Source organism: Lepus europaeus, chromosome 11 (assembly GCF_033115175.1).
Source record: "Lepus europaeus isolate LE1 chromosome 11, mLepTim1.pri, whole genome shotgun sequence".
Taxonomy (NCBI): domain Eukaryota; kingdom Metazoa; phylum Chordata; class Mammalia; order Lagomorpha; family Leporidae; genus Lepus; species Lepus europaeus.
In genome coordinates this window covers 47,552,485-47,696,663 of record NC_084837.1, presented here as the reverse complement: position 1 = coordinate 47,696,663, position 144,179 = coordinate 47,552,485, and the positions used below count along the sequence as shown (strand labels likewise).

Genomic DNA, 144,179 nt, shown 5'->3' with positions numbered 1-144,179 from the left:
CCACCCATGTCTTCTAATTCTGTAAATTACCAGTTTTTACTTGAACAGTTAAATATAGAGTTGCATATTACTAACAACAGCAATATCTTCTGGGAAATACATTGTAGACTATTTTGTTATTGTGCAATCACCAGAGTATACTAACACACACCTTGTTCATAGAGGCTACAGTATACCTAGGCTAGGTGGTGTATACACCTGTAGATCAGGTTACTCTACTGAATACTGTAGGCAATCATGAAATGATTATATTTGAGTATGTAAACATATTTAACAATCAATAAGGTGCAGTAAAAGTGCAGTATAAATGATAGTAAATGGTTCACTCTGTATAAGCAACTATCATGAATGGAGCTTGGGGATTGGAAGTTGCTCTGCATGCCAGAGTGACTTCAGAATGAATGTCAAGTCCTAGAATGTTATGTACCTGCCTAGGCTATGTAAACTGTGAACAATTGGGCTACATTCAATTTATAAAATCTTTCTTTCTTCAACAACTAACTTTAGCTGACTTTAATGTCTCAACTCAAAATTTTAAATTGTTTCTTTTGTAATAAAGCTTACCTTAAAACACACCTTGTACCTGTGCCGCTAAGGCTAATCCTCTGCCTGCGGTGCCGGTACCCCGGGTTCTAGTCCCGGTTGGGGCACCGGTTCTGTCCTGGTTGCTCCTCTTCCAGTCCAGGTCTCTTCTGTGGCCCAGGAAGGCAGCGGAGGATGGCCCAAGTGCTTGGGCCCTGCACCCGCATGGGAGACCAGGAGGAAGCACTGGCTCCTGTATATATATATATATATATATATATACACACACACACCTAGAAGAAAGGATTTTGAACATCTGCACCATAAAAATGATAAATGCTTTTATATGTATATATATATATAACTATCTTGATTTGACCATTGTACCATGTACACAGCTATCAAAACATCCCATGATATTCCTTAAATATGTATGCTTCTAATGTATCAGTTAAAATTATTTTTTTAAAGATTTATTTTATTTATTTGAAAGACAGAGTTACAGAGAGAGGTAGAGACAAAGGTCTTTCATGCGCTGATTCACTCCCCAGATGGCCACAACGGCTGGAGCTGTGCCCATCTGAAGCCAGGAGCCACGAGCTTCTTAAGGGTCTCCCACATGGGTGCAGGGTCCCAAGGACTTGGGCCATCTTCTACTGCTATCCCAGACCATAGCAGACAGCTGGATTGGAAGAGGAGCAGCCAGAACTCAAACTGGCGCCCATTTGGGATGCCGGCGCTTCAGGCCAGGGCATTAACCCGCTGTACCACAGCACCGGCCCCCTAAAATTATTTTAAAAACTTAAGACATAAACACACACATTCTTCCACACCTATATAAGGTCAGGATCATCAGTATCCATTTATTCCACCTTCGTACCTTGTCCCATTGTAAGGCCATCTAGGACAATAACAGGTATAGTTCTTTTATTTCATGTGACAACAATGTCTTTTTCTGGATTAATTCCAGAGGGACCTGCCTGAGGCTGTTTTACAATTAACTTTTTCTCATAAATAGAAGGAATATACTCTAAATTAATAATGTAAGTGTAGCCCAGTAAGCACATAAAACAGTAAGATGGTCATTTATTACCAACTATCATAGACTGAGCATAATTGTCTGTTCTAGACTTTGATATGACCAGCAGTGCAGTAGGTTTGTTTCCACCAGCATCACCACAGACAGGTGAGTAATGCATTGCACTGCAATGTTTGACTGCTAGGAAATCACTAGGGGATATGAATTTTGCCGCTCCATTATAATCTTATGGAACTGCGGGAGTTTATGTAGTCTGTGCTTTCTGAGAGATAGTTATGCTTGGCATGACTGTATTCAGATAATTCGCTTAACTGCTAGAGAACTTGAAGACAGAAAACATATGCCCCCTTGTTATGCCTAACACTGGTAAATAAAGTGGACATACTATATGATGTATACTTGTATTTAATTTTCAGATATGACAACATATATTTTGAAGATACAATTGGTAAAATATTCTCTATCAGTTATCTCCAGTAAGCAATCTGAAATGCATTGCAGACTCAAATATGTGTACAAAAATCGAATTTCCTCTATAATCTTCTCACTTGTTAAAAAATATGTTAGTGACTTCTGTCTCAGACTAACTGTGAAGCCCCAGAGTGGTTAAGTATCTAGTGGGAATAAATCTAGAATATTTTTAAACTCATGAGTATATTCCTTTTTCCTAATGACCTCATTCATTGATATTCTTTGAATTCTGAACATGATCCAGCTATTTGGAAATTTTACTTCTTTACCCATTGAGATTAGTCTTATTACATAACAAACATAGTATTAGTGCTAACCTGAAGTATATTTCTAGATATCCTTTAAGCATTTTAAAATGTCAGCTGCACCTCCATTTTCTTAAAAAGCACCAGTAATGTTTAAGTGATGACACTGAAAAATATCTTGTTTCAGAGTTTGAGAAATACTTGTTAACTGTCTTCTGATTGTTTCTTTCTTTTTTCTTGGGTTTCAAAAGCTATGGCTTTTTATTCAGTGATCTTTTCAGTTGTAGAGGAACATCTTTCAGAGGTGGAACATGTAGGCTATCACAAATACTTCATTTAATACCCCTAGCCTAAGTCAGGAGTAACATGTGATTAAACTGCACTAATTAGAATACAAAACAGGAATTTTTACAGTGACACTGTAAGATTCAGGTTTCTTTCTCTCTCTCTCTCTGTTTCTTCCTCCAACTTTCCCCTGCCCTTAGTTTCTTAAATGAGTAACAGAAACTAAAGAATGTTATGACCTGAAAATGTGGATCGAGTCAGAATGAGGACCAACACCACATACATTAGTCAACTTGCATTAGATTACAACATGTGACAAATATCTCTAAAATTTGAATTTCATACAAAGTATATTGGTTTCTCATTTCATGTCAGTTGCAGGCCTCTGCTGGTCAGTGACAACTGCTCTTTTTCCTTGCTTTTCGTTGGAGGATTCTGGTGGAAGAAACAATCTCTACTTGGACCATGCAGCTATCATTGTATTAAAAGAAGAGCTAGTAAGTGAGCCCAAGGCCTGAAGTTCCCTACCCTTCTCAGTCATGACACCCACCACAGCCTTTCACCCTCTGTGAGCCAAAGCAAACCACAAAGCAGCTACAAAGCTAACTGGACGAGGTAGTTGGGATAGTAATGAGTAAAGTCAATTTGCCTTTACCTTGTTGGTATAACTTTCCAGAATTTTGTACCTACCAAGAGATAATGGTTACTTAAAAAGTAATGTACAGCTAAATGTTATTAAAAGTTGGATTTTATTATAATTACTGATAGAAAAAAAGATGCCGTTCTAAATAATGATTTGCCTTTAGTTTTAATGAGAGAAATATGCAGTGAGGAGGTCTGAAACATCCACTGGAACTCCTCTAAATTTGCCAAATGCTTCTCCAGATGTCTGTAAGTGTCAAATTAAACATGCAAATTATTTTGCTTCATGTGGGGATTTTAATTGAAGAATCACTCATTTTCTTCTTTCTTCAAAATTTCTGACATTTGGAGGTTGATACTATTATGGAGGAAGACTTACTTTAAATAAAGTCATGTACCTGTGTTTCTAGCCTAATCATGTCCTTGCAGCTTTCAACATGTGCAGGTGATGGTGAATGATACCTTTTTTAAGCAAAGCTTGTGTGTTGCTTCATCCACAGATTACGTAAATAAAAAAGGTTGCTTTCCTTGTTAACCATATTTTCCTCTTCAAATGAGAGACGATTGCTATATGCATCACAAAATTCTTAAGGCATTTCCAAGTCCAGATTTAATTTCTTGCTTGTTTAAATATAATTTTCTAAAGCAAGTTGGACTAACACACATCTGAAAATTATCTACAAAATTTTGCTACACAGTTAAAGACCGAGGCAATGAATATATTTTTATTGCTTTATGTGTTAATTAAAACATGAATATTGCACAATCTATTATATAATTGGATTATAAAAGCCTTGGAAACAAGTAAAAGAAGAGTCATGGAGTTTACCAGGATCTAGAAATACAAACAGAAGTTTACTGTGCTTCATTTCTGATGAAGATATAAAGAGCCTACATAATCAGTATGAAGGATAAGAACCAGACTGGGTAGAATCTAAGGAAGCCTGAAAGATCCAAGCTCTTGTTACAGGAAGTGTTTGCTTAGGTTATCACCATTGGTATAATTGTCCCTTGGTATGCGACATTCCTGGCACTAATGCCATTGACAGATTAGCTGCTGTGGGGCTGGACTCCACATCTTTGATTATGTGTTTTATGTCATGCAACCAGACTGCCAACTCTTGGAGAGTGGCTTCACAGAACCTCTGTGTAGCACTTGAACTTTATGGCAAGCCCCAAAGTTCATTTCCCTGGGTCGCAGCCACTACTTGGCCACTTTCAGTCCCCTAGCTCTACCTGATGGAATTTGTTAATAGAAACACATTTGCACATACTATAATAGTGAGAAGAAATTGCTTGCTATACTAAATATTCCCATGCAGGGCAGAAATGACAGCACACTGCCCATTACTGTCGCTTAGCATCTTATGACACAAAAGCTAAATCATTAGCATTTTTCTTTGCCTTCTTCTAACAATTTTTATTGCAAAGTATTTTTTTCTTAAAAAAACTCAGGTTGTAAAAACAAATCAAAATTAAGAAATAAAAATACTGGGAGTTAATCTGAATCATGTAAGATAAATTTTAAAAAACAGTATTCACAGAAAATTAAAAATCAATTACAAAACAAATATACAATTAAAAAAGGACACACCAAAAAGGAAATTAAAATGGCTATTAAACATGCAAAAACATGTCAACATCACTTATTTTTAAGAAAACATAGGGCCAGCACTGTGGTGCAGCTGGAAAAGCCACCGCCTGAAGTGCCAACATCCCATATGGGTGCTGCTTCGAGACCCAGCTGCTTCACTTCCAATCCAGCTCTCTGCTATGGCCTCAGAAAGCATTAGAAGATGGCCCAAAGCCTTGGGTCCCTGCTCCCACGTGGGAGGCCTGGAGGAAGCTCCAGACTCCTGGCTTCGGATCAGTCCAGCTCCAGCCGTTGCGGCCATTTCAGGAGTGAACCAGCATGTGGAAGACCTCTAGGTCTCTCTCTGCCTCTGCCTATCTGTAACTCTGCCTTTTGAATAAATAAATCTTAAATAAAAACCGCACACACAAAACAATGACTTATCACACTCTTTGCTTGTCAGACTAGGAAATATTAGAACATTGACAATGTTTCAGGTTTATAAGCACATGAGGAAACCAGCATGTATATAATACATTGGTACTTCCTATAGGGAAATTTTGTAAATAAATGTAGACTACTAAAACATGATTATGTTTTAAAATGAATATCTCTTTTTTCTAGGAATTTATGAGAAAGAAAATATCAAATGCATGTATGAGGATATAAATAAACAGTTATGCATCATACGTTGTTTATAATAAAGAGTTAGAAATAAGCTAAACAGCAAAAAAAAAAATACAATATATAGAGAGAAATGTTTAGACTTTTATCCCAAGCACATATACTCTAGTTACTTTCAGTTTGTGGGACACTATGTGAATTCTAACTTCTTTATGTCTTTTCTTATTCTTTTTTTAAAACTTTTATTTAATAAATATAAATTTAATAAATATAAATACAACGTTTGGATTATAGTGGCTTTTTCCCCCTATAACCACCCTCCCACCCACAACCATCCCATTTCCCATCCCATTCTTCATCAAGATTCACTTTTAATTATCTTTATATACAGAAAATCAATTTAGTATATACTAAGTAAAGATTTCAAATGTTTGCACCCACAAAGAAACACAAAGTATAAAGTACTGTTTGAGTACTAGTTATACTGTTAATTCACATAGTAAAATACATTAAGGATAGAGATCCTACATGGGGAGAAAGTGCACAATGACTCCTGTTGTTGATTTAACAATTGACACTCTTATTTATGATGTCAGTAATCCCTCGAGGCTATTGTCATGAGCTGCTAAGGCTATGGAAACTTCTTGAGTTCACTAATACCGATCTTATTTATACCAGGTCATAGTCAAAGTGGAAGTTCTCTCCTCCCTTCTGAGAAAGGTACCTCCTTTTTTGATGGCCCGTCCTTTCTGCTGGGATCTCACTCACAGAGATCTGTCATTTAGGTCTTTATTTTTTATTTTTTTGCCAGAGTGTCTTGGCTTTCCATGCCTGAAATATTCTCATGGACTTTTTAGCCAGATCCGAATGCCTTAAGGGCTGATTCTGAGGCCAGAGTGCTGTTTAGGTCATCTGCCATTTATGAGTCTGCTGTGTATCCCACTTCCCATGTTGGATTGTTCTCCCCTTTTTAATTCTATCAGTTAGTATTAGCAGATACTAGTCTTGTTTATGTGATCTCTTTGACACTTAACCTTATCATTATGATGAATTATGAACTGAAACTGATCACTTTGACTAGTGAGATGGCATTGGTACATGCCACCTTGATAGGATTGAATTGGAATCCCCTGGCATGTTTCTAACTCTACCATTAGGGGTAAGTCCAATTGAGCAAGTGCCGAACTGTACATCTCCTCCCAAGCTTGAGCTTGTCTCAAATTGTACCTCTCCTCCTTCTCTTATTCCCACTCTTATATTTAACAGAGATCACTTTTCAGTTAAATTTAAATGCCTAAGAATAATTGTGTGTTAATTAAAGAGTTCAAACAATGGTATTAAGTAGAACAAAAAAGTACTAAAAGGAATAAAGTAGCAAGTTGTTCCTCGTCAGTCAGGACAAGGGTTGATCAAGTCATTGTTTCTCATAGAGTTCATTTCACTTCAACAGGTTTTCTTTTTGGTACTCAGTTAGCTGTCACTGATCAGGGAGAACATAGAATATTTGTCCCTTTGGGACTGGCTTATTTCACTCAGCATGATGTTTTCCAGATTCCTCCATTTTGTTGCAAATGACTGGATTTCATTTTTTTTCACTGCTGTGTAGTATTCTATAGAGTACATATCCCATAATTTCTTTATCTGGTCTTCTGTTGATGGGAATTTAGGTTGATTCCATGTCTTAGCTATGTGAATTGAGCTGCAATAAACATTGAGGTGCAGACAGCTCTTTTATTTGCCAATTTAATTTCCTTTGGGTAAATTACAAGGAGTGAGATGACTGGGTTGTATGGTAGGGTTATATTCAGGTTTCTAAGGAATCTCCAAACTGACTTCCATAGTGACTCTACCAGTTTACATTCCCACCAACAGTGGGTTAGTGTCCCTTTTTCCCCACATGCTCGTCAGCATCTGTTGTTGGTAGATTTCTGGATGTAAGTCATTCTAACTGGAGTGAGGCGAAACCTCATTGTGGTTTTGATTTGCATTTCCCTGATGGTTAGTGATCCTGAACATTTTTTCATGTGTCTGTTGGCCATTTGGATTTCCTCTTTTGAAAAAGGTCTATTTAGTTCCTTGGCCCATCTCTTAAGTGGGTTGTTTGTTTTGTTGTTGTGGAGTTTCTTAACTTCTTTGTAGATTCTGGTTATTAAGCCTTTATCTGTTACATAGTTTACAATTATTTTTTTTCCATTATGTTGGTTGCCTCTTCACTTTCCTGACTATTTCTTTTGCAGTAAAGAAACTTCTCAATTTGATGTAATCCCAATTGTTAATTTTGGCTTTGACTGCCTATGCTTCCGGGGTCTTTTCCAAGAAGTTTGCCAGTGCCAATATCTTGCAGGGTTTCTCCAATGTTCTCTAATAATTTGATGGTGTCGGGTCATAGGTTTAGATCTTTAATCCATGTTGAGTGGATTTTTGTGTAAGGTGTAAGGTAGGGGTCTTGCTTCATGCTTCTGCATGTGGAAATCCAGTTTTCCATACACCATTTGTTGAATAGACTGTCTTTGCTCCAGGAATTGGTTTTAGATCCTTGATCAAATATAAGTTGGCTGTAGATGTTTGGATTGATTTCTGGTGTTTCTATTCTGTTCCATTGGTTTATCCATCTGTTTCTGTACCAGTACCATACATGCAAAATTGATACACCATTGGCCTAACTAAAAAAAGAAAAGATCCAAATCAATAAAATCATAGATGAAAAAGGGACTGTAACAACAAACACCACAGAAATGAAAAAGAGTCATCAGAAATTGCTACAAAGTGTTGTATGCCATCAAACAGGGAAATCTATCAGAAATGGATAGATTCCTGGACACATACAACCTACGTAATTTGAACCATGAAGACATAGAAAACCTAAACAGACCCATAACCAAGTCAGAAATTGAATCAGTAATAAAGGCCCTCCCAACAAAGAAAAGCCCCGAACCAGATTGATTCGCTGCTGAATTCTCCCAAACATTTAAAGAAGAACTAACTCCAATTCTTCTCAGACTATTCAGAACAATAGAAAAAGAGGGAATCCTCCCAAATTCTTTCTATGAAGCCAGCCTCACTTTAGTTCCTAAACCTGAAAAAGATGCAGCAGAGAAAGAGAATCACAGACCAATGTCCCTGATGAACATAGACACAAAAATCCTCAGTACAATTCTGGCCAATAGAATGCACCAACACATCAGAAAGATCATCCATCCAGACCAAGTGGGATTTATCCCTGGTATGCAGGGATGGTTCCACTTTTGCAAATCAATCAACGTGATACACCACATTAACAAGCTGCAGAAGAAAAACCATATGATTACCTCAATAGATGCAGAGAAAGCATTTGATAAAATGCAACTCCCTTTAATGATGAAAACTCTAAGCAAATTTTATTTAGAAAGAACATTTCTCGATACATTCAAAGCAATCTATGAGAAACCTACGGCCAGCATCCTATTGAATAGGGAAAAGTTGGAAGCATTTCCACTGAGATCTGGTACCAGACAGGGATGTCCATTCTCACCACTGCTATTCAATATAGTACTGGAAGTTTTAGCCAGAGCCATTAAGCAAGAAAAAGAAATTAAAGGGATACAAATTGGGAAGGAAGAAGTCAAACTATCCCTCTTTATAGATGATATGATTCTTTATTTAGGGGACCCAAAGAACTCTACTAAGAGACTATTGGAACTCATAGAAGAGTTTTAAAATAGCAGGATATAAAATCAATGCACAAAATAAACAGCCTTTGTATACACAGGCAATGCCACAGCTGAGAAAGAACTGCTAAGATCAATCCCATTCACAATAGCTACAAAAACAATCAAATACCTTGGAATAAACTTAACCTAGGACTTCAAAGATCTCTACCATGAGAATTATAAAATCTTAAAGAAAGAAATAGAAGAGGATACCAAAAAATGGAAAAATCTTCCATGCTCATGAATTGGAAGAATCAATATCATCAAAATGTCCATTGTCCCAAAAGTAATTTATAGATTCAATGTGATACCAATCATAATACCAAAGACGTTCTCAGATCTGGAAAAAATGATGCTGAAATTCATATGGAGGCACAGGAGACCTCAAATAGCTAAAGCAATCTTGTATAACAAAAACTAAGCTGGAGGCATCACAATATCAGATTTCAGGACATACTACAGGGCAGTTATAGCCTTTTCTTATATTTAATTTTCTATATGACTATATATTATTTTCATAATTATAAAAATAATTTTTCCAATCACTATGGTTAGACTGTACATTCTAAGACTCATGTCTAAATTTAATTGCCACTGGGATGTTATTCAGAGGTGAGGGCCCAGAAAAACCGATTACATCATGAGGGCTTGACGAAGATGGGCAAGGAAAACAGGTTGTTTAGGGTGAGTCCAGCCTCTCCTGCTTCTTTTCTTGTTCTTGCTAACTTGCTTGGCTTTTTTTGCTCACTTGCAATAGGATAGGCAGCACGAAGGCCCTGGCCATGTGCTGTAACCTTGATGGTAGAAGTCACTGCTTCTAGAATCCTAAGCTAAAACATTTTATGCTTTATAAGTTACTCAGTCTTTGATATTTACTTAAAGCAGCAGAAATTGATAAAGACACCATTTTGTCTCGAATTCTGAAAGGGATCATTAAAAGAAATTACCTTGCATTTTAATCTGGATCTTTTATGTTCTGGTTCTTTATTTTTTCTCTCTAAAGTGAGAGGATGAAGATACATGGTGAATGGTTTCCATGGTTCCATCAGTCTCCAAGAGGATTACTCTACATAATGCTTCTAATCCTTCCTTAGAAAAAAGGGTATGGACTGGTGCTGTGGTGTAATGGGTAAAGCCACTACCTGCAGTGCACATATTCTCTATGTGTGTAAATTTGAGTCCTGGCTGCTTTACTTCTTATCCAGCTCCCTTCTAATGTGCCTGGGAAAAGCAGCAGAAGGTGGCCAACTGCTTGGACCCCTGCATTCACTTGTGAGACCTGGAAGAATCTCCTGAATCCTGGCTTCAAATTGGCCAAGCTTCTGCCATTGCAGCCATTTAGGGACTGTAATAGTGGATAGAAGATCTATCTCACTCTCTGTCTCTCCCTCTCTCTCTGTAACTCTGCCTTTCAAACAAATAAATAAACATTTTTTTTTAAAAAGAAAGATATAATGGAATGTGGTAGAATAGAAGGTGGTGGTGTTCAGTTGGAAGAGGATTTCCAATTATTCCAAGAATTTTGTGTAGTGATGTGAAACCATATGCACTGGTGAAGTTGAGAGGTATTTGGTGCCTCATGGACATACAACTCTTTATGAATTTTTGGAGATGGCACTAAATGGCTACAGCAAACATCAGTGTCATTTTTTATTCTCACAGAAATTGCAGGGAAAAGCTTCAAGTTGGAAATCAACATTACCAAAGAATTCAAAAGACTTCAAGTGACAAGAGAAGAAATCATATGGCTAATAAACAAATGAAATGTGTATTCATCTTCAAGCTAATGTGATGTTAGTGAGCTAGCATATTCCATATATCAATTGACAGAAATCAGCAGAAATACCATGTTGGTAAAAGTATGAGGCAATGGGAACCTGCACACTGTGCTGGTAGATTTTTAGTTGGTGCAATCACACTGGAAAAGAAATCTTGCCATTATCTAGGGAAATTAGAGGTTTAAATTTGAATTTGATAGTATGTCTTTTTTTAATTTTAATGTATTTGTTATATTTTAACTGAATTTTATTTTTAACAGATTTAGTAAAGTTCATAGAAACAATTCTAAGAATATAATGGTGTATCGCTTCTAGGTCTTATGGCTAAGATCAAGTGAAGAATATAATGGTGTTCCTTTGCTCGCTTCCTCCCCATCCCACCCTCTCCCTTTCTTTTGAAGTGAGTTTTTTAACAGGCAACATATGGGTAGGTCTTGTTTATTTATGCATTGTGAAATTCAGCTTTTTTATTGCAAGATTTACATAATTGAAAAAGTAGGTAGTTTTTGATATGCTTGATAATAGACACATCACAGTTCATTTTTCTTTTCTTTTCCCTCCCCACTTCCCTCCCTCCCTCCATCATTCTACTCATTTCTCTATTCTTGCCTTCCTTCGTTTCTTTCTTTTTACCTTCCTTCCTTTTGCTTCCTGAAAAAGATTGACAGTGAGCTGAAAATGAGATTCTGATGTTGTATAGGTTCCACTTAATCATATAAATTTTATTTTTTTATCATAGAAACAGAAAGCTAGACTTAAAGACATCGTGAAGAATTTTAAAACTTTAAAAATTGGCAGATAAATGTTAGTGGATAACTTGATATAAAAATAGATTTGATAATAATATTAGGCTAAGATACGGAAGCAAGTTTCTTAGCTCAGAAAACCACCAAATACTAACAAATACTAACAAGTACATAGATTTAAAACCTTATTTTTAATCTTAGCATCACCTTACTAGCTTACAGTATCCCATTTGTGCTGTAGTTTGCTTATATATTCAAATACTTTTAAAAGTTACCAGAAAATTTAAATTAAAGGTAAGTTCATTTTGTTGCAAATAATTTTTGACACACATAGTTATTAAAGGTGTTCTAAAAGTTAGTGGAAATGCATATCATGAGAAAACTGCATGGATTTCCAAAATTTCAGGCCAAATAAACTTATGTTCTAATTCTACTTTTCCCATGAACCTTTTGGACTCCCTTCTTACTTTATTTATTATAAATTTAGAATGTTTTTATTTTTGTCTCCATTTTAAAGGATTTGTTTTTAATGGATATAGGTCTAGTGGGCTGTTTTTTTCTTTTCCTTCTACACTTTAAAAATGTTGTGCCATTTCCTTCTGGTCTGCATAGTTTCTGGTGAGAAATTGACCATTTTTGAGTCATTGTCCTGTAGGTCATTTGTTGTTTCCTCTGGCTGTTTTCAAGAGTAGTCTGTCTTAAGGGTACAATGGTTTGAATATCATGCATCTGGATATAGATTTCTTTGAATACATATACCCTGTCTTAGATCACTTGGCTTCTTTATTTAGGATTTATTTATTTGAAAGGCAGAGAGAGAGAGAGAATCTTGGACCTGCTGATTCACTCACCAAATGGCCATGGCTGGGACTGGGAAGGTGGAAATCAGAAGCCTGGAACTTCATCCGGGTCTCCATGTTGGTGGCAGGAGCCCAGGTACCTGGACCACCTTCTGCTGCTTTCCCTGGCACATTCATAGGGAGCTGGAACAGAAGTGGAGCAACTGAGACTTGAATCAGCGCTTATATGGGATGATGCCATTGCAGGTGATAGCTTAATCTTCTGTGCCACAACACTGGTCCCTGTAAATCTTCTTTTTTAAAGGTTTTTTGGTTTGCTAACTATGATCAAATCTACCACCTATGAGGCTGAGAGTGAACTCTGAAGTTCATGAATAACTTTTGGGGTTATGTTTTTGGCTTCTTTGCTCTTTGTGATTACTCTGACACTTTTGGTTCCCCGGAGCTCTTTTTTCAGTTATCAGACCAGACTCCTCTTATTCTAGTTAATCTTTCTTTGGCTACCACTGTCACTTTTGCCACAGCTTTTTTTTTTTTTTTTTGAAGGCTGAAACATGAGTGAACAGACAAAAAAACATAAATGGGGATTTCTACATTCTCTCTGAATACATGGTGCTTCTTTTCCTGTTCCTTGTGTCAAAAAAAAAAAAAAAAGATTTTTCTTGGAGTTTTGTATGTATCTTAGTGATTAGCTCTGTGCATCTGATATAATTAAGTTCTGGCCAGTGGATACTAGAGGAAAAAGTAAGAAAAATTTACTAGTTATGTGGTGTTTATAATTCTGGTGTTCTTTTCTGATAGTTACCTTGTAAGGGCCTCACATAGATAACTGTCCAGTGTTTTCTGTCCATGTTTTCTAGTTATATTTAGTGGAAGAGATAGGGAGAATTGTATATTCCATATTACCTGGAACTTGAAGGCTGAGACAATAAATTGATTACTTTATAATGTAAAATTAATTATTATGTAAAAGTTGCAGAACTTTTGTGAGTAATTGATACTACTAAAGAGAAGGAAATTGAGTATATTTTGTAATTCAGAAAGTAATCAAACTTGATCTGTATGATATCCACTTGGATGTGTCTACTTTGATTCAGTAAGCACAGGGTAATTTGGAATGAGAGGGGATCAAAATGTGCCTTGATGATGGTAATAAGAACTTTCTTTACTTAAGAAAAATTATTAAATTGTGGTGAAGAAAAACACAGCTGCATCTGAATGCTGAAACATATGAATTGGCGAGTGTGGAAGTCATTCTTGTAGTAGGTCATTTGGATTACTCAGGATTCTCCAGAGAAACAAAATCAATGAGAGAAAGGGATGGGGGTGGGAAGAAAAATATTTATTTTCAGGAATTGTCTCACATGAATGTGGAAGCGAAGAGGCCCAAAATCTAGCTGGTAGACAGGAAACCCAGAGAAGAAGTGTTGTTGCGACTGCTGGCAGAATGCTTGCTGGGATATGAATCTTTTTTCTCATGGCTTTCAATGGACTGGATGAATATCAACAACATTGTATACTATTATGTGTTTTACTCAAACTCTACTGATCTTAATGTGAATCTCATCTAAAATATATCTCAAAGCAACATGTAAAATAATGTTTGAGCACTTATCTGAGTACTATATTCTAACCAAGTTGACACATACCATTAACCATCATATCCCAGAAGAGGACGAAAGGTAATCCTGCAACTTCTTGGAGAATTATCTGTTTTCTCAGAGGGATTATTGTGGTGTGAGTCTACTGTCAATCAGGCTACTTTTTTAATGGGAAAAACTATTTCTCACTTATAACCAATGTCATCTGAGATTAATTTTTCCATAATCATATTTAAATATATTTTAATCTATGATTGAGTATAAAAGGCTTACACTTTAGCTCTTTGAAAACTAAGCAACCAAACCAAAATTTCCAATCAGGTAGAAAAAAAAAACAACACGAACAAAATTAAAATCAACTGCATTGACTTAATTGATAATAGATAATATTGTTTGGCTGAAAGTATTGAATAAAGAAAATTCTGAGACTATTACTATAATTTGCCTATTTCTGCATTTTTAAAATTTATTTGACAGAGTTAGTGAGAGAGAGAGACAGAGAGAAAGGTCTTCCCTCCATTGGTTCACCCTACAAATGGCTGCCACAGCTGGAGCTACACCGATCCGAAGCCTACCTGAAAATATTTTTAAAGTATTCCCAATGATGCATGCCATTCCTAGTACATTAGAATCTCCAGTATTTAGTTGCAGACATATCATTATTATTATTATTTTATAATTCTTTAAATGATACTAGGATCCTCTAGATTTGAAAGGAATGGCTTATATTTTTTTTCTTAAGTTTAGGAGCTTGCCAAGTACTGAATAATGAGCAACTATTGCTTGAGATTACTAAGGAGTGCCTCAGTAACAGGTATTTTGTAGATTTAATTAAATGGAAAATTTTATACATTACGGAGTTAATGGGAAATTTTATGTTGTATTTTGTACAAGAAAAAAAAACATATCGTGCTTTCTTGTCAAATAGAAAACATTTCATATCCATATATTACGCTAAACTCAAATCATAAGCAGGGGGAAAGATTTTGTTTTTCATTTTGCAAAAATGCATGCCTTCACTTCATCCATCTTATATATCAAATGATAGAGCTACAAACTGAGGTAGAGGAGAGTTAATGGAGATCATGTTTCCTTTTCTATTTATTTATTAATATTAGAATCTTCTCATCTATACTTGGGTATACACAATCAAGAGGGATGAGACCAGATTGGTAAAAACTATGTAAAGTTCAAAACATTAATGAGTTCTGAGTTCCCTTAAGTTTTTATACCTAGCTAGTCTCTAAGCCTTCAGATTTATGGATTTAGCTTCCAATTTTTGATGGTAAAATTCCATCAATACTTGTTAAATATTTTATATAAAGACTCTTTCCCATGAGGTTTAATTCCTTGGTTGGTTAGAACTGATAATTTTTTAGTTACTACTGAAAGAAGAATTTGACCAAAGGATAAGTATTCAGGCATCTATGAAGCTAGAGGAATTATCAGAAAACAGCTATTAACTCTTTCCTTCAAATATTATCTTTTAAAATTTCCCTGTCATTGGAACTGTGTTGCTTTAATATTCCTAATATAAATACAACTAATAATGGTGTTGATGAGTAATACTTTTGTAAATATAGTTCATTGGAGGCCCTAAAATGGGGAAATAAAAAGATGGTTATATATAGGATCTTGTTAGCACAACAGGGTAAGACATCACACTTGGTATGACTGTATCCCACAATGGAGTACCTGGGTTTATGGTCCAGCCACTCTGCTTCCATTTCAGTTTCCTGATAAAGCACAGTTGATGGCTCTCAAGTTCTTGAGTCCCAGCCACCTATGTGGAAGACCTGGATGGAATTCTTTAGCCTGGAACAGCCCCAGCTATTGTGAATAATTAGGGGGTAAAGTAGTGAATGGAGAATCCCTCTCTCCCTTTCTGTCCCTCTGATTTTCAAATAAATAAATATTTAGAAATAAGTGTATCTTTTTTATGTAAAATAGCATGATATTCACAAGTCAAATTAAATATAATGTCCTGATATAGATGTAAATATATATGGGGAATTGGAGGACAATAGTTTCATCTCAAATTAGTTTAGAATAATAGATTCAAGAAATGACAATGGGAAAACAAGCTAGCCATTTGAGAGCCATGATCCACAATGGCTCTTTAAGTTCTTTATATCAATCTAACTTTCAGATAGATTAAACATTTCTTTATGTACAATAAATGCACAAAATATTAGAAAAAAATTTCCCTTAATATTTTGTAGGGGGGAAAACCATGTCCAGGCATAATATGAAATTCAGAAATCATTTTTAAAATATTAAGAATTTAAGTATATGACAATTAAAAATTTTGTACACTAACAAAAACTGAAACATGAAAGAAAACATTCATTGAGGCTTGGGGAAAAGTATCATACACAAAAGATCTCTGCAATTCACAGAACTCCTAAAATCAATTTAAAGAAGATAACCCAATAGAGAAATATGAAAAAGACGTAGTCTCATGATTTCTGAAAGAAATTTTTTAAAGATTTGTTTATTTATCTAAAAGTCAGAGTTACACACAGAGAGGAGAGGCAGAGAGAGAGAGAGAGGGAGAGAGTGAGAGAGAGAGAGAGAGAGAGAGGTCTTCCATCCGATGGTTCACTACCCAATTGGCTGCAACGGCCGGAGCTGCACCAATCCGAAGCCATGAGCCAGGAGCTTCTTCTGGGTCTCCCACGCAGGTGCAGGGGCCCAAGGTCTTGGGCCATCTTCTACTGCTTTCCCAGGCCATATCCCAGAGAGCTGGATTGAAAGTGGAGCATCCGGGTCTTAAACCTGTGCCCATATGGGATGCCAGCACTTCAGGCCAGGGCATTAGCATGCTGAGCCATAGCGCCGTACACTCTGAAAGAAATTTAAATGTGCTAAGAATTAAAACACAAATTTACCAAAACCCAAAACAAAACAAATCTAAATAAATTGAGATAAGATTTTAATTACCAGTTTTTCAAAATATTATTAATACTAATATTACTAATAGTCTATTTTTGAATAAATTAGAAACATGTGCAATATTAGAAGTAGTAGATAGATAGATCTATCTTGACATAGGAATACGGAACAAAATATTAAAACTCATTCCACTGGAGAGTTGAATAGCAATGGGAAAACTTCTATTTCTACTTTCTCCATCTCTGTTTTACTTAAAATTTTATAGCAAGCATTTGTTAGTTCCTTAAGAATATATTTACAAAGAGGACAAATAAGAAGAGTAAAAGATTAATGGCTTACTGCCATCTGGGAGTGCCACAAGGCTCTGTCTTCTGCTTACAGACTGTTGAAAAATGTTATCAATTATTTTGTTGAACTCATATATGACAAGCTTATCATACTTTTAGAGGGAAAAATTGGGAAGGGTAGTTTATAATATAGTTGCTTGAGTCAAGTTTCAACCTTGCCAGAACTAGAATATGAGCTGAAATTAACAATAAAAGCTTATTAAGTGCAAATATAATGTACTCTATTTAGCCATAAATAATTGGTTAATTCATTTCAAGATATAGAGATATCTGGTTTAATCTCTGTGAACTCACTGTGACTTACTCTTGAGATTTTAGGTTATCTAGGTCTCAGGAGTTTATGTGATGCTCTCTGCTTGTGCACATCTGGATGATTTTATTCTCCAAGAGCCACACCTTAGAGACGCTGCAAAAATCAGAGCACATACAGACAAAAGGGATCAAGATGGTGAAGGATCTGTAAAACTCTGTCACAAATTAGAGCTCTTCAACTTAGAGAAATAAGCTGAGACCAGAGAATATATTCAGATATTTAGAGGTTGTCTTATGACAATATTTTTCTTTTGTTGATTCTGAAAAGTAGATGATGTTAATTAGAAAAAATATGAACTTACTTCATGAAATAAAAAAGAAACTCTTTCTTCCTAGATAGTTGAGCAAAGCCCAAATGATATACAAAGACACTATTCAATGTACTCTTGATCTGAGTAAGAAGTGTTGAATTAGATATTTTCTTTTTTTTAAACTTTTATTTAATGAATATAAATTTCCAAAGTACAACTTATGGGTTACAATGGCTTCCCCCCTCCAATAACTTCCCTCCCACCCGCAAACCTCCCCTTTCCCGCTCCCTCTCCCTTTCCATTCACATCAAGATTCAAGAATTAGATATTTTCTAACATTTTTAAGGAAAACTCCAATATGGCTTCTAAATGATTATACACTATTTTACCCATTTTACCACAATAGGTGATTAAATCTTTTTTTTTTTTTGTTTTTGTTTTGACAGGCAGAGTGGATAGTGAGAGAGATACAGAGAGAAAGGTCTTCCTTTTTGCCATTGGTTCACCCTCCAATGGCTGCTGCAGCCGGCGCATCTCGCTGATCCGAAGGCAGGAGCCAGGTGCTTCTCCTGGTCTCCCATGCGGGTGCAGGGCCCAAGCACTTGGGCCATCCTCCACTGCACTCCTGTGCCATAGCAGAGAGCTGGCCTGGAAGAGGGGCAACCAGGATAGAATCCGGCGCCCGACTGGGACTAGAACCCGGTGTGCCGGCACCGCAAGGTGGAGGATTAGCCTGTTAAGCCACTGCGCCGGCAATAGGTGATTAAATCTTTAAGACTCTTAAACTCATATATTTTACAGTAATCTAAGAATGTACATCATAAATAAAGTGCAGTTAGAATACAATTCAAAGTACATATGAATAATAATTTCATTTGAAGGAGAAACTCTGTTACAGATTGAAAATTTTTTGACTATCTCTGAATATAGGACAATTCTTGGTATATAGTAGGTGCTCAATAATTGATTTCCAAGAGAGTAAAAAGGAGTCTCCATACCAAATTCAGAAATGGAGCCTTAAGTGGATGGGATAGATTTGGCATGAAAAGGGAATACAATATATTAGTCCAAGATTAGAAATCTAAGCGTATTTATATTTTAGTTAAAGAATTTGCACTGGGGAGGAGGCAGCATTGGAATGCAACAGGTTAAACTGCCACCTGGAATGCTGGCATCTCATGTGGGCTCCAGTTTGAGTCCCAGACTCCACTTCAAATCCAGCTCTTTGCTGCTATACCTGGGAAGGCAATGGAAGATGGCCTAAGTACTCAGTCCCTTGCACAGATGTGGGAGATCTGGATGGAATTCCAGGCTCCTGGCTTGGGCTTGGTCCAGCCCCAGCTGTTGTGGTGATTTGTGGAATAATCCAGTGAATGGAAGATCTCTCTCTCTCTCCCTATCACTCTTGTTAACTCTGCCTTTCAAATAAATAAATCTTAAAAAACAATAATTTGGCCGGCGCCGCGGCTCAACAGGCTAATCCTCCGCCTTGCGGCGCCAGCACACCGGGTTCTAGTCCCGGTGGGGGCACTGATTCTGTCCCGGTTGCCCCTCTTCCAGGCCAGCTCTCTGCTGTGGCCAGGAAGTGCAGTGGAGGATGGTCCAAGTGCTTGGGCCCTGCACCCCATGGGAGACCAGGAGAAGCACCTGGTTCCTGCCATCAGATCAGCACGGTGCGCTGGCCGCAGCGCGCCAGCCGCGGCGGCCATTGGACGGTGAACCAATGGCAAAAAGGAAGACCTTTCTCTCTGTCTCTCTCTCTCACTGTCCACTCTGCCTGTCAAAATCAAACAAACAAACAAACAAAAAACACAATAAGTTGTACCAGAATATGGAAAATTCCAATACTGTTGTGATACTTTATTTTTATGTTAATGTAATATTAATACAAAGAGAACAGATTCAATGTAGTTCATAGATACAATTCTAATCAGATACTGCTGTTTTACATTAATCTAAATTGATAAATTCAGAATGTGAAGGTAATGAAGACATATCTGAAGATGAATCAATTCTTACTTTCAAATTCAAATCATAGATGTCTGTAGTGTGGGAGAGAATAGATTGTAATTTTGGTGATCTATCAAAGATATATCAACCTGTTCTTTGATACTCATGCAGGAGAAGACATTATGGATGTTCAAGCTGAAGACTAGAGTATGACATGGGGAGTGAAGCACCTGGCATCCAGGAAATCTGCTATTAAAAGTTAAATGCTGATCTAAGGCTTGTTATACTGGATGCAGGTTTGAAATATGGTAGTGTGGCAGGTGAATATTCAGGGAAGTGTTGGGAATTGTAATTTAGAGTTAGAGGGCATGATGGCAGGGAATTAAAAATGCTATTTTATAAACATTTAAATAATGAAGATAGTGATACTCCAGACTATCAGTGGTTGGTTGAACAATAAAGGTTCCTGGATTTTTGTTTGGCTTGTTTTTTAATGTGAAAAATCTTATGGTGCAATTATATGTAGATTTCTTGGTAGTTTTAGAAAGCATAGCTCAGACACAAAAGCACTTTTTTTTTTTAGCTTTATCTGATCTACTTTTTGAAAACTATCACTAATATATTATTATTCCAAGGGTGTTCCAAGATGGTGAAATAGCAATAGGAAGGTCCAAATCATGCAGGGCAAAATTAGTAATTTAAAAAAGGATAGAAACTACATGCTTGAGATAAAGCCATAGGGAATTCACAGCAGGAAACCCAGTGAGAACCAGAGATGGTTCAGGTTACACACTGAACAAAGAAGGAAAACAAAACAGAACAGTGAAGGTTCAAACCCAGAGATGAGTATGCCAGCCCTGGCTGACCAGGTGAGAGAGATTCCCCGGGTCCATGGAGCTGTGGATAGCAGTGGGAGGAAGTGCTTGCTGAACTGCTTTTGAAGTCCCACGTGGGGTGGAGTGGGGGGAATAAATGAACAATTAGGGAGGTGGCGCTTCCTTCCATCTTCCTCCAACCCTGCAGGGACCAGCAGCCAGCCAGCTAGGAGAAATTACTCTACTCCTTTTTTCTTCTCTATTTTTGGGTGCAAGCAGGTAGCCTGCAGAAAGGGGAAGCCCCGTTTGTCTAAAGCTTGGTCTCGCCACCACCATTGAGAAGTGTGTCATGCCTGTGACTCACAGACCTATAGCAGCTCATAACAGAGGGAACTGTGCTCACAGGAAGGATGCCAACAGATCACATGTGCACTTTATTAAGCAGTGTAAATGAGTGCTGAAAACACCAGGGACTAACACCAGGGCATCCTGCAGCTGGGAGGGGAAGGGTGGGTCACACCATTTGAGGTGAACACCCTCCTCCATCCAGGTAACCATAGGAGATAAATAAAACTGAAACCAATAAAAAAGGATCAGCAAAATGAAGAGCTGGTTTTTTTTTTTTTTAACAAAATTGACAACCAACTAATCAAAAAAAAAAAAAAAAAGGAGGGAGAAGACCAAAATTAACAAAATCAGAGATGAAAAAGGAAATGTAACAACAGACACCACATAAATAAAAAGAATCATCAGAAATTACTACAAAGAACTATACTTCCAACATCACGGGAATCCTAGAAGAAATGGATAGATTCTTGGGCACATATGACCTACCAAAATTGAGCCAAGAAGACATATAAAACCTAAACAAACCAATAATCAAGACAGAACTTGAATCAGCGAGAATGACCCTCCCAATAAAGAAAAGCCCTGGACCAGATGGCTTCCCCACTGAATTCTATCAAACATTTAAAGAAGAACTAACTCAATTCTTCTCAAGCTATTCAAAACTGTTGAAAAGAAGGGAACCCTCTCAAATTCTTTCCATGAAGCTAGCATCACCGCAATTCATAAACCTAAAAAAGATACAAGAGAAGAGAATTGCAGACCAATATCTTTGATGAACATAGATGCAAAAATACTCAACAAAATACTAGCCAATGTTATGAGATAAGAATCGTATGAAGTATTAAATGGGACATGAAAAAAATTGACATGTGAGGAAGAATGGAGTTTAAGCATGGAATTCTTTATTAGTATTTCTTATCTCTTTCTACTTTTTCTTTTCATTTCTTTATAACCATTGTCAAATAATTATCATTTAAAATAGTTTATTAAAACCTAGGGATGATTTTGTAAGTCTCATTATAACTACAAAGCAAAAATATAAAATAGACTTACCAAAATACAATGGTAAGGATATGAATACATTGCTAGATAAAGTAATTTAACCGGAAATCAGAAAGTCAGAAAAAAGTATCAAAATGGCAGTAATAACATTGTACCTATATCAGTAATTACCCTAAATGTAAATGGACTAAATTCTCCAACTAAAAGACACAAAGTGAGTGAATGAATGTTTTAAAAACCCACAAAAGAGTCAAGTATATGTTACTTAAAAGAAATTCATTTCAACTTGAAGGATATGTATAGACTGAAAGTAAAATTATATAATAAGATATTCCATGAAAATGGACCCTAAAGAAAGCAAGAGTAGCCATACTTGCATTAGATATAACAGATTTCAAATCAAAAACCATCAAAAGAGACAGGGAAGGTCATGACACAATGATAAAAGTTTCAATCTAGCAAGAAGAAATAACATTTATATATGATCCAATATTGGGGCACACAAATAAATAAAGCAAATATTTATAGTCTTAAAAGGAAAGATTGACTCTAATAAAATAAAAATAAGGGAACTTGACACTCCATTTTAAGCAATAGACAAATGGACAGAAAATCAACAAAGAAACTATAGAATTCAACTGTATCTTAGATCAACTGGACCTAACAGACATCTATGGTACATTGCATCTAATAATTATAATATACATATTCTCAACAGTATAGGAATATTCTCTAGGATAGATCAAATGGTGGGTCACAAAAGAAATTAGAGTATATTAAAAAATAGAAGTCATATCGAGTAATTTTTCTGATTACAATGAAATAAAACTAGAAATCAATAAGAAGAAAAGCTTTAAAATCTACATAAAAACATGGAATTTAAACAACGTCCCCCTGAACAACAAATGGATCAAGGGAGTAGTTAAGAGGGAAATAAATTCTTGCAAAGAATGAAATTGGAAACACAACATACCAAACCTGTGGGACAAAGCAAATAAGTACTAATAAGAAAGTTTACAATAGTAGATGCTTACATCAAAATAGCAGAAAGTTATCAAATACACAGCTATCACTAGACATCAAGGCATTAGGAAAATAAGAAAAAATCCAAACACAAAATTAGCAGGAGAAACAAAATAATAGCACTCCAGGCACAAATAAACAACACAGAGACTAACAACTACTACAAGAATCAATGAAATGAAGAGCTGGCTGTTTGAAATGATAGACAAGCTTGACAAACTTGGCTACATTAATGAAGAAAAATGAGAAGATTCAAATACATAAAATCAGAGATGAAAAGGGAGACATTACAACTCATACCACAGAAACATAAAGGATTGTTAGGGATTACTAGGGACAATTATATGGCAACACATTTGATAAAAAAAGGAGGAATAAAAAATCAGTGATATCCAAATTAGATTACAGATAACACGATTTTATATATACTCCACTAAGAAATTAATAGGCAGTAATTTCAGCAAAGTTTCATTAAAAGCTTTCTTTCTGAGATCTGGGAAAAGATAAGGATGCCTATGTTCAACACTTTTATGCAGTGTAGTACCAGAAATTCTAGCCAGAGCAAATAGGCAAGAGTAAAAAATCAGTGATATCCAAATTAGATTACAGATAACATGATTTTATATATACTCCACTAAGAAATTAATAGGCAGTAATTTCAGCAAAGTTTCATGATACAAAGTCAACACACAAAAATCAGTAGCCTTGTATGTACCAATAGTGAATTACCTGAAAAAGACATTAGGAAAGCAATCCTATTGCCAATACACAAAAAAATAAACAGAATACCTAGGAATAGATTTAATCAAAAGGTTTAAAGAGCTCTATAATGAAAGCTAAAAATCATTGGTAGGATAAACTTAAGAGGACATGAAGATGTGGAAAGACATACCATATTCATGAATTAGAAGACTCAATATTATTAAAATGTTTATACTAACCAAGTATTGCATGATCTCACTCATGTGAGGTGTGAACAAAAGTGATTTTAAAGAGGTTAAAATATAGGTATGGTTACCAGGAGATGAGGACAGAAGGGATGAGGTTGGGACTGGGAAAAGTAGATTAACAGGCACTAAATATATAACTATATATATATAGTTATATATACATATATAACTATAATTTATATAACTATAAAGTGTAAGGAGTTTTGGGGTTATGTTACATATTTGGGGTTCTATGTGTTTCTCTATTTAAAAAAATCTTAGAAGACATTTTGAATATTTTCACCAAAAGGGGTAATGTTAAATGTTTGGGACAAAATTTGTATTTATCTGATTGGACATTGCACAATGTATACTTCTATTGAAACGTAACACAGTAACCCATAAGTAAATACAATTTTTATGTATCCTAAAAAAGAATATAGGGATAAGGTAAAAGGACATAAAACTTTGTTCTGGTCCTTGTATCAATTATAAAATACCTTGGGTAGTGTGGCTCTTCAAACTTTCTGCACAAGTGTTTTGTTGTTATTGTTGATATCCTAGGCGGTTCACACCTGGGATAGATAAGTAGGCGTTAGGAGTCAACATTCTCAAAACAGTATTCTGGCCTTATGCGTGGTGTCTGTTCCCTGACTGTAGTACTTATTTTATATTTTATGTATCATCTTGTTCCCTTTTAAGTCCTAATGATCTTTTCTTCAATCATCGTTCTTACCCCTCTGTAAACTTCCCAACCCCTACCAGAATATACATAGATTCAATTCTTTCTAATTTAGGAAAAATCAAATTCCTTTCCCTTCTTTCATGGGAAGTTTTAAAACATTGTCCCAATCCAATAAGCTTGTTTTGACAGAAAACAAACTATCATAGCATTGTACCGCCCCCACCCCCATCTTCACTTCCTTGCTCATTCAGTCTTCTCCCAAGTCAATTTTGGGTTTGTTTCACACCCCTGACATCTTGTGGCTTTTCAACCTGTTGGCCTGGAGGTTGTTAAATCTGGTGGACCCTTCTTTGTTCTTATATATGTCTGCAAAGAGCCCTGCAATTTACGCCTGCATTGATTCTGTCCTACACTTTCTTGTTAGTCATTTTTGAACACATTTTTATCATTTCAGTCTTCCTAAAGAAAACTCTACAGTTTTAAGAGTAAAATTTAAGCTTTACTGGCAAATAAACTAAGCCTTTGATGACCTGTTCTTTTCCTCATATCTCCAATCCCATTTTCCTCTGTACCACCTCAATGTGTGTGTACCAGCCCAGATATGTCAAACTGTCAGCTCTATACATTGGTGCATACCTGTTTACTCTCTTTAGAGTACCACTTTGCTTTTCATAGTGCCTATGTGTTGCTGCGGCTCCAAGTTAATAATCATCTCTCTTAAGAAGTCTTTATATTCATTCCTCCCCTTAATGTAAGTAGGAAGTGTTTCTCCCCTAGACTTCCAAGGTACTTTGTGCATACTTCTATCACAGCACTCATTTCTGTGTTTGTTTCCTTTTAAATCACTTTCACTAGACCAAAGGATCACATTTTTCAATTTCTGTGTCTTCTGCCAGTCCTTAGCACATGAACATATATAGCAGGCATGGCAGATGAGAAAATAAAGCTCAATTATTTAAATGAATAAATCAGACAAAGGGTCAGATTGCTATTATATTAAATGATGACTAGTTTTTCTTTATTATTATCTGGTTCTAGAGGAAGATCATAATAAGGATTTATTTCTCAATGTTACAGCTTATTTACATACAATTTTGTCCTTAATGCCAATTTATTTTATATATATACTACTTAGTTATATCTGCCTCCAGATTTATTATGATCTGCTGTATAAACCTTATAGCAATTGCTCATTGCTAGACGACCTGCCTGATGTCTGCAGTGACGATCTGCATGGCTTTTAATGAAACTTCTATGATATTATGCCACAGCATGAGCCTCTGACCCAGAAACATAATTTATTTGAATGTGTATATGTCTCTTAGGATCTCTCAGCTCAGCATCATTTAACCAATACTATCTTAACAGTGCCTTACAATGCTTAAAATGAGAGAAGTGTTTTTCTGTGCCATGTTAAAGAACTGTATTCATGAACTGCTTTAGACATATAGAATTTTCCCTTAAATTCATCACAGATTCAGGCTCTGCAGTTTGTGACTTCTTGCCTAGTGGTTTACCAGGGCTACTTAGTTTCCAGAGCTCTAGCTATCACAGACATCTTCTAGATATAAAGAAGGAGGCAGGGCATCCTCCTCTCAAAGGAAGCCTCCTGAAATATCCACCTGACTTTGATTTTACATATGATTGACTAGAATTTGAAATGCAAAACAGGTACTAGACAATATGATTAAAATCCTACTAGTTGTTCGCTTGAAGAAGTGATTTGTTTTCTCTTTAAGCCCACTTTATTCATTTCTAAAATATGAGAAGCTAAGCCATCTCATAGAAATTTATAAAGATTTAAATATGCATTTGAAACTCCAGTGCAGTGATAGCCATATAGCTGGCTGTCAACAAATGGTGATTGCTTATTGTAATTGCTATCATAGATGGCGACTATTGACATTCAAGGATATTATAGCTCTTCCAAGACACCACAGCTAGTAGTGATTAAGCTAATACTCAAATCTATGATCTTACTCTGACACCTTTTCATTCATAAAAGCAGTGAAATATAATAGGGGCTAGAACCAAGAGCTCTTTTTTCCAATTTAATCCTCTATGTCATTAGTTGTGATAGACTTTTGGTCTTAGTTTTCAGGGTGACTGAAGCTAGAGTGAAAATAGAAAGATCTACTTTCTTTGGTTTGAGTTACCCAAATAACTGTTGCCTTGCTTTCCACTTCTTTTTGTGGATATTTGGCTGAAATCAACAGCATTAATTGAGTGTGTAATTCTGGAACCATCTAAGAAAGCTAAAATCATTTAAAATTAGTTGGGGTTTAGTAACTAGGTTGAACTTTGCCTTTGTCAAGCAGTTTCCAGCTGACTCATTGCAGCTGCAACAATTGACATCATTTTATGCCTTTCATGCAAAGACTAATTTGGCAGGCAGCACTCCCAGTGGAGTGGGTTTCAGAGCCCCAGTGAATCTCAGGGTTGGAATAAACTTTAAAGGTCATGAAATCCAAACCTCAATGTAATGATTGAATTGGCTTGCATCAACTCTACAAAGTGGTTTTCTAACCTATCCATGGGTAAGTCCTGTGACAAATAAATAGTGAAGATTTCCACATGGGCTGAATTGCATAATCCTTTCTGTATTTGAATAGTTCTGACTTCCTTATATTGAACTGAAATCTGTATTCTTAAACTTCCATTCTTTAGAACTACCGCTATCCTTGTTACAAGTATTGCCCTTTTTGAAACTTAGAACCTTTCAATGTTTGAAAACTATGATATTGATATTTCTTTGGAGTTTTCTTTTTCTCATTCGGTGTAGCTTTAACTTCCTTCACAATCCTGAGCTAGCCCAATTCTGGTTTGACTGAATTCTTCTTAAAAGGGTTCTTTCTTATCCCAACAATAAATGAAATTCTAAAGTTGTAGGTGCAGGAATGACCCAGTCGAACTGTTCTGGTAAAGTAAAAAGGGAGTTGCTTGAAAAATAATGGAGAATGGTGAGAGGTTTTGTTGAAGTTTTGTTGGTCATGCTTACAAGTAAACCAGTGTTACATATTAATTTCTTATTCTTAAGAGCTTAGAGGCATAACAAGGTCACAGTTTTCTGTAAACACAATGTAGAGTAAGTTGTTATTTATCATGATTGTTCAGACTCCATTTGCTTTATTTTATTTGTGTGACTTCCATTTTTTGGTGCTGAGTGGTATCATTAAGATAAAAATGATGGATGACTAGATAGGTAAACAAACTGCTCTGGAAGAAATGATGTTTGTCCTTTAGAGGACAGAGATTTCAAGCAAAATAAACAAGCTCATTTCTTAGAGTTTCAGGTTTTATATGAAATTAAAAGAGCAATTTCAAGCCATTCATACACACACACATATATATATATATCATACATATATATATATTTATATATAAAATACACTACCCATACATAAAGATTCATTTATTTGGAAGACAGAGTTATGACTGTAACACATGGACCTAGGCCAGACCAAAACCAGGAGGCTGAAACTCCATTAGGATCTACCACATGAGTGGCAGGGGTCAAGTACTTGGGCCATCTTCTGCTGCTTTCCCAGGCTCATTAAAAGGGAACTGGATTGGAAGTGGAGCAGCCAGGACCCAAATTGATGCTCAAATTGGATGCTTGCATCCCAGGCAGCAGCTAATCCACTGCACTGTCATGGTCCAATAGTTCTAATTCTTATTAGTTCTTATTCATATTGTCATGTTTTCTAACACAACTTGTTCTCTCTCAGTATGAATCCTACTATGTGTGTGTGTGTGTGTGTGTCTTTAATAGCTTTAGAAATCCTGCTCTGTTCCTGAGGAAATAACAGTGAACAGAATTAAAACTGAGTGATATTTTGTGTCTGCCTTTAAATAACTATATTATTTGAAAGAATCATTATTATATCTGCTTATGGAATATCAAAAATGATCATTTATATTTTGACACACATATATAGTAAAGATAAAATTGTATATTTTAATTAATTCAATGGTATTTATATAGTAATTTTCATATTCTGTTTCATCTCTTGAGTAATGACTGCTTAGTGGGAAAACATTAAACCAAGTCCATAGCATCATAGCCCTTATGTTATTACAATAAATCTTTGAGATAAACAGTTATAAGGGTCTTGGAATATGATACTTTAAAACAGATGTCACTCGGGTGACATTGCTTACAATTAATTTTGTGGATGTAGAAGCCTAGTAGTATCAAAGTTGACTCATTTTTTTCTCAAAATCTTATAGTAATTCCAATTAAAGTAGAGTCACACTATCATTTTTTTTCCCCATTGATTGCTTGGCAGGTATAACATGCAATCTTGCATGTGGATACTGTATGCTGCCTTTGCAAAAACAGATTTTGCATTTGGTAATGGAAATTTATTTTTATTTTTAATTTAAATGAATCTTTTATTTATAGTTACAATTCTGAGAATCTTGAAATATTTTAATATAACAATATATAGCCTCCATATATATAAATATATAAAATTTTGGCCAACGCTGTGGCTTAACAGGCTAATCTTCTGCCTTGCGGCGCCAGCACACCGGGTTCTAGTCCTGGTCAGGGCGCCGGATTCTATCCTGGTTGCCCCTCTTCCAGGCCAGCTCTCTGCTATGGCCCGGGAAGGCAGTGGAGGATGGCCCAAGTGCTTGGGCCCTGCACCCACATGGGAGACTGGGAGAAGCGCCTGGCTCCTGGCATTGGATCAGCACAATGCACCGGCCGCAGTGGCCATTGGAGGGTGAGCCAATGGAAAAAGGAAGACCTTTCTCTCTGTCTCTCTCTCTCTCACTGTCCACTCTGCCTGTCAATATATATATATATATATATATATATATATATATATATATAATTTTCTTGCCATGTGAGCAATTTTTAAAGATTTATGTTATTTATTTGACAGGTAGAGATAGAGAGAGAAAGAAAGCTCTTCCATCCTCTGGTTTACTCCCCAAATGGCCTCAATGACAAGGGCTAGACCAGGCCAAAGCCAGGGTCTTTGTCTGGGCCTCCCACATGGGTACAGGGGCCCAAGAACTTGGGTCATCGTCCACTGCTTTCCCAGGTGCATTATCTAGGAGATGGGTTGGAAGTGAATCAACCTTGCCACAATCTGGCACCCATATGGGATGCTGGCTTTGCAGGTGGCAGCTCAACCCCATATGCCACAACACAGCCACTGCATTTTTATTTCAGAGTCAAATACAGAGGATATACTGATTATTTTCATAAATGCCGATACTATATTTTTTCAGGTAATACATTTAAATGAATTTCAAAAATAATGTTTAAGGTAATGCTGTCTGATCAGAATGTAAAAAAAATTATGCTAAATAACAAAGAAGCAGCAATAAAAACAAATAAAAACCTATCACCATTCACAAATTAAAAGCACACTTTTAAAAGATAATAAAATAAAAAAGGGAAATTGCTAAATATTTGATACTTAATTCAGTGCATATCAACATCCACAGCACACAATTTAGATAATACATAAGGGAAAAGATATAGAGGTGCAAGTTACCTGGTATAATATCATTACACTAGAGACTGAAACAAATAAGCTGATCATTTGATTGCAAAATTAAGGGAAAAGGACAGAATAAGACCAAATAGTATAAAAATTACTGAATAATACATATAAAATGTACATTAGTAAAATGTAGTAGAGACATAACAAGAATCAATTAAGCAAGAAATAGATTATTAATAAAAATGAGTCTGTTAAAAAGATTATTAGAAAGTTGAAATCTTGGCAAGACTGATCCATAGGAGAAAAAAGGTACTCTAAATACAAGTAATAGCATTATAATAGGGGATGTAACTCCATACACACTGGACATAAAAATAGATAATTGGTGAGGAGATAGATATGTTTTCCCTGGATTGGATGTGAAACAATGCCTACATGTATAAATCACCACAAGTTAATCCATAAATCTGTACAACTTTCACAGGTCAGTTAAACATTTTAAAAATCATGAAAGAGATCACTGCATCGTTTTGACTAGATAATGCTGAAGTCCATCAGTGGCAGGCATGTCCTGCAGTATTGAAGGATTGAAAGTAGCCCCCGTTGTTAAAAATAAATACACAAGTAATAGAAGTGGATTATTTGAGAATGTGCGTATCAGGGAGTTTTCTCTCCCCAGGGGTATATTTGCTGGATCTCTTTCAGAAAGAGCACATCTTTCATTGTTTTCTTTGATGAATGCTCCACAGAATATGGTGAAAATGTTATAGCAGTGTGCCATAACAGTAAAAGGGATTCACAGCAGTATTCTTGTCTTGATAATTATTGTTTACTGTGCTTTCCTTCACCCAAAGCAATCTCTTCAGCCTTACCTTCTTATATTCTTGTATCTTGACAACTATCTGTTATGGAAACTAAAGATGAAATGCTATTGAAATTAAAATTCCAATTTCATATCAGATTATCATTTAGTTACAGTTATCAATCCAATTTTTCTAGGTTTGATGCGAGCTTTCTTTGTATATAAGCCTTAGCCAATCATTTATTTTAGATTAAAAGAAAATATATTACTTCTTAAAAGGTTATGAAAGCATGATCATTGAAAATATAACAGTTAGAGGACTTATAGATTATGCCAAATTTTCAGAAACTTAAAAATATGAGTGAGTGTACTTTGATATGATTGAATGTTTTTCTTTTATTTTCACTAGAGAAAATATATATTAATATGTTTTAGAGGGAAACATAAGATTGCATAATAATTTAACTATATAATTTGGTAAAATAAGTAAATAATATATATATTACAGAGCCAAAAGAACAAATATTTCAAGGTAAAATGCATCCTTTTTTTTAATTAATGAGAGTAAACTAAGCAAAGGTACAAACTTGGCTAAATAGTGGCCACAAAATTATCAGAAATGAAAGTTTTAAAAAAATTGCTGCTACCAATGAGTAGTTATGTATAAAGTTACTGTTTAAATTTGTACCTGTAAATAATTAATAGATTACATTGTCTCTTGCAGATTTCAAAATAATATTTAATATTCCTATTTTTAATTTACTAAGTTATCTGTAGCTTGTAGAAATAATCAACTTTCCAAAAACTGGATAACTTGCTTTTGTTTTTTTATAAAGAAATTTATCTATTATCTATTTGAAAAACAGAATGACAGAGAGAGGGAGAGAGAGGGAGAGAGAATCTTCCATCTGATGATTCACTCCCCAAATAGTGGAATCGGGACAAGCCAAAGCTGGGAGCCTGGAACTCCATCTGGGTTTCCAATGTGGGCAGCAGGGGCCCAAGCACTTGGTCCATCTTCCACTGCTTTCCCAGGAGCAATAGCAGAGAACTGGAAAGGAAGCGAGGTAGTGGCAACTGAAACAGACCCGGTACTCCAGTATGGTATGCTAGTACTGCAAGGGGCCATTTAATCCACAGAACCACAACAGCAGCCCCTGAATAACTTGCTACTTTGTTGTGGCTTGTGTACTGGAAGATTTCTCCTCATTACATCAGAAACCACAGGGCAAAATTTATAATGACAAAATCCCAATTGCAGCCCAACTTTATCATTTTTGATAGAATTCTTTAGTATAATCAATATCATACTTGAAATAATTTCAGAGGATTACTAGAAAAGAGAAACTTTTGATCTTTATATGAATGTGAATTGCAAACTTCTCATGATACCTTAGGAATGTTTGGCTTCTTAATAATTTTATAATATGAACAAACATCAGCAAAAAAACTGACATTCACTTGTCTAGGAGAACATCCTATGGTAGAATTTCAAATATCTCCTTGGATCCTTTTCATTTTCATTTGAATAAGAATAAGGTGTATTAAGTAAGTATCTCATTCTTAGGCTGATTATATACATTCTCAAGAAGATCAAACTATTTTTGCTCTAAGGATAATCCAATTACATATACTTTCAGAGGAAACAAACACTCATCTGGGAGGCTATTTCAATGAAACTTTTTTCTCTATCTTATTACAGTAAGTTGAGGGAATGGACAAGAATAGAGTATCTTTCTTAGAAAGTAATGTAAGATTCTTTATATGAAAATTCAAATTAGAAAACAATGGCATTTGCCAGTTGGATTATATCGAATAAAAAGCAAACAAACAAATATATGAAGATTACCAGACTGTTGGGTCTGGATATATTATTAGCAAATTGCAACATCTGTGACTATGAGATTTCCCCCAATGTGGTGCAATTTACAATTTAAAATATTTGGCTTTGTTTATAAGGAAATTTACATTGAGTTTTTCCAGCTCACGTTAACCAAACCATCTGTATTTTTCTACCCAGATCTACTCAAATAGCAAAAATAAATACATAGAGGAGTTTTTATCCTATAAAATAATGGTACAAGGAAATACTTTGACAGGCAGTGAAGACATTGTGGCTGTGTCTGGTATTACCCTGAAAGCTAAGATACTGCAGGGGGGGATGTCAGTGACAGACAAGACATGAATGTGCTTGTAAATATACACATTTGTGTAACTCATTTCCTTCTCTCCCTAACTCACATATAATTCTCAAAAGAAATGGGTTCTTGTTTTTCCATTTCTATATTTATTAATCCCAGAGTAATTATATAGAGAATATAATTTTTGATGAGTTTTGCTGCATTGCTGAAAAATAAAAAGAAATGTTTATCTGAGAATACAAACTCCTTTGGTTGCTATGTAAGTTCCTCTGTTAATGATCAATATTTAGGAGGAAATAGACATAATGATTTCTTTCCATAGGACATATAATAGGGCAAAAATGTAAATGTATGAGATATGTAAAAGGTAAACTCACTGACAGGGCTATTGATTACTAGATTTCATATCACAATTTCCATAGGAAGCAAAGAAATATACAACCTTAAAAGATCAATTCCTACCCGATGCTCCAATCAATAAATTGTATGTGACACAGCTATGTTGGAGATATGTGTGTGTGTTTTAGAAATACAGAGGTAGGGATACTTATTTCTCTCTAACAAAGTTCTTTTTTTGTCACTAAAATGTTATTGGAATTAGAATTTGGGAACTGCATTATATACATTGAGTGATAATATTGGAAAAGGTCTTTCATATAGATAAACAGCTTCATTTTTTAAAAACACTAAGTGTGAATATCTACATTGTATTTAGGGAATGACAAATAAGGAGGAGGAGACGGGTCCTCCAGAGGCCCCTGTACTTTTTTTGGAGCCATGCATCCTACTAGTAGGTAGAACTCTTTCTATACAGAAACTCCTTGGGGACTGCTAATTCTTTTGTTTCTGGCTCCCACCTTTAAGAGAATGATGCCATTAAGTATTTAAGGGAGAGCATATCAATTAATGTCTAAAGGAGTTATTTTATAAGGACAAAATAATAGAGAGAAAGCAACTTCACAAAGATCTGCTAAAAATAGGACACTTTGATAACTGCCATTTATTTGGACTCAATAGGTAGAAATGTATTAAGATATTCAGTACGAGTAGTGCAAATGGGGCATGAAGACTTCTGTGTATATGTATAACTGGAGATACTTTCATTTTCCATTTGATGAAATTGAATTTTTCAGAATGGACTCTATATCTTTTTAATTTAAAGATTTCCAGCAAGTAAGAACACGATCTCCTATAATTTATGAAGATAGTTTTTTATTATTTTTTATGAGCTTTCAGCTTTAGCAACTGCTTTCTTTCTTTTTGTTCTCCTTAGCCATCTTGCTGCTTGTGATCTTTAGAAGGGAAGCTGCCTTTCATTTTCATCTTCCTTAGCACAGCTGGTGCTTACCCTACCCTGAGCATTCATTGAGTCATTTCCTGCTGATAAACGTCTATATGTAGTCACGATTGTCACCTATGTATGTGATACAAAACTGTCCTCTCCTTTTAAACCAAGATAGCATTTGTACCAGCCTCTAATCTTACATACCACTTTCTCTCCTTTCAGAACCAAGCTGGCAATTCTCATCTTGAATAGCTTTAAAATTGCTCATAGCAATCAATGACAACTGAGGCATCACTAAAGAATTTCTTTTATCTCCAAGCTCCAATTTAGATCTGTCATTAAGCTTGAGTAAGCTTGAACTGTCAGAACATTTTCCCTCATCACATGCTCTAAGCACAAAAAGTCAACTTCAAAATCAAATTTGTTCTATCTTTTACTATACTTCGTAATGGTTTCATGTGAACAATAAACTTCACTGAAATAGTCCTGTCGATCTTTCGTAACTCAGATAACAGTGGATTTAAAACTAGTGAGATGGTGCCAAAACTCAAGGATAACGTGGGGTAAGTCATCTCCTCACATTCAGTTGTTTTCTTTTGTGCTTTAAGGGGGAAGCATCATGATATTGGGGGGAAGAGTGCTTGACAGCGTGCAGGGAGCTGTGGAGTCATTTTCCTCCTTTGAGATGAAAGTTTGCACAGTTTTAAGCAAGGAGTTTTCTTCTCATGTTGTCTCTGCAACATGATGGAGTTTTATGACATGAATTCTAAATCTTCTCCATTTCCAACATGTGTCCTCTTCATAGATTTGGATTTCGACTGTGTGATACTATTCTTCAAAAAGTTCATTTGAAACTGTTACCATAAAGAGCTGGAAGGCACAATTTACTTATTGAATTCCACAATCCCAACCTGATTACTTCCATTCAACCTCTGGACCAAATGATATTTTGCTTGTGTCAGTTTTAGAAGAGATATGCAGAAACAGAGGGAGAGGGAGACTGGGAGAAAGAGAGAAAAAGAGAGAGGGAGAGAGGAAGAGAGAGAGAGAGCGAGAATGAGAGATCCTATCTACTGGTTCACCACCCCCAAATGTCCATAATGACTGAGACTAAAGCTAGTTGAGGCTCCTCTTGTGAGTGGCAGGAACCCAATTACTTGAGCCATCCCTGCTGTCTCCAAACATCTATATTAGCAGCAGGAAGTCAGAATCAGGAGCCAGAGTCAGGAATTGAAACCAGGCAGTCTGACGAGGAATATATGCATCTTATCTGGTAAGTTAAATACCCACACCTCAACACATATTGCAATGTACTTTGATCTTTGTTTTGTAAACTTCCTTTTGAAATAGTCTGTGTGAGCACTAGAGGTGCCAGACTGAGACTAAGACCACAGCAAGCTGGCAGAGTTACACATGCAAAATATGTTTATAGAATTCATGTACAAAACAAGTGATTGTTTCTTAACAATTTTTTACAAGCTCCAATTTGGCTGGATTATTTTTTTCTTACCCAAGAAAAGAAGGAGTTGCTTTCTATTCTAAAAAATAAATATTCTTTACTTTTATGTATTTGAAAAGCAGGTGAGAGAGAGATATATATTGATTTAATTTGCTGGTTCCCTTCCCAAATGCCTGCAATAACCAGTACTGGACTAGGCCAAAGCCAGAAGCCAAGAACTCCATTAGGGCTCCGGAATGTGTTATCAGGAAGCTGAATGGATGCAGAGGAGTCAGGAATTGAACTTGCACTCTGATGTAGGATGTGGGCACCTGAGCAGCAGGGTAATACACTGCACCCCAGTGCTCACACTGGAAGCTTATTTCTTCATAATCTCATATATTATAAGGAAATCTAATTTTAGCATTAAATTATTCTTTTCTCATCTTTTTTCTTCTTAGTGGTATTTTATGGAAATATAACCCAGTCATTATTATCACACTGCCTTATGGTGAGCAAAGGACTTGTGGGGTCTTTCTAACTAAAGAAAACTCAATAGAATAACTCTTCTAGCAGATAATCATTCAAATCATACTTACCATTTGGTGGCTTTTGTTTCATTCATTTTCAGTGCTGGTCTTGATTATGTCAGTTCTATAATTTAGCAGAGAATCTGTATCTCTCAGTATGCTTGGAGTTCTCTCTTTACTCATCCATCACTGATACAAGTTATTAATAATATCTATCTTAGCTGACTCACATTATAATCTTTGTAATCCTGGACATTTTTCCTTGGTCTTAATCAAAATTTATGTTGTTCCTAAGTGTGCTGTTTGTTAATGACTAAGTCAATCTTTTAGACCATTTTATCCCAGTGTGTTCATGACTAGTAGTGGTTTAAAAATGAACCATTTCTTTTTTATTTTTCATTTTTTAGAGATTTATTTTTATTTATTTGAAAGGCAGAGTTACAGAGAGGTAGGGGCAGGGAGAGAGAGAGAGAAAGAGAGAGAGAGAGAAGTCTTCTATCTGCTGGTTCACTCCCTAGATGGCTGCAACAGCCAAAACTGTGCCTATCCGAAGTCAGGAGTCAGGAGCTTCTTCCGGGTCTCCCATGTGAATGCAGGGGCCCAAGGACTTGAGCCACCTTCCACTGCTTTCCCAGGCTATAGCAGAGAGCTGGATTGGAAGTGGAGCAGCCAAGACTTGAACCAGCACCCACATGGAATGCCAGCATTGCAGGTGGTGGCTTTACCCACTACACCACAGCGCCAGACCCTCATTTCCTTTTACTTATAGGTAATTCCAGAATTTTTATTTCAAAACAACCACAGTAACATTAATAATAAAAAATCCACATGGAAATATGCACAACCTGGTCACTGAGATGTGGGAAAAAAAATTCCGCCTTGCATTACTGCCAGCCAACTGTCTGAAGAGCAGAAGCAGAGGTGCAGTTAGAGGAAAGTCACCCTCTTCTGCAGAGCCCTATCTTACAGTCAAGGGGGTTTTCAACCAAAGGCTCAGTGACCACAGGGAATGATGAGAACTAAAATATTGTTACCAGCAAGTGTTTTTCTAAGGGTCTGAAATGTGTAAGCACCAAGTAAGGAAAGGGAGATTAAGCAACCATTGAAAAGGGAAAAGAGGGTGTCATCAGGGTACAATCTTTTTATGAAAGTCCCAGGAAACTAGGCAATGACTGTGGCAGTGTGTACGACCTGTGGCAGGAGTAAGTGTCTCAGCTCTCGCCCTCTCATTCTTTCGTCTGTTTATTATCCTTGTCAATGGAGGCCTCCTTCTCTCCCTATAATCAGGGTCCCCAGAAGGCCAAACGCCCTGATCTCACACTCTCATTGTCTGAATCTGGAGTGAGGCAGATTCAGAGCCCTCCACCCTCAACCTCAAGATTTAGGAAGTTCTCTGTCCCCCTCTCCATCAGAAAAAGGTAGCCAGATGAGCCAGAATTCTAAAGTTCTGGATGCAAATTCCACCCAGTGTAGGCAGTGCTATTTATGTGTATAAGGATGAGTTTTTTAGTATATTCTATCCAAAAAGAGACTATAGGAACACAGGAAACAAATCATCATAAACTACTTCTACCCAGAGCAAAGGGACAGTTCACACACATTTGTACTCTCAAGTGTGGGCTACACTGCACCTTCAGTCATACTATTTAAAATGTTCATCTCCATTGTGGGACCCTTTCCCAATTAATTGGCTTCCACAGCCTGCCCTTCAAAGGCCTGTGTAATATCCTCAAAAGTCCTGCCTCAGGTCTCAGGAATTTGAAGAAGGTGAAGATAAAGAAGGCAATGAAGAAGACGGTAAAGATCACAAAAACATAGGCTCTTAAATAGTATGCAGCTGAGGGGAAGAGCAGTTCAATCAAAAAGTTGGATATCCAGTTGGAACCAGCCATTGCAGCTGGGTGCAGTCCCTGGGTAAAGAGTTCAGCCACAATAAACCAGGAATGGGGCCTGGTCCAATTTCAAAGAAGGCCACATAGATCAAGATGGTGGTAATACAGACTAAGCTCGTTTTATCATACTTATCCTTTAATAACAAAGAAATGGTTACAAAGGAATGAGGCCCAAGTACGCTAGACAGGGTCTAGAAAAAAGGACAGAGTCATTATTAGAGGAGCTAAGAAAGGTGCTAAGCTCCCAACCTGTGTGTACTGATGGTCCTCTTCCCCACTTAATGCTGTATAATTGTTCAAACCTGGTAAATGCCACTCTTAGGATCATTGGTTACTATCCTCACTCTGTCTTTTATGACCTTGTCTAAATATGATCAGAGTCGGCGAACTTGGAAGGCTTCCATAGCCTTGGCAACTCATGACGAGAGCCTAGGGTGGTTACTGGCGCCATAAACTAGAGTGTCAATTTGTTGGGTCAACAACAGGAGCCACTGTGCACTTGCTCCTCATGTGGGATCTCTGTCCTTAATGTGCTGTACATTTTGATTTAATGCTATAACTAGTACTCAAACAGTATGTTTCACTTTGTGTGTCTATGTGGGTGCAAACTGTTGAAATCTTTATACTAAATTGATCTTCTGTATATAAAGAGAATTGAAAATGAATATTGGCCGGCGCCGTGGCTCAACAGGCTAATCCTCCGCCTTGCGGCGCCGGCACACCGGGTTCTAGTCCCGGTCGGGGCACCGATCCTGTCCCGGTTGCCCCTCTTCCAGGCCAGCTCTCTGCTGTGGCCAGGGAGTGCAGTGGAGGATGGCCCAAGTGCTTGGGCCCTGCACCCCATGGGAGACCAGGAGAAGCACCTGGCTCCTGCCATCGGAACAGCGCGGTGCGCCGGCCTCAGCGCGCTACCGCGGCGGCCATTGGAGGGTGAACCAACGGCAAAGGAAGACCTTTCTCTCTGTCTCTCTCTCACTGTCCACTCTGCCTGTCAAAAAAAAAAAAAAAAGAAAATGAATATTGATGTGAATGGAAGGAGAGAGGGAGCGGGAGAGGGGAGGGTTGCGGGTGGGAGGGAAGTTATGGGAGGGGGAAGCCATTGTAATCCATAAGCTGTACACTGGAAATTTATATTGATTAAATAAAAGTTAAAAAAAAAAAAACAACAAAGAAATGGTCATGAGGACTGAACAAAGAACATCCGTCTGAGGTCTATCAGATGTAGAGTTCTCCTTCCTGATCTTTTCACCAGAAACACAGAAACAACAGTGAAGATAGTATTAACAACCCCCATGCTGGCCAGCACCGCGGCTCACTAGGCTAATCCTCTGCCTTACGGCGCTGGCACACCGGGTTCTAGTCCCGGTCGGGGCGCCGGATTCTGTCCCGGTTGCCCCTCTTCCAGGCCAGCTCTCTGCTGTGGCCCGGGAGTGCAGTGGAGGATGGCCCAAGTGCTTGGGCCCTGCACCCCATGGGAGACCAGGATGAAGCACCTGGCTCCTGCCATCGGATCAGCGCGGTGTGCCGGCCGCAGCATGCCAGCCACGGCGGCCATTGGAGGGTGAACCAACGGCAAAGGAAGACCTTTCTCTCTGTCTCTCCCTCTCACTGTCCATTCTGCCTGTCAAAAAATAAAAAACAAAACAAAACAAACAAAAAAAAACACAACCCCCATGCTGATGGTGGCATAGATTGGCTCCTTAACACCTGCATCCTTGAAGATCCCTGTTAAGTAACAGAACACAGCGTTGATCCCAGGGAGCTGCTGAGAACGCTGCAGCACGATGGAAACGATGATGGGCTGCTGGTTGCTGGGTGCCCTGAAGAGCTCCAGCACCATGGCTTGCATTTCCTGGGCCATCCTAGCACTTTCATCTTTCATCTCCTGGATATCCTGGGCCACATCCTGGGTGCTCCACAGCCAGGATTTGCATGACATGCTTTTCTTCATTTCTGTTTATGAGCAAGAATCTAGGACTTTGAGGGCAAACCAGAAGGGGTGTACTTTGCAGAATGGCTGGAATGATGATGAAGCTCAGCAGCACCAGCTATGGGGCTTCAGACACCAAGATAAATTCCAGACCAAAGATCTGAGCCACCAGAATCATGACAATGATGCCTAGCTGATTGAGCATGCCAAAGGCCCCTCATAGAGCAGTGGGAAAGATCTCTCCAATGTACATGGGCACAAAACCTGTGCAGAGACTCCAAAAGATGCCAATAACCAAGTGGTCTAAGATCAATATTTCCACTGACTCAGATATTTGATAGAACCTCATGAGGCAGACACCCATTACAGCCAATAGGTTGACAATGAACATTAAATTGCACCTGCCAAAATGGTTGGCGGAGAGTCCAACAGAAAATGAGCCAATCATGCCACCAACAGAGAAGACCGCCACAGACAAGGAGCAAAGATTTGTGAGCAGCAGCCTACTGGGAGGTTCATCTAACTTCTCTTCCAACGTGTAGTTGAGGAAGTCCCTTATGATCATCTCATGAGCACTGATGACTCCAGTGTTGTAGCTGAACTGGAAAGAGCCAGTGGTGGCCACTGTGGTGGCAAAGATCAGGTGCGGAGTGATCTTCGTAGTTCCCATGGCCCAAATTCAAGGCTTTTGCAGATCTTTTAAGGAAGCTGCAGGTGTGGGATTCCAGAGGCATGTCTTCCAGTCCACAGAACCTTCATGTGTCCTTCTTGGCAGCTTGTTTCTCTTCAGCTGGGAAGGGAGCCTCCACAACCCTCTCCCTCACCCTGACAGCAATCCTCCATCTCATTTCAATAGTAATGTCTTAACCACTTGGACTGAGCATCTGAGACAATGTGGTAAGGAGAGTTAGGCATAGGTTAGTAGTAAATTTAAGCTTTTCATCATTTTCTAAAATTTTATGGTACAGGTTGATGTCTACTTACCTGTTCACACTTGCTTGTGTTACAATAATACTTTTCTGAATAAGCATCATACATTCCTCCTATGTACAAACTACCCTACAATATGATTTTTAGACCTATAGATAAGTGTTAAACTGTAAGAATGTTTTGGTGGCAAAAGGAAAGAATCATATAGGCTTATTTCCTTTTCTTTCTAAAAAGATTTATTTGATCTATTTGAAAGGCAGAAAGACAGAATGAGGGAGAGAGGCAGAGAGAAAGATTTTCCATCTGCTGGTTCATTCCACAAATCACTATAAAGGCCAGGACAAGATCAGGCTAAAGCCAGGATTCTGGACCTCCACCCAGGTTTCTCCTTGGGTGGGAGGAGTCTAAGCACTTGGGACATCTTCCACTGCTTTCCCAGGTATATTAGCAGGGAGCACGACCGGAAGAGGAGCAACCAGGACTCCAGCAACTCTAATATGGAATGCCAGAAGCACAAACATTTGCTTACCCCACTTCCATGCTAGACCATTTTTTTTTTCATTTAGAAATATATGGGAACGTTATTCCAAATTTAATAGCTGAAAGTATTTAGATATTTCTCTACAGATCTTCCATATTTATATGTGATTACCTTCTCTGTGTAAGTGAATTGTACAATTCACAAAAAAGCATTCAACATTCATTTTGATTTCTTCATATGAAATGCCAGGTTATAATTTCTTAATAGTTAAACTGGTTTATGATTATTTTTTGTGTATGCTGCATAACATAATGAAAGATAAAGCAGATAAATATTTGTTTCTCTTTGATGTTGTCAGTTTTGACATTTTCTCAGTCTAAGATGTTATCACTTGTTATTGCACCATTATTGTGTATCACTAATAAGAAAGGAAAAAATTGTCAAATTATCAAATGTCACTGAATATAAATTGTATATAAATGTTAAAACATAGCAAAATATGTGCAGTTTAGAGTGAAGAAATTGTGGTAATAGGGTTGAGCTCAATGATCAGAAATGAAACTCTTATCTAAATATTTGAAATTATTTTATTCTTATTTTTAACTAGTACATAAAAACTGTACATATTTATGGTGTAATGTGATGTCTTGATCCACATATACATTATACTATATTCATGATACTAATGTCTCTAATATTTATAATCTCTTTTTGGTAAAGTTCAAAATTCTTTTTCTAGATTATTTTTAAAAATATACAATACATAAATACTATACATGATTATGCTACTGTTCAATAGAACACCAGAACTTATTCATCCTATCTAGCCATAACTTGGTACCATTTGCCAACATTTTCTCATACCTCCCTCCCTGGGGATGGTTCCCTCTGGAAACTGTCATTCTACTCTTGACTTCGATGACATTATCAGTATTTTACATTCCACGTATGGGTGAGATTATGTGGTATTTTCTTTCTTATTCACTTAACCTAATGATTTCCATGTTGTTGTCAGTGGCACGATTTCATCCTTTGCTATGTCTGAGGAGTATTCCATTGCATATAGGTACCACATATGTGTATCCATTAATCATTTGATGAAATAATTTTAGACATATGATCTTTATAGTATACATTAGGACAGAAATTATGTTTCCTTCCTAGGGAGACTATGGAGTAAATATTAATAAATTTATAGATAAAATCTTTCAATTTGTATTAATAATATGAAATACAAAGTTTTAAACTTGCAATTGTCTACATATTCTTCACTGCTACTTGAGGATTGGAAATATTTGAACTTGGATTTTTTCTGGAAACATCTTCACATTCATTGTGATATACTGGGGCAGGCATTCTTTTATATATACATGCAAGTGAAAATTTATAACATTTAGTTATGTACCTTTTTGATAGTAATAAATGCATACATTAATGTCCAGTTAGAATTTTTTTACTTCGGCCTCTAACTATACTAAACTACACACTAGTGTATACTAACTCTGAGAAATTCTTTGTAAGATAAAATTGGTGTTGGTGTTAGTATTGTTTTCCAGTGAACAATTCTGCTGCTCCAGTTTATTTGCATATTCAGTTATAGCTCCAAACTTGAGACAAGAAGAACTCAGTGACACAGAACAAATCTCTGTAAAGGGAATCTAAATATGGGGAAAAACAATATTTATCTACATGGGGAATTTCTGAAATGTGTGTTATTATAAAAGTTAATTCCCTTTCTGCATAAACAATATTTGATTTTCATATTAGCATATTAGTTTGAACAGCTGCACAAAACTGCTAAGTTAAAAATCTAAAAAATAAAGTTTCAGATCAACTTTTCTTTCAGATTAACAGGTGCAGAATGTCCCAGGATATAACCGTATGTTTAGAGGAAATCTTTCATTTGGGATACATTTCTATTAGATGGGCTATGGCTGAAATGTATATATACAGTGAAAACTTTTACAAGCACAGAGTTTTCATATACGTTAGGTCAAAATGATTAAGAAGGAAAAAATCTAATGTTTATTACTGAGCGATATTTATCTTTGCATGAAACAAGTCACTAGACAAATAACCATAGCAGAAAGGTGATTTAGGTGCACTAAAGCAGAATTGTACATTTCTATGTGTATGAGTGTGTTTCAGAGAGAAATGCTGGTTATCAAAAAAGTGAAGTTTTAGTGAATACTGTTGGTCTTTGTTGCTGTGTGGAGAAAGAAAACACAGCCATTTGGGGTATGTAAAGGACTTCCATTCTAAAGAAACAAATTCTTTCTGGAAATCTCTTGATTCTTTACTTCTGTAAAGTTGTACTATTACTGCAAATGTTGTAATCTCTTACTAAAAATCATAATTTAGAACACATAGTAACACAATAATAATATATACTGTACAATTAAAATAATTTAATTACAATTTATAAAACGAGTTAAGTGAATTATTTTAAAAGGTTTAAATTGGTTTTATCTTAGGCTCATGTATGAATATTTACATTTTATTATTTGCAGTTTGTTTTAAAGTTTATGAATTGTAGAAAACTTTGACTTCATGGGGTCTGACTTTTAGCACTTTGCTTCTTAAATGTTAGCAACAGATGATTAAGAGGAACATGAAACAGTCTTCTGAGGCTGTTGACTATTCTTCCTTATGCTGACCAACAATTTGATAAGTGTGAGAAGCAATGCTCTTTTCTCTTGTGTTGTCTCACATCATTTCTCCATTGGCCCCATTCCCAAATTATTTATTAATTCATTTTCTCATTTACTCATCTTTTCAACAGTATTTCTTGATGCTACACATGTTAGCCACCATGTTTGACTTCGGGGGTACAGATGAACAAAGCAGATACAAACGTTCTTCTTGTGGATGTTCTGTTTGGTGGAGAAAAAAGGCAGCCGAACAATCATGCTCTACAGTATATAAGATGCAATGCAGTGAGAGGGGATCAGGCTATGCCCTGGGAGTACCTATTCAAGTTTGAAGACATTGGGAAAAGACATTGGTAATTCCTTTTCTTATCTCCAAATTTTTTGGTCCTCCATAAGTTCCCATTTGGTTGGGGGATTTTGTTTTGATTTTAAATTACCACAGATTTATTGATTTAAAAGAACAGAAGTATATTCTTTTAATTTGATGGAGGTTGCAAGTTCCAAGTGGAATCCACTGATACCTAACTAAGGTATTAGCAAGGTTGTGTTCCTTAAGGGTCTCTATAGAAGAATGTGTTCCTTTGCCTTTTTCCACTTCTAGAGATACATGCCTTGCCTTCTTTGGTCCATGGTCCCTTCTTCCAACTGCATAATTAGCAGCATCTTCATATCATCTCTTCTATAGCAAATTCTCTCTGCCTCCTTCACAGTGAGAGTCCAACAGAAATGAAAGAAAATCTCCTCACTTGAAAGTCATATATTTGATCACATCTACAGAATTTGTTTGTCATGTGAGATAACATTTGCAGATTCCAGAAAGTAGAATTTAAGTATCTTAGGATAGAGTAAGGACTTTACCAGTGTACCACACTGGCCCATCAAGAAGTAGTATTCATAAATAATTGTCTGGATATATAATCTATGATTCTTGCAAGTTCCATGAACAGATACTTTGTTCCTATTTTTGGAAAACAAGTTCATTCTTTATGAGGTAAAGATATTTCATTCTTTTAGCAAAGTTATAAAATTATGTTTTACAATATTATAGACTGTTTTGTGTGAAAGTCATGACATCTGACCCACCTTCATAGAGTTGCTGGAGATGTAGAGATTTTGAAATGTTTCTGGATTCAATTCTGCAGAGAACAAAGTTACATTTCATATGTATCATGAGCCCTGCCTTGGCATAAATAATGAGTGGGCCTTAATAGCCTTCTCTTTATTTCCTTTTTCCTGGGAAAGGTTTTCCCAGGTTTGTTGATGTGGAGGACAACTTCTCTTCTAATAGAGAAAGGAAACTTTCAACCACAGTAACTCTAAATAGGAGAGTGTTTCTATTGAAAATGATTCAAGAGAGACATCAGTATGTATACTTGCGTCCAGCTATCTTTATAGTTCTTTTATTCATTGTGAGAATCACCACCTTCTGGTATAAAAACCTAATAATGTTGTTTCCATTTGGCCATTGTTCTGGTTTACATGTTAGACCTAGGAGAAATTACATGAGTTGGTGCAGAGATAAAGTCTTGGGGTATTCTCAAATGTGGTCAAACTTGTGAACACCGAGGGATAAGGTAGAACGTAAAAGAATCTTTTAAAATCTTTTAAAAATACTTTACCTAGCCGGTGCCGTGGCTTAACAGGTTAATCCTCCGCCTGCGGTGCCAGCACACCGGGTTCTAGTCCCGGTTGGGGCGCCGGATTCTATCCTGGTTGCCCCTCTTCCAGGCCAGCTCTCTGCTATGGCCCGGGAAGGCAGTGGAGGATGGCCCAAGTGCTTGGGCCCTGCACCCGCATGAGAGACCAGGAGAAGCACCTGGCTCCTGGCTTCGGATCAGCGAGATGCGCCGTCCGCAGCGGCCAGTGGAGGGTGAACCAACGGCAAAAAGGAAGACCTTTTTCTCTGTCTCGCTCTCTCACTATCCACTCTGCCTATCAAAATAAATAAATTTAAAAAAAATTAAAGTAAAAGATTAAAATCAAAATCACCAAAGGAAGCCAAAGTTTTAACTAATAGCCAATAGCAAAGAAAACTAGAGTGGAAATAATAAGTGAAGAAAGGGAAATAAGTGAGTAAATAATGATTGAGTGTTTATGATGCTTCAGAAAATCTGCAAGTAACGGTCCCTTCAATGACTGGACTATAATAATTCTCTTTAATATTGAAAGCACTGAGGCTGAGAAAGGTTAACTGATTTTCCAATGGAATTCATTTAGTGTGTGGCAATGCTTGTATTTAAAGTCTAGTTTGTCTGAATCCAAATTTCATTGCTTTTTTGATATCCCACCTCCTTGCTGGGGTACCCAGGCTTGTTGTTTTATCACAGAATTACATGCAAGAACCTGGGAAGATAACTCTTCAAATGTCAAATCATCGCCCCATAAAAGATTTTGCCACAGCTGTGGAAATATGGCCTTAGGGTATGTGATAGAATCTGAACCAGACCCACTGGAAAATGCAACTTGACTCTACTCTTTTTTCTTTCCCTGCTGAGTCCATAATAGAAAATGAGTGTCTATTGCTTTTCTCTTGATATTCATGGTGTTTTTTTTCCCATAGGATTATCTCATGTAAATGCTGCTTCTTTCAAATTTGGGGTAGAATTTTACTACGGTTGCTTTCAGCAGGCTTCAGTCTTCTAACAAACACAAGCTCTGAGTAGGTATAAGTTAAATTAGTTTTTCTAGTGCCAAAATATGATCAGCTATTAATGAGTGGCCTGCAGATTTTCTTTTTTAGCTAAAAGAGTGATTTCTCATTTACTTCCTGAAAATTAGAAAAGCTGTCTGATTGCATTTGCATGTTGAGATTTTCTCTTACGATGTGTATTCAATTTAACGCACTAAAGTATGAAGTAAATATGTTCATTTAATCTGCTGCCTGAGCCAGTATCTCTGCAGCAAGATATCCTACCTTTGTGAATGCATGTGTGAGAATGCAATTGTTTGACTACAGCTCATATTAATATAAATCAACCTCTACAAAGAAAGCTTCCTCTATCCCTGAAATTCATATTTATACAAATAGAAAAATAATGGATTTCAAAAAGAGCCCAATAGGTTTGCGCCTCTAGAATTATCCCGAGAGTATAGGCAGGATTGAAATATTTCAAGGTGTTTTGGAGTAGGGTATTGATAAAGTATTTCCATGTTTGCTGAGTGTCTCTGAGTGAGCAGATTCATACTAATAAAGGCAGAAGCCAGGAATAGTTATAATACGCTTAATTAACTCTAAGCTTATTTAATGCCATGGTCCAGATGAACTGTAGATAGGGAGACATAATACATATAGCTCATTAAAAAATAATTTGGACTTCTCTAATCTATATTTGCATGAAGTTCAGGTCCTTGTCCTGGAGGTATTAATTATTTCCTAATATTATTGTTGAAAAATGGATTCTCAAGAAAAAATGGTAATTAGTGAAATGCTGGCTAACATAATTCAATTTCACTTAACATACTCACGCCAATTATGCCATGAGATTTTTTTTCTCTTGACAAAATATCCTTTTAAAACAAGGTCCTAATGAAAAAACTTTATAAATGAGATTCTGTCTTAGAGTTATTAAAAAAAGACAATAAACAAAATGAACCTATTTGTCTGTATTTATATAAATTAGAAAGGTATTTCCTAGAGCCTTTGTGTTTCCATAGGGAACAGGTTATTTCTGCTTTGATCATATTTTAGAACTCATTTTCTTAAGGATACTATGTGTTATTTTGAGGAAATGTATGCAAAGAATTAAAAGAATCTGATTAACTGCTATATTTGATGAAATCTCATATGACACACTTCTTGAATTTTATGGTGAGTTGCTAACAGTGAACAATTCTAGAAATCAACATTCTAGCAAAGGAGCTATAATAGCATCCTAAATAAGAAAGAGCAACTTGAGCTGAATGAATTACCCAAACATTTTTTCTAATTTTATGTGTGATGTTTTCATTTTTAAAGATGTTTTCTCTATTTCATCTCTAGATATCAGGTCTGTTTTGTAGAAATGAACAGGTCAATTGCTTTATCCAATATGCTAGATATTTACAAAGGAGACTAAGAAAACATGGAAAAGTGGACAAGGAAAAGATTACAAAAGAGTAGAGGTGGGGAGGCCGACACTGATGTTGAAGTCCCATGTTCCCAGTTTTGTGTTGTGTTCACAACTCATTTATCCATTTCAAGTGATGAGGATTATACTTTAACCCTGTTGCTATTTGCCAGAATGTGAGATGCAGGCCAAGCCAGGTGTGGTTTGCACCACATCCCATTCCAAATATCTATCTGTGGCCTACACTGCTGGGGTTTTTCTGGATTATGCCTCTTTTCTTTTAAAAATTTATTCATTTATTTGAAAGAGTTACAGAGAGACAGGGAGAAACAGAGAGAGAGAGAGATTTTCTATCCACTGCTTCACTTGCCAGATTGCTGCAATGGGCAGGGCTGGGCCAGGCCAAAGCAAAGAACCAGAAGCTTCAATCAGTTCTCCCAGGTGGATGGCAGGGGTTCAAACTCTTGGGCCATGTGCTGCTGCTTTTCCCAGGTCATTAACAGGGATCTAGATCAGAAGTGGAGCATCTAGGACACAAGCTAGTGCCTATATGGCATGATGGCATCACAGGCAGCAACTTCACCAACTATGCCATAATGCTAGCCCCTGGATTATGCATATTAAACCAACTTTTTTTTTTCTCAGATTATTTCTGTGGGGATTAAGCTAAAAATGTAGTATTATTCTAGGACGGCGCTGTGGCTCAATAGGCTAATCCTCCGCCTGCGGTGCCAGCACACCGGGTTCTAGTCCTGGTCGGGGCGCCGGATTCTGTCCCGGTTGCCTCTCTTCCAGGCCAGCTCTCTGCTGTGGCCCGGGAGTGCAGTGGAGGATGGCCCAAGTGCTTGGGCCCTGCACCCCATGGGAGACCAGGATGAAGCACCTGGCTCTTGACTTCGGATCAGCATCAGTGTGGTGCGCCGGCTGCAGCGTGCCAGCCGTGGCGGCCATTGGAGGGTGAACCGACGGCAAAGGAAGACCTTTCTCTCTGTCTCTCTCTCTCACTGTCCACTCTGCCTGTCAAAAAAAAAAAAAAAAAGGAAAAAGGAAAAATATAGTATTATTCTGTTTCAGTCTCAATTTCTTATTTTGGCAGCTGCACTCTTTCTCAAAGTTTCTTCAAATTATTTTATGATTTCCTATGTAACTTAAAGTTTTCATACTTAAAGTCCTTTGTGCTCCATATCTTTAAGGTAATGTATGTTGGTAAAACAGTCAATGCCTTCACAATGCTTCCAAGTGATTTTGAGTCTACTGATATTGCCACAATCTCTGTCTGACAGTCACTGAAAACTGAGCTGTGTCAGATTCTACTGAATGGAAGCTGCTCTGCTGCAGCAAACTACAGGGGCTGTTGATGTGGCCATTCTGCTTTATTCTGAAGGGCAGAGAAGCCTTTCTCCCAACTTGTGCTGTGCTTGCATACACGTGAGCTCGACGAAAGCACCCAGAGTCTCCACTTTGTGTTTGCAACACACATAGAAATTTGGAAACAGTTCTTATTTTCTTTCAAAGCCAGTTTCTCTGGAGTAAAGTGGTGAGGCCATGAGACTGGGCTGAAGAATAAAGCTCCTATCCATAATTGTCTCTTCTGAAACTTCCATCCTTCACAAAGTAAGCTGGCATGCCTAGTTCTCTAAGAGAAGTATTTTCTAGGTGGAGATGTCAAGGATGTAACTTTGTGGAGGTTTCAACCCACTAGTCCTCTGGGGAATTGCAGTACATTTGACTCTTTGACTAAGCTGCAAACAAGCTCCTCCTCTCCCTCCTAATGTCTAGTTCAAGAGCCATAAAGCCGATTTGCTGGACCAGAGCTAATAGTTTTATGCCAGTTCCATTTAACTAATGTTATTGTTTTCAGGAAATGGAGCTAGGTCATGCAGAAAACAGTGTATTTAAGAGTGTTCTTATAAAAATTCTGTGTATATTGCTTGAAAGACACTTCACTTTAGTTCAGGACTTTTCTGTCATTTTTAGGTTAGGTTGATGATTTCCATCCAAATGACATCTGGAGAGTACCATGTGCTAAGCAGTTTGGTAGTCTGAGAGTTAATTCTGCAACAAGGTACAAGAAAATGTCCTGATTTGAGTGCTAAGATGTAGGTACAAAGAAAGCATCTAAGGTCAAAGCTGTGTGTACTTAAAGTTGTGAAGATAGGGAGTAAAGAGTTAGAGGGACCATTCTGACTAATATGAGGCTTCTGAGACAAGCAGGGATGTTGTTGTCTGTAAAACTCAGATAAGCAACTAATCAATATGGCAAAGGGTAGCTTATTAATAGTAACAGATAGAACTTTTGCAGGACAGTGACACATATGAGCCTGTCAATAGTGATGAATATGAGACAATGCACGACAAACACAGAGGGAGGCTTCAGATGAGGTCTCCTTGGCAACCATGAAAAGGTGTTCCTTTATCTAGAACATGGAGGCTATTTTTGTTTGTTTCCCCCTGATCACAAACTTGTCTGAGGAATGTATTACAGAAACTGCTTAAAGAGACAAATTAACCTCAGTTCAGGCATTTGCATTGTTCACACTCAAAGATAAATTTTAGTCCTATCATAATGAAAACAGGATTCACTAGGTTGGGATTTTAAGAGGTAAGGTGCCCAGAATGGAAGCACCCCTGACCTCTTTCATCAAGGAAAACATGGGGCAGACAACAATCTTATTTTAAGTGAAAATTCAAAACACTTCTTTAGGTAGCACCCAGTTGTCTATATCTAACCCCCCAAAACTTCTTTTTTTGTATGTGGTGTGGTGGTACTAGAAACATCTCAAAATGTACTTGGAAATAAAATAACTGCTGTAAAATATACACTATGTTCCAAGTACTGTGTTTAGACTATGGGCATAAAATGATGCAAAACACATTTTGTGAAATAGAACTATGTTTCCCTTCTAATTTTGGAGATTCTCAGCTTGCACGAATTTTATCTAAAGATGGCTACAACCACATCCCCCATCTTATGTGTTCTTGTGCAACGTGACTTTGCCATGGTCTTTCCAGATGTGAGATCTATTTCTCCACTTCTGGAATCTGAGCAGGGTCTGAGACTACTTTTTCCAATAACGTGTGGCAGAAGTGATACTGTATGTAGTTGGTGCTCAAAGGATATCTTTTAAACCATGTGTAAAGCTTATCATGGGAGAAATGAAAGAAATACTTCATATTTTTTGTTCCATGATGACATGTTATTGAGGCATGTTATTGAAGTCTGAGAGTTATGGAAGAACAAATACTTGTTGAGGAAGGTATATTACAGAGATCATCTATTTCATTTGTGTTTTGTTTTGATCTTTATTTTAAGGTTAATTCTGTGATATACTTATTTTATTTACATTCCTGAACTAACTGTTCACTTTAACATATGTGATAGAGATGATATCATTGCATTATGTCACATTTATTTCTGATGAGCTTAGTACTACTTGAGGGTTTTGGAAATAACAGTGTATTGACAAGAAGATGAAAATTTTGGAACTGATGCATGAGATTCTGAGGGTTAAAAGTTCTGAGTTCTCATCCTGGTCAGATTTCAGAGGATAGTTGACTCATAAACTCAGCGTCTTATTTATACTTTCCCACTAAATTGTTAAAACAGGAAAACAAGCATTTTTGAATCTCTACTCATCTTGGATGTTAATTGTAAGTTTACAGGAGAAGGAAAGAGCAAGAAGCTGCTTTTGCAACCCTATAGGTCTTGAGTCCATTGGTTCACTGTTTGTCCCCAGAAACTTAGAGTTGTACCATCAGAGGCAAGTGCCAATTAATCCCTTTTCTAAGCACTCTATTTTCTATGTAGTTGTTTGTATTTCTGTCTATGTTTTGCTTTTCTATTTTTACCTTCTCACTTCTATTTCTCATTATGTCTACTTTCTCATGTCTTATTCATTTTTTTAATCTGCAAGTTTTAAAAATCCCTCTACTTTCTGGTACCTTTCTGTTACTTTATATGTTCAGAATGTTCATGTTAATTCACCACCTACTCTGCTGGCCAGCTTTCTTTCTCAGAAGACAATGGATATGAAAGAAATTCAGGGTCATAATCAGTTCTCTAGAACTCCACAGTGCAATTTATTGTTAGCCATTCTCAGATGGTATATGCTGACTATAAAAAATAACCAAGTATACCATTTGGACACAGGCAGGAGGAAGTAAAAACCCTTCAAAGAGATGAAATTCTGAAGCCACAAGACCTCTCTATGTGGGCATTGGTTAGAGTGTAAATACTCTTACATGGAGGCCTTGAGCAGTACCTAAATGAATATGCAGCTTGTTACAGTAAAAAAAAAAAAAAAAAAAAAAAAACAAAACCATTTTGCGTGGTTTATTGTGTCCATAAAACTTTATTGTGAATCTCTCAGCTAATTTGTGTATATTTTGTCATTATTAACAATATCATTGAGAGATCAAAAGGGATTATTTCTTGGAGTAGAAAAAATTTTTATGTTTGGTCAGTATGTCTCAAGGCAAAGATATTCTTGTTTAAGCCCTTGGCCCATCAATTGTAAATCAGGCATTTGAAATAATCAGGCCACAGCACGATAGCTGTAACATGCATGTGCTCTCTCTCTCTCTCTCTCTCTCTCTCTCTCTTTTTCTCTCTCCCCCTCTCTCTTTCTCTCTTTCTTTGGTTTATCAGATATAAGGAAATGAAAGACAGCATCAACACTCCCATGCTGTCATTATTGACAAATCCAATGCCATCTGGAGAGCTGGCCCTGGAAGTTACTTTGTAACAATGGCTAAACAAAATCACTTTCTACATCTGGAGAGAGCTCTAAGAAGAAGTTGCTGATTGAAAAGGGGTAAGTGGTATATTGCCTGGAACATTTTTTGAGACTTGAAAAAGATTCAAACAGTCTACTTTCTTCAGTCTGTTTTATTTAATATCAGGAGAATATATGACATGCATCCTGGGTATATGTGTAATGGTTCCTTTTCACAAATGGGAACTTTTCCTATCCTCTGTCTTTGTGCTCATTCAGGCATAAAATCTGTTACATGCTAGAATCTGGGTTAAAAAGATAAATAAGAAGCCATCTGAGTAAGGTGAGAAAAAGTCTAAAAAAGTGAAGACAGATGGAAGGCAATAAGTACATTGATATGCAATGGCTATTACAACAAAGATTATTCAGCACACAGAGCCACAGAAATGGCACGAGAAAGACTCTAGGTCATTTAGAAATTTCAGAGAAGTCACAGTTCTTGAACTGAGGCCTGACAGATAAATGGCTTCCACTGAAAACTTATGAAATGCTATTTATACTACTAAGTGCTCAACCTACCTATTTCATCAAGCTCCACAAAGTTCTAGACACTGATTTTTTTTAATATATTTTCATAAATACATAACTATTCAGGCAAAGGGACTATCCCTAGAGAATTTAGTTCATTCTTGCAAATTGAAGTAGTGAGTGATGTAGTCAGAATTCAAACCCAACTCCCTCTCTTCTGAAGTGTACACTTCTAGTAATTATAGTTTTTTGTGTGAGTGTGAATGTGTATGAAATATTCAGATCATATGTGATATTTCAGTAGAATTAGTCAAAACAAGACTCAATTATTCAAGATTAGTACTAGTCTAAATTAGGGATAACTCAGGTGTGGGGAGAAGTAAGAAAGGACTAAATCATGGAGAACCACATCCTATACCCTACTGACAATGGGATGCCATTGAAGATATTTAAGTTAGGATCTCCTATGACATTTTCATGTGGAAAGATAGTTTTGGGTCAGGATAGAATAGAAAGAGTAAACTATTTCGATAGCTAAGTTATAAAAAAGTGAAGCATCAAATAAGACCGTGAGAGTTGGAATAGAGAAGAAAAGACAAGTAAGAGAAACATGGGAGACTTATTAGTCATAGGACACAATTAAAATCTGAAAATTTGATAACTAGATAGGAAGGGAATTGCTTGCTTTATTGGTTTGGTTGATCAGGCACATGTTTGGATGACATATGGAGTAAAAAAATAAAGAACACAGTATAAGACATATATCAGCAATTGTGTGATAGATTCATGAAAAAATTGAGTTGAGAAATCTAAGAAGCATTTAGTTAGTTGAAATAAAAGAACTCAGAATGTATGGAAAGGAAGATGATTGAAAACTAAGCAGTCATCCATTGATATCCACAGGGGATTGGTTTGATGATGATCACAGAAAGAAAAATCTGTGGATGTTCAAATCCCTCCTATAAATTGTTACAGAATTCACATATAGCATATGCATATCATCTGTAATACTTTAAATCATCTTTAGCTTGCTTATAATACCTAATACAATGTAAACACTACAGTAATTGTTATTATATTTTATTGTTTAAGAAATAATGGCAAGGGGGGAAAGTCTGTACCCATTCATTACAGGTGCAATTTTTCTGAATATTTTCAGCTTATTGTTGGATGAGTCCATGTATCTAGAACTGACAGATATGGATAACCCACTGGATATATATGGATATTCCAACAAAACCATGTAATGCTACCCATAATGCTCTGTGGAGTCATTTATGTTTTTATTTTTTAATTTTTTTAACTTTTATTTAATGAATATAAATTTCCAGTGTACAGCTTATGGATTACAATGGCTTCCCCCTCCCATAACTTCCCTCCCACCCACAACCCTCCCCTCTCCCGCTCCCTCTCCCCTTCCATTCACATCAATATTCATTTTCAATTCTCTTTATATACAGAAGATCAATTTAGTATATATTAAGTAAAGATTTCAATAGTTTGCACCCACATAGAAACACAAAGTGAAACATACTGTTTGAGTACCAGTTATAGCATTAAATTAAAATGTACAGCACATTAAGGACAGAGATCCCACATGAGGAGCAAGTGCACAGTGGCTCCTATTGTTGACCCAACAAATTGACACTCTAGTTTATGGCGCCAGTAACCACCCTAGGCTCTCGTCATGAGTTGCCAAGGCTATGGAAGCCTTCCAAGTTTGCCGACTCTGATCACACTCAGACAAGGTCATAAAAGACAGGGTGAGGATAGTAACCAATGATCCTAAGAGTGGCATTAACCAGGTCTGAACAATTATACAGCATTAAGTGGGGAAGAGGACCATCAGTACACACAGGTTGGGAGTAGAGCCATTGGTGGTAGAGTAGAGGTTATGATTACGGAGGAATGAGGCCCAAGTGTGCTAGACAGGGTCTAGAACAAAGGACAGAGTCATTATTAGAGGAGCTAAGAAAGGTGCTGTCTAAGCTACAATTAAGTTTTCTGATTGAGAGGCAAATAGAACTTGATAGAAGGGGCTTGATAATAATCTGGTGGGCTTTAGACCTTGTAAGTTAAGAGGCCCAGACCTATCTATCTCTTCACATGGGGTACATCCTAAGGGAGGTGTAAACCTCCTGGGGGAAGGCACCCTGTTGACTTTCATTACTTAGCTGGCCTGGGAGGAGAGCTGGCCAGGTAAAGGCAGTTGGCATCTCTAACACGAAATTTACAGTTTTGCCTGCAATGTTGCTGACCCTACTTGGCCGTCCACTCAGCTGTAGTGGTCACTTTGGAAGCTGGGCTGAGTGAAGGGCTTTTCATCTTAGAGCCAATAAGATCTGTGGCTCTGACCTGGGCATCCTTTGATTCCAGGGCAGGTCCATTTCCAGTGACCCAACTCTTGGCAGAGCTGCCAAGTTGACTTCTGCTGAAGCCCAGGCTTATGTGGAGTCATTTATGTAAGAATGGCTCTTTGCTGCATCTGTACAAAAGGATCTATCATTGAAATTAGTTCATTTTTATAGGCTGTTTGAATACCAAGAAACACTTTATACCTCTCTCCATACCAGAAGACATTAAAATGAAAAGATGGAGAGTACACTGACTGCATAAAGAACCATGATTCTTCATCTCTCCCTGTATATACATCTCTCTACCATGCAACTTTGAAGTTATCCTCAGTAAAAAGGGAATCTATTCTCTGCCACTGAATTCTGAGTTCAACCACATAATTTTATTTGACCAATTAGAAGTTAGATGATTTGATGTATGAGAAGGCTTGAAAACATCAATTGTAAAGGACACAAGAACAGTTATAGAGCATAGAGAAGAAAAAGACAATGGTCATAGTTTTGTGAAGAAAACTGTGATGAAAATGAAAATGTTAAGAAACATTTGGGCACCTGAAATAGAGTGTATGCCTTTGTTCTTTTGTTTTTGCCATGAAAATGCAACCTGTATAGCTTGTAAATGAGAGCTGCATGAAGTAGAGATGCTACTCTACTAAAATTTGGCCAACCTAGATGTATAAGCCCGAAGCTATCAACCAGCAGAGCCCCAGATATGCAAGTGAGCTCATCTGAGACTAGTGGAATCATGGAACAGGGTTCAGTCTAAGTCATAAACTTGTAGATTTGTGAGCTCAAGAAACACATATTGCTTTAGGCCACTGAGATTTTCTTTTTATTTGTATCACAGCATTATTGTGGCCAGAGAAAATGGATACAAGTTGGAAAAAATAGGAAAATGCTCTATTTTTGGATTTGTGATGGTCACATGTCCTGACAGTAATGTTAATTTTCTTTTCTTCTTTCCTTGACTAGATATGGTCATAACCAAGAATCAGATTTAAGAGAAGGGTTATCACCAAATTTTAATGTTTTTGGGTACAACAAAAAGCAAACTAATTAAATATAAATATAGTATGAGAGAGTTTTGTTAAAACAAAATAAAATGAAAAAGAAACTTCCATAGAGTCATGGAGTCACAGTATCACATTAAAATTTACATGTGATTGTGATTTAAGGTTTTTTATGAGATATTGTGAAATAACTCACAATGATTGCAAGGGTTGACTCCAGATGTCTTCTCAGTCACATTGACTATGTTTTCTCTGAGCAGAAACACTACTTTTTTGGAAACCAGAGCACTTATGTTGTGGCCCATAGCTATATAATCTCTAAATTAACATGTGATTTACACTCCAAATTATGGGTATAAGAATGGTGGGAATTTCAGGACTGATAAAAAAGGTGACAACAAGGTGGATAGAGCAAAGTGAGGACTGTTGCGTTTAGATATGATTTGGTAAATATTTTCTTTTTTCTAGATGGCATGTTATTATTTTTTAAATGTTTTAAATTTCCATTTATTTATTTTCATTTTTATTTGAAATGAAGAGAGAGAGAGAGAGAGAGAGAGAGAGATTTTCCATCTTGTAGTTCACTCCCCAAATGTTTACCACAGCCAAGCTAGGCTAGGTCAAAGTCAGAAGTCCAGAACTTCATCTGGGTCTCTCATGTGGGTGGCAGAGATCCAAGTACTTAAGACATCATATTCTGCCTCCCAGGATGCATTAGTGGGAAGCAGGATTGGAAGTAGAGCATCTGGGTCTTTTTAAAGATTTACTTATTTATTTGAAAGTCAGAGTTAAAAAGAGAGAGAAGGAGAGGTAGAGAGACAGAGAGGTAGAGAGGCAGAGAGAGAGAGAGAGAGGTCTTCCATCCGCTGGTTCACTCCCCAGTTGGCCACAAGGGCCAGAGCTGCACCAATCCGTAGCCAGGAGGAGCTTCTTCCAGGTTGCATGCAGATAGAGGGGCCCAAGGACTCAGGCCATGTTCTATGTTCTACGGCTTTCCCAGGCCATAGGAGAGAGCTAGATCAGAAGTGGAGCAGCTGGGACTCTAGTTGGTGCCCACATGGGATGCTGGCAGTGCAGGTGGTGGCTTTACCCACTGTGCCACAGAGCCAGCCCCAAGCAGCTGGGTCTTGAACTAAGCATCCAAAATGGGATGCAGGTGCCCTAGGCATCAACTTTTGTGCCAAATGCCTACTCATGTTTTATTATTTTTTAAACGATACAAAACCTGTATGTTTTTTTTATCATATGCATGATGTTTTGAAGTATATATACATTGTAGAATGATTAAATCTAGCTAATTTACAAATGTCACCTTACCCAGCTATTGTTTTTGTGGTGACAGTACATAACATCCAAACTCTTTACCTTTCTCAAGAATAAAATATGTCATCATTAACTATCATCACCTCGTTTTGTAGTAGATATACTGAGAATTATTACTCCCATCTAACTATAATTACATATCCTGAGACCACCAACATTTTCATCTCCCCACTCTTCCATCTTCCCCGGTCTCTGGGAAACACCATTATACTCTCAATTTCCATGATATTATCTGTTTTAGATTCCACATACAAGTATGAGAGAGAGTGTGTGGTCTTTGTTGCTCTGTCCTTGGCTTATTTACTTAGCACAATGACATTTCTCAAAATAAGAAATTCAGATGTCTAACAGGTATAAGAAAAAGATGCTCAACATCCCTAAACATCAAGGAAAACCAAAGCGAAATTACAAAGTGATATCACCTACCCCAAGTTAGATTGACCAGGTTAAAGATATGTGATGGTGAGTGGGCAAAAGGGAAGTGAGGTCAGCCAGTAGGGCTGGGAGTCTGTGAGCCCCTTCAGATATAGGTAAAATGATCTTCACAAGCAAACTGTCAGCTGTGGCTGGAAAGCCTGTCTCCAGGCCAACTGGCATCTTCCTCACTAATAGCTTCTTGTGCTGCATGTGTGACCTTGCGGCCTTAAATCACACCTTCAGGGTGGGTGCAATCTTTCACTCAGAGCTGGCAGGGGAAGGGGCTGAGGCCCTGGTGAGAGTCAGACTAGTTCCAGGAGATCCAGGCTATCTTGTATGACCTTGGAGTCTTAAATCACTCTTTCAGGGTGGTTGCAATCTTTCACCCAGAGCTAGTAGAGGAGGGGGTCTGAGCCCCTAAGGAGACAGTCTCCAAGAGATCCCCACCATCTCCATGAGCCTCAAGCCAATCAACATACCTATGTGAAATCCCCTGTCCAATGCGCACCTCCAATAAGATAACCCAATGAACAGATAGTAATGCCTTAAAAACCCAGACACTTCCTCAAAGCCAGTGTCCTGCTCGGGCACTCCACCTGGTATCCTTTCTGACCAGACACTTTCTCTATCGCTTGCCAATCAAATAAAAGTTTCTGCCTCTTTGCAAATTGTTCCCTGGCTTTTTATTTCTATAATAAGCTGAGGAAAAGAACCCAGGAGACTCACTCCAGCAATCGCCCTCCCTTCCATGACCAGTAACAGGAAGGAAGCTGTACAAATTGCTGATAGGAATGTGAATTACAGCTATTTTGGCAAACAGTATGGAGTTTCATCAAAAAATTAAAAATGGGAATGCCATAGGATACAGCAATTCTACTATTGGGTATATACCCAAAGGAAATGAAATTAGCCAGTGAGAGATTTCTGCACCCTATGTTTATTGCAGAATTATCCACAATAGCCCATATATGGAATCAGCCTAAATATCCATCAGTAGATGAGTGGATGAAGAGAATGTGGGGTGTATACATAATAAAATACAATTCAGCTATAAAATACTGTTATTTGCAGAAGCATTAATTAACCTGGAAGACTGTGTATTATTATTTTCTTTTTGCCATGATTGAGGAATAGGCATATATAGCGTCCTTTCTAGCATAAACAACACATTTCTGAATATATTTAGCATGCAAAAAACACATGAGCATAATAAAAGCAATGCATCTTGTAAGTCAAGGTAACATCTCACCCATCCAGGGTTACATAGAAGGAGGTAGTCTCATGTCTTGATTTTTATTTTCATGTACTGTGTGTACTCTTCTAACAAAAGTCAGAAATGGGTCAGAACAAATGTCTATCCATTGCTATTTTTATAATTTCCTTTTTGCCTTTATTATTCTTCCTCCTTCTACTCATTTCCTAAATTCCCCCCTCCAATAGTTGGGTAAGAGGCACAGGGCAAGGGGTGGTGTTGTAGTGCAGAAAGTTAAGCTGCTGCTTGTGATACTGACATCCCATATCGGGGTGGCAGTTCAAGTCCTGGCTGCTCAGCTGTCCATCCAACTCCCTGCTAATGTGCCTGGGAAGGTAATGGAAGATGGCCCAAGTACTTGGGCCCTGTCACCCACGTGAGAGACCTGGATGGAGTGGCTGGTTCCTGTTTCAGCCTAGCTCTGGCTCCTGTTGACATTTAGGTAGTGAAACAGTTGACGGAGATCTCTTCTCTCTGTGGCTCTCCCTCTTACTGTAAATATGCCTTTCAAATAAATAAAATAAATCTTTTTTTAAAAAAGCAACAGCACAGGGTGCCCAATATGTAACAATGCAAATGTTCAAATGGTTGTTGAAAACCTGATTGGGAAGGGGCTGGTGCTGTGGCATAGCAAGTAAAGCTACCACCTGCAATGCCAGCATACACTGTGGATAATGGTTCATATCCCAGCTGCTCCAGATCTGGTCCAACTCCCTCCTGATGGTCTGGGAAAAAGCTACAAAAGATAGCCCAAGAATTTGGGCTCTTGCCACCTCCCTTGGAGATATGGATGAAACTACTGGCTCCTGGCTTTGGCCTGGCCCAGTGCTGGCCAACATACACAGGAAAAAATGTTCAGGATCACTGAAGCAGGGAAATGCAAATCCAAACCACAATTAGGTTTCATCTCACCCCAGTTAGAATGGCTCTCATACAGAAATCAACAAATAAATGCTGGTGAGGATGTGGGAAAAAAAGGTACCCTAATCCACTGTTGATGGGAATGTAAACTAGGACTACCATTGTGGAAGACAGTGTGGAGATACCTCAGAAAGCTGAAAATAGAACTACCATATGACCCAGCTACCCACTCCTGGGAATTTACCCATGGGAAATGAAATCAGCATCTGAAAGAGTTATCTATACTGCCATATTTATTGCAGCTCAATTCACCATACCTAAGACATGGAATCAACCTAGATGTCTATCAATTGAAGACTGGATAAAGAATATGGCATATGTTCACTATGTAATACTACTCAGCCATAAAAGAATAATGAAATACTGTCTTTTACAACAAAATGGATCCAACTGGAAACCATTATACTTAGTGAAATAAGCCAGAGCCAAAAAGACAAATACCATATGTTTTCCCTGATCTGTGGTAATTAATAGAGTCCCAAAATGTAATGTATAGGAGTGAAATTGACATTTTGAGCTTCAATGATTGAAGCCCCTCTCTCTACTGTTGTCCTCTACTGTTGAGGAACAGTAGGTTTTTTTCTCCTTACTATTTGTTGAACTCTTTACTTAGTATAAGGTTAATCTTATGAGTGTAAAGTAATCTCATTGTAAATCATTGTAAAAACTAAGAGGAAATAGAAGAGGAAGGAGAACGAACTGTGGGGGATAGGTGGGAGGAATGGTAGAGCGGGAGTTCCTAAATCTGTATAAATGAAATACATGAAATTTTTATACCTTAAATAAAAAATATAAAGATTAAAAATAAGTAAATAAATCTTTTTAAAAAGAAAGAATGAAAACCTGATTGGGAAGCTTATGAAGTGCTTCATGTTTTATTTCACTATAGCTTACTTTCCCTCTGAAACTTCAGGTTTTCCAATCCTACATTATAAACTCTGCACTGTACTCCACCCCACAATTCCTTATCCAGCTTTTATATTGTCACCCTTCTCATATGAAGTATAGTTTGGAAGTGAGAAGATGTGATTTTTAAAAAGCATCTCTAATGTCATAGATAAGCACCTTTAATAAACTTTTGATTTGATTATTATGTTGCTGGTTTCTCTTTATCTGAACATAAGGATAACAATAGCCATCATTGTATGATGCCTAAAGGAGATTACAGTCTTTAGCCAGTACATTATTTGATTCATCATGGAATATGCTCCTTGTCTACCCTATTCCCTTGGTATGAATGAGGAAACTAAGACTTCAACAGTTTAAACAATGTATGCTAAGTCTCAGGATTAATAACTGACAAAGTAGGGGCCAGATTTTGATATTTCTGGCCCAGATCTCTTTCTATTTTACACTGATAACTGTTGAGATTACATCTGTTACAGGAGCTCTTCACCTTTCTCTTTAGAACCTGAATTCTGTTATCAAAGATGGATAAAACAGAACTTGAGATCTTTCAGGTTTTCTTTGCTGGTGAAGAGGGAAAGACATTGGATGAGCAATTGTAGGTAGGAGGAGATAGCATCTATTGAAGATAGGAGCCAAGAGATTCCGTATCTCAGATATTTGCCATATAAACATTCAGGAGCGGGCTAGAGTAATATATGGTGACTCTAATGGGAATGGGGATCTCCAAATTATGTTTGGGTATTAACAGTATTGGTTAGGCTCAGAGAGACTCCTGGTGTTGGAGTTAGTCCAGGTTCTTGTTTTCCTGTGTATAAGAATATAGCCAGAAGACTTAGAGAAGAAAAACAGGATTTATTGAAAGGCAGAAAGATAGCACACACTCAGATGTGAGTGTGAGCAACCTCAAGAGAAAGAATTGCAGCCACTGGGACTAGAGTCATCTTTTAGAGGGCAGGGGTACTATTCAGGGCAGAGAGACAGACACAGACAGAGAGTGAGCTAGTAAAATAGAGAAAAACAGATATTCTATCCACAGGTTCATTCCCTAACACCTGCAATAGCTGGGGTTAGGCCAGGATGAAGCCAAAATCCTAGAACTCATTCTGTGTCTCTCACATAGGTGACAGGGACCCAATTAACTGACCTATGACCTGCTGCTCATATAAGATATGGAGTGGGGTTACAGGGGTTACAGTGCATGTGTTGGTCTCCAGGAAGGTGTGATAGGATCTGAAGTGTGAAGGAAAATGAGGATTAGCTGAATGATGATTAGTAAGTGTGCCAAGTCTTCAGCTTTTTTGAATTGAAATAGAATATGATGGGATTTCAGTGGTGTACATGGCTTTGGTGTTTGGCAGTCCTTAGTTCCTTATCTATTCTTGACTCCTTGCCTCACACACATTGATATCATCCAAACTGGGATAATTTTGAATTAGGGGGCATACTAATTGGAGTTGAAACAGGTAAAGAGCATGCATAACTTTGGACAGTCCTGTGTAAATTGGAAGACACAGTCATTCCAGGAAATTCCTGGTGGTTTGCAGGGGTTGATAAGCCTTAGGCTACTAACTAGTATTTTCCTTTGCCTTTTTGGAAGAAGGATTCCACATATGGCCAATGTTATACTTGGGTTTTCCTCTGACTCATACCCTACTTTTGTTTTCTTCCAAGTAGATGTTAGCAACCTACTTCAGCAGAGTGAGCCTTCATTTTTTTTTTATTAAGTTGTATTTATCTATTTGAAATCCAGAGTTAGAGATAGGGAGAGATAAGGCAGAGAAAGAGAGAGAGAGAGAGAGAGAGAGAGAGAGAGAGAGAGAGAGAGAGAGAACTTCAGCTGTTGGCTCACTCCCCAGATGATTGCAATCATGCCATTAAGTTGGTCTTAGTGATGCTGATATAAAGCCTGTTTTCACTGGTTACATAATTTCCTTATACTTTTTGCAATTTTTTATAAGTTTGGATGAGAAAAAAATCTCAACACTTCTTATTTTGGGAGGAAAAAAACCCTGATTGTCAGTTTTTGTTTTTTTTTTTTTTTCAAAATGCCTATTTTAACATTGCAGGTCTTTTAGTCCTCAATTGTATCCCCCAGTTCATAAGGTGATGTCTTCACTCTAATAGTCAAGATAGAGTTGTATTTGGAGATAAGGTCTTTAGAAAGTGATCAAGTTAAAAAGAGGTCTTTAGGGCATGTCCTGATCCAATCTGAATGAAGTCTTTGTGAAAAGAGAACATTTGAGAGCAAAGAGAACAAAAACAAAGGAAATGCTATGAAGACAGAGTGAGAGGTAGTAATACCAACTCTATTGATGCCTTGATTTAAATTTCTAATCTCTAAAACTCTGAGAAAATCAATTTTCATTTGTGTAAGCCACCCAATAGATAGGATTTTGTTATGGCAACTCTAACAAATATACTAATTTCTACCTGTTGCTTTCTTTGCTACCAATTTGTGTAATTTTTATCATTTTTGTAGATCTATAAACTGCTTGCTAGTCTAGTTGTTATTGGAGCAATCCTGGTTATTCCACAGCATGTTTATTCTTATAATTCTGTTAAATAAATTTTAGTTGGAGTAAATATTTAATAGATTTACCTCTTAAACAAATAGTCCTTGAACACCTATTGTATTCCATGTACTTTTCAAACACATGGTAACTCCAAAGGTGCATCATTAACATACACTGTAGTGCAATAGGTTAAGCCCCCTTGATGTGCCTACATCTGGGGCAAATGCTGTAGCACAGCAGGTTAAGCCACCACCTGCAGTGCAGGCATCCCATATGGACATTGTTTGAATTCCTACTGCTCTTCTGCTGGGAAAGCAGCAGATGATGGCCCAAGTGCTTGGGCCCCTGCACCCATGTAGACATTTCTCTCTCTCTCTCTCTCCCTCTCTCTCTCTCATACAACTCTTTCAAACAAATAAATGAATAAATCTTTAAAAAAATACAGGAGAGATGCCCACATCCCATATCAGTGTTATGGTTTCAGCACTGGCTTATGCACCTCCTATCCAGTTCCCTGCTAATATGCCTGGGAAGCAGCAGATAATGACTCAACTACTTGGATCCCTATCACCCTATATGAGAGACCTCTTTGGGGAGCAAACCACCCTCCTCTTCTTTTTATGAAACTCAAAAATATCATGTATATATATACATGTACATGTATATGTACACACACACACACATTTATATAATATACAGGGGTCGGCATTGTGGTGTAGTGGTTAAACTGGGTGTCAGCTCCATGCCAATGTTCCTGGAAAAGCAGCAGAGGATGGCCCAAGTCCTTGGGCCCTGCTCCAGACTTTGGCTGGACCCAGCTCTAGTCATTGTAGCCACTGGGGAGTGAACCAGCAGATGAAAGAAATCTCTCTCTCTGTAAATCACTCTCTGTAATGCTTTCAAATAAATAAATAAATAAATATTTAAATATACATATATTTAATATCTAAAAATTAGGTATCTATAAATATTACAACTGTTTTAAACACCTATTAGCAAATAAGAAGAAATATTTATTTTAAAATTAGTTTTTAAGTTTTCAGATATATATTTTTAATAGAAATTACTAATTAGAAATTACTATATTCATTTACTAGCTCATGTATAAAATTTTCTATGTAGTTTGATATTTTGTATTTTACATTTAAAAAAATCAACATTGGAAGTTCAAAGCCCTTTATTTCTGATATTTTCAGATGCTAGATTTTACCCAAATGTTTGTTGAAAATATGACCATTCAACTGCCCATTACTTAGGCATAATACCAAAACTTTGAGGAGACTATCAACACTGCCATGAAAATGGTTATTGTAAAGACTTTTCCCCACTACTTAGCCTGAAGATGACAAAATGAGCCTGAGGTATGTGGTTTAGCAGTTTCAGGGATACAAAGACTATTTATTGTATCCTCCTGTTGTGTCCTACTGAAAGTGAAGTGTGAGCTAATCCTTTGCTTGTCTAGTAGCACTTTAGCAGCCACTGGATACAAGTGACTTTTTAAGTTAATGTTCTTTCTTATTAACAAATGTCAGAAATTGAGATAAGGCGCAAGCTTGAGGTTGGAATTTTCCTCCCACAGGAACACATCTTTCAGCTCTTATGGGTTTAGCAAACTTTTAATATTTTAATGAAGGCTTTTTATGTGCCTATGCTACTTAATATTCCAAATTAAGTTCTATTCTCCTCCTGATATGCACATGTAACTCCATTATGCACCATCAAGAGGAGAGTGGTAGAAAAGCCTGTATCTGTATGGAACAGCACATACTTAAGCTCAGCAGGTCAACAACCATCCTTTGACTAAGCAGAGTTTCTTAATGGAAACTTCAATGCTTCAGTAAAAGTGTTTTACGTTTTAGTCAAAGCACCAGAGTTATATAATGATAAGTTTAAATATGTTCTCAGTTAAAAATAATTTCACCATTATTCTAAAATGTCTTTCTCTACTTCCAAAAGAATAACATGCAATCCACAGCATGAGCATTCCCTTAGCTACTAAAACTTGGTCCATTGCCACATCTTCCCATTCAGACTGTAGTGACCAGATTTCATTGGTTCTCTTACTAAAGAATGATAGTCTAGCAATAGGAGAGAGAGGGAAAACACTGGAAAGAAAGTCTTCAGATATCTAAAATACTTGTTTAAATGAACAAATAACCAGGGATAAAACACTTGCTTAAGGAAGAATACATTCAGCATGCCATTGTTATTTCTAGTGATGGAGGAAAGAATGTGTTAGAGGGATATGCCAGATGAGCAAATAGGATGCTTAGGAAACTTCCTGCACATTTTTATTTGCCTTATAAAACAAATAGCTAGAATGATTTCCAGTCTAACATTCCACCCATCTAATGGTGTTAGTATGGTCCTCAGAGTACGTCTCGGCATTATTGTAGAAAAGGAAAGTATAGATATTCATCTAAAGAAATCATACACTTTAATTAAAAATAATTAAAGAGACATAGAGGTCTATTTCCCTTTTAAGAAATATTGAGTCCACATAGATTGCAGTTAATCCTGGAGCAAACTGAGGAGGATGCAAACCTAATAATATATTTGAGAAACTCCAAGATAAATAATTGGAAATCGAGTTATGACTCCCAAAGTGCCACAATGCATACCTCATTATTCTAAGTTAAAGCACATCTCATGTGCATTAAAGTAGCCCAGAATGAAAGGAATTTAAGAGATTACTAAGCACATACTCCTACTTTATAATGAAGAAGCTGGAGGCTCAGTGGCTTATCATGGGTGATCACTTGTTAGCACCTCACTGCAAAAGTTATCAAATCATTTACAAATGATAACTGACTATAAATATTTTTTAGTATAGAAGCTATTTAGAAATCAAAAGAACAATGCTTTGGGATGTGTTACAGTTACTTATTCCTGTGTAGCAAACCACCAGAGTACTTGGAACTGCAAAAGTAGGACAACTTTACTATGCTCATGGAATCTCAGTTAGTAGAGGTGATTTCAAAGACCAAAGGTTAAAACTGTTTGCACTGAAGTATACTTTTTTAGGATGGTTTCTTTGCTCATATCCCACCTTGGCAGCTCTAAAAGGTGGGTGAGGCCTCCAAGAGCAACTGTTCCAGTTAAAAAAAAAAAAAAGGAAGCTGCATGGATATTTGTTAGGATCTTGCTTTGAAAGTCCCGCAGCACATTCTACTGGTCAAAGCAGTTACAACCTTGCCTGGATTAAGGTGAGGAGCCTGTGGCTCTACCAGCTCAATAAAAGGAATGTCAAATTATATACAACTGTGTTTTAAAACTGTATCAATTGGAACAGAATGTTCAAAAACCTGATGACAAGTGCCAACTAATATCATTTTCTCTATTAGTGCCTGTATTTTTAAAACATTTTTCACTAGAAGAAGTAAATGAAGAGAAGAAATTGAAATATCAAAAAAAGCAAATCATTGTCCTCAAAATTTTATTGTAGTTTTCTTAAATAATGTCATTTCCCCAGGGCTTATAAGGAAAGTTTGGATCTGATATCATTTTGACAACTGGAGGTAATGAAAAGAAAATGAATCCTTGGATGAGTAGAAAAGGGGAAGATCTAGTACACAGTGACATTTTAAAAATGGTAACTCGGGATATCTTGCCTAAAATTTCACATTGCTGTAAGTAAAATTTGATATATTTTTTGCCTGTTGAACTTGAAACTTTCTTTTTTCCTTGCCTTTCTGTTTCTTTTCCACTATAAACATGTAAGGTTATAAATCTTAGAGTAAGACAAAGTAAATTGGCATAGCTATTTAAAAAGAATGAATGATGAATGGGACAAAGGAATCGATTTAATTAGTCAGAATGAATCCTTCAACCTAGTCAAGATTCTTTTTATTATTTGCTTGAGTGAGCTTGGTTGCTCCACTGGCAGCCTGCTGAATTAGGCAGGTTTCCTGATGTAGAAGATTCGGAGCTATGTTGAGGGCTACTTAAATGGTCAGGAAAAGATGGGAAGAAAATTCGACAGGTTAAATTTTTATGGCTTTTATTAACCAGGCCAAAGCCCCTGTAACTGAAATGGGTCGTGTTCTTTAAGGGAGGCTCAAAGTAGGAAGCTGTGCATGGCTTCCTACTATGAGTATAAAGCAGTTTCCTTGTTATGAGTATGAAGAAGCCATTAAATGTGGGGACCAAAGAGAAGTGGAGAAACAGAGGCTCAGAAACAGATAAAAATGAAACAAATATGCAGAGAAACAGAGATGAACAACTCTGTGTTTTCACAGAGAAGCAGGTAGATGCTAATGGCTTTCCAGTTTGCTGACTTCAATTTTATATACAAATACTGAAGCGAATACTTATGTACTCAAATCAATTTACTCTGTGAAAATGTGAAAAAAATTAACTTGTTTGAATTAATAGTATTTTTACCACAATGATATTAAGACTTACCTCATATATGAAACAAAATGCTGAATATTGTAAATGGAGATGTAGTTAACAAAGAGAGATCAAATACTGATTTCTCCTAAAGGAGATGGCAAACTGAAAAAAAGAAATAAAAAATGCACAAATTATTTGCTTACATTTATAATTATGGAATAGCTTAAAGGGGGTGATGATATTTTTATTTCAATAATGATCTAGGAACTTGAGGAACTTCCGTGATCAAAACATTAAAACACCAGCTATTGTAGATACTTTTTAAAAAAAATATTTATTGTATTTATTTGAAAGACAAAGTTACAGAGATAAAGAGAGAGAGAGAGAGAGAGAGAGAGAGAGAATGTCTTCCATCCACTGGTTCACTCCTCAAATGGCTGCAATGGCCTGAGCTGTGCCAATCCAAAGCCAGGAGCCAGGAGCCAGGAGCTTCTTCTGGGTCTCCCACACAGGTGCAGGGGCCCAAGGGCTTGGGTCATCTTCCATTGCTTTCCCAGGCTATAGCAGAGAGCTGGATTGGAAGAGGAGCAGCCAGGACATGAACCGATGCCCATATAGGATGCTGGTACCAGGTAAGCCACAGTGCTGGCCCCATGCTATTGTAGGTCTTATGTTCCAGTGAAGAGGTGGAAAGATATATATAGATAACTTATGTAGTATATTAGAAGGTAATAAGTACCAAGAAAAAAATAGAACAGATAGAAGTAAACAAGTGTTTAGAGAATGGTCAGAGTAGATCTCATGAAAGAGTAGTATTTATGCAAAGACTTGATAGAAATGAAAAAGTTAGTCATGAGAATATATGGAAGAAAATTCCAGGAAGATTAATCAGTCACTGAAAATCCTCATAGCAGGAGTTTGCCCGGGGTATATGAGGAATATCAAGACTAGCGTAGCTTGAGCAAAGTGAACCAGGCAGAGAGGGGTAAACCATGAGATTTGAGAGGAAATGGGAATGACATGTCACGTAAGTCTTTGTAGACTATAGGCTTCTGTATTAAAAATGGTAAGAATAAAATTGAGATTGGGTAGAAAGGTATTGCAAAAATCCATCCAAGGAGACAATAGTAGATAAACAAGGTAATAATAGTGAAATTAATGCAAAATCGTTTGCGAATAAAATTTGAACATAGAATCAAAAGGGTTTACTGATTGGATGAGATTTGTATGAGAGAGACATATAAGCAATTTTACAGATTTTTGGTCTAATTGTTTTCATTCCCAAGGTTGGAAGAGCAATTTTGGGTGAAAGTCATGACTTGAGTTTTGGGCATGCTACATTTGAAAAGTCTTTTAAACATTCTGGGGCAGATATCAAGCAGGCAGTTGATAACATATGTCTGAGACATTAAAGAGAAGGCTGGGTAGAATAAATCAAATTATTAATCACTGGTAGAGAGAATGTATTTAAAGCTAAGGGATTGGATGAAAGAAGTGGGTGCAGATAACGAAGAGAGAATCAAAGATTGAATCCTGGGGCCTCCAATTTTAGAAGGTCGGTTCAAGGAGAGAGTGCTACATACCAAAAGTACAGAAATATTGTTTTATGTAAAATTAAATAGCTTATTTTGAGTAATGGAAACATCACAGATGAAATAACATTTGCATTAAAGCCTAAGGGTATGACTGATTTTCAGTGTATAAAGTTGGGAGAGACAGAGCTATCTTGTAGAAAAAAGAGAATAGAATGAGCAATATAGAAATGAGGAAAGACAAGTACTTTGTTTTGACTAGATAATATTATATTTCAAGATTTTGTAGTAGGTTATATCATTAATATAAACCCTGTTCTGTAGCCAGTTGAGAAATATGAAAGGCTTTTGCACACGCAGTGATGTGGTGGAAGAGTCCTTTAGGAAGACTAACCTGATAGCACAGTGTGAGCTACATTCAAAAAGGCTGACTTTGGCTGTATAGAGAAATAGGTCAAATAACAAGTGATGAATATATGCAATAAAGTCTAAGAATTAGACTTTCTTACTAGAAAATCAACCATAAAAGTCAGTCTAAGAGGAAATACCTCTGTTACTCCTTGTAGGCAACTGCAGGCTATGGTCTCTTTGCCTCATTATTGAATATTAATAGTGGAAGGTGTTCTGTTAATACAGGGTTTACAATTAAAAGTATTAATTGATACTATCTGAATCAACATAATTGGTCATAATGATTGATAGAATGATAAATGGGTAGCGGTATAAATGCAGAATTATATACATGCAAAGAGTGAGAGAGAAAGGGGGAGAGAAATATATAGGGAGAGAGAGAGAGAGAGAGGGAGAGAGAAAAACTTGGTGTAATTGTTGCAATCATTCACATTTTTTCACTGTGATGGTTAATCTTATGGTGTGTCAGCTTGTCTAGTCCAGACATTTGGTCAAATATTATTCTGATCGTGTCTGCGACAGTGTTTTTGGATGAGGTTAACATTTGAAAAGTTAGACTGAATAAGTTAGACCTTAATGTCGGTGGGCCTCGTTTAATCAACGATGCCCCTGGACAGAACAAAGTCTGACCAGTAAAGTGGAGGTTCAATCTACCTGACTGCCTTTGAGCAGGGATGTCATTTTTTGTTTGTTTCTGGCCTTGGAAGTAGAACTACATCATCAGCTCTAATGAGTCTCCAGTTTGCTGATTGCAGATCTTGGGACTTGTCAGTCTCTGTAATTGCAAGAGCTAATTCCTCATAATAAATCATACATCTATACATCTATATTCCTCCTTCTAGTTCTGTTCCTCTGGAGAACTCTGACTAATACACCCATTAAGGAATTGGGAGAAATATCAAACAGGTGTGATCAAAGCACAAGTTATTCTAGTAGAACGTGGTTTTTCTCTAGTTGATAATTTTTTAATGCCTGCTCTAGGATGGTAACTTGATTGCATCAAAATTTATACCAACAGTTGAAACCTACTTGTCTTTCACTCTGTAATTGCATAAAGGTTGCACCCAGAGTACAGGCTATGTTTCCATAGCTCTAGCTATTGTTTTAACTCATGTTCCACTGCGTTAAATTGTGTAATGCTGAAATTAAAGAAGTGTTGTTCTTCAATATGTAGTTACTGAGTCCATTACTGAAGTTTCTTTCTGGATTCTGCAGTAAATTGTCATTTTGGACCCCTATGCTTGAGTCTGGTGGCACATAGGACTTTATAGGTAAGCTCTATCCTGTTTGCTTTTTGTCTACTCTCCTAATTCTTACAGAATGTAAGCAGCATTAATGCAGGAAGGCTGTGTTTTGTTTATTAATATGTACCCAGTGCCTACAGCAGTGCCCTGCACAGAAGAAGTACTCAGCAAATATTGCTGATTAAATGACTGACTGACTGAACCTAGGGATAGGACTTTCAAGTGAGATGCAGCATGATAAATGCTCTTATATTATGAAGCTATCTTTAATCCTAAACTACTTATATTTTTTGCACGATTACATATTTCCCCCAGAGATAACAATCACAGTTCCATTTAGAAGTTTATATCCACTTCTTCAAGATCTTGGAAATTAAAAGAAGATTAATGTGTTTAAGTTATGTGTTCCAAAGTGGGAAAAACAGGATCAAGAAGACATTGAAAGGTTTTATAAAGCATATTTGAATAAATGTGAGCTATTTATGCAATGTCAACAAAACCTAAGGAAGCAGTGTAGCAGGCAGGAGGGAATGATAGCAATACTAGTGAAATTGTGTATATGAAATAAATGTGGAATACTTAGTTGGTGAATCAGTGTTGTTTTCCCCAAATGACTAGAGGTGATGTGCATAATCTATGAAGTAAAACATAAATGAAGTACTTAAGTTTAAAGCTCAGACAAATGGGGAAATGGTCAATTCACTAACTAAAAGAGGAAATTAAATAGGTAAAGTATTTTTAAAAGATTCTTTTTTTATTTATTTGAAAGAGGGAAGGGCACATACACATACATACAGAAAGAGAGACAGACAGAGAAAGAGAGACAGATCTTCCATCCACTGGTTCACTCCTCAATTGCCACAATGACGAGCGCTGATACAGACCAAAGCTAGGAACACTAGCAGTGTCTCCTACATGGGTGGCAGGGAGCCAAGCACTTGAGAGTGATTCCACTGCTTTCCCAGTTATAATTTCAGGAAACTGGATCAGAAGTGAAGGAACCAGAACTCAAATCAGTGCTCTGATATGGGATGCCAGTGTTGCAAGTGGTGGCTTAATGCACTGTACCACAATGCTGCTCCCAGGAAAGTATTTTCAACTAAAAATTTGACAGGTTAAGCTTTCTGACTATAGCTTTTGAGATTTTGTTGTAGTCTCACTGTAGACTAAGGAAATAAGTAGTCAGAATTGAGGATGAAGAAGTAACATAGGACCCAGACTGACTGGAATTTGGTGACAAATAACTGATAGAAAAAATAAGAAAAGAGGAGGAGAAAGGTGAATAATAATGAGAACACACATTTTAAAAGGTAGATCAAGGGACAGGAGCCAGGAAGGAAGCCAGAGAAGAAACACTTGTAGAAACTTGGAGTAGATTAGGAAATGATCAGCATCAGGCAGTTGTAGTTGGGAGGAGAGTCTTCAGAAGAAGCTCAAATGTTATGGAGAAAAGTGATGACAAAGCAGTATATTTGAGTTGATGAATAAATTATCATTAAGCTTCCAGAGAATAGTTAAAATTCTGTTAGAATTTCAAGAGTAAAGGATATATGGCAAGAAAGGGAAAAAGAGAAAATTGAGATAGATTAGTCCTTAGAGAAATTTGGCTGTAAATAATGCTGCTGGAAGTAGCCACTAAAACGACTCCTTGCTGAATCTCAGTAATTCTTCGTGAATAATTGCTAACTTTTTATTTGAATTTGTGCTAAAATATCTGGAATACTTTAGGCTTTTTTGATTTCTTGGTCTATAAATTCTTTTGTCTCAAGGAAGATTGTTTCTCTGAGTCTCAATCAATTGTCCTTCTCTTCAGTCAATTTACAGGATAGCACTGCACAGTCTATCTGAATAGATGGACAAAATGTACGAGAGTTAATTAAGGAAAGTATTGATGAAAACATGATTTGTTTCTGAAGCTTATCAACTGAAATGGATATTAATCCAAGGTCTTGCAAGGCAGCATACTCAACACATCTATTCCCTGGGGTACCAAATTATATTTATTTTTGAAATATTGCTAATAACTTTATTTGACTCAATAAATGAACTGTCTTGAAGCTATTGTCCATAATTTCTATGTAGGAGAATACATTCATATGTAGACTAGGATACAGACTTGTAGTGAGTTATTATAGCCTCATAGAGGCTGAGGCTACCTCATGGCTAACTCAGCTTCTGCAAGGTAAGCAGTCGTATGTATGCCTGCAATAAGTCTTTTAGATTTTAACTGTGCTAAGATTTATATTTTTATTTATTCCCCAGAGTATATTTAAGCATACATTTATTGTTTAAACTTTCATCCTTTTGAGACCACTACATTTGCATTTGGATGGATGATACAGCTTAATGCTTTAAGAAAGTTAGAATGCTTTCATGCTTAAGAGCTAAACTGGAAGCTGACAAAATATTATACCCTTCGCATTGCAGTGAATAAACTTTGTACCTCTGAGTAGGCATTTGTTCTGAAATTTGAATTACCTCATTGAACTGTGTTGCCCTGTGGCCCATCTATTCAGTATTTTTTTAGCTTTTCTCTTAGCTGCAAGTTCAATAAGAATTTTTCATATGACTGCTGTCAAGAAACAGAGTAAACTCCTCAAAATTTGGCATAGCAAGAATTGAAATATTGTTTATTATTATAATAAGTGAATGACAGAAATATTAGATGTCATTATGCCTACTATCTTTTTGCTTTTTATACTGAAAATTCTCGTTTGTTATTGTATTATTTTGGCTAAACTATTTGCATATAATGCTTTACATAAATGAATTCTAATAATACATTTAGGAAATTTTATTATGAACAATACTTTGAAAAGATATAGACATTTGACGTTAATTCTCATGAATATTCATAGTTTTTCTTTTGGTAAAAGTAAAATATTCACAAATTCCCAAATTTTATTTTTCAATCCCCAAGAATCTGATATTTACATTGTATTTAACAGAATTCATGTAAATGGAAAGATGTTTTGAAAGTTACTATTTGAACTCCTAAAAAAAAACTGTGTTATTGTGGAAAGTCACTTTCCTGGACAAAGACTTGATGTCTTACTCCTAGGAGAAATGATTGCTTATTTGTAGGTAACATATGGAAAAGAAAATGACCTGTGCTTCACATGGAAGACTTTCTAAAGAACACACATGTCAGGTACATAGAGTGGAGCAACAAATAATCTTGCACTTAATTAATGAATTAAATAATCAATGGCAGTAGGTATGCAGGTAAAGGACAAGCTGGAGACAGGAGGAAATAGCCAGCGTTCCCCTGGGAGTGAACATCTGTTAGATGGAGAGTTTCCTAGAGAGGTCCAGGATTTGATAAATTTCATGGACGAATCATATGGGCAAAAGCATGATAAAGTTTGTGAATCACTCTGGTAGTGCCTTCAGTATTTTAAATATTTTTAAACCCTTAAATGTATCCATCAGATTGTAAATATGTATATATTTTGGAAAAAAATTATAGTTGCATTTCTATTTGTCTATTTGATTTCTTTATGTTCTTCCTTTTTATCAAAATGTTATACTAATTTAGATTTTTCCCATTTTTATTTTTTATTCTACATTTTGGTGTTCTTTTAATATTGCTGTAATTTAGTGCATTGCTTCTACATGCTACTTGATTTATTGTGCTATATATTTAATACTTTTACTCCTGCTTCCATGAGTATAATTGAATCTGGGAATTGAAATTTTCTTTACTTCAGTGCATTCCAGAATTGCTTTATAAGTCTTAATAGCTGGTAAAGGCTATCTCAATCTCAGTTTTCCTTATGATATACCTTTAAAAATAGAAGCCACTTAAAGGTGCATTTAAAATATTCTGCAATAAGTGAATATTATAGATTGGATTTTTAATTTGCTGAAGTTGATTTAGAAAATGAACATCTGTGTACGATTCACCTTTTTATTTTCCCATATCCATAAACAGAAAATCCTGTAATGCAGTGTTTTCCAAGAAATGTGATGAACTCCATATTCAGTTTCAGTAAAGATTTCACTGCAATCTACATCTGGGAAACATTACACAGAAGGTTATTTATCAAATATAAAGAAAGAAGAGCAAAATATTTAGCATTAGTGCAGTGTTTGAAAGCACTGATAAAGATTAGAGTTTAGAAACCCAGGCTGTACCTGTGTTCATATTCCCGGTTCTGCAGTTCACTTGCTGTCTTCACATTCAGCATGGTTCTCTGTGTCTCTCTTTTTTATTAGTAAGGATTACCATTTTAAAGTAAACTGTGGGTGAGGGCATTTGGCATAGTGTTAAGACACCACTTGCGATCACTTTCTCTCATATCCCAGTATCTGGAATTGAATTCCAGGTTTTCTCTTGGTTCTATCTTCTGACTCATGTGCACCCTGGAAGGCAGAGGTGAAAACTCAGGTTATTTGGTTTCTTCTACCCATGGAAGGCCTGGATTGGGTTCCTATCCCTGGCTTTTTCCTTTCCCACTTGTAGCTGTTGTGGGCATGTGGGTAGTGAACCAGCAGAAAGAGATTCCCCTTCCTCCCTCTCCTCCAGCTCTTATTATCAAGTAAATACAAATAAAATATGTTTATTTTGTTAGAATTGTTAGAACACTGTCCAACATATATGTTGCAATACATGCGTACATGTATGTGCGTGCATAATAAGTAAAACAAAAAAATCACAAAAACACCTTTAACATCTTGTGATTGGTTCTAATATTTCTGTTTAGTTTCATTTTCCTGTGATGAGTGTACAATGATCCGTGGTATGCAACTTGAAAATAAATAGCATAAAGAACTCTCTTACTGAACATGAGGATTATCTGGTTAAGCATTTGAGGATGCTATGTAGATATAAAAATTTATTTAACAATGCTTAGACAGTATTTCTGAAGTTACTTGTCCACAGAAATCTCTACATGTAACCCAGGTTGAGTAGGTTAAATTCTTATCTAGTCCTCCTAGATTTCCTGCCCTATTCCCTGAGATTGTGAATCTAATGAGATAGCACACAATGACTATGTTATCCTACATTATAAAGGGGATTTTTCAGAGGTAAAGTTATAGATCAACTGATTTTGAGCTAATTAAAAGAGGTGTGATAGTGATGAACCAAACTTGACCACATGAATCCTTTAAGAGCAGAGAGCTCGTTTTCTCTGGCTGGTGACAAAAAAGAAAAATCAGAAAGATTCAAAGAGTAAGAAGTTATATGTTGTTTGTTGTGTTGGAGGTTTTGAAAATGGAGGGGGCAATGTGTAAGGACCAGCCAGCAAGGAAAAGGAGTCCTAGGCAAGGAACTGAATCCAACCAACAACCCAAGTGAGATTAGCAGTGGATTCCTCCATGAGAGTCCAGCCTGCCTGCTATCTTGATGTTGGCCATATAAGATCCTAAGCAGAGAGTCCATCCAATGTCTGCATGGATTTCTGGCCTAAGGATTTTGTGTTAGTAAATAGACGATCTTCTCTTCTCTTCTCTTCTCTTCTCTTCTCTTCTCTTCTCTTCTCTTCTCTTCTCTTCTCTTCTCTTCTCTTCTTTTTTTATTTGACAGGTAGAGTTACAGACAGTGAGAGGGAGAGTCAGAGAAAAAGGTCTTCCTTCCATTGGTTCACTTCCCAAACGGCTGCTACGGCCGGTGCTGTACCGATCTGAAGCTGGATCCAGGTGTTTCTTCCTGGTCTCCCATGAGGGTGCAAGGCCCAAGCACTTGGGCCATCCTCCACTGCCTTCCTGGGCCACGGCAGAGAGCTGGACTGGTTGAGGAGCAACTGGAACTAGAACCCCACGCCATATGGGATGCTTGCGCTGCAGGCGGAGGATTAACCAAGTGAGCTACAGCACCGGCCCAACAATATTATCAACAGCTAAATATGTGGTAACATTGCACACAGAAATGAAAGAGTAATATGCTAGAGTACAGAAGCAAAAATAAACAATAGGAGTAAGTGCAATTCAAACATGGAAAAAAGGTTTCATAAGGATTTAATGATGTTTTAATAGTAGAGGATAAAGGGTGATGGCTATAAGGGTACTCTGTATTCCCACTTCACAGTATTAGTTTTATAAACTTAAATCCATTCTGAAATAAACTTTTAAAATAAATTTTGGTTATTCTCAATGTCACAATTGGAAAAATGTTAGTTCTTGATAGAGTGCTACTGTTCTACTTGAGCTCCATGTAGTTAGAAAAATACCAACAATAGGGCAAAGCAAAATCAAATTGTAATTACTAAATTACTTTAGTGATTTGTCTATTCATGATATTTCTTATGCAAGAGAGGACCTTTTTTTTACTCCATCTCCTCAGTTCTCATCCCCTTTAATTATCATGCCATTTCCCCTCGTATCCCTCTGTGGTAGAAAGAGAAGACCATGCCAAGATGGCTGCTGGCAAGCGAGCATCAGTTACTCAGGAATGGCTTTGAAACCCACCTGGCAACAGAGCCTGCTTGGCAATAGGCTATGATTGGATGCCTTCGGATACTGCCTGGCAACAGGCTGTGATTGGTTATGGCATAACCCTCCTCAGTTTTAAGCAATTGCCCTTTTCATAAATTTTATTTTTATGGAATTCCATATTAATGGAATTATATAATACATAGACTTTTTTTTTTGACAGGCAGAGTGGACAGTGAGAGAGAGAGACAGAGAGAAAGGTCTTCCTTTGCCATTGGTTCACCCTCCAATGGCCGCCGTGGCCAGCGCGCTGTGGCCGGCGCACCGCGCTGATCCGAAGCCAGGAGCCAGGTGCTTCTCCTGGTCTCTCATGCGGGTGCAGGGCCCAAGCACTTGGGCCATCCTCCACTGCACTCCCTGGCCACAGAAGAGAGCTGGCCTGGAAGAGGGGCAACCGGGACAGAATCCGGCACCCCGACTGGGACTAGAACCTGGTGTGCCGGTGCCACAAGGCAGAGGATTAGCCTATTGAGCCACGGCGCTGACCAATACATAGACTTTTTTAGCTGGATTCTTTCACATAGCATGGTATTCCCAAGGTTCATTTACATTGTAGAATGTACCAGAACTTAATTCTTTCTATGGCCAAATAATATGCTGTTGTATGGATATAGCACATTTTTAAAAATATATTTGCAAGTTGGGTAGACATTGAGTCATTTCTGTCTTTTGGCTATTATGAATTACACTGCTATAAGCATTTGTGCACATGTTTTTGTGTGGACATATGTTTTCAATCCTCTTAGGTATTTACCTAGGAGTAGAATTGCTAGTTAAAGTGGAAATCTCTGTTTAGCCCATTGAGAAACTATTTGACTTTGTTCAAAAGCAGTGGCATCATCTTCAGTGCCCACTAATGTGTAATGTGCATTCCAACTTCTCCACATTCTCATTCCACTCATTATTGATTGACTTAGAATTTCTGGCTCATATGCTGTCAGATCTATAGAATCATCCTGATTTATCAGAAAAAGATAGTTTGGTGTTGACTTACAATGGATTATATTTGTTTATTTCTCAGAACTTAATGTAGCTTTCCTCGCTTTGTTGGTTTTATCATTGTTCCTATCATACTTCACCATCTTTACAGTTAATGTATATCTAGTGCACTAATTTCATCACTAACAATTTGGGTGATTTGAACACACAGGAGTACCTCAGAAGTATTTTCAGAGGATTGTAGACTAAAAAGGTACTAGATGACCATTTCAGTTTAGTGTATAATAATTTCTGCTGATGTGGACCTAGAGCATTTTTCTGATTTTCTATATACACAGAAGTATTCAATCTTAAGACTTTTACTGTTACTTATTAATTGTATGTTCTTATAATAATGTCTTTAAAATTTTGGGATATTTTCTATATCCAAGATATGAATTGTAATATTTTATATGGCTAGCATAAAATACAAATGTGAAAACTTATGTAAAATGCCTACAATATAGTTCCTGGGCTATATTTGATGAGCAGACAAGGGCAGAATTCTGTTTGATAAATGATTGTAAATATAAAATATAGTAATCCCTTTTCACAGAAAATTTCCCTTAAGAAGAGTTCAAAATATAGATTCACTTCTGGCTACATTTTATTCACTTGCAATGATTTTTGGTTGTCCATGCTAGATAGCCTGCTGTAAGATAGATGACATGCCTTTGTGTTTTTTGTTTCTATTCTGTTGCTCACCTTGAAATACAACCCATTCATGCTGATGTATCTCGTAAAACACATTACCTTTGTGCTGTGTACATTACCATCTGGTGCTTAAATTCCACATAGTAACATTGCATGATATTCAGTCACGTAAAATTTCAATAACTATGAATCTCTATAAATGAGTGTGAAATTGAGAGGTACAATCACCAAGAGTAGGAACAAGTGAGTGATAACAATACCCCCAAGAGAGCAAGAAGTGCAGTGTCTCAGAAGACAAAAATAAAAGCATAATGTACACACTTGCAGTATGCTATTCAACATAAAAAACTGTGACTGCTGTTTAGGCTTGTTGATACAAGTTTTAGTTGTTGCACTGAAAGAAATGATACATATCTTCTTTATTTGAGAGAATAGAAAGGTTTTTACAGATTTACAAATTATTTTCAATTTCTCTCTGATATCTCAATTTTTAAATATTCTATTTACTTACTTGAATGGCAGAGTAACAGAGAGAGAGAAGCTGAGACAGAGAGAAAGAACTTCCATCTGCTGCTTTGCTCCCCAAATAACTGCAACAGCCAGAGGTAATTCAGGCCAAAGCCAGGAGCCAGGAGCTTCTTACAGGTCTCCCATGTGGATGGTAGGGACCCAAGGACTCACACCATCTTCCAATGTTTTGCCAGGCACATTAGCAGGGAGATGTATTAGAAGTGGAGCAGCAAACTGTTGAAATCTTTACTTAATATATACTAAACTGATCTTCTGTATATAAAGATAATTGAAAATGAATCTTGATGTGAATGGAAGGGGAGAGGGAGTGGGAAAGGGGAGGTTGCGGGTGGGAAGGAAGTTATGGGCGGGGGGTGGGGGAAGCCATTGTAATCCATAAGCTGTACTTTGGAAATTTATATTCATTAAATAAAAGTTAAAAAAAAAAAGAAGTGGAGCAGCTGGGACATGAACCAGCACCTATATGGGATACCAGCACTGCAGGTGATGGCTTATACTGCTGCACTGGCGCCAATGCCTAAATTTTTTACCTAATTTTAAATTACTTTAAAATGTTTTATGTATGTATCTGACAGAGAGAATGAAAGAGTGACCAAGTGATCTCCTTCATTAGTTCACCCCACAATTGTCTGCAAGAGCTGGGCCAGGTCTAGGCTGAGGCTAGGAGAAAGGAACTCATTTCAGGTCTTCCATGTTGGTGGCAGGGAGCCAACTACTTGCATAATCATCTGTTGCCTCCCAGGGTGTATAACGGTAGGAAACTGAAACAGGTGTGAGGCCAGAATTTGAACTCAGGTATTCTAAAATGTGATGCAGGCAGGCACCTGCTCCCAAAGAACATTTTAATACAACTTTCATTCTTGTGTGAGAAGAGTTAGCACAGAGACAAAAAAGTGGGGGAAATAATTTTATATATTACAGTTACTTACTGGCTATGACAAGTTCTTTGAGCCCCAGGTCCTCATCCACAGTTATCTCACAGATTTTCCTAGAGCACTAGATAAAAAATGCTCAGATGGTTCCATTTTGTAAATGCAAAAGTTCTAAACAATACAGAGATATATTATCATTAAATACTAGGAAGTATTACTGGAAAGCTTTCTCCACCATCCTTTACAAAAACCTACCAGTGATGTTTTAAATTCTACCATAGTCCATGCCATGAATTTCCTTCCACCATGATTTACTACCTAAGTTGTCTTTCTTTGGAAGATCCTTAGTTTCTAACAAATGGCATAAGAATCCCTCCATGGGGAACTCCCAATTTGATACAGGCACATTCATTCCGTAACTCTCCATCTTGTGATTTCAGTCCATTTACCTCAAATCAAATATATGGCTGTATATTATGATCAATATATCAGTTAAGTGTTCCTGTGTTTTAGAAACTGAAGGCTCACAGAAAGAGACCTTCTACAGTGAATCATTTTTTCAATGGTGTAAAAAGCAGATCACCATCATACTTTTTTGTTTTAAGTTCATAACATCATAGCTGCAATAAAGACAGAATAAAACTGCTACTTCCAAGGCTACTGTCACTGTCACCATGTACCCAGATGGTGGGTGACAAAGGAGCAGAACATTCAGCCTATCAGAGGCAAAATCACTCTAGTCAGATTTTCCCTATTAGCCATCACTGCTCCCAAATGCCAGGTAAATACACCTCATTCACATCTAAAAACTCAGTTTCTTAAAAAAAAAAGTATCCTAAGACTTTTAGCGTTCCAACCTCTCCAAATGGGAGAGTAAAATTAACTATGGAAAACTACTGAATAACTACCACCATTTCTAAGTTGTCAAGTTCATTTCTCCAGTTGTTCCTCATTGACACTGGAGTTTCTCACCTCCTCGTGCATTCCTATTCAGCAGCAGTCCTAGATCTCCCTGGGTCTGTTAAGTATTATTTGAGGGGAGATAAACGTGCCTCACCTTAATGGATGTCATCATTCACAGAGTTGCAATTCCTTTATCATTGTTCAATTGGCGTATATTTTCAAAGACAATTAAAAGGAATTCTTGTATATACATATTCAGAAGAAGCATGCTGCCTTTACTCAAAAACTAATTCTGAGGTATGTTTAATCGGTCAAGAGAACAATAAGGAGGCACGTTTAGAAATGGAGAAATAGGATCCTCACATATTTTTATTCTCCCATGTGAATAAAAATGTAAATTTTTACCCAAGTACAGTCTTCATCAAAGAGTAATTTTGTCTATGTGAATCCTCTGTCACTGTGACACTCAAAGAATATCTGTCTCCAACTGGAGGTAGATTGATATACAGATTCTTGCCACATATTTGAGCATTTACAGATTGTCTTTATATGCAATTTGGAGCTTCTCTTAGAGATGTGCAATAAAACTGGAAAACTACACACAAGCAGTCCTGGAAGACTTCCATTGAGAACAACTGCTTTGGGAAGTATAGATAAGGACACTTTTAGTTGCCATACCCCTGATCAATGAGCATGTCTGTCATGAGGCCGTGCTTCCACAGGATGCTCTCAGTCAGTGATCAAGCATGGCAGGAATACAAGTGGTGACTCTCTATGACAGGTCACTGGACTTCGGTAGTGGACAAGTTTCTCTCAGGAACTCCTACCTTTCTGGCTGAGACTGTCCTGGAGCTGCCTTTTTGTCTGTGACTGCCTGCTCAATCTTGTTCCCTTTTTCTTCCACACGTGTTGGACCTGCATCACAGTCTAAATATGTTCTCTGCCTATGTCTGCTTCCTCTCCATTGTTATTTGTAGGTGTTTCAAGTCTTCTGAACTGCTCACATCTTGGTGACTCCTTCTCTGATTATTTGAATAAATACAGTGGGTTTAAAATTACAGTCACAAATGGTTTGAAGATGATGAACATGGGATATCCACATGGGGGAAACTGATTAATTCTAGGGAAAAGAAGAACTTTCAAGAATAATTTTGAATTATGAAATCACATAGGTCTTGAAATGAGATGATATTGGAAGGTATGTTTGAAACATGCTTTTTCGAGATCTTTAAGAAGAGAGTCAGCATAACTATATGGTCTAACTCTGTGAACATTCTCCCTCGCTGATAGTACTATCTTTGTTGCAGTTATGAATTTTTGCTACTATCACCCTCTACCAGTCCTACTTTAAAAAATATTAGACATCATTACAGGTTAAGTAATATCCCTAATCAACACTTATTTCATGTATTTTAAATATGGAACAGAGCTTGATTCAATCTGGATGCTCCCTGAGTTTACTGTTGTTATTTCTATAAATAAGAACAAGTTACCATGCTGTGTTCAACTATGGTCTGGCTGCAATAATATAATTTTGAGCTTATACAGAATGTAATTATTTTCCAAATATTTGGCAACTCATTCGTTTCATAGAAGAACCAATAACTTAGATGACATATACTCTTAATAACTATATATTTTGAGCATACTCATTAAAATAAATCATATTTATATTTATTTTGTAATAGTTTTCATGAGAAGGCAAAAATGTTACATTTTGGTTTTTATCAGTTATATTTGTTTTTTCTCTACTCCCTAAGTTCATCTCGAGGCTCATTCTGGTTGTGTAACTGATTCTAACGGCAATTTCCCTTCATTTCAAGTTTTATGAACTCCTTGGAGCCTAAGCTTCAATATCTATTTTCTTAGGAAGACTACATTTGTATAAGTGTATTAAGCCAGATTCCTCTCTGAAAGCAATATGACTACATTTCTTTTTCCCAGTTTGGTAATAAAATTTTAAATCAAAATCTCTAGATAAAGGCTTTTTTTTTTTCCATCCTGGTCAAAGAGAAAATCTGCTTTCCTGTTTACTTAACACTTGATGGTGATGCAATGAATAAGACATCAGCCAAGAGTGACTCTGTCTCTCTTTTGTTTTTTTTCTTCCTACAGGTTATGTTGCACATGAATGTGGTCGTGATGAGCCACAACAACATGACATCGTGATTAAATGTTTCTGTCAAAACTGCTTTAAAGAACATTCTCACCTTAGAGTCTCCAGGTCAAGACATTATGTTTTTTTGTTTTCCTAGCATACACGCTCATTTATGGAACTCTTTTTTGCTTTCTTCCTTATGTTTGGCAATTTCAGTTGCTATGGAAAACTTATTTGTTTGTTGATTTGTTCTGTCTTTTAGTGGTGGGTTAGATTAAAAATAAAATCAGGAAACTATCTAAAAAGTCTTTTGAGTTGAGGGCAAAACAATACCTCAATAGAGATTGTAAATATATTCCTTGTTATGGAATACCCAAGGCAGATTTAGAATGTTTCAGTAGTTGTCATAGCTTAGCTAGTACATGAGGTATTTACACATGCAAAAACAATACCGTGATCTATTTTCTTTCAAAATGTATACATTTTCTGCTAATATATGTGTAGATAAGGGGAAGGTGTTGTGGTGCAGTGGTTGAGACACACTTGGGATGTCCACATCTGTATCAGAGTGCCTGGTTTGCATCCTGGCTCCTTTGCTTGAAATCCAGCTTCCTGCTGATGCACATGCTTGGTGATGGCAGATGGTGGCTTGAGTGTTTGGCTCCTTACCATCCATGTGGGAGACCCAGATGGTGCTGGCATGGCTCAGCACTAGCTGTTGTGGACATTTGGGAATAGACTCTTTCTCTCTCTCTCTCTCTGTCATTCTTCAAATAAATTAGATGAATAAATATATAAATACAGTATAAATGTATACATGCAACAAATCCATACACTGGAATCCTCACTTCCTAAATTTTTGGTTTAAATATAATTATTAGTAGTCATCCATAGCAGGTGAGATCACTGTAAAAGCAAAGTGGTAGAAATTAAAATGAATGACTTTTGTACTATGTCTTTATAAATGTTCTAGAGGCCAAGGTCTTAATTTCTCTTGACAAAAAAGTAAAACTTTTAGAATTTTCATACTCCTGTTATTTTCTGCTGCCACGTAAGTGTTAATAGCAAATAAGAAAGCAAGCTGTACCATTAGTCTGGTATAATAAAATTAATGTTGACCTGCCGGGCAGTGTCCCTTCATTTGAAATTTGGTGGGCTTTTTTATGTGGCTGAACTCTCTATATTTAAAATAATATTCTTCTCTCAGATGATCCAAAGTGTTAATTTTAGGTTCTTGACCCTATGAATTTTTAATGAATTATTATCATTATTATGCCTTTGATGAAATGGCACAGGTAGAGTGCTACCTGTACTGATCACCAAAAATCGTTATACTCTACATAACTGGACAAACTGATTATACACATGAAATGTACTTAAAGTAGTGCAGTCTTTCCAGTGAGTGTCTAAAATGTCTATGAATGATACTACTGGCAAATTAACTATTTTTTTTGATTAAAGGCTCTTTAGCTTCTTTCCCCTTCCTCTGATCTTCTGTCTTCTTCCAGGAGGCATGGGTGTGGGTTGAATGAAATATTAAGATCTCTGCAGTTCTCTGATTTTGTGAAATATTACTAGATAATTCCAGATACTGGCAATGAAATTTAGTTGGCAATTTCAATTCCACTTTTATCTTGTCTCTCTCCTAGGAAAACAATATTTCTTTCCCAGATGAGCACATCTCATTGTAGTGCAGAATTATTAATTAAAATATTCAAAAGGAAAGTGTCACTTACTGCCAAGACCTCTTAACATTGTTCAACCATATTCTGGTTAAACTCAAAGGTTTATAAAAATTCTCTTTTCTCATTCTTCATACAACATTGAAATATTAATCCTGACCATGGAATGAATATATTCATTATATAAGAATACTTTTAAATTCTAAATAGTCCTGTGAATGATAGATGAAAAGCATTCTTGCATCTATGACAATTTGGGAATCTTATCACCTTTTTTCCCCATGGTTAATGAATACCCAAGAGGTTAGAAGTAATTTAAAAAAATATTTATTATTTTGTAAGTTAGAGCTACAGAGAGAGAGGAAAAGACAGGTAGAGAGAAAGAGATCTTCTATCTTCTGGTTCACTCTCCAGTTGGTCACAACTGCCAGGGCTGAGCCGGGTCAAAGCCAGGATCCAGGAGCTTCATCTGGGTCTCCCATATGGGTGGCAGAGGCCCAAACATTTGGGCCATCTTCTGCTGCTTTCCCAGGCACATTAGCAGGGAGCTAGATTGAAAGTGGAGTGGGATGGGCATGAGCTGGGGCCCATATGGAATGCCAACATCATAGGCAATGATTTTATCTGCTATACCACAATGTAGGCCCCAGATGTGATTTTATATAATGTTATTGTTCTCATATTTCTTATTGTTCTTCTTGTTATTGTGTTCTTATTATTTCTAGGGTATTTTCAACATACCCATTTCAGTATATATATATAGAGGGAGAGAGAGAGAGAGCGCAAGTGAGAGAGAGAGAGAGAGCTGAGATATAGAGAAGAAATTAGTGATAGGTGTGCTGTCTAGAATGTTACATCTTCAATACTTATATATTTCAAATTGTATGGATATTCTCCGAGGGTGACCAGACTCTTGAGTTAGAGTAATGAAGGCTTTATTTGCCTAAGGGAACACAAGGACCATTTAAGAGAGTGTGGCAATTAAGCAATTATGTACCATTTTGAAAGCATTCAATACTTCCCACCATTTGATTTTCACTTCTAGAAGTCAGACTTCTCCATGCTAATAGGTTAGAAGTTAGATTACTCATACTGCATTCACATGTCAATTTTTAGTCATGAAATTATACTTCATTTTACAAAATACAATTTTTTTTTTGAAAAACTAGGCCGTATCTTGAATTTTTAAATTTAAGAGTATAAGGTTATGATGTTTTATTAAAGGATTAAAATAATTTTTCAAATATCTTCACTTTTAAAAATAATTAGCATTCCTAAGTTGTATGTTACAAATTATGCCTATTTCTAACATGTCTTTAGATGGAAAAGAAAAATATACTATGTGCTGTGCTGGGAAGGAGAGTGAATAATCTATTATAAAACAACAGGAAGCTAAATTCGTGACTTCTAATTGCTTCTGATGAGCAAAAGAGCAGAAAGGAAAAGTCAACGAACAAGTATAATTTACAGCTAATCCTAAAATCTCCTGATAATTTACAGTATCTATCTTTGGAGAGATATTTGGCAAAATATTTGTCAAAAACTGTTGGCAAGTGCAGCACTAACAAAATTAAAAGATGCAGTTCTCCTTTTTGCTAATCCCTGATCCTACAAATATAATTAGCAAGGAATTAGAAGGTAGTAGAAATAAGAGAAGAAGTGAATATTTGGGAAAAAACGCAAAATAGACTACACTTAGCTAACAATTGTTAATGGGCTATATTTTTATATGGTTATGTGATAACATTTTCCTATAAGTTATCTGTCTTTGACAGAATATCTAGCATCTGATAGGAATTATAAGCAGCAAATGATGGGGTGATAGTTTTGTTATCTCTGCCTCTTAATAGTCGTAATAAATAACAAATAACTATACTTTTTTCTCCCAGAAGGGGTTTAAGTGAATGTGTTACATAGCATTGGCACAGAATCATTTATATACTAATAATCCATTAAGAAGTTGGCAGTTGGCCAGCACTGTGGTATAGTGGGTTAAATGGCTGCCTGCAGTGCTGGCATTCTGTGTGGGCACTGGTTTGAGTCTCGTCTGCTCCACTCTTCTGTTTTTAAGATTTGTTTATTTTATTTTGAGAGACAGAGTTAGGCAAAGAGAGGGAGAAATGGAGAGAAAGGTTTTCTATATATGGTTCACACCCCAAATGGCTGCAACAGCCAGAGTGAGGCTTACACAGAGAGAGGAGAGGCAGAGAGAGAGAGAGGTCTTCCATTTGATGGTTCACTCCCTAATTGGCCAAAACTGCTGGAGCTGTGCCGATCCAAAGCCAGGAGCCAGGAGGTTCTTCCTGGTCTCTCATGTGGGCGCAGGGGCCCAAAGACTTGGGCCATCTTCCACTGCTTTCCCAGGCCATAGCAGAGAGCTGGATCAGAAGTGGAGCAGCCGGGCCTCAAACTGGTGCCCATATGGGAAGCTGGCACTTCAGGCCAGGGGTTAACCCACTGCACCGCAGCGCCTGCCCCTTGGTATATTTTCTACTGCTTTCTCAGGGGATAGGCAGAGAGCTGGATGGGAGAAAGAGCAGCCAGGACTTGCACTGGCACCTCTTTGGGATGCCGGTGCTGCAGGTAGAGCCTTAGCCTACTGTAACAACGTGCGGGCCGCCTGCTCTACTTCTGATCAAATTTCCTGCTAATACACCCAAGAAAGCAGCAGCAGATGTCACAACTCCTTGGGCCCCTGTACCCACTTGGAGACCTGGATGAAGCTCCTGGCTTCTGGTTTAGCATAGCCCTACCCTGGCTGTTGCAGAGACTGTGGGAGTGAACCAGTGGATGGAAGATTCTCTCTCTCTCTCTCTCTCTCTCTGAAAATAAATAATAAATAAATAAAGAAGAAGTTGGAAGTCTTGGATAAAAAAAAAAAAAACTGTTCTGACGTGGAAACCTGAACTTGCTTTTTAACACTGAACACAGAGTTATAAATCCTTAGACATTACTGACCCTGTTTGTGCTTACTTAATAACAACACACGGAGATAGGATTAGTGATCTCAATGCTCCTTTTGTGCTCAGGGAGTGTGTGAAATTGCAGAGATAGCTATGAATTAGTTAAGATTCACTATGTGTCAGATCCTCTTGGGCACTATCATTTTAAGAATTTTCCATGGAATTTTATCACTTGCAAAGCAACCCTGTAAAACAGGTAGTGTGATTAGTTAGATTTTATGAGGAAATAGAGGCTTAAGGAGTTAGGTCTCTTACACATGTGATTTTCCTAAGGAGTAGCAGAATTAAAGTTTTAGATCAGGATGTCTGACTTCGGAGTGTACTAGCTCAGAGAGCAATCGTTATATCCTCCAACATTCTTCACAAGCCAATCAAGATTTAGGAGAGTAACAAGTCTGTGAATCCTCATTGTTTTCAACCTTATTTTTCCTGGGATTGTGATTGTTTACCCATCAATTTGGCTGGTGCTACAATGAAAAATGTCATTCTTGGTTAACTATTTTGTCAGCATCCACTTCCTAGCCTTAATAGAGGGGATAGCATATCTTAAATAGGATTTTTCTACCGAGTGTTTTCCACAGACTGCCCAGGCAGTCACTGAACGTGGGTAACAGGGAGGTTCATGAAAATTATAAATGAACAGTCAAGGCAGAGTCTTTAATGGCAAAATTTTAGGAATGTCTCCTCAGGTCAAAGTCAAAGTAAGGATGAATTAACTCCCGAAGCAGTTTCTAAAAGGTGAAATTCAATGATATTGCAGTTGTTGGGCCAGGTGTTAAAATGTTATTGGGCGTTAATTTAATTTTCATCCTGTCAACACTCATCTGAACTGTAACAGCTGCTAAACACGGTTCCACAAGAGCAAACCATCCTCACAGAGGAAGCAGATGCCTAATCAATAGGGCCAATAGAAATGTATGGCTCAGCCAAGCAACCCACACAAGGGGGAATGAATCCCACAGGGCTCTGTCTAACCTGAGTGGAAAAGAACCTTAATGATAGTGAGATTATTCAAGCAGTAAGAACAGAAGACTGAAAGTCCTGGATTGCGTCCTCATAACTCTCTTTTTTTCTTTTCTTTTATTCTGCATGACCTTGGATTGGAAAATGCATTCATTTTTCTGCCCCCCTGAGCTTGTAGAGCTATTGCAGATGTTGTTTCATGTCTATTGCTATCTTTTCTGCTAATATTGTCTCACAGGTATTACACAGTTCATGATAAAATTCAACTGTTTTTCTAAGTGTCTGTTTGTAGCTTCTAACATTAAAAGAGATGATAACAATGATGTAGTAGTAGTAGTTGATATCTTCCTGCATTGACGACTAGGGTGGATTGGAACCGATGGCTTATAAGTAAGAGGATTTTTAGATATGAAAATTGTCTTAGCTATTATAATTAGTGAAGCAATAAGATGTGTAACCTCTCCTTCTGGCAATCTTTAAACAGAAAGGAAAACCGTTTTTCTTACAACAATTGTAATTTTACCTGGAAACTGTGATTGGATATTCTAACCTCTTAAGCTTCATCATTTAACAGTTTGTTTATAAGTACCTCATATAAAATGTTGCCTTTGTTGCTATATCTCAGACTTATTTATGAACACTTCTGGCAAGTGGGTGGTGGTATGCCAAGGATTTCTTAAAACATGGAGTTTATGGCATGTGGGAGCTTCAATGTTATTAGAAATTTTGGGATTTTTAAAAAGTAAATGGAAATAACTGGAAGTACAAGGCAAATTGTGCTTAAAAATAAGATGAAGCATATTTTCAAGTGATTAGAATCTTACAATGGGCTGTTTGGTTTCTGCATGGACTCTTGGCAATTGTTGCCCGCTCAGGGGTCCCCAGCCGAAAGGTTTACTGTGGCTACTTGTCTAGGATGATCTTGGGGGGGGGATCTTAGCTAGGAAGCTTTGTTAAATACAGAGCAAACCACCTCTTTTCTACTTATAATTTCATGGTGTTTATGTTGTTCAATCTTTGTACTCTTTGGTTTTACAGAAATATTTAAGGAAGTATACAACAAGTTATTTATCCTGTATTGCACCTTTACTGAAAAATAAAAACATGAGTTTTGAGCAGATAAAATAATTGTGGCATATGAGCTGATCAATTGGCCTTTTTTTTTTCTTTTTGGAGATAAGGTGAGTTATTATTAGGGAGAATTTAAAATACATTTAGATACCACACTGAGAACTGTGTACCATGAACTTTTTATCCAAAAATGTAAATGAAAGTAAGGGTAAAAGGAACTGAGTCAGGCTTTAAAGAGAACAATAATTTTGAAATATATCCTTGAAACTCTTAGTGGAAAAACAAAAGGTGAGATGAAGAATTACTTTTTCCAAACATTTGACTGAAACTGGGGATAAGAGCCCTTATTGGTTATGTTTACTACTGTAGCATATTAAATGGGTTCCTTTTTTTTGTGTTAGGTATTCAAAGAGTTTAAGGTTTGCTGCAGAAAATTGCTCTTTTCCTTCCTCTCGCCTCTCCCCTTTCATCTTCCTTCTTCCCCTGTTTCTTTTTTTTTACTAGCAGAAAATGAATGCAAATGGGGAAACTTGATGAATGGATTTTGAGAGATTTCAGTGAAGAAATATGTACTTACAGGCTGAATTGGGTTTCTCAGTGTGTTAACACATTTTCAGAATCATTTATAACCTGTATTCTTATAGCTTTAAATGAATGTCATTATATAATTTATATAAAAAAGATAATAGATTGATGAATATTATTATTATTTCCTTACCTTTACTAATTAGGTTATTACTAAATGAAATCAGCTCAATTCTGAAGCTTTTAATGGAAAATTGATGTCACTATTGTAAGTCATGGAAATCATATTTCTTTGTTCTTTCATTATAATGAATATATGGATTCATTTCCAAACCTTGATTTCTAAGTCAAATTAAGGGGCACTTTTTAAAAGATTCATTTATTTACTTGAAAGGCAGAAATACAGAGAGCAGAGAGAGTGTGAGGGAGAGAGAGAGAGACAGAGACAGAGAGATGTCTTCCATCCACTGATTCACTCCCCCAGATGGTTGCAATGGCTGGAGCTGCACCAATACGAAGCCAGGAGCCTCCTCCAGGTCTCCCACACTAGTGCAGGGGCCCAAAGATTTGAGCCATATTCTACTACTTTCCCATGCTATAGCAGAGATCTGCATCAGAAGTGGAGCAGCCAGGACTTGAACCGGTGCTCACAAGGGATGCCAGCAATGCAGGCGGTGGCTTTACAAGCTGCACCACAGCACTGGCCTCAGGGAGAATTCTTAGTGCAATGGCCAACTCTATGTAATTGTGAATTTTTTAAAAACAAAGTTCATTGAGAAATTAATGTTTAATCTTTTATAATTAGGCAAATTTCTAGAGAGAAAACTGCTTCACTCTGTTCTCAATGACTTCAATACAGACATGAACAATTTCAGGTGTCATTTTATCTTTACCATTCTGTCTAGTAATTAGTGTGGTTATCTGTACTGAAAAGGAGAGTGAACTGAGAGAGAGTGAAAGAGAGAGAGTGAGAGAGGGAGAGAGTGAAGAAAAGCAAAGGATGAAACAGAGAAGTAATTTTCACATCCTGAAAATATTGGTAAGATTTAGCTGTGCCTTATAATTTTCATTTATTGGCTTATATTTCATTAAAAAATTTTGTGCAAAGGATAGAAACCTCCAGACCTTCACTTATTTTCTTGGGAATCATTTATTTGGAGTTTGAGGCTTGTAAATTTTCAGACATAAGGTTATGATAGTATAACTTCTACTACTTTTGTCATGCAAATGTTGATTCTTTATTCCAGGGAACTTCAGAGAGGTAGGTAGAAGGTAGAAAGTAAGGAAGAGAGAGAGAGAGAGAGAGAGAGAGAGAGAGAGAGAGAGAGAGAGAGAGACTTTCTATCTGCTGGTTCAGTTACCACTTTTCTAACACATCTAATGAATTATATAGCGTTTGCCTCCTTCAATGCACCTACATACTGTTGCGTTATCTGGTACATTATAGTTGAATTACATAGAAAATCTCAAGTACACCTTTATATATATTTGAAAAACTTATGCATATTTGCTTGTTGGAGGACACCAACATGAAGAGATTAAGATTTGCTCATGATCTCTTGAAACTCAAGTCCTCATTTGCTGATATTCATTCTAATGCTCTTCTTAATGTAATACTATAATCCTTAAATTTATTTGTAGCCTATGGCTAATGAAATCTAAAACACATCTAACTACACATCTAGAATTTTAAAATGTTGAATGCTACACTAATCCTGCTACTAATAAGCTCAGAAAAATTACTTATGTAAGTATGAATATAAATGATGTCTGGGAAAGATGCCTTCTTGTTTTGTAACTTTAATGTTCTATTTAGTTGGTCTAACATATATTTCCAGAAGTACCACAGCATGGTTGAGAATTCTATACCTTTTTTTTTCCATAGCACTTACTAATTTAAGATATGCACAATCATATACACACACATAAATGTAGTATATTTTCTTTTCTCCCTCCTCACTTCCTCTTTTTCCTCCTTCTCCTGCTCCTCCTTCTACTCCTTCTTCCACTCTTCCTCCTTCTTCTCCTCCTCCTACTCCTTAGTTGAAAGGTCAAGTGAGTGACAGAGAGAGACAAGGACAGAGACATAGAAATGTTCCATCCATTGGTTCACTTGCCAAATGCCACAATAGCTGGGGTTGGGCCAGGCTGAAACTCAAAGACAAGAACTCCATTCAGGTCTCCCAGATGAGTGGCATGGATGCAAATACATGACTCATCATCATCTGCTGTCCTTCTTTGGTGCATTAGCAGGAAGCTGGATCAGAAGTGGAGGTGGTACCATAACCCAGGCACTCCTATATGAATTGCAGGTACCTCAAAGGTAGCTAGCCTGTTGCACCATGATACCCCCTCTTCTTCTTTTGTGTACATTTTCCCATTCAAAGTGGAAGTTCCATGAGCACCAGGGAAGAGAGCCCTGGTCTGTGTTATACACTGCTGTATCCCACCTCTTAGACTGATGCCTGAAGCAGCACTTGTGCGTGGATAGCACTGGATGACTTAGTAACTGAAAGATCCACAAATGTGGGTAACCAATCAGTGACAGTTCAATGGTTTAACCTAAGTCTCGATGAACTCTATGGCCTACACTAAATGATCCTATGAAGAACACTGAACTATGATTTTTGATGACTTGTGATTATGTCTTCTTTCTGGTTTTGACTCTGGTTGTTTCTTCACTTGTGTCTTTTGCCCATGTGAATTAACTACGAGATGGTATTGCGGCTAAGCATTAACACAGAATTTTCTTCCACTGTTGTTATAGGATTTTAAGGATCCAGCTCTTGTTACTGCTTATAAGGAATGAGTTTTATAGGTCTGATCAGTCAGGGATGATGACTTCTTAAGATGTTGTGTTCAGATTCAGAGATTCATGCTCAGTGGGTTTACTGGTTTAAGCCATCTGCTGGTGAGGGTTACTTCAGCAGTGGTAATGTAAATGGTACAGATTTATCCTATTTCAAATATAATGAGAGTAAAATACTAGCTAATCTCTGGGTAAGATCAACTATTTTGTGGAATAGCAAGCACTCAATCAAATGCAAATTAAATAACATACCCTAAGCTGTAATTATTACTGCAATCTAATTTTGACATTGAATCCCAAGCCTGAGTATCTCATTTAACTTAGAACTTTTAATAGTATTAGAAGCGCTTTAAAGACTGTGTTGCATGTGCAGATCATGAAGATTTACTTTACTAGGACACGTGACTGAAGTACCAATTTCTGTTTTAGAAGACTGTAAAAATCATGTAACTAGGGCACATTCCCAAGGAGTGATTTGGGAACAGATTTTATTGATGAAAATATACCAAATAGCATGTGACTGCTCTGTAAATTTTGGTCTCTAGTAGTTGGATGCATGTTGGTTTGCAGATGCAAGGAAGAAAAAAATAATTCACTGCTACCCTAGGGTAATAAAAAAGTTCTTAGAGGGACAGCAAGCTAAAAATAATTTACTGAAACTGCCCTTGATTTCTAAAGACATTTCTGAATTTCATTTAGGACATAGCCATTGATTACAAAGTGTGATTTGAGAAGGAAAAAGAGGCCAATTTTCCTGCAAACAAATTAAGAGATGCATATTGACTGCAGGGAAGTATGTCATCACTGAGAAATCGAAAGCAACAAGACTTTAGAAAATCAATCAGCAGTCCAGTCAAATTAGATTTTTTCTCATACATGGTTGCTGGAACCTTAGGTGGAATGTACACATTTTCAACAGACATATACTTTTTCTTCTTTTGTAAACCAGGTCAACAAAATGAATAAAGGGACAGGTTACAGGGCCTAACTCATTCATGTGGTTTATTTGTATGAATGTTAACAAAATCCAGAATCTCCTGGAATCCCATGGAAACACATACCCTTTGACAGCTATCTTTGTCCAAGTTATCCATATATTCTTAATAGTTTAGTTTGAAAACGCTTTGAGAAGTATGACATTCTAATTGAGACCAGTAACCAGTTTGTTACTTTTGTTTTAATCTTTTAGGGTGGCTGAGAAAAAATTTGTACGTTTTCAATACATAAAGATATAAGAGCAAAGCATTCTTGTAATTTTTTCTTAAAGCTATAAGCTATACAAAGATCTTTTTTTTCTGTGATAATTGCAGGAAATTTTTACAAGATTTCTTTGATTTCTTTGAAAGGCAAAGTGACAGAGAGAGGGAGGGACAGAGAAAAAAGATCTTCCATCCACTGGTTCACTCCTCAAATGGGTGCAACGGTCAGTGCTGAGCCAAGCTGAAATCAGTATCCAGGAACTTTATCTGGGTCTTCCACATGGGTGACAGGGACATAAGCACTTGGGACAGCATCTACTGCTTTTTTCCCAGACACATGAGCAGAGCACTGGATTGGAAGCAAGGCAGCTGGGACTCAAACCGATACTCTGATACAGAATGCCAGTGCCACAAGTGGTAGCCTATGCCCTGCAGTATTGGTGCCTGGGAAAACATTTTTAAAAATAAAAAGTCAGACAATAAAACTAGTCATGTCTCAAGCCTGTGAGATTTATTTGAAAATGTGTGTATCCTCACAGAGCATTTTGATGTTAGATGCTACTTGTTTGTATTTTAAATAAAATAAACCAGAGAGTTTATAATTACAACTTGCAAATATATATCCCCAGTTTCTTATTCAAAGCATAATTTATACATTTTTCAGAAACTTTTAAAAGTTTTTGAGCATTGAAAACATCTTCTGAATATATCCAACTAGGATTTATAAGATGGTTGATAATATGAAAGTGAGGTAGATAATTAGTTGGTCTTACAAATTTGAAATTAATTTAACTTGTCTCACTGAGTACTGTGTGGAACACCCTAGGCTAGCTGCATTGGAAAGTATTAAAATGTAGTTCACATAATTTTTGTTATCAAAGAGAGAATAATGTCTAGGCCAATTAGTACAATATAGCCTCATAAATCTGTGGGGGTATAATTTTGAGTATATTTCTTATTAGAAAATATCCATTGTCTCTTTATAAGTGACCAAGGGCAATAAAAGTCAAGTATTTAAAATGTATTTTTTTTTCTTGTTTTTAGAAACTACCATTTTAAAAGGAATATTTTAATAAGCAGCATACTGGGGCTGGCGTTGTGGCATAGTGGGTAAAGCCACCTCCTGCAGTGCTAGCATCCCATAGGGGCACTGGTTCAAGTCCCGGCTGCTCCACTTGTGATCCAGCTCTCAGCTATGGCCTGGGAAAGAAATGGAAGATGGTCCAAGTCCTTGGGCCCCTGCACCATGTGGGAGACCCTAGCTCCTGGCTTCTGATTGATGCAGATCCGACTGTTGCAGTCATCCGGGGAGTGAACCAGAAGATGGAAGACATCTCTCTCTCTCTCTCTCTCTCTCTCTCTCCCTCCCTCTCTCTCTCTCTCTCTTTCTCTTTGCCTCTGCCTCTCTGTAACTTTGCCTTTCAAATTAAATAAATTAATCTTTAAAAAAGTAGCATATTACAGATTTTGTAATTTGAAGTCAATACATACCAAGGGAAACATAAATAAACATTTGGAAAACATAGATAAGTTCAAAACAGAATATAAGAAGTTTTCACAATTCTACAACCCAATCATGGGCTCAGCAAATTTAGAGGTAAGCCACTGTTGAATGCTAGGGACAAAATATATTTCCAAAATGTTATCCAGTTTTGTTTCAAGATTACAGAATAAATATGTATTGCAGCTTTCTTTTCTAGTCTCAAAACAAGCAATGAAAGGTATTGTAAAATAAATGAATGAATTCATGTATACAAACATGTCAGTAAGCAGTGGACAAGATCTCTAATTATTCCCTTGAAGAAAATGTAAGGAGTCAGAGTGCAAAAGGAAACAGGGATATAGAAATGCATGGGAGGGGCCTGTCATGAAAGGTGGATAACAAGGCATTGAATATCCCCCTCTTCACTCCTGTCTTTGGAGGTTTATGTGCCCCAGATAGGAATATTAATGGTTTGGACTGGTATTTCTACCTGCATAAAAATATATACAACTATAACACATTTCCAAAGTATTTTCAAAATATGTTTTATGACAACATACTTTTCATAAAAACAATTTAATGCTTGAAAATTATAATCATCAGATGTGTAATTCTTTTAAATATTTAAATAATAAAGATTTTCACTGTTTTGAGCAATTCTACATTGAACATCCTTGTAGAAAGATCTTTTAATGTAATATGTGCACCTTTTCTCAATATATCTTTATTGTCCAATTTAAATTTGACAGAGAAAGTTAAGCCTCTGCCTGCTGTGCTGGCATCCCACATGGGCACCAGAGTTCCAGCTGCTCTACTTCTGATCTAGCGCCCTGTCAATCCACCTGGGAAAACAGCAGAAGGTAGCCCACCTGCTTGGGCCTCTACACCCATCTTGGAGACTTAGGAGAACTCCTGGTTCCTGGCTTCAGATCTGCCCAGCTCTGGCCATTGCAGCCATTTGGGGAGTGAACCAGCAGAAGGAAGACCTCTCTCTCTGCCTCTCTCTCTCTCTAACTCTGAACTCTGTCTCAAATGAATAAATAAATCTTTAAAAAATTGTTATTATGATTTTCTCCATTTTCCAAGATACAGATGTGTAGAAAAGTATTCAGTTTCTGGATATGTATATTTCAACTATATACCTTTTAAAATCTCTTATTAAATTTAATAATTTCGATTCAGCTATATTTAATTCTTTATGTACTCTCAGAGTTTCTTCTGATTGCCAAGTGTTGTTGTTTTTTTTTTTTCCCATCAAGTATCCTGACTCAAGCTGTATACATTTGCAATATCTGATTTTTAACCACACACTCTTCATCCTATTGACCCAGAGTGAAAATTGATACTCTTATCTGAAGGACTGTTCCCTGGAGTATATTTAAAGCAGGCCAATCTCTGTGTTTAATCTGGGTTCATCAGGAACCATTAGCCTGGATTGGTTTGTTTTTCTCTCCCTCAATCTCAGGACTTGATTCTATTGAGTTAACAACAATTCTCCCTTGACGATCACAACCACAAGCCTGTTTCAAGCAATTCCAATATCTCACGTATGGAAATTGAACTGATCTTTTTTCTCCTTTGGTTTTATTTGAAGGACTGTAATGAGTTCAGTATTTGTTCACATCTTTGAAGATCTGCGAGGATAAAAGAGCCACTCAAATCTCTATCATGTCAGCATGTTACTTATCACAGTTTCCATTCTTAATTATTGAATCATGTAATCCAGTCAAAAAGAATAGTATCATTTATTGAAGACTCATAAGTTGGTATCCAATAAGACCTTGTTAATCTTGATTTGACTAACTTGTGACTTATGGTATTTCAGGAAACAGTTAGATGCTTGTTTATCTTTGCAAAATATTGGAAAAATAAATTAGTAGGCTTTGCAGTACTATAAATAAGATTGTGGTAGACATTAAGAATAGACTACACTGTTTTTTAATGTTTATTTTATTTATTTGAAAGCTAGGCTTACAGAGAAAGAGGTCTTTCACCTGCTGGTTCACTCCCCAAATGCCCACAACAGCCAGGGCTGGGCCAGGTGGAAGCCAGGAGCAAGAAGCTCCGTTTGGGTCTCCCATGTAGGGCAAGGGCCCAAGCAGTTGGGCCATTCTTGGCTGCTTCCCCAGGCACATTAGCAGGGTGCTGGATTTGAAATGGAGCAACTGGGTCTCAAACCCATTCCCTTATGGGATTCTGGTGCTGCAGGTGGTGGCTTAATTCTCCATGCCATGATGCCAGCCCCAAGAATAGACTATATTGTTTGAAATATTCTAGAATAACAGGTTATTCAGAAAGTAAGACAATATATGAAAACCTTAAGAATTACATAACTATGAACCTTATTGAATCTTTTATAAGAATGCTTAATTAAGTTGTGCTGCTAATATGTAGAATCCATCTCCAAACACAGTTAAAACCCTTTTCCAGATTTTGCCACTGTAATTTTGAGGAGGACACTTCTAAGTCTAATTGCTTATCACTTAAATAAGAATATTGTGCATTCCTACTAGAATTAATAGTGAGAGTTGAATGAGGATTAGTTTCAATGTTATCCTGGGAGTTATAAATCAACAAAATTCTGTATACTCATTATTATGTAGCAGATTACATTTATTATAAATTCACTAGCTGGGTTTTGTCTCCAGTTTTTGAATTCTGTATGGCAAGGAACACAATGGCTTGTGTTGCCATGTCTATGAAATAGTAATTAGAAGAAACAACTTTGATAATTGCCTCAGCTACTATATTCTGAAATATTATCAGTTTTGCTTAGAATATTTGAATGACTAGTGATTCGTGAGTAAATACTACTGATACCTTGAAAAAAATTGCAAGTTTCCTTTTTTAAGACCTCAAATTCTATCCATTCTGTAAATGAAACATATCAGTTGTATTTAAGGATGAATGCTGATGAGCCTACATTTAATTCTATACTATTATGGCACATATTTTAAATGGGACAGGTTTTTAATTAGTAAATTTTTTTTCACATAAATAAAAGAGAAATCAAACATGAAGGAAACTCAAGCTACATCTTTTAAAAGATGATTTATCAAGTGTAAAAAAATTAATACTATGTTGTCATTAGTCAAATAATTAACTAAGCTAATATTGATGTCTAATATAGAAGTGTTAAGCATTAGTTCTATTTTTCATAAGTATTTTTCTCTTTTAGTCCAAGCAGTTACAGAAGAGACACTCCTTGCTTTAGGAGAGGACAGTCTCAGAACAGCAGGCACTGACCTAACATTCTCACTTTTCTGTCTTAAAAGAAGCTAAGGCAACAAAATTTTGGGAAAAAAATGCATGATCACATACAAGATTATCTTCAGAGTCCTTCCTAGATTGGAGGAATAGCCTTACTTCTCAGCGGAAGAATTTTAGCAGTCAAGAAACTAACATGGATTTCTTATTTCCTCTCTGAGTTGTGTTAGTTCTAAAGGGATGGAGACCAAGTAGGATCGCCTGATAATTTTAGGACTCTGCAATTACAAAATCTGTACTGCCAAGGTTCTTTGTGTTTCTTGGCAGAGGAGAATGAAAATGAAATGGCTAAATCAGTTCTCCATGCACCAACAAGACTTCCAGTATGGACAGATGGTTTTTCTGGATAATATTGGCATAGCTTTGTAAGTTAAAAAAAAAAAAATTGGAGGGGACTTGCAGCAGCATATGTGGCATGGATATTATGATAAGAGACAACATGGGAATTGGACACCTCAAATTATGCCATCATGGTGGTATTATGTCCAGAGACTAGATTGGAGGATGTAGTGAATGTCACTTTTATAGTAGTGGAAGGCAAGGTGACATTATCTCCCATGGAGAACTTCACCTCAATGACCTTAGTATTTGTACACAGCACCAGGAATAAGGGGATGGGAGGAGAGATCGATCAGCTTTCTTTGAGTGGAAAATATATATATATATATATATATATATATATATATATATATTTTGGGCAGAATAAGTTTAGTATTGAAACTTAGTTGAATTATGTAAAATACAGAAAATTACAATTTTGCAGTTGAGTTTGATAGTCTTTCTGTTGTTTTAACTGAGTTATCTTCCCAATATGGAATTCACTGTGGTGACTCATTTTTAAGTATCTAAAGCAGAAAACAGGGAAAGATAGGGAAATTGGTAAATGGCACAACCAAGAAAAACAGTTTATTTCTTCTCCACTTTTATCCACATGAAAGTGATTTGAGGAATGTTATGTATCTTAAATGGGCAGTAAAAAAGATTTTTTAAAAGATTCATTTATTTATTTGAAAGGCAGAGTTACAGAGAGGCAGAGGCAGAGGCAGAGGCAGAGAGAGAGAGAGAGAGAGAGAGAGAGAGAGAGAGGTGTCTTCTATCCTCTGGTTCACTCCCCAATGGCCGCAAAGGCTGAAGCCAGGCAGATCCAAAGCTGAGAGGCAGGAGCTTCTTCCACATCTCCCACAGGGGTGCAGGGGCCCAAGGACTTGGGCCATCCTCCACTGCTTTTCCAAGCCGTAGCAGAAAGCTGGATGGGAAGTGGAGCAGCTAAGACTCAAACTGGCACCCATATTGGATGCCAGCACTGCAGGCAGCAGCTTTACCCACTAGGCCACAGTGCCTGACCCCAGAGAAATAAAACTTTATTCCTAATTAAAATCTCCTTAATTAATATTTTTTGGGTTTATAAAATACCTTTAATGATTGATCATTCTTAAATTTCTCTCAACAAGGAGTGCTGAAGGGGTAATCTGGCTTGAAGGTGGGAAATGTGGTAGGGGTAGCTGTATTTTCCAAGACAGCATACTAATATGTCCTATATTATTTGGATAGAGATAATGGGAAAGTTAACAAGGTTTGTTCATCATCCCTTTTCTCCCCCACCCAACAATGCCTACAGATGTGGTCTTGCTGATACAATCTTTAATTATAAGCCCTCCTTGTATGTTGGTTTCTGTGTATTGCTTATGTGTTTTGTTTAAATATTTGTCCATCCTGATTCATATGTGACAAAGATTGGATAGAGATGATAATTCTCAGTAGTTTCATATTAACAAGTATGCTAACCAAAAAAAAAATCCATACAAAGTGATTGGATATATTGGATCTGAGTTCATATACAGAATCCTCAAAAACAAAACTAAAAATGGAATCATCTTATTTTTCATTTCTATTCTTAAATTGTCTTAAATTAGATCAGCCTTTTACTGCTTTTCAGTTTTATTCATTACCTAATCCACTGTTAAGCCCCGTTTTCACTTAACTTACACAAACATATCATCGTATTTAATCTTAAAATGGCAAGACAACCTCGCCCTATTTCTGTACTTGTCTTCTATAACTTTGAATTTAGGACAGACACTTGGAAACTATGACTTAGTGAGGCTGATTTAACTTCTTAAATAAAAATGATAAAGATTTGGTTTGGTTCAGGTAATAGAAGTCTATCAGCCATACAACACAAACTAGTCATGTCACAGGTACATATCTATTAAACACAGACTTTATAGAGGGCACTGTTCTAGACTTAAATATAAAGTAGTAAAAAAGTTTCTCTGAAAATGTTTATATCCTAGTTGATTGAACAGATAGCAGACAACAAATTAAGGTAAGCACTATGAAAAAAAAAATAAAGTGGGTATGTGGTTCAGATAGATGGGCAATGAATGTCCTTCTGAGAAGTTACCATCTAAGTTGAGTGTTAAATAACAAGAAGGGCGGGCCATGTGAAGCAGCCCTGGAAAGCATTGGAGGCAATGAAAACATTAGATGAACAGAAAGCTCAGTATGCTGAGGGCCTATTAGGAGAGGATGACAGCATGAAAGGAAAGAGTGTAGGGAAGTAGGTGTAGGCTGCTACTATAGGTATTAGGGCAATCAGATCTTACCTTAACAGTGATGGGAACCTCTTGTAGGTGCCAAGAGCATTAAGTGATTTCTGTGATGGTATAAAAATAGTACTCTCATTGCATTGTAATACCCATGATGAAATAATATGATATCTACAATTTATTCTAAAAACATTTGTGAAGGTGTTGGGAAGGTGGAGCCAGTGAGGTGTACTGAACAAAATTAGCTCTGAGTTGGATAATTGCTGAAGCTGGGTACATGTAATTAATTATATGATTGTATCAACTTTATATGTGTGTATATAGATACATTATATATATTTAAAATTTTTCATAATAAAAAGTTTTTAAAATATATTTAAAAAAAAACTACTTACCCCTCTAACATGCTAAACAAATTAGTGTCCATATATGATTCTGTAAATACTAACCCTCATGACAGGATGCATTGCTACTGAGTGGTGGCCAGAATATAGACTGGATGACAGTGTCACTTATTGAGAAAAGATAGGTAAGTGGAGTGCAATCTGGGTTGGGCATTGAAAATCAAAGATTGAATTTTTAGCATAGTAAAGGTAAGATGTTTATTAAAGTTCCAACTGAAATAAGCAAGTAGCTCCAGTGCATTCATGAACCTTGAGTTCAGAGAAACCATAGTGCTATAGATGGGTTTGTTCATCCTAAGTATGTGTCTGCTTCTCTGTGTTGCCGTCTTTCCCTTATACAGAATGGACTACTCATCACTTTGGTTTGGGCACATGAAAACTTGTTGCATCTGAGCAAAAGCTTTAAACATGCCTGCGTGATTTAATTTGGTCCCATTTTTCTGCCCTCCACTATGAGACTGAAAGCTCCCTGGGATTCTCTGATCCTTAAGACTTATATCTGGGATGAGAAGACATATGATGCTGAGTTTCTCCATCCAGCCCATCAGAGCTGTGGCTTTTGAGTAGGGTATGGTAAAGAAATAAATGTGACTGAAATCCACTTGTATATTACAGTTAGTTGTTATAACTCCATAGCTGACTGATGACTGTCAGAGATGGACATAAAAATTTAGAAGCATTGGGCATTGCCATTGTGTTTAATGTCATGGACCAGAAATAATCATCTAAGGAAGGGAATGATCTCCACTTATTTCTTTGTGATGAGAAATGTACTCAACAAATGAATCAATCAATAAACAAAATATCCCGCAAACTAAGAAACTCTTGGAAATCTGTGCATAAAAGAGAATTTATTTTATTTTTGGAAAATGATTACATGAGTTCTCAAAAGTTGGCAAAATAACACTTTAAGTAAACATTTGAAAAATTTTTGTTCTTTTTTTTTTTTTTTTTGGGACAGGCAGAGTGGACAGTGAGAGAGAGAGAGACAGAGAGAAAGGTCTTCCTTTGCCATTGGTTCACCCTCCAATGGCCGCTGCGGCCAGCACACCGTGCTGATCCGAAGGCAGGAGCCAGGTGCTTCTCCTGGTCTCCCATGTGGGTTGCAGGGCCCAAGAACTTGGGCCATTCTCCACTGCCTTCCCGGGCCCCAGCAGAGAGCTGGCCTGGAAGAGGAGCAACTGGGACAGAATCTGGCGCCCCGAGCAGGACTAGAACCCAGTGTGCCGGCACCGCAACAGAGGATTAGCCTATTGAGCCATGGCGCCAGCCCAAAATTTTTGTTCTTGAAGTATATGTCAATCAAACAACATGTGAAGTGCCCTACTTAAATTATGTATCACAATGAGATAGAAATGCTTGGCTAGGTTTCAAATTTTAACAATGAATTTGAAAGAGAATGTTATCTCTTAGAATTAGTTGATTTCTTATTTCCTAAACATAAATCATATTCTTTAAAATAAAATACCTATGATTTTAGTAAATTGTTTTCTGGTATAAATTTCTAACACAAAATGTACTAAACTTCATTTTAATTAGATGAAATAAGGCATTTCTAAATTGATGATAAATGTTGCTTTAAAGTGCATATGAAATTATGCTAGAAGTAATTTGTTAAATTACTATGGAAATTTCACACTTCCACAATAATCTGCTTAATTTGCATTTTATTTGGGGTAAGCGTCCCTTCATCAAGTACCCACTGCATCTCTATCCACTTTTTCTTTTCTCAGCAACTGCATGGACAGCTACATACATTTGCATTTTCCTTAATGCTGAGCATTGCAAACAAATCCTTGTCGAAGAAGGTTAGAAGGAAACTATTCTTGAATCAAACATGTCTCTTTTCAATTTTTATGCTACATTATTTCCTTCTGAGTGGTTTTTCAACTACAGTTTAAATTTTTACCATTATTAATTAGTATGACTCTTTAAGGCACTCCCTCATCTTAATCATTTTTATAATAGCTTGGAGTTCTTTTTAGTTCTTTGTTTCTTTCAAGCTTATTAGAATCCTGGACATAATACCAAGTGTGGTCTTATATTTCAATAATGCACTTTGTTTAAATTTATGTGACTAATAGCATTACTTGCTTCAATTTCTTGCTCACACATAAAAAGTTTATTTCAAATATCATTAAGCTAAGAATGGATTTGCAGATGACCTTTATGAATAGTACATTTCCAGTTATTTGGTTACAACTGCAGTATTGAACTCTTACTGTACTTTAGCTGTCAATCTTAAAACATTACGTGATATATTATCTAACCATCATGCAAACTTCTGAGTAGATTCTGGTAATAATCCAACTTAATAGATAAAGGATATGGATGTATAACTTTTCCAATATTATGTACTTAATAATTATGGAGGCTGGATTCAAACATACTCTGTCTCATGCTAAATCTTGAATGCCTGACTTTTAATATACTTAGTCCCTATTAGTTGGAGTAGACTAAGAGCCCCACCAAGCAACCTACAAATCTCAGTAATTTAACAAAGGAACATTTTATTTCTAGTTAACGTCACAGTGCAATCCAATGACTGGCCTACAGTCTCACCTCCTCCTTGTATCTAGGGTCTTTGTCCTTCCTTAAAACTGCATTGTTCAATATGGCAGTCACTAGGAACATGTAGCTATTAAAAAAAATAAAAATGTACCCTCTAGGTTCCAGAAGCCACAATTCAAGATTCACATTTGGCTAGCGACTATTTTATTAAAAAGGACAAATATAAAACACTTTCAATATCACAAAAATTCTGCTGGACACCCTGAATTAGACTCTGGATCATTCTTTGAAACTCCTGCTTCAAGCCTGAAGTTGAAAAAGAGGTAGCAAGGGGATTGCCAGGAGAATTTTGGAAAGCCAGGCTGAGGTCCAGTGGGTCACCTCTATCCAATTTACACTGGCCAGAACTCAGAAAGATGATTGCACCTAAAAGCAACAGAACCTTGGAAATGCAGTAAACTGTGTGTCCAAGAATAAAAGGGAAATGACTAGTGAACAGTCAACTGGGTTCTGCTCACCATTTCTTTAAATCTCTCTTGTTTCTGAGCATTTGCTGAATACTTACCTCACTCTTTGAGTATTTGAAGTACATTTTAAAGCCTTTACAAGAAATCAGGGAAGATTATGTTGTTGGGATAACAGTCACTGCCTTTCCTCCCACCTTCTCTTAGGGATGAGTGTCCTTCCACATCTCCTTGATGTTGAAGTTAGCGTATAACTTGGTTTGGCCAATAAAATATGAGATAGGGCAGCACTGTCCTCTTGTTCAGCCTAGATCTTAAGAGGCAAGACATTCTACTATTCAACTCTCTGGAAACTTCAGAAGTTCACCATGAGGGGAACTTGCCTCCAGAAAGTCATTATCCTCCTAACCCAGCTCTCAGAATGGAGCACATGGAATTGACGTAGATTTAATTCACAGGTGGATGCCCAAGTCAACTTGAAAACTCTCAGAGCGGTGATTGAGAAAATAGTGCTTATTATTTGGTGCCTTTATAGTTTTGAAGGTTTTTCTATGCAGCAAAAGTTAAAACAGATTTTTGAAGCAGGAACTATTGTGAAGAAACTAAATGGTTAAGTAAAGTGTCCTAGGTCACATGGCTATTGAATAGAAGAACTAGTACTCAAAGACCCTCTGATTCACATGTACATGTCTTTAAACATTAAGCCATGCTGCCTCCAAGTAAGACATAGTACTGAGACAATGTTGAAGCTGTTCTGTGCTTCCGTTAAATATGTCTGCTATTAATATCTTCTTTAATGTTCTCACTGTCCTCTTTAAGCTTATCTTCCTGATAACCCATTTTGAATGTGTATGTCTGTACATATATTTGCATGTAATTGTGAGTAAAATTTTGCAGATTTCTAAAGAATATCATTTTTTAGGGTGAATTGTTGAAATGTGAGTCCTAATAAGTCCCTGTTATTGACAAGTGATCTTTCTGGGATAGGTGGTATTTATGGATAGCGTTATGGCAAAGATGAATGAATACCCTGAGAGATTAGCTGGATATTTCATCAAGTTAGGTATGAAGATGTTCTCAAAAATGAGCATCTTTTGGAACATATCAACAAGGCAATTTTTTTGTTTATTGAGGCAACAAATATTTTCATTTTTTAAAAATTTTGATGGGTACATATTCATTGTACATATTTGAGGGCTATATGGTGATATTACAATACATATGTATAATGGATAATGATCACATCAAAGTAATTAGCATTTCTACCTTATAATTTCTTTGTGTTTGGAATCCTCGAGATCCCTTCTCAAATGTATGATAGGTAACTGAAATCCATAGTCATCCTACTGTTCTGAGGAACACTGGAACCTGTTCCTCCCATCTTACTAGATTTCAGTACTTGATTCCAACCTCCCTCCAATCCCCCTCCTCTCTACCCTTCCTAGCCTCCAGTAATTACTATACTACAAGAGGGACTTTTTTTTTTTAAGACTTCTCACTTTTCCATTTTTGCAAATGTACTTTTTGATTACTTAAGCAACATATGGCTGTGAAATGAGAGAGGAGCTCTTGTGAAGCTGCCAAGTACAGTTGTGGACACTGAAAATATGAAAAATAAATGAGCAAGATGTAAGGAAACTTTGTGTAGATGAGAAGTGTTGAATATTGAACTAGTTTTTACAGAGTTGGTGAACACAGAAAACATCTCCATAGTATATAAAGAGTTCTAAAGTCTCAAATTTTATAATTTTCCTTCTCTTTGTGTGACTTTTTTTCTTTTTGGATAGTGTCATTTTAGATTCACATTAAATCACTCTACGCTCACTGCAGGCAATATAAATTTAATAAAATTCAAATTAAATACTTACATTGTGTAGCTATAGCCTTGTAACACAAACATGGTCCATGGGTGAGTAGCAGCAATATCATCAAGAAATTATTAGAAATGTATGAAAATTGACGCCACCCAAGACCACCTGAATCAAAACTTTATTTTAAAAAGGTTTCAAGTTTTGTTGAAATATGAAAGCAGGGAAAATTAAGTTATTTTCCAGATGTAAATACATTTCAACAAAGTACTAACTGGACTTTAAAAAATATAGTTGTAATAAAATGGATTATTTATTAAGGTTGAAAGGATGATAAAATGAGGGGAAATGCAAATACAATAGCTGTCATTTAATATATGCCTGACTATTGATTAATGCTAATTGTTTACTCATATAATGGTATAACATGTTGGCATTTGGGACTCTGGTCCAGAAGTTATTCACAGACCAAGGTTTAGTCTCATATGGCTCTACCATTCTGAAGAAGTAGCTTCTAACATACCTACAAAAGGCAAGGAAGAGCATAAGAGACCATGCAGATGTTTCTGGCATTGTGTAGAAAAGATCTGGGTCACCTTTACTCACATATGTAAGCAAATGACAAGATTCAATCATATACCCAACCTAATCAAAATAATATGAAGAATATAATCTTCCTGTGATCCAAGAAAGGTATATTTGGTGAAATCATTTTCTCTGTCAAAATTGTCTTTCCAATATTAAGCATCTGTTTCACACTTCTGTCCATAAAAAAACACTAATGACCTCTCCAGTGAAGCCTACAACTGCCTCCATCTCAAAATCTAGAATCTCCAGATGGTGTATTTCTTTTACATTGGGTCACAATCCTATAATTGGGAAAGACCATCTTGTCTTGTAACATAAACCCATGATAACATCGTCATGTGAAAATGTGAAGAATGGGCATCATGTGATATAAACCTGGCAGAAGAAAATTTTGAAACCTGTTTGGTGAATATTTTGTAGACCTTCTATTATAGGGGAGAGCAAGGACCCAGAATAGACACTAATTCCACTCTCTGGGAAGAGCTCTTGCTTGGGGGAGCCTGACTCTGTCCTCTGAGAGGCTGTTTCTATTCCTTCTGTAGACATTTGAACAAAGTTGGAGAATGTGCCTTTTGACTGCATAGATTCTACAGCTGCTTTTTAGCATCATGATTATTATCAAAATTTCCTCCCAAACCTCCTATGTTTTCATGGATCAGATTCATGCTCATAATTTTTTTTGGGGGGGGGGCAAGAATTCTGTCACAGACAGAATCTTCTGGCTTATTTAGGTTCTTGTAGCTTCATGTGCCCATGGCGACACTTGAGAATCTTTCTTAGATATAGTGTCCAAGTATGCTTAATTTCTTTGTTCTGCACCTGTGACTCTGTCACTGTGCTTAGATAGTCAGGCTTTTTAGGAAGGTTGGATACCTAATCTGAATTTGAACACAAAGTTGAGTCCCCCTATTCAACTGTGTTTCACTGAGTGAAGACATCTCAGTTCTATCTCTTACTATTTGGTGTCTAGAAGGGGACAACAAGACTCCAAATTTCTAGATTCCCATCCTGTTTCACTTCTGCCCACTAAACTAACAAAGTTTTTCTTTGTCCATCTCCTTCTTAACATACTGTCAAGCACAGCAGAAGCAGTCAACACATCGTTGCCCTATTCATTGCTATATTTTTCAAACTCTTCCCCTAGAACAAGTTCAGCTGGTACAGAGTGTAGCTGAGAGTTTTTAAAATATGTTTCATCCAAAAATAGATATCCAATCACCCAGGCTGTAATACCTGTTTCCTCATCAACTACCATTTGACCCCTACATGGATTCCACACATTTTATGCTTCTGTATGGCAGCTACCTACTTCAAGGAATCCAGTTTCTGTGCTATTCAAAATTAGATCAGTGCTGAAATGAACAATCTTGTAATTCAGTGATTGCCCCATAAGGACTCTGGTCATATTAAATACAAGCTGCTCCACTCTGGGATCCAGGCTCCTTCCATGATCTACAGACAACTCTGGAAGATTGCAGAAGATCACTGAGAAGGCAGGATCATGGGAAGCGTTTGCTGACTGGGGCTGGACATAGTTCGCATTAATTCTTCCCCAAGCACCATCGCCCATCCTAAGGATAACAGGTTACATCATTGTCTTCTTGCATGCCCAGAGAAATGAAATGGTTTGAAGGAACACATAGCACCATTACAAATATGATCTTTTTCTTTGTGTAGCTGAGCAGTCTCAGGTAGCTGTGGGTTAGAAGGTGGGGCTAGGAAAGGGTCATGATCTTTTTGTTCAGTCATTCAGATTCCAGGCTGCCAGAAGCTCTGTAATCTTCCAGATCACCCTGAACTTTGTTATTCAGTTACTAGACAGTGAAAGAGATGGAGCACTCAATTTTTCTATCTTTAACAGCTGGTCACATTACTTCATTTAGATGCAAGTGGATCCCAAGTGAGCACTTGTTTCCCAATAATAAGGTTGTAGGTGAGAAGGTAGGTCTTTGAGGGCCAGACAGTCAAAAATGCCAAAGCACCTAAACAAGAGAGAAGTTTTAAAAATGGTAACAGCAAAGCTAAGAAGCTTTCTCACTTTATGTTGTTGCCCACTATTTGTCTAATATGAATGCTTCTTAACAAAGGTAATATAGTTGTACTTTAGTTGTTTAGTCTATGATTATCAGATTTCATAATATATAAATAGCTTAAAGGAGTTGTGTAATTCCCTAGTCTTTTTTGGGGGTTGTTTATTCAATTGTCTCATTGTTTAGGTGAATCAGTGACTTGTCTCATCAATTAGCCATGGGTGTGACCTAGGGTGATCCAAATACAAGTGCGCATGGCAATGGTGTAGCCTTTGGAGGCTAGGTACTGAATCATTTTCTCATTGCATTTTCTTTTGTAAAGTGTAAATAACCATGGTGAGCCTTTTCTGAAGCAGAATAAGATCCATGGCAAGAGTAAACACCAGTTACCATGTCAAGGTAGATTCTGCTTAACCAACACTTAAAGTTGACATATGGTTTCAACCTCACTGGTGAACATGCCACCAAAACTCCAAAACAAACAGAAATCTGGGTAATCATCCCCTTCTCCACTCTACTAGTGAAGTTGTTTGTTTACAAAGAGTCATATCTATTGAAAACATTGTTGCATATACTGCTGAAATATTAAAATGAAAGAAAAGTGTTATTTGAGTTGTTTGGGAGCTTTATTATAGAACATTTTACCAAAGAATAATTCTTTTTTTTAACTTTTATTTAGTAAATATAAATTTCCAAAGTACACCTTATGGATTACAATGGCTTCCCCCTCCATAACTTCCCTCCCACCTGCAACCCTCCCAGCTCCCACTCCCTCTCCCATTCCATTCACATCAAGATTCATTTTCAATTATATTTATGTACAGAAGATCAATTTAGTATATATTAAGTAAAGATGTCAACACTTTGCACCCACACAGAACATAAAGTGTAAAATACTGTTTGAGTACTAGTTACAGCATTAATTCACTCTGAACAACACATTAAGGACAGAGATCCTACATGAGGAGTAAGTGCACAGTGATTCCTGTTGTTGACTTAACAATTGACACTCTTGTTTATGGCATCAGTAATCTCCCTAGGCTCTTGTCATGAGTTGCCAAGGCTATGGAAGACTTTTGAGTTTGCCGACTTCAATATTATTTAGACAAGGTCATAGTCAAAGTGGAAGTTCACTCCTCCCATGAGAGAAAGGTACCTCCTTCTTTGATGGCCTGTTCTTTCTACTGGGATCTCACTCGCAGAGATCTTTCATTTAGGTCTTTTTTTTTTTTTTTGACAAAGTGTCTTGGCTTTCCATGCCTAAAATACTCTCATGGCCTCTTCAGCCAGATCCAAATGCCTTATGGGCTGATTCTGAGGCCAGAGTGCTGTTTAGGACATCTGCCATTCTATGAGTCTGCTGTGTATCCCGCTTCCCATGTTGGATTGTTCTCTCCCTTTTTAATCCTATCAGTTAGTATTAGCAGACACTAGTCTTGTTTATGTGATCCCTTTGACTCTTAGACCAAAGAATAATTCTTTAGAATTAGCTGATAACAAAATGTTTGTAAAAGCGTGTGGCAAAGCATGTAACATAAAACATAAGGGCAGATATTTAGACCAACAGCCTAAGTCTCCACTTGGAACATCCACATTCCATATCATATTATTTGAGTCCTAGCTACTTTACTTCTGATCTAGCTTCCTGTTAATGTGCATCCTGAGTGGCATTAAATGATTGTTCAAGTACCTGGGCGCCTGCCATCCATGTGGGAGGCCTGGATGGAGTTGCAAGTTTCTTTGACTTGGCTGTTACAGGCAGTTGGAAAGTGAACCACTGAATAGAAGCTTCATTTCTTTCTGTATTTCTTTCATTCAGTGTCTCTCAAATCAAATGAATGTAAATAAATAAATATGAAAAATAAACCTCTTAAGACACTTTGCATTTTGATTGCTTTCAAAAATATCCTTAACATCTCACTTCAACTTAAAATTGTGGAAAGCATGAGACTTCTGTGGTTGAAGGAAAATTAATGAGGAGAAATCCCAATCTGCAATGCTGGCTTGCTACCCTAGCAAAAATACTCACTGTTAGTGCTGTTGCTCCATGTGCATTCTCTCTCAGTTCACCTATGGTTTCAGGAGACAGATCCCAGTATCTCTAAACATCCTGCATCAAGAACCTGCGTTTCCCTGACTCTGTGCCTCAGGGATTTCTCTAGGATGACAGAATTTTGCTCAATGCAAGATCATGTTCACACACAATGCTAGAGATTTACTTCTACCAGATGTGGCAAGGGAATCTGAGAATGAAAGCACAGCCAGCTTTTCCATTCCATGTAAAGAAAATTTTGAGCTATTACATGGTTTCTCAAAGGATACCAAATATGATTGAATTTCCATTGCCACAACTCAATCGGCACCTTGTTCATTTTCTCCCTTCTCTGAATCATCTCCCTGTGTTTTTAGTTGTGCTTTCTGGAATTACTTTCCTGATAAGCCATTAGCACTAAATCCTTATCTCTATGTGTGCTTTGTGGGAAACAAAAAATAGGATAGCTATGGAAAGAAAAACTTTGGCTATTTATGAAAATATCAAGAAATAAATTTGTTTGTGTTTCAGTCCACAGGGGTGGGGAACATCAGGACTACAGGCTGTGCAGAACCCACAAAATCATTTGGTCTGGCCCTGTCAAGGAAACAGCAGACGGAATCAAAATGCAATACAACTATAGCAGGCTAATTTTTAACTTGGTAGTTTTGGATGGACTGCAAATGATGTTATAAATATCCAAATGGCCTTCAGCAGAAAAAAGATGCCCCACCATTCTAGTAAGTTTTTAAGATAATTCCTTGCCTTAATTGACTTCTTTAACTGATCAATTTCTAGCATCAGTCATGATAGGCAAGATTTCTATCAGTAGACACAGACTCTGTATTCAAATTTCAGCCCTGCAATTTTTCAGAAATATATTTTCAGGCAAATTACTTATCCTTTCTGAACCCATTTTTCGATTTGTGTGAAAAATAGAGATAATGGTTGGCTCCAGTATTGGTTGCAGTTATCATGAAGCTTAAATTGCTGAGATTAAATAGGCCTATCCTGGTCGTTTTGCTGTGTAAATTGGTAGTAGATTGTTAGTGTTGAATTTTGAAGGCACAGTGGGCCTTCCAAATACACACTGACTTCTGAATGCCATGTGAGCAACTATATCTCTCAGTCTGTAGTACATGTCATAGTGTTTGCGGACAGCAATCAGCTTAATTTCTATGAAGATATTTGATGAAATAACACCTTATTAAGTAAATGTCAAGAGGCAAATGTTTACACTTTTTATTCATTTATTTATTTATGGAAAGCCACTGCAAAAGCCTAACATTTATTCTCCCTTCCTCTTTTTTGGTTGTTTTTACTCTTGCTGTATACTTCATTTTCTGGTTAATGTAAGAATCAATATTTCTGGCTTCATTTCCAATCCCTTGAATTTACTGATATAAAATTTCATAGGTATATTTTTGGACTTTTAAACAATTATGAATTTACAACATGGGCAGCCCCTTGATTTTGGCCAGTGAATGTCTGCTGCTATGGGTTTAAACTAGGTATAATCACCAGCACATACAATTTAGCTCCAAGTTTACGCAAGCTTACTTAAATTATGCTGAGCTGACTTAGTCTAAATTCCATATCACATTCTTTATTGTATCACATGTACATTTTCTGTGGGATCACAAATTATTTCAAAATGATAATTCTCCTGATCTCAAGGTAATCTCAAATGAAGGGAACCTTTAGGGATTAATAAATAAAAGAATAGGGTTATACAAAGCCTAAAATGTCACCATCTCTTTTGGATGAAGCATTCTTATGTCATTTTATACGAGCACGGATAAGAAAGTGCTAAAGTACAAGCACTAATCCAAAGTGGTTTTGCTATGTGGCAGAAATGTGCTGGTGAGAAAAATAAAATTAAGAGTATAAAGATTAGCTTTCTTCATTTTGCACTCCTTAGTCATGAGAATCTGTATTAAGAGAAGGGATTTTTAAAGCCTTTGAACAAGAACACAGAATAAGAATGACAGGATTGGGCATATGGGTGGTGAGCAAGGGTCCCCTAATGCTGTAGGCAGAACATTTGGAGAGTCAAAGGGAGTCTGTGACAACCAAGTGGAATCACACAGTGTGTTCAGGAAAGGTTTCCTTTGACCAAAATAAGTGTAAGAAGAGAACTATATTCTAACCAGGTATGAAGGCATAAAATGAATCTCTATTACTACTTAGTCTCAGTCTCTGTAGGTGCCCAGAAGAATATTTCATGCACCTGCAAAATTAAAAGAGCAGGCTATGCTTCCCTTGTTATTACACAGTGATTTTTATACAAAAATAAGATAATAAGGTGATCAAATTATCATGAAACTTCAGTTAATAGATTTTTTTTTATTTGACAGGTAGAGTTATAGACAGAGAGAGAGAGAGAGAGAGAGAGAGAGAAAGAGAGAGAAAGAGAAAGAGAGACTGAGAGAAAGGTCTTCCTTCCATTGGTTCACTTCCCAAATGGCCGCTATGGCCAGTGCTGTGCTGATCCGAAGCCAGGAGCCAGGTGCTTCTTCCTGGTCTCCCATGTGGGTGCAGGGGCCCAAGCACTTGGGCCACAGCAGAGAGCTGGACTGGAACAGGAGCAACTGGACTAGAACCTGGCGCCCATATGGGATGCCTGTGCCTCAGGCAGAGGATTAACCAAGTGAGCCATGGCGCCGGCCCCCAGTTAATAGATTTTTACAGTCCTCTGGTGGGAATTTGGGAACAGAAAGTATAAATTCTTTCTTCAAGAAGATTGTAATCTAGAGCACTTAAGTTCTTTTCAACAATTCTAAATTTTGGTTCACTTTAGGCAAGTCATTGAAGCTGGACAATTATGTGTGTGTGTGTTTTTTAAAAAGATTTATTTATTTATTTGACAGGCAGAGAGAGAAATAGAGAAAGAGATCTTCTACCTGCTGATTCACTCCCTAAATGGCTACAATGGCCAAGGCTGGGCCAGATGAAAGCCAGGAGCCAGGAGCTTCATCTGTGTTTTCCACAAGAGTGCAGGGAACTGGATCAGAAGTGGAGCAGCAAGGACTCAGTAGGTACCCATTTGAGATGCTGGCTCTGCAGGCAGAGGCTTTACCCACAATGCCAAAGCACTGGCCTGCAATTATGTTTTAAATTTAATAATAGCCAGTTCTTTCATTCACAGAAACAAAGATGTTATAGTTTGTTTAAAAATGTTTGCCTTATTAACAAATGCTAATTATGAGTAATGGAAGTCAAATTAGTTTTCATTTCTCAAATAGCTGTACTATATTTGCAGATAATTTCAAATAAAATAATTAATTTAAGTTTGTTTTAATTATAATTTGTTTGCATAACAGCCAAGTGACAGGTGATACTTGCACTTCCTTGAATTGCATCTTTGGATAATGTTTGTAGCTGTATAAATTATTTTAGCTCAATGATAGCATTTAGTCATAAAACAAAACATAAATACCTTTAAAACAGACTGAAGTTGCTTATTTTCTAAATTGATTATCACTTATTGGGTATGCACTTAACATCTGTGATGTGTAATATAAAATCCAAATTACTTGAAATATTCTCTGCTACATTTCTTAGAGAGTTGACATTCACCACTAATGAATTGGATTGCCTCATTCAGCAAATAAAAATACAGACTTATCATAGTTTCCTTTACCTTTTCTTCCCTATAACTCTGTTTTTCATTTATTATGATATTACATATATATGTATATAAATAGTACATGTTGTTCTTAATGGTAGAACCTCAATACAATGGAAATTCATTTTTCTGGACAACTTATTCACCTCCAGGGTGGGGGTAGCAGACATGCCCCTTTGTAGCTTTAAAAATGTTTCTCTGTGGATTCCTTGTGAATGTTTATAGATGTGGTTCTAGCTCTGGGCAGGTGAAATATAGTGGGAGAAATGAAGGTAGGAGTAGTTACCAAGAGTTAGTTTCAAGAGAGCATATTGTGTGCTTAAGGCCAGTAATTTGAAATTTCCCATTTTTAAACTTCTCTAGAAGTAGTGTCTCATGGAAGCAAGAATGATATCTTAGATAATAGAGATAAGGAAGGATCATTGGTTAGTGGGATGAATCACTGTTCAATTTCTTTAAAGCTTAGTGAGATTTTTAAGGTTTCTAGGTATTTTTACAAATTAAAATTTAATGATTAAGCATTTTCTCTACTAAATGGTAAAATACTTAGGAAGACTTGGTTTCCATCAGGGGAACCAAATTGATTTCTAATTTTAGTATTGTACAATAAAAACTCAATTGTTCCATTTATTAGCTATACAGATTTGGGTGGAACCTGATTTGCTATTCTGTGACACTAGAGTAGGCATATATATATATATATATATACATAAAATTTTTGTGTGTATTTGGGACAGAGAAGAGGGGGTTCAAAGAGAGCAAGTTCCCATCTGATGGTTCCATTCCTAGATGGCTGCAGCAGCCAGGTCTGGGCCAAGCTGAAACCAGGAGTCAAAAATTCCATGTTGGTCTCCTACATGGGTGGCAGGGCCCCAAGTATTTGATCCATCTTCCCAGGCACAATATTAGGAAGCTGGATTAGAAGTGGAGTAGTTGTGTCTTGAATCTACACCCCTATGTGGAATGCTATCAGCATAAGCAGTGGTTTAATCTGTTGCAACACAACTCTGGCCCCTAGGATGTTAATGTCTTAACAGCTAGGCTAAATGCCTATTCTCTGGACTAATTTTTCTTAACTAAACAGAACTAATTATTTTAATATGGTTTAAAGCCTCAACATGAATGAATTTTTCAGATGAATTAGATTGACATTTATACCAACTTTCTTATATGTAGAGTCTCTTTCATGTTTTTTTCATGTCTTTGTTTCATTTGCCCAATTCAAAGTTTAGCCTTGATCAAATGTGCAAATATAGAATTAATAATAAAAGTAATGTGAAGTCTTCTTTTCCCAAAGGTATTTGACTTATAATTTAGATCTCCCTCCATTATCGTTTTCACATTTGTCTTCTCTTCCATGTCTAAACTCTTAAGAAATTGTTTCTACTTATGTTAATTTTACAATTTGCTCAATGTTTTGTTTGTTTACACCTTTTTTTTTTTGCAAGTTTTCCCAAACCAAAGGCAAAGAACTCAATGAAACTCCAACTATTGGAGTTTTCTCTCTTGCTTACTGAGTATGTATTTCTTTGGAAAACATTTCATTTTGATCCTTGGATATGTTTAAAAAGAATACCATATAAGAGAACTTGGAAAGTTCTAACTGGATTGGCATGTATTTAGAAATGCATTACATTCAGTACATTACAGTGTAATAGTGTACATTATTTTATTCTAGATATATACATATATATATATATATATATATGCCATTGCTTAGTAATTTGGACATAATTTTTGGAACACTTACAATAGCTAAATAAAAGACACTGTTTGGCATTCTTTATTTTTAAAATAATTTAATTATTTTTTTTTTGAACTTAGAGTAAGTAATTTATTTTAGCACTTAAGACAATCTATGAAACAATGAGCGTGTTCTATGGAAGGCCTAAAAATGAATGCTAGGAACTCATTAGAGTTGTCTACATCAACATATCATGCTTTCTATCATAATCCCCCCAAAAAGCAAAACTCAGGAATACTTTCAGTATTTTTTCTGTTAGGACACCAAAATCATGAATTCAAGAGTTGTATACAAGATCTGGGTTAAGGTATAACGCTAAGAAAGCCCTTTTCTTAGAAGCACCGCTTTCCAATCTCAGATATCTGATAATTAAAGCTTTCAGTTGTTTCTTGGAATATGGCATAGGTCTAATTCTCCTTAATATTTCCTTCTGTACCTTCAAGAAGCACCAATAATGTGTGTTCTTTGAAGACAAGACATTCATCTCCTAAGTTGCTGCTGTGGCTGACTGCAGTATCCTTTCTTAATGAGGTCAACAATGCACACTCTCCAGATATTAACATTGGCTTCATGAGCACATATCTCAGAAGCATTCAGCATGCCTTAGAAGAAGGAATGGACAATGTTCAAGGACAAAAATAATGGAATCATGATTGATGCTGGATTAATTTAATAAATGCCAGTCAAACCTTCTAGAAAGGAAATCACAATAATCGTTTTATTTCTGAGGTTCTAAGGCATTCAAAAATAAGCAAAAACCATATCCTTGCAAAAATTTTCTTTCCAATAAGTGCTTTCTACTCCTCCAATGAAGTCATATATCAGCAAGGGTTTATGATCAATTTAATTTCATTCCGTTAGATATAGTGATAAAATTAAAGAATCAAATTTTCTATCCACTTCTTTTAAGATCTTCAGTATTTATCAAAATCTTATCACATTTGAGACAAAATTAATTATATGGCTATTTCATTAGAAAAAGACAATATATTATCATATTGGCTCTCTGTGAATGTAAAGTTAATAGACAGATGAATCATAACCTAGGAATTCTGCCGAAACTGTATTCTTGAGAAAAATATTTGGGACATAGGTTATCTGTATCAGATATTTGTTGCTCACTTCATTTAACAATTATTTTTGTTCAATAGTTAAATTGATGCATATTTAAAGACACTGTCTTTTTATGAGCTAGATGCTTCTAGGTAGCTTCCTTAGTACCATGTGCTTAGTCATTCACTTGAAAGCCTGTCCCTGAAAATAGGCAACTTTTAATACAATGGACTTCTAATTTTTAAAAAATACTACTGCATGACCTTTGGGATATTTGCATAGCTAGAAAAGATTTCTGAATACTATCGAAGTTTTATCAGTTTCTGTCTGACAAGCAATAGCTTGGGTTGGCTATGAATGGAATGGGCCAATAACCTAGATAAACATCAGATGATATGTGAGCCCTTAAGACGCTTTTGAGATATGATAAAGCATGTCAAGGGATGAAGGGAAGTTATCTTAGTAACCTTCGAACCACGGGGTATTAGTTTTGAGAGATTAATCTTAATAGATTTTGAATCAATTTATGCCATTCACACACATGATGAGACACTGAGGTGCTTCTCTCTATTCTATTTATATTCCCTGAAGGTTAACTTTCAAAATGTATGTGTACTTTGCATTTGGAGAGCTGTCAGATGATTTTAAGACAAGAAAATAGATTAGATATTTCGATCAAATATCCTATCCCTCAGAGACTTTACATTTGAACAGGAAGTCAGGTTTTATATATAAAAATGAGAGAAATTTTATATTTTCATTGGATATAGTTTGGACAGGTAAATAACACAGAGATTGTATTAGCTAAGCCAGAGGTAGAAAAATAATTCTTCAAAGTACTTAAATATATTTTAACAAATGCTGGGTCCCTAAATTACATTGGTTGTACAATTTAAAATATGTAATTTTAATGTGGTGTAAAATAATTAAAGAATGCATTTTCATGGAAATTCTTGATTTCTGTGTAGGTATGTTTTATGCATGAACACTCTCAGTAGCAAGCCAAAATGACTTATTGGAAAGGATGCATTTTCTACAAGCACCTGAGCATTTGGGTGATATATGCTTTTGCTACAGCACTAGCTTAACTAGATGTGAGAGGGTTAGATATTTTGGGAAGTAAGGTCATTAGCATAATGTGGGTTCTTCTGAAGCAAGGGGAATGTAGGTGATCTAAACACAATCAAGGTCACGAAGCAGAAGCTGATGTTCAAGTCAGCTAACATTCTTTTCAAAATGTGTGTAACCACACTAAACCCATTGCCAGATTATATAAGGAAAGTGATCACTATACCAGCACATACAAGTTTGTACAGCCTACCCTGTGAATGTTTGTGATTTCACACATATGCAATTAAGATAGCAAATAAGCCAGTTTAAAGAATTGGCAAATTCACTGTCACAGTATGAAGTCAATATTCTTAGTTCATAAAATTCCTTTCCAAGCGATGATCCTTAATGATGGTGGATGAGATGTGCTGCCTTTTCTAGAAGAGAAGTGGTGAATAGACAGGGTGGCTATAGCACAATATGTGAAAATGTCTTTCAGGAGCTTTTGTAGTTAATAAATAAACCTAATTATAACTCACTCACAAGAAATTGTGACAATATAAAGTTGATGACTGCTAATACTCAGCAGGTTTGCAGTGTTTTCTGGCAGCTATTTTGGGCTACTTTATGAAGGGTGTGAAACAAAGATCAGTCAATCAAATCATGGTGACATTCATTTATAAGACTTTTGAGCAGACTAAAAATGAAGTTTAAAGTACAGTTCAATTAAAAACTGGATTCTGAGAATTGATATGGCTTTGTCTACTTATTTTCACTTCTTGTCCTTTAGGTCAGACATGATCAAGTACAAGTACAAAGTTGGCAATCTGCACTTTGAAGAATTATTAAAAGAAAATTTCAGTAAATACTGGAAAATCCCAGCCTTGCACTTCTGACCTATGACATCATCATGTGTTAAAATAAATATAAGTTTTGCCATTTCTTTTATGTAAGACAGAATGATTATATCCAGGTTTTCTGAAAATTAATGATCAACATGACTATATTATTTGAAGGAGGGAGGAGCCAAGTGGTTTCCAAATCCTTTCTTAGGTTTTCAAGTATTTTTTTCAAAGAAATTTCTGCTGTAGGTTATTTTTTATTTTGCTTGAAAGATTTAATGTGTGAGTCTCTACAATTTTATTTCTAGGCCCATATAAGTTCATTTAGTTTTTTCTCATATATCCTCTTTGCTATTCATTTTCGTTGCTCTGCTCTGGACATGTTCCAAGGTTTTCTCAACTCTCTTAGTAGTAGAGGCTCAAGCGCTAATATGAACAAAGCTGAATGGAATCTCATTTGTTTTTCCCTCTGTCGCAACAACTCTGGGGGACTGTCAAGGAGAAAATAAATATTTGTTACTTTTGGTAACGAAAAAAGTATGTGTGACTCAGCAACACATGGGGAGCAGATGTGTTGAGTAAGAGCCCACTCTGTGCATCAGACCTGTCACTGAGTGAAGCTATAAATAGAGAAAGATTAGGGAGGAATAAACTACATCCCTGATTTTGCTTTTAAACTAGAAATAATAGTTTGGGCTTCTGATACAAGACTGATTCTGCTCTGTTTAGGCTGTTGATCAACACAAGCCTAAGTGAACCAGGTAGCTGGAAAACAATTTTCTCTGTAGCTACTTTCCTTCTCTCCCCTCCTACTGTACACCCCCACCTTACATAAAAAAGATTCTAAGTAATGAAGGTCCTGGGGATGTTGAAACACACAGAAGTTCAAATGGTGAATGTGCTTCTCTAGAAATTGTCATTTATCTGATTATTGAATCTCTAACCTTCCCATTATAAGTAGTGAGAGCCAAAATTTTACCCTGTCCAGCCTGAATAAACAAGACTTGCTTTGGTACTTGTCATAGTAGAGGATACCCAGCTTTCAGTTGGTAAACAATTTCAAAAGACAATTTCTCTTGGTTCAAAATCAACCTTTGCAAGTGGGGCACATATTTTCCCAGGTTAAAAAAAAATTCAGTTTCAAGTTTAGCAAGAAAGCTGGATTTGGATTAAGAACTCCAAGAATGAAAAGGTTTACTATAGTACTGCTGCTTTAACAATAGGTACCTTTTTGCAGGTGTTAATTCCCTGGAATAGTACACCTATGGTTCTGCAATATGATTTTTTCAGGCTAACTTGAATTAGGGGATTTTTAAAACACAAGACCATTGAATGGAAAATATCTGCTTATATCTCTTATTATTTGCTAGATAAATATCCTTTATATAAGGACTCACTGAGACAAGGCAAGGACTTTGAGGAGTTCTGTGTCAAAAGCCCCCACTATGTTACAATCTTCGTGAAGTCTAGAAGTCAGCTTTAGTCATCTTAGTACATGAACCAGCACCACTATAACATGATATATTTTCAGTGTGTTTGTCAGATTACATTCACAATTCTCACATGGATAACAATTATGAGAATAGAATTTTGAACCTTTCTCCCCATGATAATTCACAGATGTTTTATCTTCCAAGCCAGCTCTTGGTCACTTCCTAGGGAATATTTTCTACTCATAGTTATAACCTTTCAGAAAAAATACTGAGAAACCTAAATATGAAAATAATGTTTGTGGGGCCTGCACTGTGGCATAGAAGGTTAAGCCTCCAACTGCAGTGCTACCATCTCATATGGGTGTCAATTTGAGTCCTGAGTTCTCCACTTCTGAGCCATCTCCCTACTAATGTGCCTGGGATAGCAATGAAAGATGGTTCAAGTGCTTCAGTCCCTGCACCCAAGTGGGAGACCTGGATGAAGCTCCTAGATCCTGCTTTCAGCCTGGCCAACTCCAGCCATTGTGGCAATTTGGGGAGTGAACTAGCAGTTGGAAGACCTCTCTGTCTCTCCCCCCCTCTCTCTAGAACTCTGCTTTTCAAATAAATAAAATAAACCTTTTTTAAGTGGTGTTTTGTTATAATATCATGTAGTTTATTACCTTATTTCAGAGTAAAGACATTGAATTAGCTAAATGAAATAGCCATGGTGATCATATTATGATGGAATATATTCACTTCCTAAAACCAATCAACAACTGAAACATTGCTTTGATATCTGTACTACAATGAAAAATTGATAAAAAGACATCCTATATAGTGCCATTAGAAAATGGTGATTAACTCTCATACAGTTTAGGCAGGAGACTCTGCCACCAGGCAGGATTGATTAGCATGGCAATCTTTGCTTTTGGTCTCTCCTCATGACTTTTTCTTTTTCACTTGATTGCCAGGACTACTTATTAACTGAAAATTACTAACATTTTGACTTCTTGTTTGAGAATGCCTTGCTGGAAGACGTAGCACAGACAGATAATTTGTAGAATGACCTAACTAAACTGCACTGGAAGGCAATCTAGCAGCTGACTTTTGTCAGCAGCAGACACCTGAGTTACTGTCCTTAGGAAGAGAAGTTTGTCTCTTCAGGCCCATGGTTAATAGGAATTTTATCCAAGTACTATAAAGTTATGGTTAATAAACCTTTCAGGTACACTGCAGTCAAGAATAATTTTATTTTCATTTATTCAAGAAAATCAAAACCAAAAAACCATTCATTACTTATAAAAGTCAGCCTTTCTTCTTTTGTTCTACTGGTGATACAGACCCAAATTTTTCATTCCCTTTGTAATATCTTGAGTAAATATCCAATCTTCTATAGTACTCCTCTTTCCTCTCTTTTTTCCATATATAAGCATCAAACTCTCCCACATGAAAATCTTTTCCTGTAATTTAATGTTACATTTCTTTGATCTTACCTATTGTTCTCTGATTATATGGAAAAAGAAAGAACTGTCACTGCATGATATAATATTTAAAAATCCCTGTACAAATTAGTTACATAGAGTATGGGAACACATTCCAAAATGATTATTCCTCATTGATATAAAATACCAGGTCCAAATCCCAAATTTGGACATTTTTTGTGCTTGTTTCTTTTTCCTCCTAACAACAATAGTCTGTTTAACCACTGTTTCATTCTTAGCTTTAGTTTTATCCTAAAAGGTTGATCTACTACTGAATCTTGCTGGCATACAAGTATGTGTTCTCTGCTAGCCCAATAATCTGTGGTGCGTAATGTGTGCCATCACCAGCTCCCCATCTGTCATCTGTCTTGTCCCAAACCAAGTCTTGCCCAAGTTAAAAATTCTATAACTGCCATCATCTTGGAAATGTCATGACATTCATGGATCAATAAAATCCTTTCCCAGAGAGGATGAGAAATACATGAAAAGAGCTTACTAAATACAAACGGTTTCTTTTAAAGGTTCAATGGATGAGTAAGAGATGTGTATGAGAGCAATTTCAGGGAGAGGGTGTTGGATGAGGGTAGGATGAAACTGACAAGGTAGGTTATAGTAGTGAGGGAATGAGGGAGAGTGGGAATTCAATTTGAGATGCCTGCAAAACTGTTTCACCCTAAAGATTATTTTCCTTCGAGGAGAGCATGTGAAAGGATACAGAAATCAGGACTGCAAAGTGCAGAGTCTCCACAGTAGCCATCACGTCTCTGCAGTTTACTAGGCCATACCGAGATATAATGAGGTGCTTTGTATGCACTGTGCATGAGAGAGAAAATCAGTTCACTAAATGAATTTCTTTTTGGGGTAATGACTTACGGTCAGGGGGCAGTTTTGTGAATTTGAGGGAACATAAGGATGCTGGAAAGAGCACTGTGTGTCCAGGGAATCAAATAGAAAACAAAAAAAGGATTTAGATGCTCATGCCCTCAGTGTCACCCTAGAGCAAATAAGGAAAGGGAAGAATTGTGTTATAAGGGCTGTGACATCAGAAGGATGAGCAAAGCAATTTTACAGTTATAGTTAGAAAATCATTAAAGTCTGATGTTTAATAGGTAGCTGAAATGAGGAAGGTAAGCAGAATGTCAAGGTCTTTTTAAAGAGCTTAAGATTACAAAACAAATCAAAGCTCTGGCAGCTTCTCAGACACTTGCAGCCTGGAGAATTCACAGAGCAACAAGGTACATGGTGTTTTTCTCTTTTCCCTTCATTAATAAATGCAAAGTTGAACAAAAGGGGTACACTATGTATAGCAACAATACTACCAGATGGGCCTGATGAGATCTTCAAAATTTAGCTATTTTCTGAACTCAAATTAAAATATTTTAACTGATTTCTTTTTGTGAATTTCAACATGAGCAATTTAGTGATAGATGGTTTTTCAAATAGTTAAACGAGAGTCAAAGTCAATGAAGACCATAACACAGACCCCAAATTCTACAAGATTTTCTCCAAAACTAACCTAATATCTTCTAGTTATTTTACTAAGTATTATAGAAACGTTTTCTTCTATAACAAGTTATGTATTAATGAAAGCTTTTTGAATGAAAAAAAGTTATAAAATTAATAACAATTAAAATTAATGTTTAATTTTCTTGGATAACATAAATTATGCAGAAATTGTACTTTTCTTTGTCCTCTGATGAATATTTCTAGTTTTGGAAGAGGGTCTAAAATTCACGGGGCAGGTGTTTGTCCTACTAGATAAAAATGTTTACATGCCACCTTGGAATGCCTGGGCTCAGTACTCTACTCCACTCCTGACTACAGCCTCCTGCTAATGTGCACTATGGGAGACAGCGGCTGGTGGCTGCGTTCTTGCCATCATGTTCCTGCCATCATGGGAGACCCATATGGGTTCTTAACTTCAGGCATGACTGGGTCCAGCCCTGGCTGGTGTGAGCAGTTGAGAAGTGAACCAATGAATTGAAAGACTCTGATACTTTACCTTTCAAATAAATAAACTTCAAAAAAAGTCCATTATCATTCTAAATTGTTATACATGAATATCTTCTTTTATGTAGTTTTGTTCACCATGTTTGACAAATTGTATAGAGATGAGTGACAGTCTATATTCCAGGTACTTGTTTTGGTGTATAGGTGCCTATTTTATTTTTCCAATAAAAAAAGTGAAGCATCAGGCAATACTGATCTCAATTCTCAAGAACCCATCTGTCCTTTTAGACATTCTGTCATTTTACACATGTACCATTTATCTAAAAGGGAGAGAAGCTCTTAAAATCATCTTCTTTAACTTTTGTTGTATTTACTGTTTATCTTTGTCATAGGTACACCTGTCAATGCGATAAATTGTGTGTGGGTCTTATAATATGCTGTGAATTCTAATAATGCATAAACTGGAGCATCTTTGTTGACAAAGATTTGCTTTCATTCATGCTGGAATGTATACTATTGGCTAAGTACCAGTAGGATTGGTGTTTGAGTCTTTGTGGTGGTTAGAGTATCAATGACTTTAGAGCTCTAATAGAATATCTGAGCCCAAAATTGACAAGATTTTTGAAAACTTCTGGGAAGCATTTAACAGGGCTTTTTGGTAGGTATTAACCAATAATTTGAAGATGAAAATTATATAAAGCTATGATAAGATGAATGAAACTGTGCTGATTAGTTATTGTAAATCTTTCTAATTAGAACTTTTCTAGGAGCTGTCAGAACTTTGATGGGGTTGAGATTATCTTCTGAGGAGTTTGAAAGTTGGGAGAAACAGTTGCAAGTGCTCTTACTACTTTCTAATCCTAACCATGAATTGGTTAAATTTAACTCATCTGAAAATGATTTACTCAAGTTACAAATATTAGTTCCTCCATGAGGTGTTCTCTATCATAAGTAATCATTTTTGAAATTCTCAAATGAATTATCTGAATTGTATCTTTTTTCTTTCTACTAGTGTTACCATTTTGAAATTGATAGATATATTTGCATGTATTTATTACATACAAAGTGATATTTTAAAATATATATGTATATGTATTATTAAATGACTAAATCTAGCTAATTACCCTGTGTATTATTTACATAGTTATCATATTTGTGGAAAGAGCACTTAACATCTACTCCCTGAGCATTTTTCAATAATATATTTCTAACTATGAACACATGCTGTACAATATATCTCTTGAGTTATTCCTCCAAACTGAAATCTTGTACCATTTGACCACCATCTCCTAACCCTCCCTATACCTAACCACTCCACTACCTGATAACTGCCACTGTGTTTTCTACTTCTATGAGACCAACTATTTTAGAATTCACATATAATGGTGAGATTATGAAGTATCTTTCAGTGCCAGGTTTATCTTACTTAAAGAGTTTCTACCAGTTTCATCTAATTTCTCATAAATATCAAATGAATCCTTTTAATTTATTCCCTTTATCACAAATAAATATTATCTGTATTTTTTGTAGGCAACCTCTTAGTATGGATCATCCCTCCTGGGACAGTCTGAGCACTGCTGGGAGATTTTTCTTTTGATTTCTGTTTTTGCTTAATAAACTTTCCTTACTTCTCACCTTCCCATTGTCTGTGTTCATGATCCTTCTTGAGACTCAAAAACCAATGGCAAGAACCACAGATTTCAGCAACATTTTTTTGAGGCTTATCAAAATACAGAGGAAGGTTGAGTAAAGATGGACTACTTCTCAATCTTTTATTTTTGGAGATTCTTGCTCTTGACCACAGTCCAAACATTGAGCATCTTTCACCCAGTAAAAAGTGGATAGTATGGCTGCTGATCTTAGAGAATCAGAGGTTAGGCTTGCTAGGGAAGAATTTTGCTCCATCCCCTTTTGTATTCCTGGTGTTGAGCACATTGGTTTTATCCTGCCTCTTTTTTATTCATGGAGATCTACCCAACATATGAACTTGGATAAAGTCTAGGAGCAAATGAAGACTTCTCACCAGAGCAGATCCCCAGAATTACCTGAAATCTCCTTGATTGGGCCCAGACTGCAACTATCCATTAGGGTGTCAGATGAAGACTCAATTTTCTGTTCTCTATTTCTTATCATCTAACCATGGCCTCTCACCATTTACTTTGTCCTGTAACCTCCCTGCTCTTCCTCCATCAGATGCTCTTGACCCAGGTTCCTTCCCTTGTTAATAAGGCTGTCCATTGGTGCCTTACCCCTGAAAAATCCTTATGTACTCATTCTATAGGCTAAGAAGACTTCATCCTTCTAGTTTTCTCCTTAGACAAAAGTTGCTTGACTCCCCAGAGATGGTGTACAATCTCACATTCTGTTGTCAGCTGCCAGGTGATACTTCTACAGGGATTTCTTATTTTGGACCCACTTCCAGCAGGTTCTCTTTATAGTCCACTTTTTAGAGGTGGCTCACTAGGGCAAGTTTCTTTCCTCCTACTGAACCTAACTTCCCATTAGTATCCTTGTCAAATCATCCAGGCACTGAGGAAGCTAAATTTCCTTTTAAACACTTTCCCTTAGAGTCCTACTTGAGAGACTTTTTTTAGAAGGTCTAGTTTCAGATCCTATACTTCCAGACATTGCAAACCTTAAGGAGACTCAAGAAGCATGTTCACATCTCAGAGAATCAAGGGAAGGAGTAGAAGCACAAGTAAGACTGTCTACTATCTTCAACCTCTTCCTGCTTTGGGCTTCATGATGGTATGCTCCCAAGCCAAGGAATTTGAGGGATACCTCAAGTGGGCAAGGGAAAACTTAGAAATGCATTTGTCTTCTTATTTAAGATGGATAATAAGGTGGTACTTAAAAATCGTAGGGTCACCCTAAATGTAAATGGTCTCAACTCTCCAGTTAAAAGGCAGACTGGCTGAATGGATTAAAAAAGAAAACCCATCTATTTGCTGCCTATAAGAAAAACATCTTACTAACAAAGATGCACATAGACTGAAAGTGAAACGATGGAAAAAGATAATCCATGCTAACAGAAACCTAAAAAGATCCAGTGTAGCCATCTTAATATCAGACAAAATAGACTTTAACACAAAAACTATGAAAAGAGACAAAGAAGGACACTATATAATGATAGAAAGATCAATTCAATAGGAAGTTGTGACTATTATAAATGCATAAAGCATGTAATTACAGGGCACATGGCTATCTAAAAGAAATATTAATGGATTTAAAGGGAGATGTAGACTCAAATACATTAGTAATGGGGGACTTCAATACTTCCATTATTAAATGGGGAAAAGATAGAAACAATCTCTGTAAGATCCAGAACCATAAAAGGGTGCCCACTCTCAACATTGCTTTTCAGTATAGTCCTGGAAGTTTTAGTCAGAGCCATTAGGCAAGAAAAAGTAATCAAAGTGATACAAATTAGGTAGGAGGAAGTCAAAATATCCCTATGTATAGATGACATGATCCTATACATAGGGGATACAAAAGATTCTACTAAGAGACTGGAGGAACTCATATTTGGGAAATGTAACAGGATATAAAATCAACACACAAAAATCAATAGCCTTTGTATACACAGAAAATGCCACAGCTGAGAAAGAGCTTCTAAGATCAACCCCATTTGCAATAGCTACCAAAACTCAAAAACCTTGGAATAAATTTAACCAAGGATGCCAAAGATATAATGATAAATATTATAAAACATTAAAGAAAGAAATAGAAGACACAGAAAAATGGAAAAGTCTTCCATGTTCATGGATTGGAAAAATCAATGTTATCAAAATATCCTTACTACCAAAAGCAATTTACAGATTCAATATGATACCAATCAAACTACCAAAGACATTCCTCTGATATATAGAAAAAATGATGTTGAAATTTATATGAAAACAAAGGAGACCCTGAATAGCTAAAGCAATCTTATATAACAAAAATGAAGCTGGAAACATCACAATACCAGATTTCAAGACCTACTGCAGGGCAGTTGTACTCAAAACAGCCTGATACTGGTATAAAAATAGATGGATAGACCAATGGAACAGAATAGAAAACACTTGAAATCAATACAAATATCTACAACCAACTAATCTATAAAATATCTAAAATCAACCCCATGAGCAAGGACAAAAGGTGCTGGAAAACTGGATTGCCACATGCAGAAGTGTGAAGCAAGACCTTTACCTGACACCTTTAACCAAAATCCACTCAAAATGGACTAAAGACCTTAATCTATGACCTGACACCACCAAATAATTAGAGAACATTGGGGAAACCCTACAAGACATTGACATAGATGAAGAGTTCCTGGAAAAGGCCCCAGAGGCACATAAAATGAAATCTAAAATTGAAAAACAGGATTACATCAAATTAAAAAGCTTCTGCACTGCAAATAGAAGAGACAACCAACAGAATGGGGGGAAATATTTGCAAACTATACAACTGAAAAAGGATTAATAACCAGAATTTATGAAGAGAACAAGAAACTCAACAACAACAAAACAAAAATAAACCAGTGAAGAAATGGGCAAAAGACTTAAACAGACATTTTTCAAAAGAGGAAATCAGAATGGCAAACAGACACATGCAAAAATGCTCAGAATTGCTAGCCATCAGAAAAATGCAGATCAAAGCCACAACTGGTGATAACAAACAGAGCACCTAAGAGAGAACATGTAGGAATGAAATTGACACTATGAGAAGAAATAATTTTGAATAGCCCTTCTCTTGACTATTGAGTAATAGCTTCTTAGTCTGTATTTTTGGTATAATTTCCTTTCTTTTCTATTATAGTATTTTCCTTATCTTTTTCTCTTTAATATAAATCATTGAACTCTATACTAAATGTAGAGTTAATCATATATATATATATATACATATATATAGTTAATTGAAAATAGATCTGAGTAGAGAATAAGAATGTGAATAAGAAAGGGAAGAGGAAGAGGGGGTAAGATTGTGAGTGGGAGGGTGGGTATAGATGGTAGAATTACCTAGACCCTAAAACTATAATCATGAAATGCATGAAGTGCATAACTGCAAAACTGTACAGTTCTACATACTTTACTATGGACTCACTTCTAACGGTACACCTAAACAAATTGCCATAGGATCCTAAAATCCCCTAAGCTGGCTGATAAAAATAGCAGCTTAAGTGCTAAAAAGACCAAATAGATAGGATTAAGTATTAAAATGACTATATAGATAAGATAAAGTGATCAAATGATCATATATGTATGGAAATAATAATAGAATTATAAAGGAGTGAAGGCTCCAATATGGAAGCAGTCCATACAGCAGACTCATAGAATGACAATTGCTTTAAGAAGCACTCTGACCTCAGAATCAGCCCTCTGGTCCAGCTGGAAAGTCCAAGGGTAGCATACCAAGCATGAAGAGCCAAGACACTTCAGCAAAACTTGTCCTACCCAAAGGACCCCTATAGGCAAGACTCCAGTGGAAAGAAGGGGCCACCAAAGAAAGATGTACTTTTCTCTGAAGGGAGGACAGAACTTCTACTTTAATTATGGTCTTGTTGAGCCAGTATATGGAAAAGGCTTCCATAGTTGAGGAATCTTATGTCAAGAGCCTTGGGCAATTACTGATGTCGTACTTGAGAGTGGTAATTGTTACATAAGCAACGAGAGTCACTGTGCACTAATTTCCCATGAAGGACCTCTGTTCCCAAAGAGTTGTACCATGAAACTTAATAGTAAAACTTGTTCTCAAGAATCACTCCCTTTTAGTATGTTTAAAGGAAGATATTATTACATCACATAAGTAATAGTTAAGTCTAAGAGCTCACAAAACATATATCATTCTTGGATTCTTCTTCAAAGACAATTAAGTTGCTAAATGGGAAGAAGGAGGAGAAAGGACGGGAAAAGAAGAAGGGGGAGAATGAAATCACCTTCAAGAAGAAATAACATAGATCAGCCCTTGTATAGACTGTTGAGGAACACTTCTCTTAGCTTTCTTTACTCCATTCGTTCTTTTTTCTTTTTCTTTCTTTCTTTTTCTCTCTCATATCAGAATCAGCAGCATATTCCCACTCTAAAATGTTTGAGTAGTCACTTTAACTAATGAAATCTAGTTCACAACTTTTTTTTTCTTTTTACTAAGAGATATTTATTTATTTTTGAAAGGTGGAGTTACAGAGTGGCAGAGGCAGAGAGAGAGACAGAGAGACAGAGAGAGAGAATCTCTCATCTGCTTGTTCATTCTCCAAATGGCTGCAACGGCTGGAGCTGCACCAATCTGAAGCCAGGAGCCTGGAGCTTCTTCTGGGTCTCCCACATGGATTCAGGGGCCCAAGGACTTGGACCATCTTCTACTGCTTTCTCGGGCCATAGCAGAGAGCTGGATGGGAAGTGGAATATCCGGGTCTCTAACCAATCCCCATATGGGATGCCTGCACTGCAGGCGGCAGCTTTATCCGCTATGCCACAGTGGGAACCCTGTTTACAACATTTAATAGGATGCAATTTCAGAGCTGACCTGTTCCAGAAAGGCTTGTGCTCGTCTTTGCAGCTGCAGCTGGCTAAAGAAACAGAAAAAAGGGTAAATTGGCCCTTTTGTACTGTCCAGCCCACCAGCTGCTTTCCCTGCTCAGAAAACCATTCCTTAGCCCCGGACTTAAAAGCCATTAAAATGTACCCCCTGCAAAAGAGTTGGCCCAAACAGACCCTAGATGTGTTTGTTTCTTTACACACAGATAATTCTCAGATAGGAAGAGACTGCACCTTGGGGACATTAGCCCAGAGAGACACAGTCATTTTAAGGAATATCACCATCTGCCACCCATCTGACAGGACCGTTGGCCTAATCGTAGCTGGGGGCTGTAGCACCTGTCACCTCTCTCTGGGAAGGATTCCTGTTTCATGAGGTGACTCTTCAAGTCCTGCCCATTCACTAGAATGGATATCCCAAAGCACTGGTGTCACATTTCCTGGGGTATCTCCATCGTTAACACTCCTTGGCAGCAGTGTGCTGCACAATCACCTCACCTTAGACCACTTGCTAGCACAGGAAGGAGGGCTTTGCACTGTAATTAATAAAACTTACTGCAGTTAAGTAAATAGCAGCCATTCAGGACAGATTGAGACAACATCGGATAGATATCTAAGCAGGCCACCTGGCTGCATGGTCTCAAAAACGAATGTGAGCATCTCCAGGCTCCTGCACTGCCTAAGCTTTCCTGGCTGTTTCTCTTAGAGCCGCTTGTCATCATCTTCACATTTCTGCTGTTTGCCCCCTCACAATCAACTGACTCACCCATTTAATTTCCTCTGGCATACAGGCAATTAAGCTGCAAATGATACTCTACCTTGATCCAGGAAAACACAGTTTCTTCTTTCAAGGGCCCTTGGACAGATCGTTCTGAGCAGTACTTCTCGGCTGATTCCCCTCGACGCCCCTACCAGCAAGAAGTAGCTAGAGTGGTTATTGTCCTTTCCCTAATGGCAGTTAGATTTACCTCTTCATATGGGGATTGATAGAGTTAGATAATGCCTGCAGTCTTCCATCTGCTGGTTCACTCCCCAAATGGCCACAACAATGATTCTAGGGCCCAAGGACTTGGGCCAGCTTCTACTGTTTTCCCATGCCCATCAGCAAGGAGCTGAATCAGAAGTGGGGCAGCCCATATAAGATCTGGTGCTGCAGGCCAGGATTTTAATCCATTGCACCACAGTGCTGGCCCTGGTAAGTTTGTTATGATGCCTTTTACCTGCTCAGGAATTCCATGCAATTCAAGTATGTACAACTCCATGAATTTTCACAAAGTTAAAGCACCTATGTAATCAATACCCAGATCAAGAAGCTCAATGTAATCAGGTTTCCTTTAAGGAACCACTACCTGCATGCACATACTGGTATAGATTAATTGAACTTCGATAATGGTTATAGGCCTTTTATTGAGCATTGTAGATAATTTATGTTATTCTAGACATGTGACTCTGTTAACTAAATGCTCATATTCATTGGGTAACTGTTTTTAGTTTTTTATTGCTATTTTTAATTGGTGCTGTAAATGTACTTCTGTTTTTTCATTTACGCTATTTGTGGATATATGTATTGACTTATCTCAAGAATCTTTTTTTTTCTTTTTTTTTTCTTTTTGACAGGCAGAGTGGACAGTGAGAGAGAGAGACAGAGAGAAAGGTCTTCCTTTTGCCGTTGGTTCACCCTCCAATGGCCGCCGCGGTAGCGCGCTGCGGCCGGCGCACCGCGCTGTTCCGATGGCAGGAGCCAGGTGCTTCTCCTGGTCTCCCATGGGGTGCAGAGCCCAAACACTTGGGCTATCCTCCACTGCACTCCCTGGCCACAGCAGAGAGCTGGCCTGGAAGAGGGGCAACCGGGACAGGATCGGTGCCCCGACCGGGACTAGAACCCGGTGAGCCGGCGCCGCAAGGCGGAGGATTAGCCTGTTGAGCCACGGTGCCGGCCTTATCTCAAGAATCTTTGCTCTCTCCATTTCTATCACTGTGTGCCAGGTGTGTCTTGGAGAGAAATTTATATAAATGGAATACAATATTTAATTTTATGTTTTTACTAGTTCATTTATTTATGATTTCTTTTTTCAATATTATGTTTATGAGGTAATCCATGCTGTTGCATTCATCTGTATACTATCAATAGGAAAAAATAAACCATAATTTTGTATTTTATTTTATTGAGCTCCTAGGATACTCTCAATTCAGCTGAGATGTACCTTTGTGTACATTGTAAGAATTAGTTTTCTAATCTCAAGTCTTTTTTCATCTACCTTAAAAGTCATACATACGTATATCCTTATCTGTCTGCACTTCTGTGAATTTTCCATTAATGCATTGCCCACTGAACAAAATGAATTTCTGCTACAGTCTCAGCATCAGACAGTTTAAGGGAGAGATTATCTGTTAATTAAAGATTTAGAGAATATGTGTGTAAAATTGTCTAGGCAGTAACAAGTCCATGTATGCAGATCAGTGTTTATCAATGCTTCCACAGGTTCTCAGTAGGAAAGCCATACACCCAAGGGCTCATTAAGAAAATGTCTGGTTACACAATTTTCATAATTCTGATGATGCCATAGCCACTTAGTGCGCAGAGACCAGATAAGCTGATAATTATCCTGGAACAGATCAGCTTTTGACAACAAATAATTATTTGGTCCCAAACTTCAGTGGTACCAAAGTTAAGAAAACTTGCTGTAGATTAACTCAATTTCTTTCATGGTTATGGGCCTTTAACTGAGCAATATAGGAAAGTAACCCTTTCAATTAAATGTTCACATTCATTGGGTAACTTTGTTCTTAGTTCTAAATGTTTGTGTATCAAAGTGGTGTTGTTTGTTATATGGATTCCATAACTTAAGGTTTGTGGCAACTTCCAGTACATATTAGGCTCAGGACTATTTTGAATTCTCAGATACTGCTCTTTGTGCATTCACAAAACAAGGGGAAGTACACATTTATTTATGGTCTCTCTTTATCTGCAGATGTCCTCCCTTTCACTGAGGATGAGTCTCCTAGTACGATGAAGGATTGTCTCTAATAATCTCTTGTCTCTTCAGACACAGAGCATTATCCTCACTGGTTATCAAAATCCAAGGAATTGTGTTCACTAAGAAGAGGAGTTAACTATTGTCTATTCTTCTCTAGGTCAGGTAATTAATTATTCCCCTACTTTTAATTCCCTTTTCAATTTTAGTCCCTCAGGAATTTTCACAATAATAATTTAAATACAATCATGGGCCACATAATCACATTTCAGTCAATGACAGATTGCATATATGATGAAAGTCCTATAAGATTATTTTGCCTAGTGATGTTTCAATTGTCTTAGGTTGTATAAATTTACTTTATGGTGATTGCACAATGGCAAAATTTTCTAAAGCTTCATTACTTGGAATGTGTCCCTGTGGTTAAGCCATGTATGACAATATTAGCTACCCAGTTAAAAAAATATACTTTGATATTTTATTATACATTCCTAGCAGTTTATAGCATGTGACTTTCTGATTATTGCAATCTTCATATTGCTGGAATCAAGTAAGACTATCTTCTAAAACTAAATATTTGCATTTTTATCAATTATTGGATTCAACTTATATTTTGACTCAAGTTATAGTTCTTATGTGATGTGTCATTTTGAGGGCTCTTTGAACTCATAAGTTATAGTAATAGCAAATGAAATAAAAAGAATAGCATCTATGCAATGTTTCTTGGAAAGAAACAATTTTCTTAATGTCCTAGGACAAAAAAGCATCATTGTCAGGTCATATTATTTTTCTGATGTCAAATCAATACTTATGTGTTATTTGATGTTGAGGCATTTCTGTTTTATTTTATTTAATTCCCTGGAGTAGCTGCTGTTGTGTGGACAACTTCTTCCTCTTGGTGATTTTTTATCAGTTCTGGGAAATACAAACAATGCTAGATGTTTTCAGTTATTAAATTTATTTAAAAATTTAAAAATTGTCTTTGTGTCAGATGGTGTGTGTGAGTTACCAGAAATAGAAAATTAATCACTAACTAGAAAAAAATGAATGAATTCAACTAATATGTGATAACTTACTAAAATAAAGGAAAAATCTGAAGTAATAGGCTTAGAAATGTCAAGAATTGCAGCAGTTTGAGGCATTTAGGTTTTAAGAAGCACTACGCAGTCTCTGCAGAACTCTTAGATGAAACAGCTACCACAGTTTTCAGTCTTTGTGACTCAGATTGATTGAAGTTCTGACCTCGCTTTGGTCAAGTGCCCATCTCTTATCTAGTGGAAGCAGAGAATCATTACTGAAAGTCTAACAAGGATTCACAAGGGTAAAGCTTTATTTTGGTGTCAGTTAGATATGGTGCCAATAGTACGGAAATAACAACTATAAAATATCATTGTCATATAACAATGTGTAATTATTTCTATTTCGTATCTCTGTGGGCTAGTTGGAGTTTGATCTTGGATGGGTTCATTAGGCTTTGGCTTAATGTCAGTTGTTTTAAGTTCATTTCTACATGACCCATTGTTCTTGAGACTGTCTGTGGTATCTGGGGCAACTTCCTCTTACAGCAACAGTGGAAGGGCACTGGGTATACTGGAACACTGCATCTGAAACTTTTGTGTCATGTCTACTAACATTCTATTGATTAAAAGAAATACATAGTCAACCCCAACATCAACCAGATAGGGAAATATACTCTTGCCCACCATTTGAAGAATGGCTAAGGATATAAATATACAGAAAATGGAAAAATGGTAATAAAAATGCAATGTATCTTGTTTTTCTACAGGGATATGTGCATGCCTTGTTAAAATATGGACAAAAAGCAACTTAAATGGGAAAAACCTTCTATGCAAACTACAACATCTAAGAAAGGGACTTAACAAATACATTAGGCCAGAGTGCTATTTAGGACATCTGCCATTCTATGAATCTGCTGTGTATCCCGCTTCCCATGTTGGATCATTTTCTCCCTTTTTGATTCTATCAGTTAGTATTAGCAGACACTAGTCTTGTTTGTGTGATCCCTTTGACTCTTAGACCTATCAGTGTGATCAATTGTGAACTGAAGTTGATCACTTGGACTAGTGAGATGGCATTGGTACATGCCACCTTGATGGGATTGTATTGGAATCCCCTGGCACGTTTCTAACTCCACCATTTGGGGCAAGTCTGATTGAGCATGTCCCCAATTGTACATCTCCTCCCTCTCTTTTTCTCACTCTTATATTTAACAGGGATCACTTTTCAGTTAAAATTTAAACACCCAAGAATAATTGTGTGTTAATTACAGAGTTCAAACAATAGTGCTAGAACAAAAAAAAATACTATAATGGATAAAGTATTGCATTGTACATCAACAGTCAGCACAAGAGCTGATCAAGTCACTGTTTCTCATAGTGTCCATTTCACTTCAACAGGTTTCCCCTTTGGTGCTCAGTTAGTTGTCGCTGATCAGGGAGAACATATGATATTTGTCCCTTTGGGACTGGCTTATTTCACTCAGCATAATGTTTTCCAGATTCCTCCATCTTGTTGCAAATGGCCTCAGAATCAGCCCTTAAGGCATTTGGATATGGCTGAAGAGCCCATGAGAGTATTTTAGGCATGGAAAGCCAAGACACTCTGGAAAAAACAAACAAACAAACAAACAAAAAAACGAAGACCTAAATGAAAGATCTCTGCGAGTGAGATCCCAGTGTTCCAGTGGAAAGAACGGGGCCATCAAAGAAGGAGGTACCTTTCTCTGAAGAGAGGAAAGAACTTCCACTTTGACTGTGACCCTGTCTGAATAAGATCGAAGTCGGCGAACTCAAAAGGCTTCCATAGCCTTGGTAACTCATGACTAGAGCCTAGGGAGATTTCTGATGCCATAAACAAGAGTGTCAAATTGTTAAATCAACAACAGGAGTCACTGTGTACTTACGTCCCATGTGGGATCTGTCCTTAATGTGTTGTCCAATGTGAAGTAATGCTATAACTAGTACTGAAACAGTATTTTTACACTTTGTGTTTCTGTGTGGGTGCAAACTGATGAAATCTTTACTTAGTATATACTGAATCGATCTTCTGTATATAAAGATAATTGAAAATGAAAAAAAAAAACTTGGTGTTAAATTGGAAATAGCATAGAAAATTAATCAATTTTTAAAAATATCATGTAGGATCTCTGTCTTTAATGTGCTGTACATTGTGATTTAATGCTATAACTAGTACTCCAACAGTATTTTTCACTTTGTGTTGCTATGTGGGTGCAAACTGTTGAAATCTTTACTTAATGTATACTAAACTGATCTTCTGTATATAAAGAGAATTGAAAATGAATCTTGATGTGAATGGAAGGGGAGAGGGAGTGGGAAAGGGGAGGGTTGTGGGTGGGAGGGAAGTTATGGCGGGGGGGAAGCCATTGTAATCCATAAGCTGTACTTTGGAAATTTATATTCATTAAATAAAAGTTTAAAAAAATGGCTAACAAATACCAAAAAAAAAAAGTACATTAGATAAATAATCAATAACAGCAAATTTGGGAAAGCCATTTTTTTTAATTAACTGTATTTTGGAAAAGGAAAACAGTGTATTTCTTTTTCAATAATGTATGTTAATTATATAACATAGACAGTTTCCTGTTTAGTCCCTTGATGCTGGAGAATTTTATAACAGAAATATCAAAGTTGAGATTGTCACAAATAAAACTGAACTTAGAAGTCATCAAAATACTTTCCCCTTTGTTTTATCAATACAAATTCCATTTGTTTGAAAAAAATTACATTGAAGGAACTAAATTAAAACCAAAAGATTGGGGCCAGTGCTATGGCATAGTGGGTAAAGCCACTGTCTGCAGAACCACTACCCTATATGGGCACCAGTTTGAGTCTTGGCTTCTCCACTTCTGATCCAGCTCCCTGCTAATGCACCTGGGAAAAGAGTGGAAGATAACTCAAGTACTTGGGCCCCTGCACCCACATGGGAGACCCAGAGGAAGCTCCTGGCTTCTGGCTTCAGACTGGCCCAGCTCCAGCCATTGCAGCCATTTGGGGAGTGAACCAGCAGATCAAAGATTCTTCCTCTCTCAATAAACTAAGTGGAGAGATAATTTACACAATTGGAGAAAATGTTTGTAAGCCACCTGACAAAGTAATAAGCAGAATATATAAGGAAATCAAATAATAGCCAGAGTCTCCACAAATAATGCAATTCAAATGTGGGCAATAGCTTTAATTAGATATTTTTCAAAGAAAGATATACAAATGACCAACAGGCATATTAACAAAATCCTCAATAACACTAATTATCAGGAAAATACAAATAAAAATCAGAATGGGACATATCCTCACTCCAGTTAAGCCTGCTGTTAACCAAAAGATAAAACATAAGGGCAGGAAATTGGAATGGCAAAGTCTCTTGGATGCCTGCACCCTGTATCAGGGTGTCTGGGTTCAATTCACAATTGCACCTCCAATTCCAGCTTCTTGCTAATGTTCAGCTTGGAAAGCACCTGGTAACGGCTCAAGTATTTCGAAAGTGAACCAGCTGATGGAAGATCTGTCTCTCACTCTTCCTCTATCACTCTCTCACTCTGCTTCAAATAAAGAAAAGTGATATTTAAAAAACTGAAGATATAACTATTGATGTGGGTATGGAGAACAGGGAACTTTTACATGCTATTTTTGGAAAATAATATGGAAATTCTTTAAAAACTTAAAAATAGAACTACTTTGTGGCCTGACAATGACAGTTCTGGATATATATGTGAAATAAATGAAATTAATCTATCTAAAATACATCTGTACCTTATGTTTCTATATTAATGTCTTATTATTATTCACAAGAGCTAAGAAATCAATTCAACCTAAGTGTTCCTCAACAGATGAAGTGAAAAGAAAATGTGGGGGATATACCAAATAGAATACTATTTAGATATATTATGAATATTATAGTTTATATATAAAAATTCTGTCATTTTCAGAAATGTAATGGAACTAGAGTTCATTGTGTTACATGAAATGAGGCAACCACAGAAAGAAAAGTACCACATGACTTCACTCACATGCAGAATCTAAAAAAGTTGACATCAAAAAAATTGAGAGTAGAATGGTGACTACCAGACTCTGTGGAGAATAAAGAATCAGTCGGTACTATGGAAAAAAAGCGAGTAACTGGTACTCAGTTATGGTTAGATAGAAGAAATAAATCCTAGTTTTCTGTTACTCATGGGAAAACTATTGGTAACCACAGTGTATTTTTTTTAAATAGAAGATAGGATTTTAAATTTTTGCACTATGAAGACATGATAAATGTTTGAAGAGATAGATAAGCTTACCCTGATTTGAATATTCCACAAAGTATCCATATACCAGGAGATCACATGGTTTCCATGAAATATATATATAGAGATAGATAGATAGATAGATAGATATAGATATAGATATCTCAGTTAAAAAAAGGAACATTGAGTGTGTACTCCTTTAAGGAGAAAACAAAATGCAAAATTCTTTTTTTTTTTTTTTTGACAGGCAGAGTGGATAGTGAGAGAGAGAGACAGAGAGAAAGGTCTTCCTTTGCCGTTGGTTCACCCTCTAATGGCCACTGCGGCCAGCGCATCCTGCTGATCCGAAGCCAGGAGCCAGGTGCTTCTCCTGGTCTCCCATGCGGGTGCAGGGCCCAAGGACTTGGGCCATCCTCCACTGCCTTCCCGGGCCATAGCAGAGAGCTGGCCTGGAAGAGGGGCAACCGGGATAGAATCCGGCGCCCCAACCGGGACTAGAACCCAGTGTGCCTGCGCCACAAGGCGGAGGATTAGCCTGCTAAGCCACGGCACCGGCCCAAAATTCTTAAACTCTTATAAATTTATAAAAGTTTTTATAAATTAAATTCTTAAAATTCACTCAATGTGTAACTTCTGTTTGAGGTCTGTTACCTTTATTGAAATTTTTCCATATTGAGCACATTACCTGCCCCCTAACCCCTCAAATTCCCAGAATGATGCTTTCCTTTCAAAGTGTTTCAAAACTTTATTTTTCTCTTAGTCCTCCTGTATTAAGTACCTGGACCCATTGTCCAGGACTGTGCTAAGTGTGTTATTTATATTTTAGGGGAGAAAACAAAGCAGAAGATGTCTGTCTCCATGTATTTTGAAGGGAAACATATTCCAACGTACCCATCTGTGCAGAACCTGGGTTTTCCCAAGAGGTACAACATCATGTGCTGCTCAATGAGAAGACTTGGCAGGAGATTTTCTTTGTATAGATTCAGAGTCCTTGTTTGTTGTGTTTGTCTCCTCTTGGGCTTGTGCGCCTCTTCGTTCTTCTAAGCATGACAGTGATATCAGCTGAATTTCAGTCCAACTCTTCTCCTGAAACTGGAAAGCTTTGTAGTTCCCCGTTGGCATATAGGATCAAATTTAAATGCTGTTTCAGCCTCTTGCTGCATAGGGAGCCTACAGGATATTTTGTCTCTGCCATGGAGAACAAGCCTCTCAAGCATGTGGTAGAAAACCTAAGGGGTTTGGTTGTACACTGGAATTGGCCAGTGTAGTGAGCAGCTTGCCTCAGCTCTTGTTGCAAACATGTTAATTCAGGCTTAGTTATGCTAAACCTCGAAGGCTTGCCCTTTAAAAATTAAATTGATGCTTTCACACAATTATTGGCTCAATATAAATTATACTGAGGTCCTCACTAAAGCTTTGAAACAGTTTTGAGTATAGCTAAGCACAGATCAGCTAGCTTAGTCTGAAAAAATGCCCTTGGCATGAGAGAAGTAAAACTTTTATTCACATGTGTTTTGCTTTGCAGTTTGTCTGATTGCTATCATAGCAAGTGGCTGTTTCCTGAATAATCTTTCAGAGCTCTGAGCTACCTGCAAGTGACTTACCTGCAAACTAGCTTATCAACATTGATCAGAAAAAATGTGCTGGTCCAAATCTGTTTTTTAAGAGTCTAGGGTATACTCAGTGTTTGGGTTTTCTCTTATGCTCATATTGGTGTTAATAATTTTATATATAGATGGAGCCATATGAAATTTTTATTGTTCTGGGCTGGTGTTGTGGCACAGCAGGCTACACTGCTACCTGCGATGCCAGCATCCCATATAAGTACCAATTCATGTCCTGGCTGTTCCACTTCTGATCTAGCTCACTGATAATATGCCTGGGAAAGCAGCAGAAGATGGCCAAGGGCGTGAACCCCTGCCACCCACATGGGAGACCCAGATGGAATTCCAGGCTCCTGGCTTTGGCCTGGCAGGCCCAGGATACTTGTATCCATTTGGGGAGTGAACCAGCAGATGGAAGATCTGTTTTTCTGTGCCTCTCCCTCTTTCTCTGTAACTCTGCCTTTCAAATAATTAATAAATTTTCCTTAAAACTTTTTTCACATTCAACCATCCACAAAAAAGGCATTTTCACATGGTTTAATAAAACGCTTTCGCTTCTAACACCACTCTCAAAAATTCCATTTAGCGTTCTGGATATTGCAGTCACTGAATTGTCAATCAGCATTGGGAAAACTGGCTCATCTTCATTCCCCTTCTTGAGGCCCTAGAGCTTTCAGCCACAGTTTGTCTTTGATTGATGGAGTCCTTCAGAGTGGAAAATGGCTTTCCTGTTCCTCCTTCCTTTCTGTTTACCTAAGTGGACATCCTGAGAGACGGAGACTCCCTGCTCTTTGACTTTCCCTGTCTCTAGCTTCTCTCTTTCATTGAAATCCCTCATTCTGTTCTTTTTAATCTATAGCATTGCATTGGCTGAGAGTAAAAAAAAAAATCTTATTCAGGATTTTATTTGGAAAGAGTTTTCCAGGGATACCGGACACCAGAATCAGATCAAGCACCTGGCATTCACTGAGCCAGAACAGAACCTTATTTGCTAGTGTTGTGCTCTTGAACATGCTCCCTAACCTTTGTCAACATCAGTTTTGTCACCGGTATAAACGGATAATTGCCACCTTCCTCACAGGGCCAAATAAGGATTAAACATATACGAGCCATGAAGTGCTGTGCTTTGTTCACTATGCATCCTCAGTAAATATCACCTCCTTTGTGTTTCCTTGAGTTCTCTAGACTCAAGACACATTTCAAGGGGAAGGCAATGCAGTTCCAGACTTCATACTTTCTTCCTATGCCACAGCTGAAGGGGCTTATCAAAGAGGTGAATTGTTAAGAAGTCTCTCCCTGCCCTTTCCTGTAAACCAAAGGTTCATTCCCTTTGTAATGGGACTGTGTTCTAGGATGGTAAAGTCTGTGCCCTGTTTCTTCCCAGGGAATTACCCCAACAATTTGGAGTGGCCTGTGCAATATGTGGGGGAAAAATGTTTACGCTACTTTCAAAACACAGGCTTAAAATTCAAGAAATAGAGGATTTGTGCTTATGCATACCCCCTATAGGAATGCACTTGGCAATATTACACATTATGCTTCAAATTAAAACTGGTAGTTAATATTTATTACATTTTTCTAAAGTCTAATGCCTGAGGTTGAACTCAAGTACAGATTTGCATGTATATGGTTGTGGGTGCATCCACATTACTCATTTTGAATGTGTTTTTTTTTTTTTTTTAGATTGTCATGTGCAAAGACTCAAAAACTTCTAAACCAGTGACTTCAATACAAAATCTGTAAAATATTAAAATGGCTTTAATTAACTAATTTTTAAAAAATATCTTCTAAGAACATTCTCTCCTGCTGTTCCTTATCCTGGTCTGCATCTATCAGTGCTTCCTGACTCAACCCATATTGGAATAGCCCCGAGAGACATCCAGCTCCCTCTATTGTACCTCTTGGGAACAGAAATGTGATGGTTGGTAGTTACACTGGGTACAAACATCGCTATAAAACTGAGTGAACTGCCAACTGGAAATAGCTCCTGCCTAATTCTAATGAACTTCTTTATTTATCTGTGTACTATTTCTTCAACTGTCAGTAGAGCTTTGGGAAGATTTTATTCTTTTCAGTAACACAAAGTTACAAAGGAGCCTCTATGTTTATTGTCCAAGTTCACTATATCTTTCCTGCAGACTTTTGTTTGTTCAGCTCATGAAAACAGCTGAAGATGAGCAAATTTTCAATTCAGAGCTTGAGAATACATTTTACACATG

General features: G+C 36.9%; 1 pseudogene; it reads right to left on the bottom strand.

Moving 5' to 3' along the window:
- Positions 1–37,913: 37,913 nt before the first annotated feature.
- On the bottom strand, positions 37,914–40,722 carry LOC133770471 (solute carrier family 2, facilitated glucose transporter member 3-like; annotated as a pseudogene).
- Positions 40,723–144,179: the final 103,457 nt, after the last annotated feature.